This window comes from Caloenas nicobarica, chromosome 12 (assembly GCF_036013445.1).
Source record: "Caloenas nicobarica isolate bCalNic1 chromosome 12, bCalNic1.hap1, whole genome shotgun sequence".
In the NCBI taxonomy this organism is placed as follows: Eukaryota; Metazoa; Chordata; class Aves; order Columbiformes; family Columbidae; genus Caloenas; species Caloenas nicobarica.
Genome location: NC_088256.1, coordinates 15,108,034 through 15,209,912, shown reverse-complemented (window position 1 = coordinate 15,209,912; position 101,879 = coordinate 15,108,034). Strand labels below are relative to the sequence as shown.

Here is a 101,879-nt window from a genome sequence, read left to right as displayed (position 1 = left end):
CCCGCGGGGCCCGGGGGCGCCGCTGCACGGGTGGGCCGCCGCTCGCCCCGCACCGGCGGCGGGTGCGCCGGGCCCGGCGGGGCGGGCGGGCGCCGGGTCGGGCCCGCTCGGCGCGGCCGGCCGGTTGCCATGGCAGCAGCCAGGCGGCGCGGCGGCGCGCGCGGCCGGCGGGGCGCGGCGCGGCCCCGGAGCGTACCATGTGCGCCCGGCGGCGGGAGGCGGCGGCGGAGGGGCCACGACAGCGGCGGCTGCTGCTGCCCTGCTAGCTCCGCCACGGCGGGCCCGGCGACCGGGAGCTGCTGCGTCAATGTAACGGCGGCGGCGGGGCGGAGGTGTGTGGGGGGGCGCCGCTGAGTGGCATTTCCACGCCGCGCGTGGCGGCCAGCCGCGGGGAAGCGGGGAGGGGGGGGGGGGGAGGAGGGCGCGTAGGGGGCGGAGGGCGGGCGGGAGGCGTTAAAATGGCGGCGCGCAGCCGGCCCCCGCGCTAAACCGGCCCCCGTGGCTCGCCCCGTGCCGCCGCGCGTGGCACGGTGCGGCCGCCCGCTGCCTGCGAGCGCCGCCGCCGCTGAGGTAAGGCCGGGCCCGGCTGCCCCCGCCGAGCCGCGGGGCGAGGGGGGACGGGGGCGCGCGTGTGGCGGCGGCGGGGGCACATCCCGCGGCCGGGAGCTCGGCGGCCGCTGGCGGGTGTCCCGGGAGCGGCGGCGGGCCGGCCGGGGTGCCGGCGCGGCTCCTTTGTCTGCCGGCGGCGGGCTGGCCGCGGCCCCGCTCCGCTCCGCCGGCTGAGGGAGCGTCTGCGGAGGGGGCCCGGCGCGTCGCGGTGCGTTTGCCGGGGTGTCCTTTCGTTCTTTTAAAAAAAAAAAAAAAACCCGCACCAAAACTAATGTTTGCAGCCGAAAGTGTCTCAGGCGCTGTCTCTGTAGCTCTGTAGCATCGCGAAACGTCTGCTCAGGACAGGGTGGAAGCGGACTTGGCTTCTGAAAAAAGCGGCACGAAGTGCCTGGCGGACTCCCCTAACGCTACAGCGATCGCAGGGGAGGGGGCATTTTTCTTTTTTCTTTTTTTTTTTTGGACTCTTATGAAGACATGCGCATTTGTTCGTTTTTGCCACCGCACTGGAGTCTGCCTAGAAACAAAGAACACAGCCTGGCGAAGTTGATGCTGGCTCCGAAACTGTCTGGCTTTTTTTTTTTTTTTTCCTTATTTATTTGTGCCGTAGTTATAAGCCTCGAGAATATTTCCTTAAATGATTCCCATGTCCCTGCAGATGGAAGACCCCCTTCCACCCTCGCACCCCTCGACCTTACCAGGCCAGGTCTACGCATTTCAGAAAGTGCAGCCATGATAGATAGTGCAACTTCTCCCATTTTCACCCAGCCCCGTGGTATGACAGTTTGCGGTAGGTGTGCCTTCCAACGGGGAGCCACCCCCTTGCTGAATCATCGTGGAGTGATGACCGGACAGCTTGTCCGCTCAGGGAACAAAATATTCCCCTGTAGAACATGAGGCAGTGGTGGGGAGGCAAGATGCAAGTGAGAGACCTGTTAGCATTCGGCTGAGGCGCAGGCAAACGGTTGCAGGGAGAAAACCTTTCCCTTTCGTGGCAACGGGAGCTGTGAATGCCGTTTTGAGCTCAAAGGCAAGACACGCACTGCTGTAAGGAACATCCCCTGCCTTTGAGGCAGTGAAACTCCGAGGGCCTAATCCTGCAGCTTTTGATTCTCTGAAAAGTCCTTTCCTGCATGGACGGGCTCTGTGCAAGATCAACACCTAGCTCGGGGAGCATCGTGCAAATCCGTGGTGTTGTGCAGTGGTGGTTGTTAGCAGTAATGTGTTTGCACAGACAAGCGTGTGAGCAGTAGTGTCGTGTCTGTGCTATTTGCTTAAAACTAGTTTGTTTGCACTTTTGAAAGTCATTGTTACTGCCAGGAAATAATGACTTTACCTTTTTGGGGCTTGGGGTGCATATGTGTCAGATGCTGAAATGTTGCTAGGTATCCCTGCCTTTTTTCAAAGGATGCCAGAAAGTATGGGAGAGGTGGGATGAGCAATTTTGAGCTGGGGTGTATCAGGCAAGACTAAATTGCAGCAGTTGTTGGACATGTAACGTGATCCTGTAATTAGAGCGAGGTAATAGTCTATACCATGTTGAAACTATCGAGTGTCTGAGTTGGAGCAGTCTCAATTAAGGTAGTTCTTCTGGGATTATGCAGAAGCAGAAGTAATGCAGTTAAAATTTCCATACAGCAGCTTCCATGGGGCTGCAGAGACGTTTTCCCCCTATGGGTCCTCCTTGCGGGTATTTTGCTTTTAAGGTAGTACATGGAAGCTGCAATGGTGCTGCTCTCCAGGTTGGAGAAATGCCTTGCGTGGCACAGTCCTGCTCCTTGGAGTGTTACTTACTAATGAAGGTCCAAAACATGCATCTCAGCCCTGGGGGGTGAGCGGACACTCCTGAAGGAAGGACTTAGAGGTTCAGCTTTGTGCAGAACTGAAGAATTTAAAAGGACTCTGTAATTTGGTCTTAAAACTTCCCTGCCCCCACTGCTCTCTCTACCCCAAAAAAGATGTGTGTTAGCAAGTGGTCTGGTGGAAAGCCTGCAGGCTGTGGTCTTTCCAGTGCTCCTGCCAGTGGGGCAGGATCCTGGAGCAGCTCTGGTTTGCCATAGGGTTGTTCTGGTGCAGAGCCATGGTGGTTCTGTCGTGCCCAGGCAGAGCGGGGAGGCTGTGCCGAGGTGCCGTGTGTGGGCACCCGCCCTCCTCACGGATGCTAATTTCCCTTGGCGTGTGCGTGTGCATATATATAGACATGGTACATATTTAAATGAAGTCATTTTAAAGTAGTGATGGCCCAGAAAAGTTTGAGAGCTATTTCAGTATTTGAGTATTTCTCTTTGAAAGACAATGGACTGTGCAGAAGCTTCTGGGTATTATGGGATGCACTTACAGCAGGAGAAGGTGCAGCCTGCTCTCGGGCGCAGTCAGCCAGAAGCGGTTGATTTTTACATACGCACCTGGTTCAGCCTGTATACAGCTCTATGTCTGTCGTGGGTCTGGTGCAATCTTCCGGGGAGTTTGGGTTATACCAACAAGGGTGCAAAGCCGACCTGGTGGTCAGTGAGGCAGCCCCTCGGTGCGGTAACCTCTGTGCCGCTCAGCCTGCTGCAGCATCTGGCCAGGTCGGGAGAAGTCGGGGTGCCACATCCTTTCCACTGCCATGGGGGAGCGAGGGATCCCCACGGCGAATGAGGTAGTGGACCTGGGCTGCCATTCCTCCCTCCTGGTGCTGGTCCATGTGCTGCTGGGAGGTTGCTGATGAGCAGGGATGCTGGGCAGTGGTCTAGGTGGGGTGTTGCATCCATGTATAGGATTTTCAAATGGTTTTCATGCCCAATTCCAGTTTGCAAGCAGCAGTGACCTCCTCTGCTGCCTCTCTTGGAATGGTTAGCCTGAAGCTTAAATGTTGTTCTTCAATTTTTACAGACCTAGAAGTTTTCTCCTGGGCTTGGCTCACCTTGGCGAGATGAATATGTGGACCTTAGAGTTTTGCACTTGTGCTGCCACTAGAAGTGATGTTTTGAGGCTGTTCTGTGTGTTTAAGGGAATCTCAAAGTGGGACTTAAAAACTATTGCCTGCAAAGTGGAGGAGGTTGGCTTTCTTACCTTTGGCAGTATCGCTTGCAAATCAGTGTTGAAGCTCGTGCTATGCTGGAAAAAGTGGTCCTGTTTCTAGTCCTTTGATCCAGTCTCTGCAGTCTTTTTGGATTAAGAGTAACCTGGTAGAATAGCAAGAAATAAAGCAATGCTCATTTTAGCCACCACTGCTTCCTTGGTTTGCTTCTCTATGTGGCCACAGAGACAGTTGTGTTGGCACAAGGACCTGGGGTGCACAGGCAGGACAGGATGAGGCTGGATTGCTGATTTTATTAGCAGCACTGGGTTATGCTGAGTTAAACTGACAGCAAAACTGCATTGCTAATGTCTTGCAAATGTATCTTTCTTCATGTCCAAGTCAAACTGTGGCTTTCCAAGTCACCAGCTTAGTCAGGAGCCTGAAATCAAATGATGATTTTTCTTTGTGGCTAGTGCAGGCACAGGTGATGATGATAATGAATCTGCCGTCAGGATTTGGTGACTGATGCCTGCAGCAGGACACCCTGCTGTGCTGGTGGTGAGAGCTTGGCTTTGGCAGTGGTGCAAACCATGGCGTGACTCAGACATGTTGGGAAAGAGTGTGCACCCTTCATAGGAGCAGGTTTTTCTGACCATGAACATACTAGAAATCACGTGTGGAAACTCAAATGAGTACTAGAAACATGAGGCTGCTCACCGAGAGGGAGGCTGTGCATTAAAAAGCAGAGTTTGCTTAGATCTCAGTTTCTAAAGGCAATCGTAGGAACTGTGCTCTAAAAACAAAGTGTAAATGTCCAACCAAAGGAGAACTGTCTCTGCAGACAGACATGGCACCCCACATTTGGGTTACCCAGGTCCATCCTCCAAGCAAATGTGAAAAAACCCCTTTTGCAACATGATAGAAACACTTAAATGGGGAGTGATCTGAGCCTGGAAGCAGGGGGAAGAGGATGTCTGTATTGAACAGTCTGTGTTTGCTCTTAAAATCCCTTAAAAGCTCTGAAGCTCAAGCTTGCTTGATTTGCTATTTGCAATATGTAATGTTTCAGTGAGAAGTTTCAATTCAGTGTGGATGAGTTGATGCAGGAGCTGTTTCCTTTGAGGTGACAGGGAACCAGTTACTCATGCATAATGCACTGGTTTGCTTGTTAGACTGTTCTGCAAGTTTCTTTTTAATAAGTGTATTCCAGACCTCTGGGCAGTGCACACATCCTTCTCTAGGGCAATGTTCAGGTCCTCCTTTGTCCTACAGTGGAGGCACAGGCTTGTTTCTCTTGCTGAAGTGCTGTCTTTAAGCTGGAGCATTTATAATAACAAAACATTTTGTAATTCTCTCTTCACCTTTAATACAGCATCACAGATACCCCCAACTTTGTACATGTGTCTGCTTCTGCAATGGAGTTCCTCCTTGTGCTTGCTAAATATAGAAATGGTATAAATGGATCCTTTTAGCTTGTTTTCTGTAGGTTCCTGTGTATGATTTGCCTGAATCTGTGCTTGTGATGCTTTTGCAGTTGGGCACCTCTTGCCTGCTAAGCTATGGCAGTGCATGTTCTTTTAAAAGGTGTGTATCCTCCCCTTTTTCTGTGCCATCTTCCAGGAAGGATTGTCTACCTAGAGCAATGTTATCTTCCCCCATTTTAAGTGGTGTCAGCAGATATTTATTTTTTCCCTTCTCCCATCCCGATGCTAAGTACCCATCATGGGAATGGGTTGTCTCCTATTACTCACATGGAGCAAATCTGTGGCTTGGCCTCCAAATTATATGGCCCTGCTCAGCGACGGTGAAGCCCAAGTAAAGGTGCCAGGATATCTTTGCCTGCTCTTTTTCTTTTCTTTTTTTTGTAAAAGCATGTAGGCCAATAGTAAGCTGAAAAACCAGGGGCCTTTGGAGCTGGGGTTTTTTTATGTCTGAAGGCTTCTGAATGCATAAAATCCGAGAGAATGTGTCTGTGTAATCCGATCGGCTCTTGAAAGCCTTGCGGAGGGCTGCATGCTGCAGACATAAGCTGTGTCAATAAGAACTCTATTCACCCTCGGAAAACAGCCTCGTGATCGGGTTTGACTGGCAGGGTTCCTAAGGGAGGGCCTTTTTTTGAGAAAGAGCTCTGAATTTTTGGCGGCACTTCTGACTGCCTTTTTGGACTCCCACTTATTGTTTTTTCCTCGGCGTGATAAACTTGGATTTTTTTTTTTTTCTGGGGCAGAGAGAGGTTTTCATGCAGCATGATAATGGGGGTGGGGTGGGGTTTCCTTCCTCACAGTGCAACCCCTCTGCCAAAGCAGCATTTAGGAGCATGAAGGTGATGGATTTAAAAGAATATGAGGTAGGACTGGAGCCTGCTGCATGCAGGAGAGCAAATTCGTGAGCACACTCACAGCATTTTCTTGCAAAACAGTGGCACAAAACACCCATCCTTGTAAAAGTCTTGGATGGCAATGCACAAAATGTGTGGTTGTGCATGTTTATGTGCCTTTTTTTTTTTTCCCCTTGGTTCTGCAGATGTCTGTATTACCCAGAAGTGTCGTTGAGTGAAATTTTGCTGTTTTGCTTTCGGTAATGCTGGCATTAATCTGCTGCGAAGGCAATGTTGTACTAATGGCTGTAATTTGCCTTTTTTTTTTTTTTTTAAGAATTAACGCAAGTCAAAAATCTTATTCTGCTTTATGAAGTATTCTATACCTGGCATGTAATCTTTTAAAATCTTGCAGGAAAAATCTGCTCAAGCTAGTAAAAATGATGCTTACAGGATTTTCTGAAAGCAAAGTTTTAATGAAAATATCTATTTCTGAGCTGCTTTTTAGTGTATAGTGTTTGTGTAAATAACATTTTGTGTCACATGTATGACATTCATTATTTGCTCTGCTAAGGTCTTAAAGCCATTCCCTCTGGCACTGAGTTACTATTTTTAACAAAAGAGATGCTGGGCTGTCAGTTTTTTCATGTGTTTTGTTTTGGTTTTTGGGGTTTTTTTTTTTGTCTTGCTGGTCCCTTGGTCTATCTGTCACTTTTTCAAAAATCTCCAGCTCCTTACCAAGTGATGATTTGAAAATTAGCTCATCTGTATGTCTTTCTGGGTTATTCCTGTAGCTGCAAATGAAAGCTTGAAAATGTAATTAGAATATAATATGCAGAAGCTCAAAACATAAACAAAAAATGAAATAATGCAAAGCTATTATTTAAAAGAAACGCAACTATGTTTTGAGCCAATTGAGGCTTGACTTAATTTCTCAGGGCTTGCTAGTGATGATGGAGTAAGCCCGAAATTAACTCCTGAAATATGCCTGTCCTGAGTCAGGAATTTGGCTGCTGAAGAGCAAGAGAGCCACGGACAGAAGGGGAATCCCCTCGCAAGGGAGCTTGGCTGTGTGGTTTGCAAATGGCTGCAGCATTTTGGGGTGATTCCTGCAGTCTCTGTTTCCCTGGCTCTCCCCAGCTGATTCCCCTTTGATAAAGGTTTGATCTTGCCTGCGAGAACTGTAATAATAAACTTCGACTGGTTTAGGTGGGGCAAACAGCATGCGGACCCGGGTGGCCGCGGGAAACGCAGGTTTTGCTGCTGCTGCTCGTAATGTGGGGAGGCCGCAGCTGGGTAATTTGCTTTTACTTCCTGTTCCCAATCTATTTGGGTCAAAAGTAGTGGTGTTTTTCCATATTAAGATGTTTGGCCACATTCTGCAAGGCAGCAATAAATTTCACTCTGTGCACAACATGTTTCTTATATTTCAGAGACTCTTTGTTGTTGCCTTTGACTTTTAATTCGGATGGTGAAACCTTTATTAGTATCTTTTTTTGTTGCACAGGCCTGCTTTTCAGGGAAAGCAGAAAGTTGTGCTGGTTTTTGGTGTGATGCTTTTTTTGGTTGGTTTGTTTTTCTTTCTGTTTTGGAAAGAGCCCTTGAAATAGGTGGCAGGTCTGTGGCTGAGCAGAGGGAGGGAGCCGGCAGGTCTGGCTGCCTTGGCTGCTTCCTCTGCAGGCTCATGGGGAGGCAGGGACACCTCAGCCTGCTTCTGCAGTCCTTGGTCGCGAGGGGATGATGCTGCCAGAGCTAATTGGGATGCTGAGACTTAATTCATTCATGTTTGTTAAGTGTTTGGTGACCTTTTGGTGGAAGGTCCTGGGCCTGCGTGGAGAGGTAGTGGTGGTTGTGCTGCGCAGGGCTGTGTTGCCAGGAGGGGATGTGTGTGGGTTGATGGACTGGTCCTTAAAAGTGGTCCTAAAGGCTGGAGTGGCAAGCTGCCAAATGCCCCTGGCTCACTGATGGGAAAACCTGCCCCATATAGGAAAACTGGCTCCTGCAAAAGAGCATCACCTGCTCTGAGCCACGGCTGGCTGCTGGGAGTTGGTCTCCAGAGCGCTGGGTTAGTCCACAGCGTGCAAAGAGTTACCGTGGGCCATGAGATGCAAAACCGATGGAGAAGAGAGGATTGGGCTCTTCCCTGGCTGGGCTGGGCAGGAAAAGGGCATCAGGTTTCTCTCCCCAAAACCTGGTTAAAATTCAGCAGTGCTGTTTGCTCTTCTTCATCAAACCGCTCAGTTGTAGGATCTCCTACCCTGTCTGCAGTCAGCAAGTCAGGATGGATAGATCTTTTTATAGCCATAGCAGATATCAGTGGGATTGTTTTTAAATAAATGGTAATGAGGAGTGCTGGCCCAGGGAACTTCTGTTGCATCTTCAGATACATTTCAGTAAAGTTATTTTTGAGGTACAAAAAAGAAACAGTAGCATGGAGCCATTGATAGGGTTACAGGTGGCCTATTCTTCTTTCTCTGAATTCTCCAGATGCTAGTGTTGTATCTGACTGAGGAAGTCAGTTGAGTAGTTGTGATTCACGTTTCTTCTGAGACTGAGGAGATGAGTAGGGCATGTGGGGCGGATTCTGCATGAGGTTATATCAGCCTTGCTGAAGGGGGAGACCTGCTGGGTTGGGGACTTTCCAGTTCTGGTGACTGTGTTGTAATATGACTCATTCAGTAGCTGATGCTCAGATGCCAAGGTTGGAATGAGGATGCTGCTGCTGAAAGGCGAATTAATTCTGTGTCCTATGTTAGGTGGAAAGTTGTCCTTCTGACAAGCCCCTGAGATCCATTCATAAGGTACAGGGAAGTTTCTGGTGCGTCTAACAACAGATTTATTTTCTGTACGGTGCCACCATCTTGTTGCTCTAGCGATATTGGGATTTGTAAATTCAGCCCAGCTGTAGAGTGTGTCCTAGATGTCCTTAGTTAGGTGATTACATCATTTTGCATGCCAGATTACATGAGAAGCAGTTTCTCCGCCAGGTCTAGGAGCATCTCCACCTGCTCAGCCAACCTAGGGGATGCAGAACCTGATGACTTCTGGATGGGAAGAGTGTTTGGTTGCACAATGCTACGGGATTCATCCCTATCATAGGGTCTGCACCCAGTTCCTCCTGTGTGTTTCTAATGTATATGACTTTTAGTGCAGGCTGGTGGGGAACATGTGTATTTGGGGGAATTGTGGAAGCCTCTTGAGAGACGGGCATTGCTGAGGCAGAGCCCTTGGCTGCTCAAGCTCCTGGGCTGTGCCAAGTGCCCTTGACCTCCACGGGTGCCATTAGGAGCTAAGCCTGCCGTTTCATGCCCTTCAAATGGGTTTTGGCACTGAAAGGTACACTCTCTTCCCTCCTTGCTGCTGTCCTCATTCCTCTGCCTTGTGCTTGATCTTGTGAATGCTTGTCCTGGCTGAGGCAGAGGGCAGAGCTGCCCTGGCCACTCCAACCTCTGCTTGGGTCAGCTGGAAATGGTGAAATCGGAGCTGGAGGATGCCCAGACCTGCAGGAGAGCGTCTGCATGGGTGCGGCTCAGCCCGTCACTGAAGGCTGTTTGCCAAGGTGCTGAGGTTTTTTTAATTCAATAAAATGCTAACTATTGTAGTTATATACTGATTAATAAAAGTAATGCTTAATACAGCTATTGCATAAGGCCGTGAGCTAAGGCAGGTGCCTTTCACCAGCAGTAACTCCATTTTTGAAACAAAAAAGGACTGGACAGTTGAGATGGGCTGATCCTGTGCTATTGTAATTCACCCCAAACTACATTTCAAATAACTGCCTGCTGATTCCTGCTCTGTAGGCTTGGGGATATGTTGGCTTGCCTTCCCGATCTAGGGACCAAGAGAACAAACTGGGAAGGCTGGAGCTTGGAGATGCAGCCCAGCCACGCGCTCCAGATTTAGGGCTGACAGGCAGGAATTCGCAGTTTGTTTGTGGTGAAGTTCTCTTTCTTTCAGTAAAACGTAGATACAAATGTGTGAGAAGCTTTTAGCGGGAACATTCATGATGTTCAGCAGCAAACTGTGGCTGGTGATTTGCTTGACTGATGGCTGCCTTTTTTTTTTTTTTTAAAGCATCCTTAGATACTTGTTTGTTCTTAGGATGTTTGGAGAGAGGGATCCTGCAGCTGAACTGGAACTTTTAAGTTTCAAAAGGAGTTTTTCTGCCTGAGAGTGAATATGTGGCTGACTTTGCTCCTGTTACTATGCTCCACCTTCAGTTTGCTAGTGCTGCTTTAAAAACATCTAATTCCTAGAGAGGCAGCACAGAGCTATTTCTTCAGTTTGAGTCTGAATGTTTGTGAGGAGCAACCCAAATTTAAAATTAAATTTTGGTCACTAGTGACAGATGTTTTGCTGGTCCTTTTTGCCCATGACGTGCACTGATGCTGCAGCGTGCCCAGGCTGGAGAGCACTGTTGGATCCCTCTGCCCGGCAGAGCCTTGGGCTGAGTGGCATTTGCAAAACTTGTTCACAGAGTTATGCAGCAATTACCTTAAAAGAAAAAAAAAAAAAGCTAGGATGGTTGTTAAATTAACACTACAAATGCGCTTTTTTTTAATTTTTATTTTTTATTTTTTAAAGACGTCCAGTACAACAAAACTGCAGGGGGGAAAAGTCCATGATGGTGATTATATTCCAAATATAACATCTTCATGATAGGCAGAAAGTAAAGCTGACTAGAAATGGGAGTGATACTGGGAAGAAGGTAAAAAACTTAATATTCTGAATGATAGAAGAATGAATTTCAATTCATTTAATGTCATTAATCTTTGTATTATTACCCATAATCTGCTTCTGAGAAGCATACAGTCTTGACTTTTTTTTTCTCTCCATATAACTGCATTAATAAGAACAGTGTTTCTCCTGACCTCTGCTTTTAGACTGTAAGCTTCTAAGAGCACAATTTTTGGGTTTTTTTGGTTTTTTTTTTGTGTGTGTAGTTTTGGACAGCATTTGCAGGTAGTGAAAGCTGCCACAAATAAATAGCAGTGCGAAAAGTGTGTTACTGCAGTCCCAGATCGCTTAGCAGGGATCTGACCCTGCGTGATGCTTACAGGGGGATGGAACTGGGGCTGCAGCCTGGTGCTGGGTACGTGGGTGTTTTTAGGATGGTCTTAAACCTGTATGTTGTCCAAGTGGCTCTCAGCAGGGTGAGCGCGGGGGGAAGCTGGCCAGCTGGGAGAGCGAGAGGGGGTGCAGGCTGCTGTATTTCTGAATGTACATCTTCAGCGGGGTGGACCAGAGAGGAGATACAAACGCAACAGTTTTGGTACACTTGATGCAGTAATTTTAGCTGGATTGTGGCAACAAAGAGATAAGACTGGCTTTAGGATTGTTTGAGCCTTTAACGTGGGGAGAGAGTGGCAAGGCACAGCAGCAGCATCCAGCTCCGTCGGGTGGGAGGTTGTCACGATCGACTTCATGCATCTCCCTGTTCTGAGGGAGAGAGCTGCTGCACGCAAGTTTGCTTATGTTTCTGGAAGAATGTGATGTTGCTCATCATGGAGAGTCAGGCAACCGAGAGAGAGAGAATTAAAGCGTGAGATCTGCTTGCTCATGACCTGAATCCCCTAATCACAGCCTCGCGTAAGTGAAGGTCTTAGGCTGGGTTGAGTAGAGGGCATCTCCACGTAAGAAAATGCACGTCTGCCCTCTGCCTTCCAGAATTAGAGCTTATTTGTGATGAAATGTAGTTGTAAGGGCCTTAAACCTTGCCTTAAACCGGACCCGCTGTGTGTTACGTTGCTTTGCCCCGCAGTGGGCATGTAGGAGGCATCTCAGTGTGGGTCGGTGTGTGCTACCAGAGCTCCCTGTCCCCAGGACACCTCCCCTGGAAGCGCATCCTGGTGAGTCCACATCTTCTGGAACTGGGCCTTAATTTGATAGATTTAGATAAGAGCTTTAGTTGTATTTAATTTAAGATTTGTGCTGCTACTTTCTGTTCTTTAATCTAGGAAGTAACATTGAGGCGGTCCATGCAACAGTGTGGCTACTTTCACTGAGCTGTAATTTGCTTTTGAGCATGGGTGTTTTTTGTAGGGTGCCCCACTAATGACAAGCCAGTGGTAATGCCACACTTTCAGCTTTGTGTTGGGTTTATTCTGGGTTGTAAGGGTGCAGCCAGCAATATAAGGCTAGCTGTTTTTTCAAGTAGATGGCTTAACTGAAAAAATCAATTTTTTAAAAAAGAAGAGGAATTTATTCCTCTTTGGGTGGCTTCAGCAAAAAACCCCTGAAAAAATTGTCAGCACATTTTTGGCATGGAGGTGAAGGGAAGAACATTTTTCTTAGTGGAAAAATACATAGTTTCTTTATTTATTAGATAAGAGGTAGAGATGTTTCAGCTGAGGGGTGGAGGGAAAAAAGAAAAGGAAAAACAAGTGGGAAGAAGCCTAATGCTCCTTGCCTTTTGTAAAGAGATGTTTCAGTTTTTCTTTTGAAGCAGTCTGGAAATTCAGGTTAGCCACTGTAAAACTGAATAAATAATTTCTCTGAAAAGCACTGCCTAGCTTGCGCTCATAGCAGATAGAAAGGCAGATTAAAATATTTCATAAAAGGACTTTAAAAGCACCTTTGGCTCAAATCTGTGGTAGTGTAAACTGAGGGAGCATCTCTGTTTTTTCTGTTACCTGAGGATCTGGCTTTTATCTTGTTTTTAATCTCTTTTCTTCTCTCACTCCTCCTCCTCCTGTGATATGAAAGGTGTGTCTGTGTGCAGGATTTCTTGCAGCACATGTTCAAGGACCAAGCTCTGAGAATTTGATCTGAAGGCTCCTCCTGGCCTCAGTGGGGTTTTGTTTTTACAGCTCCTGTGAACCAGGAGAGTGTTGGTTCAGCGTCATGTCAGATACAGATAATTGGGGTTTTGAACATCCCCCACAAACACTTAAAGAAAACACTGTGCAAATGTCTTTGAGAGCCAAGAAACACTGTGGTGTTGCCTGAAGGTTGAATCCACAGCTAGCTGCTTTCTTGGAATAAGCTGATAACAGATTAGTTGCTAATATCTCATTTGCAGGTTGATATTTTCACTACTGCTCTTGATATGTGATTGAGGTCAAGGTTTTTGGGTGCCAAAGTGGAGCACATGAGCCAGATCCTGCTCAGTCTTGAGACCCTGTTAATATGATGTGTTTGGGCAAGACAGGAGAAGCTGTTGTCCATCCACCTCCAGCCTGTGACTTCTTGTGTGCTGACCATGTGGAGTGGGGACATCAAGGAACATGCCAAGTGTGACATACTGGAAGAGCTGTAAGCGAGTTCTTCCTGTGACTGTACCACTGCAGCAAGTCACTGGGCTCTGCCTGGTAAGGTACTGTTGGAGGGTGGCATGGCAGCTGATTGAAGACCCTCATCTTCAATTAGCACCTTACACTGATACTTTGTGTTTCTGCTGAAGGATGAATAAGTGCTCAAGGTCAGGTTGGGTGAGGCTTTGAGCAACCTGAACTAGTGGAAGACATTCCTACCCATGGCAGGGGGGTTAGACCTAGATGATTTTTAAGGTTCCTTCCAACCCAAACTATTCTGTTCTAGCCTTTAGATGAAGCTGGATGTATCAGACGTGGCTATGGTTTCGGTGCAAGGCCAGAGCTGCACCTGAGAAAACTTTGGGAACTGCTGGTTGAAGGTTCACATCCTGTTGGGTGAGCTCTAGAGTAGGGGTTTACCTTGCAGAACATAAAAGCGCATTTTGCGTTTGCATTTTGGCTCTTGAGCATATGTGTGTTTCTGAAGAACATGCGGTTCTGAGAGAGCCTCCTGTCAGTAATTGTTAGCGTTTGTGCAGCATGATCAAGAGTCTCCTGGCTCTGCAGGCTGAAAGGGAGACTGAGCATAGACAGGCCCGTGTTGGGAGTCCCTTTGTGTTTGCTGTGCTCTTAAGGTAAAGGATTAAGCTTGCAGAGAGGAACAAGGTCAGGTCTAGACCAAGAAGTAGACTCTGGAATTCAGCCAAGAGTGTAAGTAAGGTTTTTCCTGTAACAGCATCCTAGATGTGGCAGTTGTATTAACTTTGCTAAAATGGGGCTGACATCTGTAGGTCAGGCCTGATTAAAACGGAAGGAGAGTGGAGAATAGCTCTATGGAGTAAAGAGTATTTAAACATAACAGTGGGGGGAAATGTGTGGCCCTTATTTGGCAGAATTTGGTTTGGCCTTGGCAATCTTGCCCTGCCTGGGAGCAGGGAGAACCTGGTCCCTGGGTTCTTCATTAGCCCCCAGAGCACTGTGGCTGCTGCTCCCTTCTTTTCCAGTTCATGGATGTTTCCTGACTGATCCCTTCCCCCTAAGTCTGACTTTTTGGGTAAAAGTCTGACTTAAGCCTTCCTCTTCTGCTGTTCAAGGGAAGCCTTCCACACAAGCCTTTGGCTTGCCGTAAAACCCTACCATGAAGACAACACTCACTGCTCGCTTTGTTGTGTTACAGGGTTATGTGTCTGGGTCTCTTGCTTGGTACAGATGACAGGTGCTGTATTGCTGAGCTGTGCTGGAGGCTGCTTCAGAAAACGTTTCTGTGCTCCTTTTGACCTCTGTTGCATCTTCCTGCCCACCTTCAGTTGTGTGGGCGGCTGAGGATTCTGGAGACTCTTTACTGAGAGAGGAGGAAAGAGGAGGATCGATGGCACCATGCTTTAGTAGAGCAGCATATTGTGTCCGAAACTGTGGTTCATGATCACTAGCTGCTGCTTGACTTATCCGTTGAGATGTTGCTCTCAGAATTGTTTTGACACCAAGGATCCCCGTCATTTGGGATGGGTAACCTGAGGCCCAGAGGTGTGAGGTGACACTGCAAACAGTAGTATGAAGGAGCATGCTGCTGTCAGAGTCAAGAATGCAATTTATCTGTACTTCTTGCCTGGAGACCTTGAGGAGCTGGTCTGCTGTTCTGATTTTTCCACGATGATTCCTTTCAGTGGAAAAATGGCTGATTTGATTAGATTAAAACTGTGGTAAAAATCTGAAAGGAAAAGGGTGCTTGGCTTCTCCCAGAAGCAGGAGTTTTAGTTTCTAAATGAACAACTTTTTAGCAAGATAAAAATAGAGAATTACTTTATGGGGAAAGTACTTACTTCCCTACTGTCTCTGCTGGGCGGCTTCAGCTGCAAGGAAGTGGGGAAATTACCCTCAGTTCCTTTGGACCATGACCAGCCCTTGTGGTTTTCCAGTGAAGAACTAGAGTTACAGAAGGGCTGCGCTTTGGCCCTCTGAGTTTAAGGGATATATGAATCCATATGAAAACTTAATTTTAAATCCTGCCAGGCACAGGTTCCCTCCCTGTAGGACCTGCAACCTGCATGGTGCTGCATCATGTTGCATGGTGAGGTTTTTTGCATTCAGATGCTCAGTCCAGTTAAGTAGCGCTGGTGGCTGTGATGGCCACTCACATCAGTCCATTAATAACTTTTATAATCAGGGAAATAACAGCATAAGCACTAGTGCCCTTGCATAGAGTTCTGGGCCTCTCTGTCAGGAGACTAGCAATTATTTGACGATTTTGTAGAAAATAAATTATCTTGGCTCTCATTGTAGTCCCTATGTTCATTTTCAGCTGTGACAAGAGCCAAGATTTAAGCCTGGGTCCCCAAAAGTAAAATGCAGTTAATTAGCCCACTCCATCATGTTGCTGTTCTCGGTTAACAAAGGCAGTACGTTCAGCCAGACAGTTCTTGCTCACAAGTGCTGCTAACCTTTTGAGCTGCCTGTATGGCCAAGTGTGCCAGCTCAGAGCCTGAAGCCCTTGTTTGCGTCCCTTTTCAGCGGTGCTTCTTGACCCCCTTGCGCAGCCCCATTGTAGTGCTGCCTGTCCCCAGTTGAGAGACTTCTGGCACCAGTATGTGTTTTAAGCTTGAACGATGGTTTGTGTTACAGCAGTAGCTGTGGGGTCCTGCCAAGGTCAGAGTTGCAGAATAAAGGGGGAGAGGGTTTCTACCCTTGAGGGCAAATACTTAGGGTGATGTGACATTAGTGTTATTAACTGTAACTCGTGAATGAGGTTCCAAGCAATGTCAGAGGGGCAAAGTGAGATGGCCAAAACCACTTGATTTCTGGGATGGAAGGAGGATGCGTGAGCCCTTGTCTGGAGTCCTGGCTTGCTGTTCCTACCAAACCAGATCTTCTCACTGGCTGGAAGCTTATTTGCATCAGACACTGATAGGCAGGAGCTTGGCACTGGGTGCCACTATGGTGGATCAGATGTGGTGAGGTGCAGCTTGAAATAAACCTGCAAGAAAGACCTGCTGTCATTGGGGGACTCTGCTGCTCCTGGCAGATCAAGGCAAGTGTTGGACATTTTTCCTTGCTATCTCTCCACTGGTTTGAGTTTAGAGGCTGGGGCAAGGCAGTGTCATTCCTCAGCAGGGCAGGCTGTTGTGAAGCTTTCCTACCTGGCCCCTGGCATCAAGTAGGTCACTTAACTCTGTTCTTCTGCAAACAGACTGCTTGGGTTAAAGTTTCTTCAAATTTGAGTCCTTTGCAGCATCATGATGTTGTATAGTTTCAAAATCCTGTTTTTCTTCCTTGTGCAAATATCTAAATTTGACTGCACCTGTAATTTCATAGGATGTAGTAAACAAGGGAGAGGGACAGTTTTTAGTCTAGGTGTAGCCATTGACTGTAGTCTGTCATCTATTTAGATCCAGGCTGTTCAGTACTTGGCTGCTTCCTGAAATCTACACTTACTGGTATTGTAATCCAGAGCTCGTGTGTGCAGGCAGTGCCATTTGGTTGGATGCAATCCTTGCACTAAAAATCATCTGTATGTAAATACTAGAATGTGAACAGTGATGGCTGTGTGAGTGGATGGCAGGTCAAGACCCCCTGAAAACAAAAACATATTGATGTTGTTAGCAAAAGCTGTGGAGCATGTTTTCCTTGAAAATTGTTATTCAATATTGTCCTTGGTGTCTTTTGAATTAAACATACTGTAAGAGTCGGTTTGCTGGAATTTTGACTGTTCTGAAGGACTGAATATTGGGTAGTTGTTTTCAAGAGCCAGAGAAGGCAGCATGACCTACTGAGCAGACAGTGAGATGCAGAGGCACTAGCAGAAGGGAAATCCAAGATGAGAATGCAAGGAAAAAATATGTACAAGGTAAAACTTGCACAACCAGCCCTTATGCAGCAAATAAAGCAAGGTCTTACTGACCTTGGCAGCTGTACAGGGCAGCCTTTGCATAAGAATGACTTGTGCTTAATATACTAGAGAAATTATTCCTGTTTTCTGTGGTGCTGGGGATGCTATTTTCTTCCATCTCCAGTTGCAACACAGAAACCCAAGTGTATTGCAGACAGGGTAAGAGGAGTACCCAACCCCCTTCAGGCAGTTCCAGTTCTGCTTCCTGTGGCCTGGAGAAGGAAATCTGGTACTGTGCTCCTGGAGAAGATGGACCCTTCCCGTGCAGCCACCTTTGGGAGCTGGCAGTGGCTGGATATAAAGGCAGCGTGATGGGTACCTTCCTTAATTAGTTCATGGAGTGTCTGCTAATAAGAGATCTGCTAGACTCAGGGATCAGAGAAGTGCTTTGCTCTCCATGTTATGCTGCAGTGAGGCAAGCAAAGGGATGTAGACCTTCAGGCTGCTTAAATGCTGGGAGATACTGAGCCGGTAAAGCTTTGCTTTCCCTGGTAGACTCGTCAGCATTTCCCATGCCCCATTGCTTGCGTGCAGCTCTTGGACAGGCCAAGCCCAGCTCACCCGCTGCTCGGCGTGGGCAGGAGTTACGATGGAGCCCGTACACGGTGGGTCCCTGCATCAGAGCTCGGTCCCCTCCATCTGAGACGGGGGTGGGACAGATGGATGGCGAGCTGGCTGGAGTCTCCGCTCCCCACGTCCTGGGGCCAGGCCAGTCCCCTGCCACCACCGGGGCCAGGTCTGCACAGCTCTGCTGTTGGCGTTGCTTACTAAACCTTGCTACTTACTCAGTACTGCTGTTTTTCGTGGATTTTTCCTTCTCTTCCTCTCCCACTGGAGAGATCAGCCTCACAAATGCCTGTGTTCAAGAGCAAGGCTATCTTGGAAGTTTTGGCAGAACAAGGTCTCTCTATCAAGAGAAGGCCAGAGATGGTGTTTGTTGATATTGATCATGGGAAGTGTAATTAATGGAGGTATAAAGTGTTAAATGTTAAATTAAAATGGGAGATTTAAAAGCAGTTGCTAGATCAATTCTGAGGCTGGGATGAAATGCTTAGACTTTCAAAGAATAATCAGATTTCCGATAAAATCTTCACTGTGTGTAATTAAAGGGGTTGAAATATTAAATCAGGTGTTAAGGGAGTGATATTTAGCTGATGTTGAAAGAACAAAGAATCAGACAAAAAGAACCCTCCTGTCTGCAGGCAGAGCCCCTGGCTGGGCAGAAATGGTGTGGAGCTTGGGGGATGTACTGAGCTAGCGACTAAAACCATAAAAAGAGTTGAATGATGGGAAAACTGGAAAAATCCATGCTGCAGTGCTCAACATCTACCTGGATGGAGATGAGACTATTTGGACCTGATAGCTCCCTTGAAGTCTGATAGCACATCTAAGACCTTGGTCCATCCATGTGCACAGAGATCTAGAACAAGGTCCTCTTGGTGAGTCAGCCTTCCAGAAGAGTGAGGACAGCATGTTAAAACCCACCCTAGGAGGAAGTACTGCCATACAAAAGACTTCCCAAGAGTTAAAAATACTAATTACCAACTGCCACCCTGTTTCAGTGATATCCCAGCTAGTCAATAAGAGCAAAGGCATGCAATTGATGTTTTGTTCAGAGGTAGGGTAGCAATTAAGGAGAGGGGTAAAGTTAGGCTCAGTGCTACTGCCAGTGGGATATATGGGGTGTCCTAGGGCACATGGCATTTCCAGGACATTTCTTTGAAGTTTGTGTTTTTGCCTTGCCCTATAATCCATAAAGAAATAAGCAGAAAAGGCTCCAGAGTAGCAACTCCCTAGTTTAACTGGTAATGATACCAAACAAGTTCTGCTTTAGGGGCAGCGTCAACCTTTGCTTTTCCAGTCAACTTAATTTTCTGATGCTGTGAGCTGTGCAGGAGGCTGTAGGAAGCATCCGTTCCCCAAATAGGTATCTTTGCTCTCATCCCTAAAAGGATAATTCAGAATATGGGACAGACATGGTATTTACTGCAGGCACTGCACCTGTCAAGGTAACATTACTATGGGATGGAGGGGAAAAACAAATGAACTGTCTCATTAGCTCTGGGCACTTATTTTCTAACCTTGTTCTGTACCTGTGATGTGATTAGCTGTGAAGACGTAGCTGTAAGGCTCTCCAGAGCCTTGAAAGACGCATGTTTTAAGAGTATGTTCTCATTTAGTTTTATAATCCTGGTGGCAGCCTCTGCCTGTAGTTCCTGAGGTTTAAATGCTGATTAGGTTAATGGATTGTAATGTAACCCCACCCAGTTGGTCATCAGTCCCTTTAAAATGCCTTGTGATTGTGATCATTATTGCTTAATTGCAAGCCCTGCCTTACCCTTGGATTGAGCCAGGCTGGAGCTCACCTTGCTCCTTGCAGAGCGGAGGGTGAAGAGCTGGCAGGGAGGTGTCCGCAGAGGAGCAATCTCTTGGAGCTTTTATATGAAGGTCTCTAAAACTTCCTCTGTGGCACAGCTGGGCAGAGGTAACCTGATCTTTGGAAAAGTGCCTTTCTGCTGTAGCCTAGAGAAGAGCTTCGTTATTAACAAAGCCTGAATGCAGGTTAGTTAAATTGTAGCCCTTGAAGTCAAGGTCACTGTTAATTTTTTTTAATTGCAAGTTTTCTCCCAAGTCTGGGGTTGCAAATGAGACTTGCTGCATCAGGCTCCCAGAAATGGTTGGAAATCGTGGCATTTTATCCCACAATTACTCTGTCACCCTGACCCTCCCCTTTATCTAAGAGGAAAATACGCTTTGTAAACTGCTGTACATAGATTTTAACTCCATCACTGATACTAGAAGTCCCTAAAAGGATGTGTCTCTGGGTAGAGACTGATGTTCAGCCTATAGTATATCATAAAACCAGGCAGGAAGATAAGGGCATGATTGTGGCTGAGGACTCCAAAGGAGATCTTCCTTCTTCACATGAGGCATGGTGGAGCTGTGGAGGTCCTTGCCAAAAGGTGTTGTGGGCACGCTTGTGGCTTGCACAAGTGCTGGGGAGACTGGGCAAGTACTAAGTGAGGAGTTGTTTGGGGATTAGTGAGCAGGGAACCACAGCAGGCTCAGGAAGTCCCCAGAGCTGGAAATAGTGGGATGCTGGAGAGCATCGGGGTGGGAGATTGTGCATGTCTGCCTTGCTGTTACCCTTGGGCATCTGTGGTTCTTGTTACAGTCTGCTGGGTTGTTTCCACCTTGTCTTCAGTACAAATAGGAGACCTGCAGCTCTGGGCAGCACAGGAGGGGGGTGAAAGGGTGCTTTGCACCTTGTCCTGCACACTTTCCCCCTTTCCTTTCCTTACTCTGTTGCTAGAGAGATTATGAAGGACCAGAGCAGAGATGCTAGCCACTGGTCTTGTTGTATGCCTTGATGCTCCCTAAACTATATACTCATCTGATGCTCCCCTGGGTTAACTCTGTCCTCACAGATTTTTAAGGTGAAGCTCGTTGCAGTCTCATTCCCAGCAGGCAGAGTTGGCTGCTCCTTCGCTTGAGCTGTGGCGATCCTGGCAAAGCAACATGTGCATGGTGCCTGTGTCAAGTCCCAGTCCTGTTTTTCCTGACCTGAATGCATGGAACAGCTTGTTCTTTGCTGTCTGTTAACCCTTACAAAGACGCTTCGTCTCGTTCTGTTTTTCTGCGTTCGCCATGCTTGGCAGAGTCAGCTCTGCGCTTTAGGTTTAGGGGCAGAGCCTGCGAGGGAGTTAATTGCTGAGTGACGATGGCTCTCTCCAGCTGAAGATCTGCTCCCATGAGCTATTTAAGCCTCTGTTTCTTGTATCTCTGTGCCAATCAGATTAGCTGGTGCCAGGAAACAGACCAAGGCCTGCTTGCTCTTGAATGCACTCTTTTTCCTCCTTACCTGTTTATCCCAGTCAAGCCACTTCCTGCTCCACCTCGATTCTTTTATTTAGCTTTGTTCCTGCCTTTTCATTTTCACAGCCTTACTCTGGCCCATCTCTTCTCTCCCTGAGGCTGTCTCTCGCCGGATTTTGACATCCAGCCTTAACAACGGGATAAATCCTGTTCCCTGTCATACTGCTGGTTGCTCCTTCTGCAGCACCATCTGCCCCCCCTGTGCTGCTGTGTCGGGCTGTTCTTGCTCTTGATTCCCCCCACAACGCTTACCCTGTTGTAACTTGGATTCCCTTTAACATGCAGAAGTGGAGAGATCTCCAGCTCAGTGGTGCTGCTGAAGGTGCTCATCTTCCCAGCCAGCAAGGGGAAACAGGTTGAGGATGGGAGCGCGGCTGAGAATCCCCCAGCTGTGATGGGTCCCCAGGGCTGCTGCCCCAGTGCCGGTGTGTCCCCAGGCATTGCTCTGCTCTTCTCCCAGCCAGACGCTTCCACTTGCTTGTTGCTGATTTAAGCAAGGGGTTGGCTGTTGAAAAAGTAAACTTGAAACACCCTCAAGCTCACAGGACCAAACATTCCAGCCAAAGCAGGCCCATCGCCTTCCTCTTGCAAGCCCCACCTTTATCCTTATTCTAAAAATAAAATGCAAGGACATTCCTTCCTAGTTACTCTGTTCTGTTATTCTGACCTCATTAGACTTTCCCAATAGAAAATTTCATTGAACTCCTCTATTAGCGCTGAAAACAAGACCATTGGACTTCCTCTGGAAAAAATGCATCTATATCACAGGGAATTGCAGGGAGCCAAATTTCCACTGCTGGGTTTGTGCTGTACGCATATGTTGCCTCGTATGCATTTAGTAAACAAAATTGTCTTCACACTTACAAGAATTTAAAACAATTTATCTTTTATATCTGAAGTAATTTCCTTCCCCAATTTGAAAAATTGCTTCTGTAATAAGGAGCAAAGGGCTGCAAGAACAGCTGCTTTTTTCCAGACGCCCCCCTCAAGCTAAATATATTTTGAGGCTTGTGTATGTGCATGTACATAGGAATGATAGCCAGGTGATGGATTGCTAAGCCACATCATAAATACAGTTTGTCGGACACCTTTGATTACCTCCTCTGCACTCTGCCCATAATCATTCTCCTTCAAACATCCTTCTAATGTTCTTAACGGCAGCCAATTAAAACAAAGACTCCACTTGCCATCTATCCCTTCCTCCCTCTGCCATCACCCAAGCTCCTTCCCTTGGCAGGGAGGCAGTGTGGGAAAATAAGTGCATTGATGGGCGGTAGTTCAGAGTGCATGCTCTGGATTTGGGGGAATATATCCCTATTTTGGTTTTTTTTGACTGCTGCTTGAAAAGTCAGCTTGGACAGACACCCAACCAGGCAGGAGTGGGTGCTTGTGTGTTGCTGGCCATGAGTGGCTGGGAGCTGCGGGTTAGTGGCAGGAAGGACAGGGCATGTGGAACGCACTGTGCATCTGTACATCTGCCCTGGCGAGCCGGAGTCCACTTTCTTGGGCTCCTGGTTTTGACTTGATAATTTCATGCTGAGTCAGATGCTATCCAGAAGAAAAGCTTGCCATGGGCATTGAGAAATTGGAAGTCATTTAGGTCACTAGGACTTCCACAGGGGAGGGAAGCTGGAGACTGCTGTTATGTTACAGATGCAGGAAGGTATGGGAGCGAATTGAAGATCTGAGGACTTCAGTTGGTGTCTGTGACTTGGGTGTCTCAGAGAGAACAGAGGATGTTCAGTCGCTGAAAAGTTGACTCATCTACCTGGCAGTGAAATGAAGAGCAATGAATAACAGATTTTGGGGTGTGTGGATGGCAGGAGAAGCCAACACACTAACTCTGAATGGCTCGGGAAGTGCCTTGAGGGCTTTGACTTCCCCTTGCCTTGTGCAGGGCTTGGCTGTTTTGGCTCTTCTCCGCTGCATCCCCAACCCTTCTGTGTCCCACGGGGGCACCGGGCAGACAGCTCCTGGCCGCTAGCTGAGTGGGTGGCACTTGGTGCCAAGATACACTGCCAAAACTGGCACTTAGACCTTCCAGGTGCCTCTTGGTTGCTCCCTGGCATGTATTGCAGCCGTGCCTCCCTGCCACGCTGGGAGGCTGCTTGTTGCTGCGCAAGCAAGATTGGAGTTGTTGGACGTGCCTTTCATCCTGTGAGAGCCTTCTGGATTAATGGGGCAGATATGTGTGTGTGCATGCTCTCTGCTCCCCCTCCTGCATCCTATTTCGTACCGTAATGACTGCGGGATCTGAGACAGATCTATTCACTTAGTGCTTGTACAGCCTTTACCGTAGTAGTTTCTTAATACCTCATGGCTGTTCCTGGGTTTTATCTGCCAAACATCACTGAAAAGAAAGTAACGGCCATTGTTTGCAGAGGGATTAGGCAATTTACCACTTGTGGCACCTGTGGCTGTAGCAAGGTTTGAGCCCCTGTGTCCAGGGTCCCAGCCTGGCGCTTATGGACAAGAGCATCTTTCCCTGACCTGGGTGAAGATAATGCCCTTGGGGTTTGGGACTAGGCTGCTCTGGATTTTCACTGTTGTATGGAAGTGGAAAATATGCTCTCAGTTTGCTATGTTTGCTTCTCTTGATTTCCTGCGCATTCTAACTTCTTTCTTTTTTTAATTTTTTTTAATCCTGGAAGAAGTTATCCTAAATGTACTGGATACTTTTCTTCCTGGTCTTTCTGTCTCCTCCTGTCCTCACATATTTGTTTTGCAACCTGAGGATGCTGTTAGAGGTCTGAGTTGAGGAATAAGTCAATGCTTCCCTTTTCCCAAGTCCCGAAGCATTTCACAAATGTTTCTTTAGTACTTTTGTGCACGGTATGCCCTTCTGCCTAGCCCAGAAATGATAGGTGTTTTCGTTTCTGTGCATGAGTCCTCATTTTTAACACATCATGTAATTCAGATGGACTTGAGTATAGTAGCATAAAGACTTTGGAGGCCTGCCCTGTGCGAAGGGGAAAATTACTGTCTGGCCCAGAGCGATGGCTTTGTGATGACTGCATTGTGTTCTGGTGGTGTGTGTTTGTACCAAACTGGTTTGCTGCCAAGTTACTTATGGCTTATCCAAGCACTCAGTACAAAGAGTGTTAAAAGAAAAACTATTTTTGTTTTCTGTGAATTATTCCAGCTGAGAAAGAATTCAAACCACTGTCCAAACGGCTGTCCCTCCTCTTTCTGCAGGCTGTGGTCACCAGCTAGGACAGCTAAAACCATGTGAAACCATAGTGCGTGTGTAGGAGCACATCTGTGCTTTGAGGAGATGCAGTACAGGACCTGAATAGAAAATGCCTTCCTCTCGGAGAAAATGTGCCTCCTTGAGCAGCAGGCTCTGTATGATTGAGAAGTCTGGAGTGTGAATTTTCCAGGCACAAGTACATGCACATGGCAGAGGAACCTACGAAGCACCAGACCCGGGCAGGTCTCCTCCGCATATGCAGCAAGTCTGATACCTCCCAAAAGCCTCCTCTGCAGCACGGTAAATGGCTGAGCTGGGCTCCCTTTTCAGTATTTCACCTGCGTAACAGAGCACGTTGCCTGGCTCAAGGGCCATGGCCATGGTTGGAGCTTAGGAGAGGCCCGTAGGTCATTCTTGCCAGCAGAATCCCACAAAGGGCAGTTGGATAAAGGCATTCCCTCCTCCCAGCTGTCCCCATCAGCCTGCCCAAACACGCGTGGACACTTATCTGATTGGCAAGGACCTGGGGGGTTTCTTGAATAGTGAGCAGGATAATCAGATATATTGTGGGATACATCTGCTTGATCCTATTTCTTACGATTACGTGGTGGGGAACAAGCCTTAATGAGCCTTGGCCTTTCCTGTCTCCCCTGTAAATTTGTTTGACTCAATTGAGCTCTCTTTGTGCGAGACAGCTCTCTTTGTGCTTGGAGGTGGAAGCATCCACCTCTGAAGCTGGCTGTGCTTTGAGCTGGGGTTTGGATTAGCTGACCTCCAGAGATCCCTGCCAACTTTTTTTTTTTTTTTTCCCCTTTTCTTTTGTGTTTGCAGCTGGTGTAATTGTGGTCCTAACCCCTTCCAAGTGGTGCTGGCACTGGAGGGGATTTTAACACTGCTTCACAGCAGTGCAGTAGCTGCTTCTGTACCGCTGAGGAAATGCTTGCTTGCGTTAACCACCCTCCTCTAATACAGCACTGGGAAGCTGCCTCCCATGGGAAGTTAGAAGGGATTAGCCAAGCAAGTCCTAACGAAGGGACCATCCTTTTCCATGTATCTGTGGCTGGGGAGCGATGGGCACTGTGCTGGAGCCTGGCTCGAGCACAACTCCCGCTTGGCTGCCTGATCAGCAGATTGTCACCCACGAGCACCCATGTCCCCCACGTATGGGATCAGCATGGGTCTCCATCACTTCTAGCAGAGGAATAGGAAAAGGGTTTTGTCCTCTAACTGGTCCTGAATAAGCTGATGGGAGGAAATCAAAAGCCCAAAAGAACAAAAACGTGCACGTGTGGTTATTCTGACAACCAATGTATTCAGTGAAACAAGGAAGTTCCCTTTGAAGCACCGCATGCTGCCCTGGAACACCCTATGGAACAGTATTTGTTCTGCAGAGCCACGTGTGTGGGTCCAGCACAGCAGCTTCTGTGACTTTGTTCAAAGACAAACAAATAAATAAAAAAGCTCCTTAAATTGCAATGTTTTTGTAATGCATTTTCACCTTGGAAATCCTCAGCAGATAGTGACAAATAATCCCCAGTTCTTTTCCTGTGGAAGTGGGTTTTGGAGAAGAGCTAATCCTGCAGGAGTGAATGGGAGAGGAGTTCTTTGAACTTTGGTGGACAAGAGGTGGTGGATGTTGATGAAGAAAGAAGACAGATTGTGAAGATTTCAGGTAGCTGAGGGAATAGGACCACCGCAGTCCACAGTGAAGAATGGTAGTTCAGAAAGAAATTGATTTTTAAAAAAATATCTCCTTAAACTCAGCATTTCTTTTTCCTGTGATTGTTTGCTGCAGGGTGTAAATGTGGAGGACTGCATGTATGTGAGGGAGGATAAAGTTCTCCAAGTTTATTTGTACTCTTTTTTTTTTTTTTTTTTTCCCCATTGCAGTGAGAGGCTTCCATCCCTTGCAGTGCTTTATTTTACCTGTTTTCTCTCTCCCTTGCCCCACCTTGTTTCCTCAGCTGCCACCTCTCCAGGTAATAGAGATGCCTGGGGTCATGCCAGGGCAGCTAAGAGCAGCAGGGAGCATCCAGAGGTGAGTGATAGAGGATCCATTTTCCCGAGTACAGCAGCACTGCTGTCCCTGCTGAGCACCACAGCCACCTTCTGGGGTGCCATAAATCCAGGAGCTTTAGCAAGGCTGACAGGGATCCTCAGAGATGGGGCGCAATATGTGCAACTCCAGCCCTCCCAGTGAGGAAGGGGAGGAGTTTTCTTGTGTTGTTCTTTCCGTAGAGGTCACAACCAGTAATGCACACTCTGCAAAGTCGCCCTAAGCCATCAGCATGAACGAGTGTGGGGAGAGAAGGACGAATGTTAGTGGCTGCTTCAGCACAAAGATGTGCGGTATTTGCATGCCCAAACATCCGCCTTGTGCTCACAGTCACTTCTGTAGTGGGTTTGTGTCCTGCCAGCAAGGCTTTTCCATTGCAGCAGCATCAGGGGGTGGTTTTATTTGGGCTCTGCTGTCCTCTTCTGAACAGACAGCACTCAGGGCTGAGTTGACTCTTTGGTGTGTGGCGTGATCCCTGGTGATTCACGTCCCCCAACATCTGCAACTAGACCTTGAGCAGAAACTTCTCATGCATGGCCATGGTAGAGGAAATCTGCTCCTTTTCTGAGTAACTGGTAGAAGAACAAAAGGTTTATTTTATTCTAGCTGTAAAGGTTTACCTTAAATTAAGTAAACTGTTCCCTGAGGGAGAAAGTGTCCAGGTACAGAATGTTCAGAGGAAATATTCAAAGTGTCTGCTGCGTCCCTAAAGTGTTTGCTTTAAAGTAGGAGGGCCAGAGTGGAAAAACAGAATATTATTTTCTAATTTGAAAGAAAAAAAATACCTCTTGCAGGTAGCAGAAAATAAATTGTCCTCCTTTGGGCTTGATACTGCAGCCCATTAAGTGCACAGGCGACGAGAAGCTGCGGGGAAGCTACTGTTTGCAGAGATGGCTCCAGTCCCAAGTGCACAGCCCGTGGGAGCCAGCCCACATTGGAAGCAGCCCCGCTGCGTGCAAACTGTCAGCATTGTGACAGCAGAGGAATTGGAGTCTGTAGGAATCTGAGTGCTGCTGGGTTTTACGTGACACAGGGTAAGAGCCTCACTAATCAAGCTTTCAGTGGACGATCCACACCTTGACCCTTACGGGTGTTATTTTGGTGGTTTCTTTTGCCGTTGGACAGTCTTGCTTAGTTCCACTTTTGAACCAGTTGCAAGGGAAGCAGAGCTGCCCTGTGATCCCATCATGGCAGCACCTAACTTGCTATGAGCTTTTGTGAGGCCTAAAATGAGCTTCTCTAGTGTCAGCCAGCTGAACTAATGTCCTCATGTTCTTGGCTCGGTGGGTCCTAGTTGATTTCCCTCTCTCTCCTGCCTCCGACTGAAAAGTCCCCACAAATGTAGGTTGTCTGTTGTCATGCATTGCTGCCAATAAATATACCAGTATAACACTACCCAGTAAAATCTTGCCCTTGACTTTTTCATTCCTTTGAAGAGCAAGGATGCAGCGTCATGTTGTGTTCTTTATTACTGCTATGAAAGTGGAGGAGAAAGAAAGGACTGGGGAAGATGCTCAGGCTTGGTTTTCCATGGTGATGTGAAAATGCAGTTGGATGGGTGGTGGTATTTTAAATACTTTGGTTTCTCTTTCAGAACAAAACAGTTCAATGTGCTGTTTTAATTGTTCCCATTTCTCTTTGCCATGCAGTGTTTCCAGGAACACAGCATTTATTTGGAAGGTTTTTTGACAGTGGAAACACCTCACTGCTGTCAGAGTCAGGAGTTCCTCCATTCTGGCTAATTGAGGAGGAGGTTGTGGGTACACCAAGGTCTTCCGTACCCATTAAGGTGCAATGAAAAGCTGAGGCTACAGAGTCACCTCAAAGGTGCAAGGACTGAGTGAGTGTCATTTGTCTGCCAGCTGAATTTAGTGCTTTGAGGAAAGGCCATTAAAAAAGTCATCTTTGGCTCTGATAATACCTAGACACTCAGAGAACATTAATAGTTCAGGAGTGGAATGTAACTTAAAGTGGAATTGGTGAAAGACTTGAGATCTGAATTTTGCAAGATTAAGAGCAGTTTCTCTTGGTTCTATCCATCCAGGCTGGCTGGATCTGAGCTTTCATTGACCATAACTTGCAAAATTGGGTGAAGCATGCTGCAGCCTGGCAGCGTAGGGCTGAGCTTGGACTCAGGAGAGCAGGTCCTTGGTTCCTCTGTCATGTACTGGTGGTTTGTGCTGAGGAGAGGAGCATGGACAGCATCACAAATACTAAAGAAAGGGCACGGCTGAAACTTGGCTTTGGGAAAGCTCCAGTGTCCCCTCACTGTCCACACTGTCCCTGTTCCACTTGAGGTGAAGGGGAATAGCTGCTGTTCTTGCTCACCTGTGTAGTTGTGACCCAGAAATCCTCGAGGAAGAATAAATAAGGAACCCACCTCGCCGCTTCTACTGAGTCATTTTTTTTCTTTTTTAAAAAAAAAAATCTCTTTTAAATAGCCATCATTTACACTTGGGAGCTGCTTGAATCCACGCTGTCACATAAATTACCATCTCCAAACTTGGCTGTCAGGAAGTGTCCTCACGAGTTGACATCCACGGAGGGTGTCAGTGGAAGGGGATCGGTTTCATGGGAAGCAGGAGGAATTCAAGTGTCAAGTGAATACGCTTGTCCTCATGTTACCTCAAGCGGCGAGGGCCTCTCAGTCCCGCCAGAGGTGAGCCCTGCGTGACCTTTGCTCCTCAGACTGCCCTTGTTCCCTTTCACTTCGGTAGCTGCAAGGCTGGGTCTGACATCTGGAGCAAGCCCCGTCCTCCTGCATCTCAGGCAATTAGAGCCTGGCCCAGCAAGTGGCCCTGGAGCAGAGGCTTCAGGGATATTGTAGTTTCCTTACAGGGATAAAAGCCACAGGCTTTTCTCTCTGCTCCGCTGCTTTCTCCAGCTTTGCTGCTGCTGCTGTTGAAACGAGATTGGCCCATCTGGTAGCAGAGGAGATGAGCTCTGCTAGACAGATCTAGCTTGCTGGGAAGGGTTCAAAAGGCAGCACCTACCCTTTGTTTTATTTCCTGCATGCTAACTAAGCCTGTGTTTTATGGAGCTACTTTTTATCCTCCTTGTGTGTTTGTTTTGGCATGGATGCTCTTATTCCATTTGAAATAAGCGAGAGAATAAAGTGAATAAAACTCCAGTTTCCCCCACCCCCAAAAAATGGATAATACAAAGGAATTGTAAGGATGCATCGTGTTGAGAACGGTTACAGTTGTTTGCTGCTAGGAACTGATACACAAAGAACTGAAGGTTTATAGTGTCAGCGGCGTGTTCCTGTCCGACATGTGTTACCCTTTGGCGGTGTCTGCTGGAGCTGCGCTCAGTGCCGTGTCAGCCCTATGTGCACGTGTTGTCGGCTTTTCCTGTGGCCACATAACGAGGGAATTTGCAGCAATCCAAACACTGACAGAACTGTATTTGTTGACTTGAAGAAAAGCTGAACTCCTGCTCCTCTGGGCTGGGATCATGTAAGCCGAAAAGCAATGGCTGCTGCCTGTACTTTCTGGCCTCCCAGCCCTGATAAACCTGTGAAGCAGATTCATTTATTTAGGCCCTGATTCAGCAAAGCACTTAAGTACCTGCTTCACATTTTCTTCTTTCCAGTAAGATTGTCGGCATGCTCAAAGTTAAGCATGTGCTTAAGTGCTCTCCTGAGCGCAAAGCAAACACGCGATGGGAGCAGTGTGTGCTGTTGCTGTGCTCTGCCATTTAGCGTGCAGGCTGCAGAATTGAGGCCCCCGGTATTAAAATTTTATTCATTTATTTGGCTCACTCCAGTACAGGAGCCCTAGTCGCAGGATGAGATGATAGTCTGTCCTTCTGCAGGAAGGTGGGTTGTTTCTGTAGCACAGAATATTCCTTGTGTCTCACTCTTGCATGTTGAACAGATGAGTGTGCAGGGTGTGGGGCAAGGGGTCTCAGTTACCGTCAGCAGGACATTGGCAAGTATTAGTATTTCTTCAGAGTTTTCTGTTGGTTTTTTGCCTCACTGAGAGTTTTAAAAGAAAAAATATCAACCATGTTACATGTATCTGAATGTCTTAATGTTTAATGTTTCGTAGGATTCATATGACTTATCTTTCATTAACATGATTCCCTTCATTTTGACGACCAAACAGCTTAGTGTAGGCATGTACCAGAGTGTGTGTGTGTGCTCCTCAGCTACATGGGCGAGAGCAAGATGAACATTTGGTTTGTTACAGTCTTTGGGATTTTGCAAAGTAGAAGGGCTGGGAAGTGGCAGATGTTACTACACTGTTTATACCTCTTGGTTTAACTGTGTATTAAGTTCAGACCCATCATATTCAGGCCCCGGCATTAACAGACCCTTGCTTTCCTGAGAGTCTGAAGCTGTGGAATACGCACTTAATCCACAAGATGGTTGTATTTCAGTCTGCTCAGAGCAGCTTCTGAGAGCATTCTTTCTAATCCCCACCCGTATCTGACCTGTTCTAGCTCGTTTTTAAGCGCTGCGCCCAGCCATTCCCTAGCTCCCTACAGAAGGTTTCTGGACATCTTTTCCTGCTTGCTGAGCTCATTTGGACAGGGAGCTCGCGCATCAGTGAATGGGATTCCTGTATAAATGTGCCCTGTTTGCAAAATTGTAATTGATTTAGAGCATCTCTGTTCCTTATGAAACCCAGAAGACATGAGCTTGGCTAGATGTGCTTTTTTCCCTTCCCTTTGAAGTTTAACACATGCTTAGCACACCTGAAGTTTAAAACATGCTTAGCAAACCTGATGTTTGCAGTCTCTGCTCCCCACCTGATGTGCAAAAAATGCAAAGGTCCTTCCAGAAGCATGGGTCAGACTAACCTTTGTGCTGATACTGCAAGCTGGATTGCAAGGATCTGGAGAGTTTTTGTTATGAACTTGACTCTAAGTAGCCTAGAAAATACTTACAATGTAGGTTTAATGAATGTTGTTTTTTTTTTTTTAATGTGAAATAATTTGATCTGTGAATCAAACAGCCTCTGTGCCCCCACCCTCTGCTGCTGCTGACAGCTTCTTCCCACACTTCTTCCTTGGTAGCATTGTTTGACTGTTCCAGCTCCAGTAGGTTTCAGTTACTGATCATTGTAATTGCAATAACACACCAATAATAAAAGAGGAATTTAAGCTTCCTTTTCTTGTAGTTGAAGGCTCTTCTCCTGCAAAAGCTTGAAGTCTTAATAACAGTCACACGAGCAACATCCTGCGCCTGTCAAGTGTTTGCAAAACTGGGTGGCCATACTTTAGGAAGATAAAGGGCTGGATTTTGGGAACTTGGATACAGCCCAATCCTATCAGGCGGCATTGGCGCAGCTAATATTAGAATGGGAAACTCTAGGGACGGCTTAACATTTTAGTGGATGCCAAGGAAGCCTTGAATAGGAATGCATTGAAAGTTGCTTGTTGTATAACACGAGTTGCTGGAGTTGGAGTAATTTGAGTTGCCTTTAGTCTGGTGGAAAACTACAGCTGCGAGCAATGAGTTAATTTTTTCCTTGTGTGTGTGGCTTAGGTTTCCCTGTTGAGTTTGCTTTTAGATTTGTAGGCTCTGAATGCATAGAGGAGTGACTGTGAACCCGTCGTTTGTCTTCATGTGCCACCCCAGGTTGCCGCTGGAACAGCTTTGCAGCCAGTGATGGGTTAAATAAAAACACCTTAATGTGTTCGTAGGGTTGAGCTGTAGCCACTCTTTCTGCTTTGTATACAAGAAAGCCACTGGCTGCTCTTCCTGCCCGAACGTTTCCTACAGAAAAGGGGGAGGGGGTGTTAATGAGAGGAGGAAAACAAACACACACCACGAAAGAGCAAAATATCCTTCTCTAGCCTGGCAGGGCTGCTTGGTGGATGCAGCCCACCCCGCGCTGCCGGCCCTGAGGGACGCCTTGCCGGGGCATTGCCGCTCCGAGGCCGGGCGGAGGCTCTGCTGGGCCCGTCCCCGGCCGGGCGCTGCCGGGCTCCGCGCGGGCTCCCGGGCCTTGTGCCGCCCCGCGGGCCGGGCCGTGGGGCTGAGGCGCTTTTTCCCTGCAGCGGGCGCAAACCCCAGCGTCTACCAGCCTGGGCAGCTATGATACGCTCTCTTTTATTGGTCGGCTGCCAGGGGCTGCTGCTGCAACGGTAAACGCCATTGGTCGCTTCCTCCTCCCATGCGCAGCTTGGTGCGGGAAATGCCCCCGGTACCCACAATGGCTGCCGCGGCCGCGCCGCACCGCCGGGGGCCGGGCAGCCCCGCGCCCGCCTGAGCGGGGGCGGCCGTCGGCTCCTGGCTGATTCTATTTCTCTTTTTCCTGCAGGTTGCTGAAAAGTGCCTTTCCTGAAGCCACCGCTGCTTGGATTTCTGTCTAGGGCTGCCTCTCTCTGCCCCTCGCCCTCCTCTCTTTTTAATTCGGCGTTGCTTGCGGTTCGTGCCCTGACGGCAACTCCTCCAGCCTTGCCCATTTTTTTTTTTTTTCCGCTCCTCATTTACACGCAGTTTTCTCAGCCATTTTATTTTTTTTCCCTTGCCCGAGTATGTAGCAAATATTTAAAAGAACGAAAAAAAGAAAAAAAAATTGATACGTCCTTTTGCTCGTTTTGATGCTCGCGAACCGTAATTTTTAGAAGCAAGAAATAGAAGGAAAAAAAAGACAAAAAACAACCCGAAGTTTTCTCCCCAAGGACCGAGACCATTCCACAAGCTGAAGTGCTGCCAGCAGCATATGCTTTTTGCAAGAATAATTGAAACCATTAACTGGAGAGCACAGAATTCTTTTGAAAGTCTGCCAGTTATTTGCAAGTAACTTCGGCAGTGGCACAAAATATAACACTTATATTTTAACTTCTACAATTGCACTTTTAGGAGCTGGCCTCTAATTTGATTTTCAATTGTTCTGATAAGATTTCTATTTTATGATTGGCTTTATGTTTAATTCTTGTTTTAAACAAACACGATTTGACTTAAATGAAAACCTAAGTGCTGATGAATAGGAGTTCTACCAAAGCAACGAGTTAGTTATTTCTTCGCATTTAACTTGAATTCACTTTTTTATCCTTTTTTTAAAAAAAAAAAAGAAGAAAAAAAAATCAGTAAACATTGCCCTGAAGAAGGGTGCGATTGCTTGCATTTTAATTTTTGTTTTTAATATGGCTGTAAACGTTTCCCTGGTTCGTGATACAAAATGGCTGACGTTAGAAGTGTGTCGAGAGTTTCAGAGAGGTACTTGTTCTCGGTCTGATGCAGAGTGCAAGTTCGCCCATCCGTCACGGAGTTGCCATGTGGAAAATGGTCGAGTTATTGCCTGCTTTGACTCCCTAAAGGTGAGGACTGTCTTAACGCGTTCATTACCTAAGCTCACTTGCTTTTCCTTCTCCTCGGTGTGCTGGGGTGTGGGATGTGCGGAACGACTGTTTATTGCTCTGTTTCTGCAGGGAGGATGCTGCTGGTGCAGGACGTAGCTCCTGAAATCTAAGTTGGGTCTGACATCAAGTGCAATTGCCTGGAGTGCCAGGCATCACAGGAAGAGAGAGGATTTTACCCAGAGCGTTTTCCGATGGTAGCTCAGGTCTGACATAGCTGTCCTCGAAATGGAGAGTGCACGTTGTGGGCAGCAAATGAAACTGAAATGCGAAAAGCAGAGAATTGAAACCCAGTGCTTTAGTTTGTGTCCAGAGCACACTGGCTGCATGTTCGGCACGGGGATCCAAAATGTGCTTTTAATGAGCAGAAATGAAAGCAGCATTTTAAGATAATGAATCAGCTTTCTGTGTATTTCCTGCAGACAGAGTTACAAATCCACTCTAACGCTGTCCTGTAGATGAGGAGCAGCCAAAATATTTGGAGAGCAGCACTCCCAGAAAAATGGGTGCTTTCTGCAAGGGACAGACAAACATGATGGCTCTGCTAGGCCTGTCCGAGTTACAGCTGAGCTTTTTTGCCAGTGCTCATCTTTGCAGAGTTGATTTTGTGGGCAGTAAATGGCTCTTGGTTACTTGTCACTGCTGGAGTTCCAGGAGGGACTTGGAAAATTTACCAGATACCCAGGATCTGGGGAGACGGGATGATGGGGGCTCAGAGCAGGGGAGGTGGGCATCCCTGGAGTCTCTTCACCATGGTTCTCAGGAAAAGGAACGTCTACTTTTTTTTCTTCTTTTTCCCAAAAGTGTGGCTCCTCAAAAGTGTTCTAAATAGGATGGTAAAAACCCTGAGGCAGTATGGATAACTGGTTGCCTTTTGAGAACTCTTGATATTGTGTTTAATGTTTTGATCAGAGTCATTAACCTGTTTATATGGTTGTAGAAGGAATCAAGTAAACTTTACAAGCTTAAAAGTTTTCCCTTGAACTTCCAGCTGTTACTTGAACAGATTTGGGTTTATTTTTATGAACATGATGAGTAACAGATCTGGTGGAATGGTGTATGCACGGGTTTAGACCAGGACTGGATCCAGTCTAACATGGGTTTACCCAATTTATTCACTGTTTGTGGCTTCTTCATATTTTCACTTCTATTGCTTTTACCAAGAAGCTCAAGCTTCCTATTTGCATTTTGTTTTGCTCTTCTTAATCTGGTTATATGCAATGATTCTTAGTTACACAGTGACTTTCAAATGTTCATTTACATTGCTGGTTTGCTGACAGCGAGAGACAAAAATATTTTTATCGGAGGAGAGAAAAAGTCATGTTCTTTATGCCCTCGAAACTTCTGATTTGTAGCCAGTGGCAGTGCAGATACTTTGAATGAAGAGGTTAATATGTTTACATTTTACAGCATTTACTTGTGAACTGAAAGCAGTGCTGTCGTGCTGTGCAGGGTAGTACTGTGCCCCTTGCAGAGCTTCCCTGACGTTTGCAGTGTCCCAGGGAGATGTCCCTTGTGCAGCCACCCAGCTTGGCTGGGCGATGAGCTGTGCTGTCATCCTGCGTCACCTGGTGGGTTATGCCTTCCCATGGGTGCTGGTTGGGCTTCTGCTTCAGCAGTGGGGAATGGGATGGGGAACATCATGTTGAGAAAGCAAAAAAAAAAAAAAGCCAAAGGGGTAGAGTATGATCTACAGCTTTGTGTTTCCCATGGCTGTTGAACAATGTTCTTGTTGCAATTTCTTCTTGACACAGTAGCAGATGCCCAGTATATGCTAGTTAAGCAGCCTGAATTTTCCAGGGAACAGATTTTCTGGAAAAAGCCTCATGGAGGGAGCTCTGCCTTTGGGAACCACACCTGGAGGAGAGGTTGGACCCTGCAGAGCACTTGGCCGAGGCCTGATGATGGGGCTGTTTCTGCACCCCTTCTCAAGCAAGAAGTGGGTCTCAGAGCACTTCGTTCCTCCAGCTGTGTGGCTCTGGTAGCTCCCTCTGGGCAGAGCCCCAGCTCTGCAGTGCCACGGAGAGGCGCAGTCCCTGGGACCACAACCTCTGTGTGTGCACACCATGCATCTCCCAGCAGAGATAACAGCCCTGGTGACTAAACCCGCCAACAATGGTCTTTCTGTTCTTGGGCTGGAGCTGGGCTTGCAAAGCCCTGTTTGCAATGGTATTGAGCGACTCCTGGTCATAACAGCGGCCTCTCTTACTGGTGACAAGAGATAGTACGTTCTCAGACCTGTTAAGAAGTGGCTTTTCATGCCCATCCTGTGGACATCTTTGTGCTCAGCCGCAGCTCCCCTCCAACAGCTGTCGAACACCGACCCTGTCTCCTGCAGAAGGCTCCATAGCTGCTTAGTGTTCTTTTCATCTTTTCACACCCTGCATAAGCAGAACATCTGTGTTGCTTTATTGGAGACAGGATATAGGATGCTTGCAGCTAATAAGTTTTCCCGTTGTCTTGCAGTTGCCCAGGGCTTTGTTCAGAGATTGCTTGTCTGCATCCATTGTGTAGTGCTGTTGCTTGTTTTTTTTCTCACAGACCTTTTAAGGCTGAACAATGCCTTCATACAGGAACTTCTGATAACCCAGCATACAATAGATTCACCTCACTGGTCAGGTCACACACAGCATTTATATGCTTACTGCAACCCTCACCCCCCCCCCCCCCTTTTTTTTTTTTCCTTAATCTCATAGCTGTTCTGCCTCCCTTGCAGTGGTAAGAGCAGTAATGCTTCCAGAAGTAGTCAGGCTGCCTCAGTGTGGGTTGTTTCATGGACGAGTGTTCTACCTGTAAGATTGTGAGAACACACAGGACTCCTGAAGGTAACGGGGAGGCTTCATTGATGCTCAGGTGGGGTTCACCAGGGCATGCTCTGCAGGAGTGTTCTGTGGTTCTGTGCAGCGCTTTGGTGATGAAATATTGAGTCTTAATTAGGTTGGAAGTGCAGGGCTGGATCTTGCTGTCCTGAGCTGTGGTTCTTCGAAGGGGGAGTTTGCACATTTGTACGCAGCAGAAGGAACCTTTCTCAAGCAGATAGATACGAAACTTAAAAATAGTTCCTTGTGAGAAGCTGTTCGCAGATTTGAATTGGATGCCAAGAGAGCTCTCACTCTCTACTCGTTCTTCTCCCCTTGTTATTCTGGAAGAACAGTGTTGTCTGAATTAATTTGTGTGAATGGAAGGGCAAGCTGCACTGCTTGGTGGAGGGCAGTCCAGAGGCACCAGAGCCAGCCACCGCTGGGCCGCCCCCCTTCCAGAAGTGACCATGAAGGCTGCTGGGTAGTGGCCAAAGCTCTGCAGCACCTGCTGGGCAGGTCCCATGGCACCTCTGAGACCTTTTGAGCAAAGGAGAGAAGTGCACTGTCATCGCTGGAAACCCGCATGGCCTTTGGGTTCATTCATCGGCTTCTCTCCCAGGCTTGCTGTGCACCGTCCCCTGCATGGCTGGTGCTTTTTGCAAGGGTCAGGACACGGTTTGCTGCCTGGTGGCAATTTGTACAAAGGGCTTGTCGTGGCTCTTTGGTGGGCTGTCTGCAAGTACTCATCAAGTCATTAACCTTTCTATTCAGGCTGGATCAGGCGGACATGGTATGAGCCTCTTAATTCCCTGGCCAGCAAATTGTGTTCTTTGGTTTGTAGAGTTGTCAGGAAGGAAAAAAAAACCCACCACCTTCATTGGTCACTGGAGACCCTAATTGAGCAGTAAGCTGAGAGGCAGGTATTAGGAGATAGTGATGTATTATATAAAAATATGCAGGTAATGCACACCAGGTGTTCACAGAGGCTTTGATTTATAATGCTACAGTTTGGGTATCTGCACTATGGACTCGTGGTTTAAAAAAAAAAAAAAAAGACAAGCCCAGCTTTGTGGGGGGTGTGTGGTGTTTTCTGTTTGGTTGGGGTTTTTTGTTTGTTTTGTTTTGTTTGTTTTATGAATGTAGATGTTTCCATATGCAAACCAAAGTTTTGAAGAGAATTTTGAAAGACAGAAAACAATGTAGTGAAAATTTCAGGAGTACGAATTTTTACTTTGGGATGTCCGATTTAAAAAACATTAAGCTCTTGCGTGTTTCAAAGCAGTTTTCTTCTATGTATAAAAAAAGTTGAGTTGTCTGTGAACAGGCATAAAATCAGGAGTTGAAAGCACAGTTTTGTTTAAGTTGTCTGTTTTCTAAAAGAACTGTTGTTATCTGGTAATACTATTCAAAATCCCGTGGTAATCTAAAAAGTTCGCTGAGCTTGGGCAATAAATGTACCATATGATCTTGAAACTGGTGTACCTGAGGCTGTTCCTTATAGTTTTCATGCTAATATGTACCTGGTTTATGCTGACTTTGCTAGAATGATTTCTGACTGTTACTGGTTTGCGATCATTTTTTTTATTATTATTTAAATAAACTCTAAACTAGGAAACAATTAAAAACACCCACTAAACTTAGCATATGGTTATGCTTTTACAGAAGAAGAAGAAAGCAAACAAAGCTATAGAGATATTTTTGGAGACACTCTGACTGCATGTCTCAGCTCAGTGTAATGGAGATGCAAATAAACCAGATGAACAATAATTGACCCAAGTCGCCTTTGTGAGAAACCTTCACTTTTCATCTGTCATTAAGGCACTTACCTGCTTAGTGACAGCATTTGGTGATGAGAAGTAGATTTGCAGCAGCTTTCTGTCTTGTCTGGGTGCTCGGGTGTTTTGCGGCACATCGTAAGTGCTTTTTATAACTACTGAATCAAACCTCTAAAAGCAGGGAAAAATGTATTTAGACTTATTTATAAGAACTGTTGCTATTGTATTTCTCTTAAAGTAGAGTGGTACTTCAAGGAGAATAGGAGAGCGTAAATGGAAAAACAATATTTAGATCTGATCCCTTCTTTTGTGTGGGTTACAACAAGCTCCATGTTTTCACAGCATAATTTAATTGGCACACATGCTGTATATACTTTTGTGGTGTCTCCAGAAGGTTTTTGGCACAGCTGTGGGATGGAGACCACTGATTGAGGAGCTCACCTGGCTGTACCTTTGGCTGAGCATCTCCCAAGCCTGCCCCGGTGTCTGGGCTGCAGGTGCTCTCTGTGGGGCTCAGACTGGTTACGTGGGTGGTGTGTGACCTCCCCAGGCATGTTCAAATTTCCAGAGACAGATACACCTTGTTCCGCCTATCTGTTCTTTATGTAGGACATAGCTCTGGGTGGAGCATGTTTGATTTATTTAGCATTATCCATAGGTTTCTTTGATGTCCCAGCAGTCTCACTTCATTTATCTGTGACTTTTTGACAGCCAAACCATGACAGATGAGCACTGGTAAATCTTGCCATCGTGGTTTAAAAGGCTGCTGCCCTGAGCTGTCCTTTTGCTTCTCCGTGGCAGTTTCCTGCCTCTACGGCAGGGCTGGCAGGAGGGCAGAGTGCCTTAGATGCTGAACATGAAGTCCAGCATCTGAGCTGAAATACCCTTGGTCCTGGCTCTGTGCGGAGGTGCTGGGTGAGGAATATATGTAACTGGCAACAGGCTGGTGTTACCTGGTGACTCTGCTGCAGGGGATAGCAATAGCCAGCAAGGGACAGCTATTCACTGCGGCTGTTGGCAAAGATGTAAGGCAGAATCCATGGCAGGAGCTCCTTGTCTATGCTTTAAAGCAAGAGGTGATTTTTCAAGGCATGCTGTGGAGAGAGAAGAGATTGACCACGTCCGTATCTCCATTAGGTCCTTCTGGTGTTGTGTAGGGGTGACATGGCAAGAAAGATGGGATGTCCATAGGTTTCCTGGTGCATGGTCTGGTTTTGGTGCCGCCCTGGAGAGGTGCTCCCTTATTAGCTCATTACTGGAAGAGCGGTGGTGCCATTTGCATGCAGGGTGTCCCCGGGTCAGGTTCAGAAAGACTGGCAGAGGTGCGGGTGTAGGTTGGATAATTAGGAGGCGTTCTTGGTGTAAGGGGCAGGCACAGGACCACCCTCCTTCTTTTCTTTCTTCCTGCAGATGTGAATTAATTTATTACAGCTTTTCCTTGGGCCTCAGACTCGTGTGCATTTTCCCTTGAAGGTGTTGGAAAGCAAAGTGGTGGCCACAAATTTGTCCTGAGACCACACTTTGGAGGCCAGCCTCTTCGGGGAGGCAGGCCAAGGAAATTCAGTGGTGGTGTTTTCCTGCCAGCCTCTCCTCTCCACCAGCCAGCCCTGGCCTCCACTCCTGTCTGCAGCTCACACTGACCCCGTCTTCTCCCTGTGGCGTAAGCAAACCGCTATCCCCAAAGGACAAAGCCAGCAGCATTTACATTATTAATATCAGCCAAGAGTAACCTTGGTTTTCTGGTTGGGAAGATGATGGTAAAGTGCTGACTGCTGCTCACACTTGCCTAAAAAAGCAGAAGAGAAATTCTTTTGGGTTGTGACTCTAAACCCTTCTGAGCTGCTGTGTGCGCTTAGGCAGATGCATTTTGAAACCTTTTATGGGCATATTGCAATGTTGCACGGGCCATGGCATGCCGTCTCCTGCTCCTGAGGCTTACTTTCCTTTTTTTTTTTTTTCTTTAAACGGCAAAGCCCTCCAGACTGAGGTTCCAGTTCTGCAAAATACTTAAGCCTCATTTTAAGCACTGTAGAATTCCTGTGGGCAGCAAAGAGCTCCTTGTGCTGAAGTGAGCTGTTGCATCAGGTTTTGAGAGAGGAAAACAGTCCTCAGCCATTCTCCGAAGCAGAAGAACTGCCTGTGGTCATCTCCTCTGCCACCTTTGGCTTTCCAGCTTGGGAGAGTTTCTTTGCACGTGCTCAGCGCATGCACCTGGGGCTTGCAGCGCTGCCAAGTCTGCTTGGATCTGCGAGCACAAGCTCCGTGCCTGTGACCCAGCACAAATGCAATGCGGTGCTCTGCGAGCCCCAGGGGTTTCCTCTGCGCTGGAAGGAGGGCGATGGCATGCCGAAGCCCAGCGAACAAGCTGCGGCAGCTCTTGCATTTGCTCTTGCGTGGCTGTGAGTCAGGAGTTGGCCAAGGGAGCACAGAGCGTTCTGTGTTGTACATTAAGCTCTGGCACCTCGACGGGTGCTGTGCTACAAGCCGTGTCACTGCCAGATCCACGTGAGGAAGGACGTTCAAGCTTTACATCTTCCAGCCCTGATCTGTAGCAGTAGCTAACACTGGGATTCAAATAGATGCCCCAAACCTGCAAGTCTCCGTCCCTGGAGAAGAGTTTGGGCAAAGCAGATCTTTGTAAACATGGAGCCACACTTGGCCACAGTGTCCGGTCTTGTTGCTGTGTCAGTGAGGCTGCCAAGCTTCTTCACTTGCATTAGCCCACCAAAGCCAGCCGAGGGAAAAGCAGTGGAAGATGCCTTTGAGGAGAATGACTCTGAACAAGCATGTGGGGTTGGTAGATTTCTTCAGCAGCATAGCATCGGTTTGATGTAATCCCTCTGCTGACAATAGCTTTCTGCCACTCAATTCACCCGTCTGAAGGAGGGTGCAGTAACATGCATTTATGTAATTGAGCTGTTTGGAAGCTTTAAAACAAATGTAAACAAGATGTGCCAGGCTTTCCGGAGAGCCCATCAGCTGACATATCCCACAGAGCATTTAAATAAGTGGTTAGATTACCAAGTGAGGAGCTGAGCTCTTTGAAAATCTGCCCCTATAAATATTGTTACGCTGGTATTAGAACAAATGCTTTGAGGCACTTGGGTGAATGTTACCCCATACAGGCGGAGTTTTACCTATGGCTTATTAATTTTTTTTTTAATTGCTGTTCATAAGGCAGCAGAGAACCATGCACTCACCCCCTTCTTTGCCCCATGTAGCCTCTCGTGCTATGTCTCATGATGGCCTTTTGATTAGAGGAAAGGCCAAGGATTTGGAAAGCCAGCTTTCAAAGCCTTGTCATGATGCAGGCTGCTTTAAAGTGGTGTAATGTCACTCTCTCAGCCGAATTGCACTTTTTGACCTCACAGGAGCAGTACAAAGAAAATGCCTTTGAAGACTGAGTAGAGCTGAGCTACTGTAGTAACAAGGCTCTGGGTGTTTTAGACAGATGTCCTAACTGAGTAAGCATTTCAAACCCCAGCTCCTTCTAAATGAATAGTTATCACGGTTAGTTTTTCCACAGGTTTACCTGTCTGTTATGAAAGTCCCCTCTCCTATAATGGCAGTGAAAATATTGAGCTTAACTATAGTTAATGTGTTAGGATAACAAAATCCTTCTGCTGTCCACACAGTAGAAAGTACATGGCACAAAAGTAACACTGGCCTCTGCTCTTGGCAGCCTTGGCGCTTTACTTCTGACTCTGAACATCTGGTTAATGTTTGGCCTTGGTTTTGGGTTTCAGTGACGTAGTTACTCACTGTCCCCACCGTCAGAGGAGTTAGAGGCTGTTGATGCTGGAGCGATGGATTTTTAACCTCTGACTCTGCTTTTTTACCTCCTCTGTGTGAAGCCAGCACCTGGGCACGGCTCTGCGCTGTTCTCTGCGATTGAGCTCCAAGCTGGAGGTGCCTTCCTGCAACATCTAGCTTAAAGCTGTGGGAAGGTGCACATTCCTGAAAGGGGACAACTGGCTTGCCAAGGCGTGAGCATACTCAAACCAAGCAATTCCCCAAGTTTGTAGTGAAATGTTACAGCAGATGGCCTGCTTACAGTGTGGGATATTATTAGAACCATGATCGGTGCTAATAAGGTCATTGGCGATGGGGGAGGAGTTTGGCGTCTGACCTTGTTTGAAAGGTGACAGGCTGTGCTCTGGGGGAGAAGTTTTCTCTTACTGTACGGGAATGTCAGTGTTTAAAACTAATCTGGCTGCCCAGTAGAGAGAGAGACCCATTGCCCAGCCCAGCGCGCCTGCTGCAGGGATGCTGGAGACTCTGCTGGCCCCCACCTCTCACTGAAGTGGGTCTGCAGAGCACTATTAAAAAGTGAAGATAAAATTTGCTTTAACGGTCCCATGAATGGGAAGCAGCAGCAGTTTAACTAGTCCTGCAGGCTGAGTATGGTATCATAAGGCATTGCCCGGTCAGATGACTGAGTGATGTGCACTGAGTTTTGTCATGCCCCTCAACATACTCTGCATTAACAGAGCACTTGCTTTCAGCTGGTCTCTCCTATTCAGGTATGAAAAAAAAGCCCCAAAACAGCCACTGCAGACAGGAGTGTTGGCATCAGCTGACTTGCATTAGTGATGCCCACATCTCTGCCCAGCAGTACCCGCACCAGGTTCTGATGAGGATTTAAGCTGTTAGCCCAAACTGTGCTGCTTTGACTCTGTTTGTCTCTTTGCATCTGCTTTGAGTGAGCAGCTCTGGGTGCTTGTTGAGAGAAAAGAGCTCTCAAATAGAGGGGCAGTTGGGAAAGCATGGAGTATCCAGCTGGGGTGGAGGAGGTGGCCAGGGGCAGCACAGACACAGTGGAGCTGCCTGCCTGCAAGCTCAGCCATCATTAGACGGTGCTTCCCTAAGTCCTTATTATCCGCAGAGGCACGGCTGGTGCTGGGAACAGTCACACGGAGATTAGGTCTTTAAAGCCACAACCGAGCAAAGTTTGAAAACAAAACCTCAGCAGGTAATCCCAACCGCACTGCTTGATCCCGCTGACCAGTGTTTCTTCCTCTTGCTGTCAGGTCCTGAAGGATCAGAGCGTGAGTAAAGCTCGCTGTCTCGTCACTCAGTGATGCCTGGGCCTGCGCGGTCAGTTCATGCAGCGTCCCTTCCACCTGGTGCTGCAGACACCAAGCGCTGGATGAGTTTGGCAGGAGGACGCAAGAGCCTTGCAGGGTTGGATATTTCAGCCCATGCAGTAGCCAGGGCAGTGGGGAGTTGAAAGCCAGATGGAGAGGGCTTGGAAAGTCATGCAGATATGGCAGACGTCATGGTGTTTGAGGTCAGCGGTAGGAAGGAAAGTGCTTTACTCCCTCCGAAGGAATCTTGTTTCATAGAACAGCAGATTTCCAAGACAGAGTTGTCTTTGGAGGGGATGTTGCTCCTTCCCAAACGCTGTAGGGGAAGATGTTAAAGATGTTCCTGCTGCTTTCTGCAGGAGCCCACCCTAATCTTGCTCCCGTGGTGCAAAACTTGCGGCCTTATTCTAATGTCCCATTTCTTGTTTCTGCTCAGTTTCCTCCTCCTCTCTGGGTTTATTTGTCCCTGAGCCCTCCCACAGCCCCGCAGTCCTTTCCGTCCCTGTCGTTAGGTGCAGCGTCTGCAGGGACTGAACAAAGCAGCCCGGGAAGTTTCTTGCCCTCCGCCTCTCCTGTTGCTTCAGCAGTCATTTTTTATATCTCGGTGCATCTGGTGCACTTGCAGATGAAGTAGTAATCATCATGGTTATCTCCCCGCAGACTTTGGCTCCCTGCTGTGTCAGTTGTGTTGCCTGTAAAGCCTCCATGGTGTGCTGCAGAGTGGGAGCTGGTGCATGGCAAGCAGGCTGAGTGACTCAGAGGCGCTCGGAGCAGGAGAGCCGTCAGGGTGGATAAAGGCAGGACAGGGATGCCTGAAAGCTTCACCAAGCTGTGAGAGATGGACCATGAGGGAAGGAGATGGGGGTGACTCTGGGGAGGAGGAGAGTGGCTCCTCAGGACACTCTCCCGCAGGACAGGTGAGCTTGGGGATGCAGCAAGGACCTCCACCACCCATCACTGTCGGCTTTATCAGCATCTGCTGGTGGATTACCCCGCAGCACCAGCACAGCCTCCCTCCCAGCTCCGCATCACACTTCCGTCACCAGAGCCTGCTCAAACTGCTCCTGCGCCACAGCTGGGAGAGTTGGGCGGGGGGAAGCGTCCCTTAGGGGCTGAGAGGCAAATGGGTTGGATGGCTTTTAGCTAGCGATGCAGAGGTGGGAAGGGCAGGCTGGCTGCTGCCGGGAGGCAAGAGCTCAGAAAGCATCAAGGGCATCGCCGCCGCCGCAGTCCGGCACTGAGCCGCTGGCATCGTGCGGTCTTGGTGTTGATGCAGCTTCCTGTAGCCACCTGGGGTTTTTACACCAAGTCTGGTGTATTTACTCTGAAAACTCTTCAGGCTGGGACTGTCTCATTCTGTGTTTGGGTAGTAATCGGAGCAGGACCCTGAGCTGTAGCATTGATGAGTATTTGTATTCCCACAGCCAAAAATCCCCTGCTGTGGCCTTGGGAGATTGAATTAAGAGGGCTTTCATTGTTTTGTTTTGTGTTTCTCTGCATGGGTTTTTTGAAGAGTCCATAGTAATGTAAAATCTTTAGAAGTATTTACTCAGAATGGAGTTCACATTAGCTAGGACAGAAGCACCACTGAAATGTTGTTATTGTTTTGATTGTGCTAATTCTCAGAGCATGATTTTAAGCATCCTTTCAGAGCTTAGCCCAGCCAGATGAAAAGTGCTAGTGCTTTTCTTAATATTCCTTCTTTCTCTGTATCAGAGGTACTTGCACAAAAGTTTGTGCAGGATTTCCACCAGGGCCCTATCAGAAATCCATCTATCTCGGTGTAAGCAAGTGAGAGCATTTTTTCCAGCTGGGTGTTCACTGACGGGTGTTCGCTGACGTCTGCACTAGTTGTGCTGCATTCCAGACTTGCTAATGACACTGGAGCTTCTTTGCAGCTACTCCTCTCACGTGGCCTGAGAGGCTGCAGATGTCCTCAGGAAAGGTCACTCTTCCTTGCAGAAAAAAAAAAAAACAAAACCTCAGCACCATTCAGGATGAGCCCATCACACCTAAAAGTAAATGAACATTTGCATGGCAGCTGACTCATCCTGCTGCGCATGATCAGGGTAGTGAAAGGTCTTTTTCTTGTTGCCCTTTTAGGATTGTGCTGTGTTTGAAGGTATCTCTTGTCAGTGGCAGAAGCAGAATACATGAGGTCAGGTGCCTGCCTAAGGAAGTCATGTTGTCAAGATTGCTTTCTAATAGAAAACAGCCTTTAAAAGCTAATCCTTGCATTCCTCGTCGTCTACAAACGGTTGAGCATCAGGCAGCCTGTACTGCACCAGTGACCGGGACAAGGATAAGCAGCTCAGAGCAGAAGTTGAGGGCAAGAGTTTGGAAAGCAGAGCAGTGACATGGAAAGGGCAGAAAAACCCCACAGTAATTTGATCAGTTTGCCTTTTGTGACTGAAGCCCGAATAAGCAAGCGTGTCCGCATGGACGTGCTTTAGTTGCTTCTTCCTCCCCCAGCTTTTCTCTTGTACTCTCAAACATAAATAAGTGAATCTGGCAGTTATTAAAAACACAAGCTCCAAAAACCCAAGCAAATGAAACAAAAGCCCTGATCAGTTCCATTCCTGTTGGTCTGCTGGGATAGACAGACAAATGGACATAGATGCATGCACACACGCAATACATTCCTTTCTGAGCTGTTCTGGCACTTACACCAGTGCCACTCAGAGGAGAATTTAGGTCAGGATTTCTGGCAGAGTGAAAGCTGCATCCTGCAGGAGAAAGTGGATACATCCACCCATTAAGGCCATACAACCTTTTCAGTGTCCTGTGCTACAGCTGTTGTTACAGGAGAGGGAACAGATCTAATCAGTGGCTACATGGAATTAACCTTTCATTGTCTGAAATCATGGTTTCTAAAAAATGCATTATCTGTTAATCCTCGTTCCTGGCATTGTGGAGGAAACAGAACTCTCTCTCTGGATTTTTGGAGTCTTTGGGCTCTATATCACATAGTGACTGAATTCTGGGTCCATAGGTCAGTGTGGAGTACAGGGTGAACAGAAAATCTCCTTGAGCAGGCTGCCTTGGAGCCTCCATGTTGACTTAAGTCCTAAGAAAGGGTTTACGACTTGACCCTGCATGGTTAGGAACAAGACCATGCTTTGGCTGAGCGAGGTAGGGAATGTGAATCTGCAGACCCTCACAAGACTCTATAACAGACAGGGGGAACAGGGGTCTGCAAGGAGTGTTACTAGGGCAGGTAGAAGGTTTGCTCTAGCTGAGGCTTTTTAAATAAATCCATAATAAATTAACATATTTTCAGATATTGGCACAGAATTTGCCATCCTGTCCCTTAAGGCTGCCTGCCTGTGTGGTACCTGTGGCTGGCACAGGTGAACTGCAGTTAAATGGGTCTCACTGCTTGCAGTTTAGCCCAGAACTGTGTTACTGCAAAATTCTCCTTTTGCCCACAGAGATGGTAATGCATTATCTTTGACATTGCAAGCCCATCGTGTTTACCTCCACGGAAAAAGGCCTGTCCTGTTGCCACTACAACTTACTGCGCTGTTCCATGGGCTGAAGTCCTAACAGACATTTACACTGCCTTAAACCTCTCTTTCACTTGAGACAGTAGCAAAGACTGGTCACATATCTGCTTTCTAGTGCCAGGCACTTCTTAAAGAGCACTTCTGAAGGTGTTTTCTTAAAAGAAAAATCCCCTCTGTGACTTAAATGTGCATATGTTACTGGCTGTAATAAACTGCATGCCAAAATAGATCAGTCTGCAAAAGCTAACCGAGGTGGAATATTTGCCTACGGCAAGGCAGGCTTTTTTTTTTTTTTTTTCTTTTTTCTTTCTCTTCAAGCTTTGCTGCCTCCTAGATGGAGGGCTGTGATTCGATGTTGCTTGGCCTGGATGCCCTTTTTGGAAGCAAGGACCTGTGTGAGACGTGTGGTCATGGTCTGCTGTGCTTAGCAGTCTGTAAGAGCTGTCTTGACAGTGATTTTTGTATCTGCACCTTTAATCCTCTGACCAGCAGCAAGTTCATTACACCATGGGTGTGAAATCTGAGGCCTGGCATGGACTGGAAAGATTTGGGGTCCTTGCTCGGAGATGAGCTGAGTGCATGTGGAGTTTGTGGCACGTGGTCAGCCCTTTTCCTGGTGGTCTGGTGGCTGCTTCTCTAACCTGGAGCAAAGGGGAGGTCGGGCGCTGTGCACAAACCTGCCCAGCACGTCTGGCTGAAACAGGAGGATGAGGCGACAGCTTGGTCTTTGGTGGACCTCGCTGTAGCCAGAGAGGCACTGCTGTGGGAGAATGTGGCTGGAGGGTTGGGCTTGGATGTGCAGCCGGGAAGAGATGAGTGGGAAGCAGTGAAGAGAGCCAAGCAATGGGACAGAGAGGAATGAGAGTAGGAGAGGAGCTGGGGACATTAGTGTGCAGCCATCAGAGTGAGGGGCAGGGGGAGTTGGCTTTGCTCTCTGCCTCTGTGCTGGGCAGGTCTCAGCCAAGAGCAGGACGGTGTCCTCTGCCGCGGAACATCAGACCCTTGGGCTCTGACGGACATCTGGGAGCAAATCTTGGCTTGCAGTGGCAACCAAGGGCATCATCCTCTGCTGGATCTGCCTACTCCCCTGTAGTCACCTCCCTCAGTGACTTAAGCTAACGCATAGAGGGACCATCGTGTCATCTTGTGACATCTCTTGGTGTTCCGAACCGAAGGGCAGAAAGCTGGGGTGGCAGTGCCATGGCGTGCCCCAGCAGAAGTCACATCATCATGCTTAGCAGAGCCCAGCCAGCATCTTTCCCAGCTCAGGGTGCTGCTGCGTTACCCGCTGGCAGCCCTGAGTAGCTGAGGCTGAAGCACATCCTGCAGAGTTATTTTTTCCAGGCTGAAGATTCTCCCTGGGAATTGTCAGTCCAGATGGAATTAATTTTTTTTTGAAGTTTTTCATTATTCTTTGAAAACCAGGAATCTGTTTATGCCCATTAAGCTGTTGCTTTCTGAGCAAAGCAACAACACAAACAAAAATTGGGCTAATCCTCAGTTGGTAAATTGTTATATTCTGCCAAGTTCTAAAAAAACCCCAAAAAATCCCAAAACAAACAAACACACCCCCCAAACAAAACCCCCAAAAAACAACGCACACAAAAAACCACCCAGCTACCTACCTACAAAAATGCAGTTTCATTCTGCTCTCCGAAACACAGTGAGAATGAGGTTTTCTGAGCATGTTTTTGCCTTCTGAAGGACAAGAGAGAGGGTTGGGGTCGGACACTTAGTTATCAATCTCTGCACTTCACTGTTTGTCTTCTCCCTTGTGTAAACCCAAGGAGCGAGGCCGCCGGAGGTGGTCACGCGTCCGATATTTGTATTCATGAACACAGTGCTTTAACGTTTATTCTCCTGGGCTTTAATGTACTTTGCTTGGTTCTGTCTACGTGTGGTTTGCCTGCTGCAATTGTAATATTCAACAGACACCGTAGGTAGAGGAAGGTCAGAAGCATCAGCTTTCCATATGACCTTGACAGATTCAATCAGCCGGTGAAAGTTGTAGAATTGGATTATGGGATTTGCAATGAAAAAGTGGTTTAAGGGACAAGAGAAACTACACTTGGCGTTTTCAAAAGCTGTCCTGGTGTAATAGCAATAGGGAGGGACAGAACCAAGGGAGATAAAAGGTGGAAGACATATTAGAAGTTTTGTTTTGTTTTTCTGTCAGATTTTGGGGGGGGTGCTTTTTTTGTTTGTTTGTTTTTAATACAGTACTTGTGCAATATTGTTCCAGAGACTGGTATGTTTTTTTGTAATTTATTACAGAAGAAAAAAAATCAATGACATGCCAGTGTTTATATCTTCCAGGTAGAATTGATTTCTTCACTTACAAATAGTCCCTCACCGAAACGCTCACCCACAGGAATATTAACATTGCAGGATGTCACCTGCTTCGCCTCCTACTCTAAATACAAGCAGTGGTCCCAGGGCTAAACACAAGCGCTTCTAAAGATGCTCTCTTTACCGGGCGCTAAATGCCTTTCTTGGTAATTGTTATCGATCAGTTGCTTGAGCAGGTCTGTGGCCAGGGATGTCTGTAAAAGCTTATTTTGCTTGGAGAGAGCACGTATTTGATACTGTATTAAAAAAACCTATTTTATTGTGCTTTTAATGTTCCTGAACCTGGGAGAGCAGTGGAATAATACTTGAGAGACCTTAAAAATGATCAGTTCAGAGCTCTAAATTGGTGAGACTTCTGTTTTAACCTCATTTCAGATATGTGGTGGTAACAGGCTGATACGGTTCACAAAACGTAGCCTAATCAAAATGTATTGGCAGATACAAAGGAACTTGATGAAGTCTTTATTTCTGTCTTTTGTGCAATGAGATAGCTGTTCGCTGCAAGTAGTAATCTCTCAGATAAACATGGTTTTTTGCTCTGTGGCTCTACAGCTTATAAAAAATATACTTGGACAGTGCTGTACTCTTTTAATATATATTTCTTAGACTTGGTAAACACTGTCCATTGCTTGGAGCAAGCAAAAATGTTCCACAAACGAAAAAACGTTAAAATCAATACACGTTTTTCATTGAGCATAACAGAGCATACCATTGGCCTGAATGAAGAGAGCTTGGCAGGAGAACAGAGCTGGAAAGAGTTGTCAAGATGTAAAAATATAATGAAGGAGCTACAGGGCTTTTCCCCAACAAAATAACTGCTTCGAGATTGTAAGAACCTTCAAGTATAACAAACAGCTTGGAATTAAAATCCTACGTGAAAGCAGGAGGACAGCCACGACCTCTTTGTGCTGTCCTGGGGAAATTCAGCAGAACATTGCTGTATTCAGCAATGTGCAAAAGTAAAACTTCACTCACAGCAGCTCTCGGCTTCCCTAATTGCCAGGTGAATGAGGACTTGGGAGTTTAGGCTTGTGCCTGTGGCTGCTTAGAGTTTACTGGAATACAGTAGTTTCATGTACCCCCCTGTTTCTAATTAAAATTTTTTAAAAATGGTGGGGTGATGGTACTTGTTTAAATGCTTGAGCTCCATGCTAACGAGCCATCCTTTCTGTATGGAGCTGGATTTGCCTGCTGAGTTCAGGGGTTTGAAGTTCTTGGCAATAGCTGTGAGTACCTGTCACTGGTTAAGGTGATACCAAAAAGGGAAATGAGGATGTAGAAATGCTGCTGTCTCTGCTTTTGTGTTTTTCTCCTGCTCTGGTTTGAGCTGTGTAACAAAACCAAGCTTGACAAACATTTTGAAGCTGCAGACTTTGTGAAAGAGTCCTAGATAAACATGTTTGAATCCCAGCAGAGTGCATCTGATCTTGAGAAACCCCCCGTCCAAGTGCTTTGCAGTTTTATACACTGTTTGAAAGGACTGACATCTGCAGTAGGATTTGTCCGTGCTGTGCATCTCTTTGCTCCCAGCATTTTTGCATCTCATGACTGTCTCTTACCTTTGTGCAAGTGAGGCAATGTTATGTGCACAGTATATTACTTTTGGTTTTTTATATTGGTGAAATTGTTCGGCTGCTAAACTGTTTCTGCTACACGATGGGAAGCATGTCCCCTGCTTAGGCAAAGTGCTGCTGTTCCTCAGATAACACCCATTGATGGACACCTGTCCACTTGTAGGGTAGGTAGATGACCAAAGCCCCGTCAGCTTGGACACGTGCCACAGCGGGTGTGCGCCTGGTGGCAAGGGACAGTTTGCTTTCCAGTCCTGTGGTGGAGGAGCTGCCCTGCTGTGTGTCTGTGGGCTGGGATAACAGGGAGATGGAGGTGTTACAGGTCCCTAGCAGTGTTAGTTCAGCCATGCCCTCAGCTGACTGTTGGCAGCTTTTGTCTGGACTCAAATACATTTGCAAAAATGATGATGATGTTTTTCTTCCTCCTGTCCTTCCTTCAGTCTCCCTGCAAAGCAAAAATATCCTAGCTGGGCAGTCACACACATGAGATGGGGATACTGAAGAGGGGCACCAATGGGCTAGCCAGGGATTTTCGTCTCTGCTTCCCATTCCTTTTGCATTTTTCTAACTTGCTGGACATGAAGACCCTACCTGGACTGAAGTAGCTGCGTTAGTCCAACTTGGTGTTTTTAAGGCTGCAGAGGAATATAATTTTTTTGAAGCCTAAACCCCTACAGTTATTTTTTTTACATCCTGGTTAACCTCCCAGGGCTGTGTCCCACAGCATAAGGAGAACTGGGCAGACTGGGACTGTGCAAAATGCACCAGCCTCGCTTCGGTGGGGCGAACAGTGCGTTTGCTTGGTTTGCTCTGAGGGCTTTAGAGCTGCCTTGCACTTGCACGTGCCACTGAGCTTTGCTTTGAGCTTTCAGTTCAAAAGAACCCAAAAGTCTTGTCGTGGCTGCTGAATGTCACCTGCTTTCATTTGAAATCATGCAAAACATCAGGGTTCACTCATTTCAGTCAAAATCAAGTCTAGACTTGCTCAGAAAGGGCTTGACCTGACATTCATTGAAGCCATGAAATTTCAGTCGCTGTTTCAGCAGCAAGCTGGAGCTGCCTTGAGAGTGCTGGGAGCATCGGGAGCCCTGGGAGCTTGCGATAGATATTCAGGTTTTTCCACTGAAGCTGTGTGGAAAGGCAGGTCTGACTCTTGTCCTCTGTTCCCTGACAAAAGACATGTCCCTCTTCACCTGAGCAGCCCTGGTCGGAGCTGACACGCTGCTGCCGCAGCTTAGAGCATCGTTCAGAACAGCATAAAATCTGAGGAGGTTTCTTGAGTGACTGCAGGGGAGCAGAGTTAGGCCAAATTAACAGGTGGGGTATTTTTAGCCGTTTTCTCATCTGTCTGCGCAGGCTCAGGGAGGTGACTCTTTGGACCCTGGAGTTGTGATGTTCAAAGAAGTCAGACAAAGCTCATCTTAGAGATGTTGTAAAACTGTGATTTGTGCTTTTTATGGCCTGCTTGAATCCTATTTCCAGCAAATTATGTATTCATGAACCACGCTCGTTCCTAGCTAGAATATGCATTTCACAGGGTCTGTATCATCTGTACCTGGAAGCTACCAGATTAACCTTAACTGTAGCATTTATCCAGACACTTTGAAACTTCTGTATGATAGGAAGCATACATTACTTCCCTTCCCTTCAAGTCTCATTGCCATCTGGTAATGCTAACTAGAAGACACATTTTGCCTTTTTCTTTCCAGCTACAATCTCTTCACAGCAGGATCCATACCATAACAGCAGTCTTTGGGCTCTCTGTAAATGGGTGTTACACTTGCATTTGAAAAGCATCAGCAACTAGCTGTGCTGTACTTTGTTTTTTATTGCTGTTACAAGTAACTTCAGACCACCAGCTCCTTTGTACCAAACATTGTGTGCAAATGTGTGCTTGATGGCAATAGGAGTGCTGGCACGGGAGAGGTGCAGAGCACTAATTCTCCAGCATCCCTACAGATGTCCAGGGAGGAGCAGACAAAGCAGTAGAACTGGAAACCTTTGAGATGGATTATTTCAGAGAGATGTGGATGATGGAGCATAGATTTGGGAGTCTTTGGCATGGCATGCATCTGTTTCCAAGCAAGACAGGGAACAAAGCATAGGAGAAACTTTTATGTGACAGCCTGCAACTGCTTAGAAAGCTGAGTTCAGTGTCAATCTGGAAGGATGTGCTTGGTGAGACTTCAGTTTTGTTTTGTTCTGATGACTTGAATGATGGAATAGAGTATGTTTGTTAAACTTGTAGGGTTTTCTGAGCTGGGAAGAACTACAGAGAACCAGTTCTGGAGTTACAGATAATCTTGACAGGTCAGGAAAATAGTCTGTAGAAAAAGGGTGCAAGTTCTATAAAAGCAGTATGAAATATTGCATTTAAGGAGATCAGCTGCGTGATACAGGATGCAACATGGCAGGGTAGGCAGTAGTCCTGGAAAAGGCTTATTGAGAGTGAATCAAGAATGTTACACTGTTAGAAGGCAAGAAAACGTCATGGAGGGATGTATAAGAAGCAGTGTAGTCTGCAGGACATGTGAAAAATATCTTCATACCTGCACAGCACCACTGAGGAGTTAGCTGGAACGCGGGGCCCTGTGCACATACAGATGTTGGCTGGGGGAGCAGCCTGATAAAAGGCTTGGAGAACATGCTCACCAAGTCAAAAGAGGATGGTTTGCATAATCTAGAGCAGAGAGGTTTGAGGAAGGGGCATAGGTGTGACTGCAACCTGTAAGTATATGCCCGTCCTCAAAGTGGAAGGGAATAATTCCTGTTCTGGCCCTCTGGGCTAAGTAAAATTTTAGGCTTCAGTTGCAGGAGGAGTAAAGCTGCAGTTGAGAATCAGGAAGAGCTTTACAGCTGCAGGGGGGGAGTGCTGGAGTCCATTCTCTGGGATATACACAAGAAATAGGCACAAAGAAAATAGATGGAGTTGATCCGTGTAGACCTAGGAGTGGTGTGTCACTTCTCTACATCCTTCTAGACCTGCTTTTTAGGATTCTTGTAGGTGGGCTAACAGCCCTCCACGAGAACACATTCAAGGAGTGCTTGTGCATAATTACACTGTAAAACCTCTGTGTAAAACTGAGCTGCTCCAACACTGCAAGGAGAAAAGCATTGCTATTAAGCAGAAGTTATCTGGTGTACTGTGCCAGGGTCAATGTTCAAGGGAGGTTGTAACATTGTACTTTTCACTGGCTCGGTTGGCAGCATAACTTCTAACATTTCATTAGCATGTAGAAAGGAATTGCAGATAAGGTTTGTACAGAGCTAGGCTTTGAACTGCAGTGAGCGACAGCTTGGCTGCATGAACACTTATCCATGAGACATCACTCTTGCTAATGATCAGGCAACTTGTCTGCTCCAGCCTCCTTTGTTTTCCAGTTGAAAACATGCTATTTCCATGCCACTTGATGTTTTTTGCTGAGCAGAAGGTGTTAGCTCCAGCAGTGAGATGTACAGTCATCTCCCTCCCTCCAGCACAGCTCTCTACCTGCGCGGGAAGAGGAATGTGGTGCAATGCATCGGAGATGGCAGGATGAGCCACGCAATGCATTGGAGACGATGGCAGGATGAGCCATGCCATGCAGCCAACATGCCAGTTGCTCAGCCCTGGAGCAAATTGCTTAGGGACGAACCATGACAAGCATGAAGCATTTGTTGGGGTGGTAGATGGATGGTGTTCCCAAGACCTTGGTGGTTTGCTTTCCTGGGAGGGTAACTTTGAAGCTGCAAGTCCCTGCAGGGTGGGTAAAGAACTCAGAGCTTGGGCTTTATTTACCAGGTATCAAGTCTGCCTCCTAGTACCCCTCTTTTCTTAGAGAACAGGTAACAGTAGGGCTAGACCTCGAGCAGCATGTGCTGCTTGATACGTGTTCTCAGATGTGCTGCATGGGTGCAGGGATGAAGCCCAGAGCTCCCCCCTTTCTGCCTCCCCCTCTTGCATGACAATTCATGCTCCGTGGGCAGTTCTGCAGCCTGGTCTCTGCCTGCCCTCTGGATGCGGGGGCAGACCCCATGCTGCCTGAGGTCGTATTGCATGTGTAAAGCCATGCAAGGCTTTGGCAGGAGTGAGGAGAAGGCCTCTCTGTGTGTTGTGCAGAGTGGGATGGAAAGCAGAGAGCGTTTTGTGCCTCCACGCTGGAGCGGCAGGCGCTGAGTAAGCAGGGCCAGCACATCTCTGAATGTGCCTCCCCACTGAGTTCTTCTAGGGGAGGTGGAAATCTGCTGCTTCATGCAGGGAAAAGTTATGCAGACAAGCTGTGTTTTGGTGCCTGTATTTGTGCAAAACATGGAAATTCTTTCTTGCCTGGTCTCTTTTCATTCTTTTTGCTGTCAGTCATTGCACATGTCATCAGTGTCTCTGGAAGAGACAGCACAGTCAGGGCACAAGCCTACTGCAGCCTCCCGTGTGTGAAAAGCAACATTAGCTTAAAGATTTTCACATGAGGACTACTGGTGATTGATGTGACATACAGTGCAGTCATTAAAACCAGAAGCATGTGTCTGCTCTAGAACCTCTCGCTGCTGTCTAGGATTAAAAGGACCATAACAAACTGCATTACTGGTGTAAACGTGAGCAAGCCTTGGGTTTGTGCTGGAAGCCTTGTTGCTGCAGCACAGTTCAGCTCCCTTCAGCAGCCAGCAAGAAGAGAATTTGTGCAGCATGCTTAACGTAGGTTCATCCAGCCTGATACGGTACCCAGCATGCTCTTATTTGCATCCCTTCGAGCTAGGATGCAGGTGACAAGGTGCAGCCCAGCAGACTCCAAACAGCCAGGTGTAATGCAGGTTTTTCTACTGGATTTAAGGGTGCTGCCGTCAGTGCTGCTTTTGAAACGGACGGCTTTGTTGCACTGCAAGCTGCTGTCACGTTAGCTAGTGTCAGATGCCAGCCATTTACAGTATGCGCCATCACAGCATGACTTAAGTTGGCAATACAGAGTCAATCACATGCCAGCAGCCTACTGTAAGGGTGGGGGGGTGTGTGGGAAGTAAGGGGGAAAAGATACTCTTATAAAATCTTCTAATGATTTATTTTTAATATCCATTTTTCAAGCTTTGGGAAGTGCAGTCCATATGCTTTTCCCTCCTGGCTATAGCTGGCAAAGAAGCTGGCAGATACGGTCCTTCAGATGCCTTCCATTTTATGAGGAGCCAGAAAATACAGCTATATTTAGCGTGTTACCAAGGCCAGCAGCAGAGTCTGTTGCTGGGTGGTGATTCCCTGGCTGCAGGCTTGTGTGCCACCCGGGGCAGGGTGGGAATGTGCCTTCCCTGGAGTCAATACTCGTGCTAAATTAACAGCAACAAACTCCTCCACTTACAACAGGATGGCTGCAGTGGTCCCAGCAGGCTCAGCATGGGTCGGTCTCGGAGCACTGTGCTCCTTCCTGACACATGCAGCGACCCACTCTAGGTGCTAGGACGGTGCTTTTTGGAGCAATGCTCAGCTTGGAGAGTGTCTCAGCAGGTCTCTGTGCCAGGCACTGGGACTGTCCTGTGCCCTGTGCTGAGCACTTTGATGTGCTGGAGCCACAGCTAATCACTGCAGCTAAACTGTGCTTTTTTAGCTTAAGGATGCTCATCTAAAACTTAGGGGCCTGACTCCTGTTGTATTTTCTCATATTGTATTCTTAGGCCACCCAGGCACAAAATGGAGTTGTCCTTATTTGTCCCCAGCCTGATATCCACACGGCAGATTTGCTACCAGTTCCCTGTTGTTTTCCCTGCTGTGTTGCAGCTGGTACTGAGAAGTGAATAATGGTAGTCCCTTTGTCCTTCTGGTAGCTTTCAGAGAGCTGAAATTGGTCTTGAAGAGTGTATGTGTTGCTGGGAAGTACTGAGAACTGTGGGTGTTGTGATGGAAGTGTAGAAGGGATCACCCATACCAGTGTTGGATTTCAGAGGGTACTAGAGGTGCCCATCACTTTAGAATGAGACATCTTTAAAGTTGTTTTATAGCTGGATGCCTAAAGTGGGAACATTTTGTGTCACTCTGAGTCACATCATCAGTTCCTAAAATTCATTGTCTGAGAGATGAAGAACCTACTGTGGTGTCAGAGAGGGCAACCTGACTCAGCTGTAGCTTCTGAAACTGGTGACATGCAGGGACTGATGATGCTCAGGATGAAAATGACAGCGAGGAGGAGCCAGACTGAAGGTGTGGTTTTGAATCTGAGTGCAGCAGTGATTCATTTAGTCTTCCCGAAGCCCTTGAAGGCCGGGCTGACAGCCGTGCTGCCCTTCGCCGCCTTCATTCTGTGGCAGCATCTGCATGGCTCTCAGTTCCTTGCAGATACATGTCCTCATCGAAACCAGTAGCGCTCTGTGTGGGCACTGGTTTCTGCTCACAGCTCTGTCTGCAGGATCAAGGCCTCGTGCTGTATGGGTGTTTTTCGTTGTCGGTAATAAAAACATTCTGTTTGTAGAACCCTCTGTTGGAATTAAACAAACTCTGTTTTGAGAAAAAAGTAGAACAAAGCTTCACACCGAGCCGGGGTGGCTGGTATCAATGACATGCAAAGTTTCAGTTGGAATAGCGAAGTTCTTTTCAAGTTGAAGAAGGCTCTGTAAGTATTGTTTATAAAAAATTGTAGGTTTTTTTTCATCTTCTCCATTCCTGCAGTATAGAAACATCTACACAGATTTATTCCAAATTTGGTTGAAGTTAAGTGTGTTCCCAACCCGAAGCACTTGTGCCAAGTTTGAACCAGGAGGAATTTCTGAAGCCAATGAGTTTCTTAAGCCCTCGAAGGCTGAAGCTTAGAACAGAGCAGCTGCCTGGCCATTGACAACCTCCTGCTCTGTGGGGTCCTCTCCTGGTCTGCAGCCGCCTGGCCAGCCCCACAGAGGCTGTGGAGGTGGGATGCTGCAGATACGCTCTGAGCCTGAATACTAAGACTCTTGTTGCGTCCCAGGTGATGGGGAGGGCTGTGGAGGAACCTGGTCCCATGCAGCTGGAAAGATGCCATGAGAAGGGTGACCCAAACCTACCTAGTGCTGACGAGTCTCCTTCTCCTTCCAGATTAATGCAGTTACCAGCCAGCTGTATGGTGCCATTTTATCCTCTCTTTACACAGATGTAAGAAAGTGTCTGGTGCTGAAGATTCAGGTCCTCAGGGCCTGTGAGCAATTAACTTGCTGCTGGGGATCTGGGGCTGTTGGATTGCTGAGAAGCCAAAACAAAAAAAAAAAGCCTCTTTCTTTCAGTTGGGTTTTCAAGAGCCGCTGGGCTTTTCTAGGAGCAGGGCAGAGAGTCTCACTCCGCAAAGGCAGGCTGCTGAAGTTTGGGAGTGTGTTTTTCCTGTCCCAATGGGTTTAGCCCATTGCTGCTTGCATTTAATTGTTTTCCTCTAAATAACAACAGGAAGCCTGGAGTTTTGTTTAACTCTCTGATATCCTTGAAGCAGATAAGAGAGAAGCCTGTTCCTCATGATGCTCTATCATGCAGCCCATTTCACACCACAGATAAGCTTGCAGATCTCTGTCCGCTCTCTAATGACCTGCCAAGGAGCCTGATTAGGGCTTCAAAAGCAGCCCCTGCAGTGGGTCATGGTGTTGACTTTTTTGTGCAGTGGTCCCCAGACTGTCCAGTGGTTCCACCCATACATTCGTACAGACAGAGACAGGTCCTAAAAATCCCCAGGGGAGCATCTGGGATGCAGGCAGGTCCCATCCCAGGGAGTTTCCCCTAGTCTGTGCCCTGGGTGCAGTGGTGTGTGATGGGGTTACGTTTGTGGACCTGGTTATGGGGTTATGGCTGTGCTGCCTATGGTCCTGCCAACAGGAGCAGGTATGTGGGGTCACCCCATGTGCCCCTTTTTTGAAAGCAAATTGAGACTGAGAACTTGGTGTCCAGCCCTTGATGAGAGCACCAGGGCCAGGCTGGGTAATGGGTGGTCCCGCTCCTTTGCTGGCTGCAGGAAAAATTATTAATATTAGTTATCTGACATGCAACAGCTTGATGGTCCCCAGGCCTGGCGTTGTTTTATTAAGTTCTGAATAGCTACGAAAGTATTACTTCCTCAAAAAAATTCACCGTAAGTTACATATAATATTTATGCATAAAATGGTTTTTTGTATTCTGTATGCCTTTGTTTCTCAAGGAAGGAGTGCGCAGAGAAAGAGGGAGGAAGAAAAGACTTTTTCAAGAATTATTTCATCTTAATGACAAAACTTGTTACTCGTTTTCTGTGTTCAGTGGACTATTAGTATTTATGTCCCTATGTTTACTTGCGAACACTATTAAAGCAAGGCGTAGTTTATAGATACTTTTTAAAGTGATGGTCTTGGTTGATTTGAGGTGATCTGTAACATTAGTGATCCTTTGCTTTTTAGGAGCCACTGACTTCCCTAGTGCTTATGTTTATTTGGGGGATGGGGAAGTAGTCAGTGGTGCAACACACTGTGACTTTTAACAAATAAAAACAAGAAGAGGAAATTTTTTCATTCTCCCGTGACTACCAGCATCTCAGTACCTGCATGTTGCAGATCAGAGGTGCTGCTTTGCAGAGCTCCCTCTTCATGTTTTACCCAGCACAGCTGGGCAGGTGATGGAGACTGTTTTGTTTCTTACTGTCTGGTTGTCAGGGCCAATTAAGTGGTGTGGTATGGGGAGGGAGGGGAAAAACAACCCACAAGAGAAAATGGGAAATTTTTGTTGTTGTTTCTGGAACCGTTGCTACTACCTTCTGAAAATACTAGTATTTGCATTACATGATTTTATCATTTTTTTCAACAATCATTTTAACATCAGGAAGCCTAACTTTTGCGTTTAGCTTGATAGTATTTGGTTAGTGTTACTGCAGGAGAAGTCATGTTGCTCTTCTCTTCATGTAAGTATTGCACTGCTATGGAAAAATCACAAAAGAGGCACAGTAGCTACCAAACTGCCTCGGCCTAGATGGTTGTGTTGTTACAGTAACCCAAACAATCCTTAATTAAATTTCCCTGGCTGCCCTGAGTGTTCCATTCACTGAAATGCTGTTTCATTATGTTTTTTAGGGCCGGTGTACCCGAGAGAACTGCAAATATCTCCACCCTCCCCCACACTTAAAAACACAACTTGAAATAAATGGACGCAACAACCTGATCCAGCAGAAGACAGCCGCAGCCATGTTTGCTCAGCAAATGCAGTTCATGCTACCAGGCGCGCAACTACAACCCATCGTAAGTCGCAGCAATAAATCGGGTTCGCGCTGCTCCACGTTTCTTTCGTGTTTGCTTACGGGGGCACCAGCCCCGTGCGTTTGCTCAGGTGGTTGTTCGTGCTGCATGGAGTTGGGCAGCATCTTCAGAGGGGTGTCTGATGCTACCTTTGTATCTTCTCACAAGCCGTGGCTCCCCTTTCCTTTGATAACTAAGGAGCTGTGAGATTCAGGGCGTCAAATGGAAGGGTCCTAGCACCAGGTGGACTTTTGACCAGGTGATTCATGCACATCCCAGAAGTCCCAAGTGGCTTGATTCCAATGGATCTTATTTTGGATAGCTGGTTTACGCTGGGGTGAGGATGCTGGAGTTCTTCTATGCTGCGGCAAGAGGACAGCTGACTCCCGTTGGACTAGGTGCATTGCACTGGTGGGCTCAAATTGGGGAAGATGAATCTTATCCAGACTGTAAAACTTTTATACCTGGGAGTGAAGCCTGCTTTCATTGCCATTGTCCCAGCAGAGAGTTGTGTTAATGTCACAGCCCTGTCACTTGTTTTTCACAGTAATGCCATTTTATACTAACAGCAGGAAAGAAATGCTTCTTTTCAGGTAGAGAGGGAAGCCTGTGGGAGATGGGCGTTTGCAGAGGAGGTGGTTCAGAGAAGCCTGTCCCTGCTGTAGCCTATCAGTTAAAACCGGTTTTCAGGCTGGAGAATCCTTTTACGCCAGAGAGAGGATGGCTTGTGTCTGCTGGTTGGTTTATCTGCGAGGGGGTGACGTTTGTCGGCTGGGTTTGATTCTGTTGCTATGTGTATTTTAAGAAATGTCAGAGGTCTTGAAGCAGCTCTTCAGTGCTGACAGAAACAAGCTGCACATTTTTAACTGAGAGCCTAATTAGGAATTCTCCATTTGAAGTCAAGGCTGTCTTTCCTGGGGCGATGTGCAGTTGTTGGGTGAGGTTGTCTGGGCTGTGTCTGGCTGGATCCCCAGGACAGACTCTTTCAGCCTGAAGATGTACGAGTCTGTGAACCAGCCTGCACTTGGCCTCCTGGTCTCCCACCTGCAGCACCTGGCTTCTCTGCCCAGATGAGGCTTCAGAGTCAGCATCTGTCACCCTGGCTTTGAAAAGCTGAGGTGTGTCTGGTTTATCCTCACAAGAGACCAGTGAAGGGTTTTCCTTGTTGGAGGCTTTGTGCTATTTAGCATAAGGGCTTTTGACGGAGCTGTGTTTCCACTTGGAAAGCTGGCCAATGTCCTTTCATGATGGTGCTCTGTTCACCATACCAGAGCGTTTCCCCAGTCTGGTGTGTTCCTCCTGTCTTGTGAAGGCTTTTCCATGTTCATCCTTGCTCTGGTCATCCTGTGTGTGTCAGCAGCTTTATCTTCACCCTGCTGTCTAAGCTAGGAAAATGCTGTTTGTTCTTCCCACTTTGAAGATGGAAAAGTGAGGCAGAAGAAAAAATGGGCTACAGAAAAAGCCTTTAGTTGCTCTGTGCCTTAAGCTTTAATCTGCTGTAATCTTTACACCTCTTTTTGTGGAGTTTGAAAGTACGTGCACATCAGAAGGAAATCCTCAATTCCCACTGAATGGTAGCACTGGTTTCCTAGCCCTGTACCAAAAGCAAACCTTTCCTGTTTGGGGTTTTCCTCTGTGGGGAGTTCACAGTGGATGCTCTTTGGCTGGCTATTCAAAACATCTTTGGGATTTCCTCTTTGGAAAGTTCCCATCTTCCCATTTTGCAATCTTGCAGGTCCAGTTCACTCCTGCAATTTGACTGCTGCCTTTTAAATTGCCTCCGAGACTGAATCTGTCAGTTTGTCTGGTTAGTGCTCTCATTTCAGAGGTAACCTTATCTGATGAGAAAGGTCCCTGGTTTCTAAATTGTGCCGTGAAGGAGACGTGAGCAAAGAAGAAAAATAAAAATTTCTTCTGCAATGACTGCTCCCTTCCAGCTTTCCCACACTTTGCTCAGAGTAAACGAGCTCTGGGACTAATTCCTGCTGCCCAACTTGCTCCACACCAATTTCAGGACAAACAAGAGATTGCTCTTTCACCTGCCTTTGATTTCCTGAAGATGCTGCCAGTGGAAGCAGGTTTTGAGAATGTTTTTTCTCTCTAAATGAGAAGGGTTGGGCCTCCTTCTGGCTACACATGAAATTCTTCAAAGCAGAAAGTATCGTATCAGATGCAGCAGCAGAACAAATCCCATGTGATCAGAAAGCTGATCAACGGGATGCCTGCTTAATTGGGATGCTTGCCAGAGACAAGATTTGGAACAGTGTGCTTAATAGCTCCAAACAATAGCTGAATGCTTTAGACATTTTAAAGTGCATTTTCACCAGAAAAGCTACCGAGGATAAAAAAACCCCAAAAAACAAAAAACAAAAAAACAAAAACACAAAACAAAACAAAAAAACAACAAAAAAAAAAACACAAAAGAAACCCCACCACCAAACAGCACTTGACATAGAAACTTTTCACCTTTTTTTTTTTTTTTCCTGAAATGACACTGAATGTGTCTGTCTATGAGCTTACATCTACTCATTCACAGCCAGATCCTCTTGTACCACAACCGACATCCAGCAAGAGCTAATCTTCCTGCTGGACCAAGAGCCAGGACCCTGATGATGGCTGTTTAATGAAGGTGCTGCTTGGGAAAGAACCGTGTCCCAGGTGGACTGCCTGCTGCACGCAGCTCATGGAAGCCTACTAGGTGTGAATTAATGGTTGCTAGTGTGAGCTTATTTCTCTGAAGTCTCTGATGTTACTGCTAACTGTCCATGCAGAGCTGAGAATCATGTGAGTGTTTGGTGCCCCTGATGCAGTTTTAACCAGACTGCTTTGTACAGCATTTTAAAATGAGTCAGACAAGGACACAAAGCAGAGTATCTGCTCAGCATCCTGTATTTGTCTGGGAGAGACCTTGGAGAGACCATGTAGGTGCCAAGTAGGAAGGCTAGTAAAGTTTTGACTTTTCAAAGTCCAAGTTCACCTTGACTGCTGGCTTCGTTTGAGCTGTGCTGAAAGTTCTCTGGGCTGGTTTTGCGCCTCTGTTTCTGTTAGACTGTGTAGAAGTCAGACTGAAGGTGGATAGAGCTGGGCTCTGGCATTAATACGGATAAGCATTTTGTTCAATGCTGTGTCTGGGTTCTGAAATACGGCCGCTTTGAGCTGTGTTTGCACCAAAGCAAGGCCACCCAAAAAGCGCTGCACCCTAGGCCTGATCCCTGCCTTCTCCATTCTGCTTTATGCCTTTGCTGCGGTGCGAGACAGGCTTCTGGAGCTGGCCGTGGAGGTGCTTCAGCGGCAGCTCCAAGTTGACCTGGTGGAGCAGGGCAGTGGTTTGCGCGGTGCTGCCCTGCTAGCTGTGTCTGCACAGGCAGCCGGACGGAGCCCCTGCCGCTGCCTCTGCTGCTGCGCTGGGGGGTTGTGTCCCTTCTCTGAGCTCTGTTTTCAAGCTCTTCATCTTTTCTTCCTGTCTAACTCTCTGTAGCCAGGACTATCGTGACAGCTCTGAGTCACCCATGCCTCTGAAGACAACCCAGACTTTTAATGCAGCCCCGTGTCCCCTCCTGGGGCAGTGTGACCCTCATACCTCCACTTGGTGCTGATGGAGGGGTTAATGCACAAGGTGGCCAGTGAAGCTTGGAACAAGTGCTGGAGCAGATTTCAACACGCGTTTTGGGCATGTGTTTGTTCTATGCAGCAAAAATCTGCTCTGTATCTCAGCTTCTAGTCAAAGGCACACTAGGAATGAATAAAGACACATACCCTGGCCCACCAGGGAGCTGGTGTCTGCTCAGGGACAGTGCTGTGGCGCGTCAACACCTGACTTTTACACTACTGCAGCCCACAAGTGAGCTGTCCTTTGGGCTAGGAGCATGTCTTTGAGGTGAGACTGGGGAAATGAGCATCTGTGGTGGTAGGTAGCCAGATCCTTTGGCCAGTTGGGTTTGGTCCAGCATGTTCAGCCTTCATGTTAGAGGGCTGGTTTTATAGCCAGCCCCACGCAGTTGCATTGGAGGGGAACACAGGTTTTTGCTTTTTCTGAACAGCATCAATTGTGTTTCCAATATCATGGTCTTCAGCCTTGTCAGTATGAGATCTTTATGTTCGGTGTTTGTATCACCAGGCTGTAATAAAAGCTGCTGCTGGTTTTTGTGTGTTTTCCACGTGTAGCTGCTTAGCAGCAACCTGTCTCCCCACCCCCATTCAGGCCATCAACACCTCTTCATTTATACTGGCTCTCTCATTTTTAGGCTTTCCCCTTTTAATGTCTGAGGTAATTCAGAATCAACACTTCCCAGCTGAGACAGCGCTTCTGTTCGACAAAACACCAGCCGCTCCTCTGCCTTCCTCTTCACACCCACTCTGTGTTTCTTCTCTAGCTCTAGCACGATTTCTGCTAGGCAAATTGAATGCAACCTCTAGTTTGTTAACAAAATCAGCTGTTCCAGGTTCTGTTCACCACCAGTGGTGGCAAATGTCCCTCTCTGAGACGGTCCCTTCTCTCTGCTGACACCTTCAACCCGATGGCTCCCGTGCATGGGGTCTGTGAGGAGCTCAGAGCTGTTGGAGTCCTTGGCAGCCCTTCCCTCAAGATGTGTGTTCACAACAGCCATTGCAACTTTTTTTTTTAATTCTTGCAAGCATTTTAATACTGAATAAACCAGTCTTGTGAGCTGTTACCGGTGTGGACCCATCTGCCACTGCACTGTAACCTGTTTCTGCTCAGGAGTTACTGGTAGTGCTACATATGTTATGGTTAATAAAAGGTAGTTTGCAAGGAAACCTGACCCTGTATTTCTTGAATTTGCAAGAGCTTTAAGGGTGGCAGCAGGGGTAAGTGTTGATACTTCCAATCTGGCTGTTTTGCTGTAGAGCACACCAGCAACTAGGCCGAGAAGTTGTGTTTTTTTTTTTTTTTTCCCCCAGTATGCAGTCATAATATTGATCTGGCAGGTCTCCTGGCTGGGTTCAATTGCAAGAGGTAGATGGGAGGCATGTTGAGGAGAACAGTGCTGTTTGGAGTAAAAGTTACATTAGGGTTCTGGCTGCAAGAAAGAAACTCTCTCGAATTCCCTCAGGCCAGGCCTGGCACAGGGGACCTGCACAGACGTAAAGGGAGGAGGGATTTGGCTGTAGCATCTTTATTACTGGTACTGGTGCATGAGCCAGATTGGATTTCCCAATCCAAGACAGGCAGTTGGGGCTGGCAATGAGCGCAGCCCATCTTTTCCCTTCATCAGCCACAATAAATACAGAGTTCCTTGATGCCAGCTTACAAAGGAGCAGTTTTCAGTGTGCTTCGCACACTTCAGACTTAAAACCCCCAGTACCTCTGGGTGTAACGTGTTGAGCGAGGTTTGCTTGTTCTCTGGCTGTGCATCCGATGAAAACGCCTGCAGATGTCAGGTCCCTGCTTGTGGGCAGGGTGCAGAGCGGAGCTCTGGCTGTCTGTCGGTGGCTCCGGGCACGCAGTTCAGTTGGGCAGAAGCAGCGGTTGTGAAACGTCGAGAATGTGGCAGCAGGTATACCAGGGCATGGAAATCGGTGAGCAACCAGCGGTAGTGATAAAAACTCATCCTGCTGTGTCGTGTACCCTTCTGCAGGTCTCCAGGGTCACATGTAGATCCTCAATTGCTCTTCCTCTGCTCTCTTCAGTTTGGGTTCAGATCCCTTAGCCCTTGCCAGTTGTTCCCAGGGAGGAGAGGGGCTGCTCTTGAGGGAACAGCCTTGGAGATGGGGACTGTGTGTTACAGGGAAAAGGACCTGTCTCTCCATTTGTAAGTGGCTTTGGTGGAGGGGCTGGTATATCACCTCTTCACAAATGTTTCACACCCCTTCCCACCAGTTTCTGGTGAATTCACTCAGTGTGAGGCATTGCAGACCCCCAGCCTTCCTCCCTGGCTGCACAAATGCCCTGGCATCCTTTGAGCAGTGGGAGGAACATCTCTCCCCCATCTCAGAAACCAGCTAGGTCCTTGGGCTGGCTGCTGGTTTTGATCAAGCCCAGGCAGGGGAAGCCTGCTTTGAAGGACCTCCTGAAATTTTGGAGCAATGTCAGTGCTATGCCTGCTCTGTCCAGATACCCAGGACTCTTGCTGTATTGTAGATTTGCCCACACATTTGTGCAAGCCACATGTGCTGCAAGGTTTGAGCTACTATGGGTACACAAAACAAGTGCTGACAACATGTGTTGGGCCCCAACATAACCCTGTGCATACTGGCCAGGCTGGAGAAACTCCTTAAAATAGCATTTACAGTGCAAATGGTGGCAGAAGTTCAGCAGGTGCCACTGTAATTACTAGTGTTCACAGAAAACAGTCTAATGGATGCTGCCTCCTCACTAAAGAGTCACAGTGTTTGAAGATCCTTAAAGAGCTTTTCTAGCAGCAAAAGGTGTAAAATGTCTGGGAGCCACAGAGAATTGAAAGAGAGAAGAAAATGATTTAATAAAGAGCTGTAGACTGCAGGATCTCTGGGTTTAATGGTTAAAGTCTCCCATCAGCTGAAGCAGGGCTTGACTTCGACTCAAAAGACAGAATATTGGAAATCCCTCCCAGAGAGGTTTATTGGGTTCTGCTACACTTAAAGCACCCAGCGTGGCCGATTCAGGAGGCCACATCTCCTTCTGGAGGAGAAAGTGGGACGTATGCTGGTAGTGACCTGCCATCCCCTTTCCCATCATCTCAGGAGCTGCTTGCTGTCCCTCTGACCTTAGGAAGGGGTCATCATTAAGCTAAATATAGGTTAGGACAGCTTGACTGGTGTTACTGTGGACTAGCTTTTTCCTGATCCCAATAAGCAAAGTGGGTTTTAGTTTATGAAAGTACTGGGAGGAAGATGTCAAGAAACACACTGTCCATGTGTGATTTCTTTTAGAAACCCACAGGACTAGAGGTACAAAAATAAAAGCAAAGAGGGAATAATGTGTGTGGCCAACAAGCCACTGCAGGCCATTTTGTAAGCACACTTGCATTTATTGCTGAGTAGAGGCTTGAGCTACCAAGGACGGCATCATGTGCACCTGCAAATGTGAGAAGCTTTAACTGTAACCCAGAGTTCACAGTGGAGCAGGTGACAGAGGGAAAATAAAAATAGCTGCAAGTCACAGGCTCCTGTCCCTGGGGGCTGCTGGAGCCCCTGCTACAGGAGCAGGAGTGCTGCCTTGCAGGCTCTGGTCCTTGGGGTGGGCAGGGGGGATTTTTTCATTAGCTGGAATTGATTTTGTACCAAACACACCTCGGATCTGGTGCTTTAAAGTCTTACAGACTCCCTGACTCTAGGGGCTATTCACAGACTTTAAACTGATCACCTGCTTAGGAGCTTTGTGTGATCTCTACTGCCTGTCAGGACGGCAGCTCCTTGCCCAGACCAGAGCTGCTCTGGCCACCGGCAGTGAAGCTCTGCCACACTTGCAGGGCCTGCTGAACACCGTTTTGGAGATTAGAAGCAGTTGAGATGCTTATGGCTCGTTTTTCTGTCTCCTCAAGGGGACATCGTTCCTCACAGCAGAGCTGGGGTCCTGGACCTCGTGCTGGTCCACCTGGGCCATCTCATCTGGTACACAACCCACACAGCCCACAACCCTCCTGGTCTTGCCAAAGTCACGAGGTCTGGCGCTTTGTAACACTAGTGACTTTGGTGTCTGCTTGCTGCCCTTCCCATAGAGCATAGGCTCAGGGTACTCCTGCAAAATTGCTTTTGCCTGGAGGCTGTTGACAGTCTGAAACAAACCCCAGATGTGCAGAATGCTAAACTTCCACGTGTTCTGTAGCAGAGATGCCTCACCTGACTCTGAATGATCCCATTTGTCTACCTGAGTCATACTGGCCATGATAACATGGAGCTCAGTGCAGGCTGAGAGTGCATTCAACCGTATAGCTAATGGCTACGTGCTGCTGGTTACCTTGAGGTATCTGTTCAGCATTGCTGTGTAGATGTACAGAAGCTGAGACATTTATTTAGAGATGAGAAATCTGTTTAATTTGGGCCTGCCCTAATTGATGGCATGAAATCCTTAATGGTGTCATTAAACTATAAAGATCATCAATATGCTTTGATCTGGCAAATAAAGGTGCCTTCTGTTCAGGATGAGTCACAAATCTGCGAGTCAGGAGAAAGGAATGGATCACAAGAAAATGGTGATAAATGAAGAGATTGGAGAGTACAGCATTTTGATGTTGCTAATGAAATTATCTAAAAGGATTTAAGTGCTGCAAGGCTTTGGTGGGTAATCCAAGATAGGGGTTTTTAACTCATAATTTATTTTTCCTCTTTCTATACACAGACGACGTTTCCTGTGACTCCATCGCTTGCAACGAGCCCCACGATGGCATTTAGTCCTTACCTGAGTCACGTTTCTCCTGGGATGGGCTTGGTTCCTGCAGAGCTTTTACCAAATACTCCTGTCCTGGTTTCTGGAAATCCTACTGTTACAGTACCGGGAGGCTCTGCTGGGCAGAAACTGATGCGTACGGATAAACTGGAGGTATTTGGACGTCTGATACGATACTGCTGATGGGAAAGAACAGGGCATGCGGGCCCAGCTGTTGCTCTCTGCTAGAATGACCTGATGCAGCACAGCGCAAAATTTAACTTGCAGCTTTTCTGCCTGGGGCTGCTGCTCTCTGCTTGAGCAGACTCATGCAGGACCTGATCCCAAATCCTTGGAAGGCACTGAAAATTTGGAAGCACTCACTCTTCTGATTTCAGTGGGTGTTAGAACAGGGCTGGGATGGTTGGTTTCTGTCTGTAATCTGCCACACTTAAAAAATGCAAGTGGATGGTCTGCCGTTTCTCTGAGTTGATCGGGACGTGCTTTGGAAGTAACAGACGCTTCACTTGTCTGGAGATAGGTTTATTGCGCGTTTACAGAAAGTTTTAAGCATTACACTATTGGGAATGCTGGGTACGGGGCATTGGAAAGACATGTCCCTCTCCCCCTGTTGGCTGGGCATGCTGGGGCTTAGTGTTGAAGGAGCTGTAAATGTCTTTCAAACCCTAAGCAGAGGCTCTGCAGGAGATAAGGACTGAGGACCTGAATTCAGAGGCCCCTGCAGGAGTAAATTATAGCACAGGAAGGCAGTAGAGAAGGGTGTTATTTCAAAACACATAGTTTTGTGTTGTGTACGTTACATTGCCTTGCTGACTGCTTCCGTTCTTGCACGATGTCTCAACTTTCCCCACTGCTATGTGATCTATACTACCAGCTATAGTCCTCAACGATTTCTTAGTTCCTCAGACAAGGAAACCTTGCAGAACCATTTTGTGAAACCTTTTTCTCTGCCTTTGATGCTTCAGTGTTCATAAATTACGAGGATTTGCAAGATCTTCTTAAAGCTGGCAATTTTGGTAACACCTGATGAGCATGTTGCAGTGTAATTAAACGCACTGCCATGTAACACCAGAGTCAGAGTTTTATTGTGGAAGGCAGTAAGACTATTGATGTGAAAGAGGCTCCTCATATTTAAGGCAAGGTACTTGTTGCAAATAACAGCAGCATGCAACATTTAGAATTAAGATGTCCTGCCCAAGAGTACGTTCCATATCCAGCTGAGACATAAAGGGCAGAGTTATTAACATTCAAGCTTTAGAGGCAGAGGAGGAATCTCGAGCTCCAAAAGTTGTGGTAAAACGATGTTAACTTCCTGGGGTCACATTCCATTCTGCACAAATTATGTACTGCCTATGCATTTGGCAATTGGCCTTGATAACGTGTGTTTTTCATAGCCTGAACCAGTTGTGAGTAGCACCAGTTGCCCCTGTGACTGTGGGTGTATGTGCTACCTAAGATGAGCATTGATTTAGAATACATGTAGTTTGATGTGGCCAACTGGACTGATAATTCTATGTTGCAAGTACTGAATGACGAGTAACTTGATGTTCTGCTCAATAATGTGACTTTCTTTTAAGGTTTGTCGAGAGTTTCAGCGTGGAAATTGCACTCGTGGTGAGAATGATTGCCGCTATGCTCACCCTATAGATATTGCAATGATAGACACAAATGAAAATACTGTTACAGTTTGCATGGATTACATCAAAGGTCGATGCTCTAGGGAGAAATGCAAGTACTTTCATCCCCCCGCACACCTGCAAGCCAAAATCAAGGCAGCTCAACACCAGGTGAACCAGACAGCTGCAGCTGCGATGGTAAGTAGAGCTCTTACCAAGCTGTATTTCCATTGCTAAGAGATATCATTTGTGTCATATGCATCATTTGTGGAAAAGTAGAGTGCTTTGTAAATGGCTGACTAGAGAGCTGAGAGCATGTGCAATACGGATCCCATCTCTTCATCCTGTCTTGTGTGCTCGCCGTAGCATGAAGCCCTGAGTGGGACAGTCCGTCTTGCCCATTAGGGACACAGTGGCAAACCCCGTGATTTTTCTGACGTGACATCATGAGGTCGCATGAACACAAGTACAGCAGCACCTGGAACCAACACCTTCCTTGGCTAAGTCATAGGTGTCAGTTTAGCTTCCTCAGTACACAACGAAAGCAAAGACTGCCCATCCCATAATACGTCCTTTGCAGGGAGATGCTGGCCTGTTGAAGTCGGTAGCAAAATTTCCACTGACTTAAAAGCAGACAAGATAATGGTTGTTCAGCCTTAGCAAACTTGTGCCTGATACCTTTTGTCAAGGCTTAGTGAAATGAGAAGACTCAAACCAGGGATGACACCCTGACCCGTTTGATGCTTTGGACCTGGTAAAAATGGTCCCACCTGCATTTTAATTTGAATTACGACTTCTGATACCTGCAATTCTATAAATGAGTCAAGGAAGACTTACCAGATCATATTCCTTGCTGGAGTAAATGTTTGCCATTCTGTTGAATTCAGTTTAATGGCACCTATTTATTCCAGAGATGAGAGAGCTGGGATGTCCAGCCTGGGGAGGGAAGAAAAGGCTCAGGGAAGTCTTATCCGTGTGTATAAATTCCTGATGGGGGAAGTAAAGACGATGGAGGCAAACTCTTCCCTGTGGTGCACAATGAAAGAACAAGAGGCAATGGGCACAAAGTGAAATATAGGAAATTCCATTGAAACATAAGAAAAACTTATTTACTATGAGGGTGATCAAACACTGCAACAGGTTGCTTGGAGATACTCAGAAGCTGCTTCAGCTGACCCTGCTGTGAGCAGGGTGATCTCCAGAGGTCACTTCCAACCTCATCCATTCTATTATTTTGGTTTTTTATAAGTAATATTAAAAATGTTCTTGCTTCCTTTTTGATTTACAAGTAAGACTACTAAAATTTTTCTGAATACCTTTGGGTTTTTTTTAAGACTGTAAAAGAAGTTGCTTTTCGTTCTCGATTAAATGTAATGTAAAACCGGGAAGATTCTGGAATTCAACAGCTGGCATCCTTGTAGTATTAGTATTCCCTGGAATGTAATTTGAAGAACCAATTTATACCGCAGTATTTATTTGTCTTGCAGAGTTTGTTTATTAGATTTCTTACTATTTTTATTATTGTTGACATGACAGCCCAGGTCTGTTGAAAAATAACCTTCTGAAATGAAATTCTTGTGTTTTTTGCAACTGACTCTTTGCTTTTTTCCTAATTATCTAGGACACTGCTATTTAACCAAAGCCAGTGCATGTTTTATTCATGCTACTGGCTTCTCTTAAAAACGTAATTAACCTTATTTGTATGCCGTTAACTAGAATCTTTAAAATATTTATTGATGGCTTGTTGCATCACCCCTGCAACCAAAAAACAGCTTGCATTATTCATTGAGTTTTCAAGGTTTGGTGCATTTACTGTACCTGTTGAGGAGTAAGACTTTATTAAAGGGAAGAATGGTGCCCAGTTTGCTCGGATCAAAAAAAATCTGCCAGACAAATGGGTGCACCTTCTAAACTAGATTTGGAATGACTTCAAATCTAAATTTAGAAGGTATTTCTGTGAGGGACCCAATCCTGCACTTACTTGACATGCACAGGTAGCAGCTTTACTCCTGCTTGGCTGAAGTGGGTGCAGCACAGTCCGATGAACTGGGGCAGGCTCGGTCCCCACTTCAGGGTGGCACTTCGGCATGTGCTTGAACTTCCTTTCTGTACCGGTGCTCGTGCCCCCGGCGCTCCCGCTGAGCTCTGCATGGCGCGTGGCTGCAGAACGAGGGCTGAAACCCAGGGCAAGGCCACTCGCGGGTGCTAATCCCTGAGCACTCCTGACCCGCTGTGCCAGCCCCAGTGAAGACGCTCTAACGCACGTGTCCCACAATGACGTTTCTTTACTTTTAAAACTTACCGAGGCAAAATAGCTGACTAGCCGCTAGGCCAGGTAATTACTCCAGCCATCCCATGTTGTGCATGCCTCGTCTTTTTAATATATTGTATAATGCATTCATTTTTTTTTTTCTCTTCACCTCCCCAAAACGTTGCTTTCTCTTGACACACTTCTGCTTGCTGTTTTTGTCACCGTGCTTGAACCCCCCCTTCCTGGCCCATTGCCATCATGTGCTCGCTGCCTGCTAATTAAGACTCAGCCAGCTGTCAGATCGCTGAAGCGACCGCTCGAGGCCACCTTTGACCTGGTACTTGGACCTTTCACCTTCTCGCTTTTGCACGTAACCATCTTAGTCTGCATGAAAGCCTTCCGCACTTGGTCTGTTGTGTTAGTGCCTGGGGAGACTGCCCATCCCGGCCAGAAATGTTGCAGTGTGCGTTCAAACATGCTGATCCTGCGCCTCATGCACCATCCATTAACCGTCTGAGCTTTGCCTCCTGAAGCCTGGATGTGTTTTGGAGGCAGTGAATAATCTTGGGGAGGAGACAGCTCTGGGTTTTGAAGTGTTTTTCCAAACAGCAGTAGCTTTGGAGTCGTGAGACATGATGTTTCAGAGAGAATTTAACTCGTTAGGTCTGCGGTGTGCTGGATATGCCAGAGAACTGGGTGGTGCAGGACAGATCCAGCAACTTTTCATGGTGTGCCCAACAGCACAGCCTTGCTGGGCAGTGTCAGGCTGGTACTCATCTGCAGAAGGGTGTTCTGTGCAATGGGCACAACTCAGATTTAGGAGCACTGACAGCAGCCTCAGAGATCTGTGCTGGGAACTGAAGCAGATGCAGTGCAGGACTTCGGTTGGGTGTTCAGTAAGCTGGGGAGATGGCTGCGGCTTCAACTCTGGTTCCTTGCCCCATACCCAGTGGGACAGTGTCAGCAAAGGGACCTCACTCTGGGTGCCTTTTGCTTCAGTCCCAGGCACAGGATCTGCTCCCCAGGCTTCTGCCTGCAAGCTGTCTTCGTATAAGCTACCTTTGATTATTTTCTCAGTCTCAAATATGTTTTACCTGTTTTCGTGATGCTCATAGCAAGGCAAAAGCCATCCTCCCAGTCTGCTGTCAATCCTGGCTCCGTAGAAGACAACTCCTTCGTGCTCATCCCAAATAACATGGGCTGCAATACATCCCAAAAAAGGAGCAGTTGCTGTTGCCCAGCTATAGGGGAAAAGGGAAGAGTGGATACAGAGGAGCCCTGAAACCTTAAAGCTGTTATTGCTCCTCATTCCCAGAGCAAAGAAGCGGAGTCTGATCCGTTACCCTTCCCCTCTGAAAACTTGGTTTTAGGGGTTTTTTTTAAGTAGTCGAGAGGCTTCCTTATCAGAGGTTTAGGCAGCAGCACTAGGAAACCTTGCTAGGGACCAGCTTCCACCAGCAGTTGTGGAATTAGGCTGTAAATGGACAAGAGCCACCTCTCCAAGACTCGGTCTGGCAGAGAATGGGAAAGCCCTTTAACTCCCCTGCCCTCCTGACGTCCCCTACTGAACACCCCCCCATCAGAGAAGTTATTTTTAATGGTCTTCCTGCTGTGAAACATCCGTAGGTTTGCAACCGCGTTGTTGGAATATGTCACCTCCGCTGAACCCTTTGGGAGGGCTACACCAGAGAAGGATTCACAGTGGTGATAAGAGCATGTATAATCTTCAGAGGAAACTGCTCAGATTGCTTCCGCTGCTTGCCAGGGAATGGGTGCTACCTCTGCCCTCGCTCAGATCATTTTGTATTTGTTGTGCCTCGGACTGAAGCAGCAATCCAGATATAGACCCAGCCCCTCTTTACTAAGTGCAAAGGGGTGAAAGTGTGATCTGCTCCCAGGAGACAGAGATCTGAGAGGAACTTTGAGATGCAATTAAATTGTTTGTTGCGAAGATTTAATCTAGTTCTTGTCTTGCAAAATATAACAAGAGAGGGTTGTTAACCAGCACGTGGGAAATTTTGACTTTGGCATGCAGTGTGGTTTTTTTATCTGTCAGTCATGCTGAAAGATTGCTTTCCATGCCATGCAGAGAAGTGCCACAAACCTCTTTGTTCAGATGCTCATGTTCCAGCAGGAATGTGACTTTCCCAGCCCAAAAATGGGAAGCTGCCTGGCATTTTTTTAGTGGGAATTGTTCACTGGGATCAGTGTGGGCTGTCACATGGATACTGAACTGAATTAACCCTTTCACCGGTGCAGATGGTCTGATCATGTTGTATTAAGTTGCATACCCATGTGCACAAAAACACACAGGCAAAAAAAGAAAGGTACTGCCAAAGGCTACTGCTACATCTGTGGTAGTCAGAGCTTGTCCAGAGGGAGATCACAAGCAGCAGGATGAGGTAAACTCACCAAGTTCTTTGCTACGAGGGTTTAGCCTAGCTCCTGTCCTGCAGTGGGGAGGCACTAGCTGCAGGATTCGGTAAGGTGAAAATATGGTGAGGAGTTTCCCGTTGCCTTTTGTAGGTGCTACAGGGCACGCTTGGGGGATTTCTTCACAGCCAAGACATGGTGCAAGACAGAAATGTTGCATCTCTATGAGGTGATATAATTCGTGCAGATCTTGAGACTGATACAAAATTTCTTGCCTCTTTGAAATGAAACACATTTGTTTGCTTCTGTGTCCCTGCCAGATCCCTGTGCAGGAGCTGTGTTGGCCCACCTTCATCGTGTGCAGTTTTAGACACTTCTCATGCACATTTGGAGATAGAGCTTTCAGTGAGCGTGCTCCTGCTTTGGGGCTCTTACCTCAACACAAGGGCTGGAGAAATGGTGAAGTCAGATTCTTCTGTCCCCCTGGGCCCTCCTGCACCTGAATATCGAGAATAAGATAGGTTGGCAAGAGGAGAAGCACAGTCTTCTACGGGGCGTGCTCCTGCATGGATGCTCCCCCAGCTGCTGGGATGGGAGAGGTGACCCCGAGGCTGTGTCAAACCAGGCACAAACCAGGACGGGCTCCTGGCTCTGGTGCCCGCAGAGCTGACCTTCAGGCTGCACAGCAGCTGCCGCCGTGGGCTTGTTTCTTTAAAAGACTCTGGAAATGTTGCATTTACTTGGGCTTCTCCACTCAGACACTTCCCGAAAGTGCTTTCAGGGAGCAGTAGCGAGGCTGCCGTGGCTCCTTTCTCTCCTTTCTCCCAAGGGGCTGTAGCAAGGTGGGACAAAGGGTGATGTTGGAGAGATGGTGGGTTCGTCTGTTGTGCCTTGATGTCCCCATGGCCTGTTGGTGCCTGTGTGCTCCCTGTGACTGCAGTGCTGGGCTCAGGAATTGTCCCACGTGTAAAGAGCCAGGACATCATGGCGAGGTCCCAAAGCCTTCAGCTGTTCTGCTTTTGGCACTGCCATGATGGGATAATGGGCTTTTAGGGGTGGTGACAGCCTTTGGCCACAAAGCAAGGAGTCAAAAGTCCATTATGTCTCTGGCATAGTTGCTTTGCTATAATTAGTAATTTTTTTTTCTGAGGCAGATTTTGGAAGCGTCTGAAAAAGAATGTTTTGCAATCAGGCACAGTAAGGAGCATGAATTTAAGCAGCAAGTGCTTCAGTCGCTGTAAATCTGTAAACCAACTCTGATGTAAGCTGAGCTACAAGCTGCAGATCTGTCCCATGCTTGGAGGAACATTCATACAGCTGTCATTAAACAGTGGAGATGTAGATACAGCCAGATTTAACATAAATAGCAATGAGAGCTCTCCTGGAAATGGCAGGTCTTAGATCTTTACCTAAAATACCTCATCCTAAAATACAGACCTTGAGCAAAAGATTTTGCTGTCTATGTCTGAGAATGTTGTCCAGTGTTTGCTGTCTTTTGGTTCTAGCCAGAAGAAATCTGGAAACATTAAGTCCTAATGCTGGCACTGAATGCCTGCTAGCATTAGCAAAGGATGTGTGCATGTCTGAGGGCAGTTTTTCAAATGCAATTTCTTCTTCTAATTTTCTTTTTTTTTAATAATAAAACAACCTAAATGCCACCATGTGAATAGAGATAGGATGGAATAATGTTTTGCCTGGAAGTATCTTGCTTAACATTTCTCAGATGAGCAGTCTCCTATAGCAAATTAAATTTAAAGCGAAACCTGTTTTTAGATGGTGACAAACTGTTGCAAGCTTTCACTTACATTCTGTTCTGTGTTGGTCTTCATAATGCTTTAAAATCACTTGTTTCCTTTCTTCCAAGCACTGTTTGTAGCAATAACCCTTCATTAGCTAAATCTCCTCCATTACCGACGCTTCGCTGTCACCTATTCAAAAAAAAAAAAAAAAAAAGTAGTGATAACCCTATTTTTCAGCTATTGCTTTGCTACATGATATGGACTAACACAACTAGGCAGAAATGACCTGATTCTGCATGACTTCCACGTGCGTAAATCTCATTGACGTCAATGGGAGTGTTACGTGCAAAAGGACTGCAGGGCATAATTAAAAAGGACCCTTTTCTATCACAATGTGGAGAAAAAAATGTGGTTTCTACTTGGGTACAATGAAGAGCTGTAAATTGTTGGAAACATTCCTGTCTCCTAAGAACCTGACATACTACTTTGCTGTTGAGACATGCTTGGGTGAATGATGAGTAACTCACTGAGACAAATTCCTGAGTTGGGTTAATACTTTTTACCAAGTCTGATCATGAAGCAGGTTTGACGGGCTGGAAAAAGCTCGGTGGTGTGATAAAACAAAAAGAGAGGATTTGCCTGATCGCAGGGCCCACCCAAATCTTTGAACACCAGATTTGTCAATGGCTTTTTCCACTGTTAATAATGAGCAAGCAGTATTTAACCGTTGGAGGCCGTCTAGAGCTTGGGAGCAGGTCCAAATCTGCTGGTGGTGAGCTGTGCTGCTGCTGCAGGCGGTGGAGAATCAGGCCTGTCCTTCACAGTGTTGCTCAGCCTCTCTACGAGCAAGTGGAAATGCACTTTTCTGTGAACGTAACATTACACGTGTAATTGGCAACAGCTACTGCTTTACCACCTGGACACATGGGTCAGCACACGTCCATGCTTCCACACATACATGTAGGCAGGTGTTGAAACAGCCAGAGGCAAGCATCCCTTTTTCTTTTCCCATGGCATTTGTTGCTTATGCTAATTTTCTTGTTTTTAAATAGTCATCTACTATGTTTCTCTTAGCTGGTATTTTTTTTTTTTAATGTGTGTTGCCTGCAACTGCTCTTCATAGTCTGCTGTCCCAGTGATCACTTCTCCCCTTCTTCCTCCTCATACTATTTTTTTTTTTCCATGTGCCCAAGTCAGTCCTGCTGAAAAGCTTTGTAGCATCCCTCGTCCTGCTCCACTCTGCCCCTTCTCCTGGTGCATTTACTAACAGCTTACCTGGTGATGTTGTGGTTTCATCTACTACTTCTACTGTGATTTAGCTGCTCCTCCCTTTCCTATCGCGCTCAGTTGACACAGTTGCAGGTGATTTGCAGCCAAGACCCCGTATTATTTATTGCATGCTTGATCTACATCTGGGCCCCTATTTTTTTTCACTCCACTTGTCTTTAATGACTCCCTTATCCACAGGCCCTGCCGCCTGGTGCACTTCAACCTTTACCAAAGAGGCCAGCACTTGAAAAAAACAATGGTGCCACCACAGTCTTTAACCCAAGCGTTTTCCACTACCAACAGGCTCTAGCCAACATGCAGTTGCAACAGCCTACGTTCATCCCTACAGGTAAGTGTCTCCTTGCTTTCCTCAACATCATAGTTGTCTGGTTTTATGACCTAGGCATTGAGCTGATGAGCAGATTTGTACAAGTCCTTAGCAAAAGAGTATCAGTGTGTAGTTTTGTGTTAAAAATGGATGAAAAGTTAACGGTTTGTTGTTTGACTTTTTTTTTTCCTTCGCCTGCTATAATTCAGAGGTTGTCACTTGTAAAGATCCCTTCTTAGCCTTTTTTGTTTGGTTTGGGTTGTTTTTTTTTTTTAAGCGGTTGAACTAAGAAAAATGTCTGCATGTTTCTTGAATTCATACTTTCTCCTTCTTATGTTTCAACTGGTTAATCCCAAATTAATTCTTTGACTCTTGCATAGCACTCTTATGGACTCATGTTAAAATGTCTTAGGGACCTCTGTGTGTGCTCACTTGAAGCTGCAGGTATCTTTCTGAGCTTCTAGGTCAGTGACCTACATATTCCAGCAGCCATGATGTTGATAGAGGGAATGGTTCATATTTAGTAAATACAAATTATATAATCCTCTTTAAAGGCATATATTTCCCTCTTGCTTGTCTTTTGAGCAGGATGATAGCCTAAGCTTTTTAAAAGCAATTTAGCTCACAGCTTTTATTGTACCTTTAAGGTCTCAGAGTAAAATTGAAAGAGCCAGTTCAGTAATTCATATAGGACTCAAAATATTGACGTGGCAGATGTGACTGCTGACTAGCCAATTAACCTCTATTCACTGTAGCCAAATGAAAAACAAAACCTGCTTGGTGTGTAAGTGGCTGAATTAGGAGTATTCCAAAGTTGATAGCTTGTTTTTTAGTGCCATTATTATCATTGCAGAGCATTATAAGACAGTGAATGCCCAATGTTTTTAATGTTTAATGCTGTGTTCACTTGCCAGATGATATTTACAAAAATATAGATGGTGTTCCTCTGGGCTGACCCTGCCAGGTGAACACGTAGTGGACCTGCACCTTGGTCTTGCCATCCCTTGGGGTCAGGGGAAAAGATTTAGAGAGTGTCCCATACTGAAACCAAACTGTATCTCAGCTGTGAGCTCCAGAGAGCTGAGACCCAAACCCTGTGCTCGTTTGGCTTTCCTGCTCTGAGAGCACTTGGAGACACTCTGAGCTCAGCAGCTGCCAAGATGTTCTTCCAGGGAAGTGGAGTCTTGCTTGGAGAGACGGAGGGAGGGACTCGGGTAGGAGCCTCCCCCTGTGTGCTCTGCAAAGTGCTCCTGGAGGGGATGGGCTGAGCAGAACTTAGGCTCTCTGTTTGGTGCCAAGCGAAATGCTTCTGCAGGAAACGCTGACACCTTTGACAATGCCAAGTCCCCAAGCTGGCTTCACGCTCCCCTTCCTCGAGGTCGAGGTTGCCACAGTTGACATAAGGACACGCGTTTCTGATGTCAGCACCATAAATTAGCTTTTACCCAACACTCTTGCTGGGCTGCTGTGCCCTGTCTCATGGCAATGAAATTACGCGCAGAGATGATGCGTAACAGGTCTATTTGCTGGCAGCTGCTCTCATCTGAGGACATTAATGCTGGGCAGAGCAGCAAACTTCCAGTCAGAGGACGGATCTCTGATTAATTTATTTTACGCATCCTCATTTTCCCTTAAGCGCCAGCCTGCAGATCTGGTCTCGGGCTTTGCAGCGCTCCGGCAGGTAAAGTGGAGAAGCGGCACGGAGCAGCTCTCTCCGTGGGGAGGGGAAGCGAGCTGGTGCTGTTCTTAATTTCTCCTGTTCAGTTATTGAGAGATCAGCATCATGGGTTGCCATGGTGGGGAAAGTCAGGGTGCCTATTGAAAACGGCATCATCACTACAATCGTTTGAAGTCCACGAAAAATAACTGCCTCTTTCAGCTTAAACTAGAGACTTTGAATCCCAGTCCCTGCTTGCAGGAGTAAATTGCTTTTGGAAAGTCAGTTTTAACATGAGTGTGATGTTCCTCTAAGGGCAATTTGTTTTCTGCTGACATGATCGGAAAGAAATCAACACAACTGATACCAAGAAAACCCGTAACAACCTTGATTTCAAGGATAGATCATATAATTTAATGCCAGGGTGGGAGAAGAAATATATTCTCTACTACCCAAGAATTCAAGAATTAATTTGGTTTGCTATAATCTCTTAAAACTGATTTTAAACTATTTATGTACCAATATGCAGAATCTGTTTGCATGTGCTTAAATACTAAATGCTGCAAAGAGAATACCTGCTTTTTACTTAAAGTGATTTCTAACACTGAAGCTTCACTAATGAAATATCCCTTTTGTTCATCTTTCCACGCTTCAATGCATGGTGTGCAGGGTCAGTTCTGTGCATGACACCCACTGCAAGCGTTGGTAGGTTTTTCTACACAACTTCTCAACTTTTCCGAATCTGAAAGAGAAAGCAAGTTAGTATGCGTCAGTGAGAACCTGGGTGGCTGAGTGGTGTGACTGTCTATCCGCTGTCTTCTCTGAGGCTTAAATGGTTGCATCCCTTTTAATTTCTGTGCAGTGTTTCATGTGACTAATAAGAGAATCCAGTGTGATGTGTTCCCACCCCTATTTAGTTCTGCTGCAGAGACAAACATTTGTCACTTTAAATGTTTTTACAACCCATTAAAGTCATACAACAAAAGGAAATAGCAAAGGGAGGATCCTGTTGGTTTATTTTTTTGTATCAGGCATCAGGTGGATTAGAGTTCGGATTTTTCATTTTCCTTCTGAGGATATTTTTAGGAGACTGGTTGAATAAAGACGCTAAGGAGGGGCGCATCTGGGGTCAGCCCTTCTGCCAGAGCAGGGTGGTTCTTGTACAGTGAGAGAAGCAGGGCTGAAACTGTGGGCAGGCTGAAGATCTCTTTAGTGGAGTGTCAGCTGTGCAGGTACCAGGAACAGTAGGGCGATGCTGCTGCTGGTGTACCTGGGATACAGTGAGGGGACAGGGCTGAGTACACGCTCGCTGTTGCTGCAGGCATCCAGTATATTCAGGCTCAGAGTCTGGGTCTTACTGGGAACCTGTGCAGGTCTTTGAGCACAGCAGGGTGGCTGAAAACTGAGCTTTCATCCTCCAACCAAGGTCAGACAAGGCTGCCAGCATTCGGGTGGGTGCCTGCTTCAACCAGAGGGAGAGAGGCAGGAGCCCTGGGGAGGATGCAAGGCTTTTGGAGAGCAGATCTGAAAGCTTTGGCAGGAATGGCTAAGCGCTCTGCTCTTGAACCTCCCCATTCCTGTAGTGCAGGGAGGACACACTGCTTGCTTGACAGGGAGCTTAGCCCTTCAAACACACCTCTGCCTGTAGGAAACCCCAGCCCACATGCTCCAGTGTCCTGGGGGGTGCTCAGCCTGCAGGGACATGTGCTCCCTGCCGGGGCTGCCCTTGTTTGCTGGGGTGGAGGGGAATGCAAGTCTCCTTCCCCACCGCATGTTTGCAGGGACAGCCAAGCCTTTCCATCGCTCCCTGGTCCTGCAAACCCCCTGGGTTTGAGGGATGCCCATGTGCACCACGGAGCATCCCCTCCAGCACCGTGCTCTGCGGAACGCGCAGCTTCAGGAGGCTGCCGAGCTCCCTGCTGCCGTGTTGTCCTTTCGGATGCTCTTCCTGCAAATTGTAGCTGTTTGGATGCATTCATGTATTTTTCCCTCTCAGCCCCCTCCACTCTCCATCTCCCCACCACCCCACAGGAGGGGAATTTTGCCAAATCCTCTAGAATTAGGGTGGAAAGGAAGCACGCTGAATTTGTACGGAGAGAGCTCGGGCTGCCAGCCGCTTGTTTGCCATGCCTCCAGCTCTGTCCCATGCCAAAACGTCGTTCCCTCTAGAGAGAGGCGAAAAAACCCGGTGAAAGGGCCACGGTGGCCACTGCAAAGTGCATCATGTACCTCTGGTTGCTGGCGGGGACGGGGTGGGGAGGGAAGGGGACAAGCTTTCCCAGGCGGGTGGGAGGGTGCGCTTGCCAAAATGTCCCCACCCAAAGGAACGTGCACTGGCTGTGTCTAACTCCCCATGGGTGCGAGCTGACGTGGGCTTTTGCTAGCACACCCACCCTCTCCCCCCTTTGGAAATTTGGCCCTCAGAGTCTAATACATCATTGTTCTGCTTATAAATGTACTAAGTGTTGAGAATGTTTTGGTTTTTTCCTTAATTATAATTGTAATTGGCTTTTCCCCTTCTCTCTTGTTTATTTTTTTTCCCAACGCTGTCTTGCTTTGCACTGTGATTGCATGCTGCGCCCCGATGTGTCCTTCATGATGATGTCACATGGCTTGTTGCTGTGATTCCTGCCACGCCCCCAAATCCACCACATGTTGCCATGGTTACATTAAAAAAATACAAACAAACAAACAAAAAATATATATATGCGCTCCACCCTCCCGTATGTCGCTTCCATGGTTCCCTTCCGAAAGTGCCCATGATGCACGGTGCTACGCCCACCACTGTGTCTGCAGCAACAACTCCTGCCACCAGCGTCCCCTTCGCTGCAACAGCTACCGCCAATCAGGTTTGGCCCTTTCAATGGCTTTCTTTCACGTGTTCTGATCTCGAGGACCGGGCGAGGGCCGGATCCTGCGTGGGGCCGAGCGCCTTCCCGACCCGCTCGGCTCGGTGCAGGAGGCAGCGTGTGTGTGTGTGTGTTTGGGGATTGGTGAGGGGGCACCGGCTGGTCCTGCCGTGTGCGGGATGGGCAGCGAGCCCGGCCGGAGCGTAGGGATGGGCGATTAGCAGGGGTGGAGGTGCTTCTCCAAAAATAACATCCCCTCAAGGTCCTGAAAAACTGGGCTGTAAAACTCCCGACCACACCATTGCGCAAGACCTGCAGCACTTCTGCTTTCAGTCTCAAGCAGAAATACCACCCTGAGCATCCTTCCCCGTGGTATTTTGGCATGTCCTCTCTGGGCTGGAAAGTGGAAGTGAAAACAGAAAGCGGCCTCCCCTCGTTGCAAGATTGGACTCTAAAAAACAAAACCAAAACCCAAAAAACAATCAAAACCCAGAAAATCGGGGGCAACGTTATGAAGTCTGAAGCTTATTTACATGAGCAGCATGTCACCCATCCCTACAGAAATGACTCTGGATATGCAGTATGTGCCGTTGTAGCACTGCCATAAGTGTACAGGATTTCATGCATGTCTGCCGAGCCATAATTCTCTTCAAAACTTTCCTCTGAAAATACTGAGTTGTGATGGCTGCTTCCGCACCAGTCCTGAACTGTATATGCACAACCTGTCCTAGTGATGCTTCCTGATAATTTGGTGTGCCACGACTTTTTCCCAGTTAGACCAGAGATATTTCAAACACTTTTTTTTTTTTTTCCCCCCTAGTACTAATTTTAGCATTTTTACTTGTCATGCTCTCAGATTTAGAGCTATCGCAAGGAAAATGGGGTGTCACTTTGTTCTGTAGGAGGCTGCTAGCCATGCCAAATGTCAGTAGTATCTCAGGGGGGCATCCTCTGGTCTTATGTAGTGTGAGGTCATGAGGCTTTCAGTAGAAGTTTTGCCTGCATAAGTCATAGGCAGAGTTTTACTGCTCCCTGTAGGGATTGCTAGTCTTTTTCTGTGCTTTGTTGTTATTTTCGGGTAGAGCAGGTCTTACTCATGCTCGTATTGGTCATGAGAAAAAAAGCAGAAATTCCTGTGCAGCGTTGCTCTGTGACTGTGTGAGTCCTGTTTCAGCCAGATAGTGCCAGGGCATTTCTGTCTTACTCGTAGTCTATGGAGTTTAAATCCCAGTACTATCACCATGTACTCCACAAGGCATCAGTATTGATGCAGCTATGTTGTATTCCACGTGTGGCAAAATAAGACATCTTGGGAATGGCTCCTGTTTTATAAGACACTGATACTGAAGACAAAATGAGCAGCCTGATCTCAAGACAACGTTTTAATGTGTTGTGGTGTTCTTTTTTTTTTTTTTCTCTCTGTAGATATCCCAGTTATCAGTAGATGAACTGAGTAGCAGCATGTTTGTTTCACAGATGTAGAAGTTCCCGATAGAACAGTAAGTTCATTTTCAGTATTTCTCTTTACAGTGGATTGCTTTGTACAACTGCACTGCGTCCCTCAAAAGGGGGGCTGGCTTGGGCAGAGGGACCAAGCCTGCAGCACGCCAGTGGCTTCGTGCTCTGCCAGCTCAAAAGAAATTCAGCAGCTGCAGCACAGATATGGACCAACCCTATGGCTTAGAACAAGCGTTTCCTTGCGTCTAAAAAAATCTGGTTTACGATGTTCGTAGCCTCCCTTCTTGCATTCCCCCGAGTCTGTTTACAGGTTACTCTTGCTCTGCACGGCTCCCAGCTGCCTGCAGATGCCTCAGGGATTTGCGCTATTGATGGCAAAGACCGCTCTGGTAGCGAGTCAGCTGAAAAGGTGCAACTTCTCTTTTGCTGTTAGTGGCATTATTTCTGTTCTGGGGTAAGCAGGATTGGGTCGTCGTCAGCTGCCGTGCATCTGCAAGGCTGGCACGGTCTGAGCAGAGATCTGCTGTTCAGCTGCAGTGGTGGGTTTCTTCAGAGGTCCTTGTGTGTGTTTAAGACCAGCATGAATGCCACAAACAACATATCTTTCACCCTGCCTGCAGATCCTGGACTTCCCTAGGCTGCTGGGTTTCTCTCGGTGGGAATGATGGAGGAGTTTGTCCTTTTCTTTGACTTAGTGTTATTTCATAGCTATAGCAGCAATGTCATTGTTCTATTGCTTTTATTTGTGAATGTTACCTGATGTTCATGAGAGAAAATCCCTTGAGGGTGTCAGTTCATTAGTGTATTATGTACCCCAAGAGAGTAAAGAGCAGTTCAGCCAAGTCATTAACAAGAGGTCACTAGATTTTCCCAGTACAGGCCATTTAGCATACACAGACATGCAACCAGTTTCTCCCTTTGGTCACGTATGACAGGCAAGTACTTAAATGCTTGAAATTAATTTGGCAAGCAATTCTCTAATTACATCTGCAGCAATCAAGAGAAGCTATTCATATTGGTGGTGGCCCTTATCTCTTCTCACCTAAATAAACTACTGTACATATAAATGTCCCGCTGACTGTGGCCATGGATGCCTGTTAGTCCAGGGCTGAACACTGAGCTGTCCCCGTTAGTGAAAATGTGTGTTATGCAGCGTACTGCTCTCCCAAACAAGAGACAGACGTGACACCTGACATGTTAACCCATTTCCAGAACACATTCAAAACAGTCTGTTCCTTCCGATAAGGAGATTATTTGCATGGGAAGAGCCTCAATCTTGACCTCTTCGAGATTTCAGGAAACTTATTTTTTTCTGAATTCTTTTCACTTATATGTGCACGTGCTTAAACTCGCACTGTCTATAGCTAGTGATTTCAGACTAAGCAAGGAACTTCCATGCAATATATTTATTTAGCAACTAGGGAGCACAGTACAGTCTGTCCAAATAAAGCACTGGCCTTGCTGTTAAGGACCATGAAAAACTTTGCTTGAAAGAAGGTCAGCATGTTGAACTTGATGGGATTTCCTGGGGATCAAGTTGCAGGGCGTGGAAAGGGTCTGGATCAGACACAAAGCCTGTTCTTCATGAGGGCAGCGTGAGCCTGTGTGTGAGCCACCGCTCTGCCGCTTGTCCTCTTAACACCTCGCAACTGTGAGACATAAACCACCTTTGGAGACTGGTAGAAAAGGGCAACATTGTCTGCCAGCGTCCCCAGCGCTCGCAGACCGACCAGTGACCATTTCCATGCAGCAGCACGTGTTTTGATCCCATTCCTGAGTTGTTAGGCCCTCTGTCTGTGCATAAGCTTAAGGCCAGCAAATCTCTTGAGGACACATCGTTTCATGCTGCCGCTCGAGCACGTGAAATTGTGCATGTGCTGGGGTGCTCTGCCCAACAAGGTCCTTGGGGAACCTGAGGGACGATTCCCGAAGCTGCCCTGAGTGGGACTTGGGTAACTGAAACACTTGCTGCTCTGGCAGATATTTCTCTTTTCCTCCATGGTTGATGAGGTCCTGGTAGCCAGGCTGGCTCTGCAGGAGACAAGTCTCGGGTCCTTCAGGGGAGGATTTTCACAAGTATATCCCAAGAGAGGCAATTTGCTCCCAGAAGAGGGTTGCCTGAGCGCAGGATTTCTGCCTCTGTGTTCTGTCTCTGCACCTGGCGTGTCTTTGGCTCGCGGCTCCTTAGGATCAGACGTTAAAGTGACTATCTGTGCCTCTCTCCAAAGGAAACACGAGCTAACCGTCATGGTCAGACGTTTCTTTGACCCTCTGCTTAGTCATTCTACTTGCTGTCCTGTTTCAAAAATCACTGATCTTTGCCTACCTCCCTCTTTCACTAATTGTCTTGTCAGTGTGTGCGAAGCGCATTGGAAATGGAAAGCCCTAAGTGCAGATTAAACAGGATGCCAAGTGTGTTATTAGCAATTTTACCTTACCTCAGAAAATTAAGGGAATAAAATGTTTTCTCTTTGCAACATACTGATGTCAACCTCTTGGCCAACGCAGTGAGGATGCAGATTTATCTTATTGTAATGACTTTTATTGGGATATAGATATTTCTTGAACTTCTCACTTTGTTTGTTTTTTCTTTTGCCTGCAGCAGACTATGTTGAAATTCTGAACAGTAAAATCATGGAGCACCAGGACTTCTTGGTGGGAAGCTGCGCATGGCCTTTCTGTATATACCCCCTCTTCCCTCTATCGTTCTCTACCACCTCTACAGTAAGCCTGTTGCAGCCTACATGTTAACCAAAAACTGATCAATGGGAATGTCAAAAAAAAAAAAGAAAAAAAAAAAAGGAAAAAAAAAAAGCACTATAGAAACAATTAACAAACAGCGCTCTGTTATATGAGATATACAAGTAGAAAATTATAATAGACTTTTATAACATCTTACTTTAACACACTTAATCATTTTATGACTACCATCCTGATAAGTGCATCTGCACAGCGGACTGTTGGTTTACTGTATACTATCGATGGATAAATGTTTGTCTTGTTTTTAAAGTGTTATCTTACTGTTTTGTTTACATCATAGTCTATTGATTTTAAAGTGTACATCATTATCAAGTATACTCAATACCATTTTTTCATTATTGTTATGTCTTAAGTTTTCATATACTGTAGGTTTTATGGGGTTTTGTTTGTTTTTTACTAAAAATGTTATTGTGGGAAACAGGAATTATGTGCTTGAAAAACACGACACAGGAATGTTCTGCCCTTAGCTGGATTTTGCCGTTAATGTCAGCTAAAGTCGCTTGTGTTAAATGCTCCTTTTATCTTTTAAAATTTGCCTTCAGATAGCGTCTCCTATAGTGTGCTGTGAAAGGACAGCTGTCATTTTAGTCTAGTTCAGAGTATTTCTTTCCATTCTGGAAACTTTTGGGGGAAAAAAAAAAAAAAAACAAAACCAAAACCACAAAAGCCCACACTCAGTCAGGGGCCAGGAATGCTTTGCTCAGATGGCAGTAAGCATCGAGGGATTTCTGCACTTCTGTTGGCCATTGAAGTGCATTCTCAGCTGCAAACGGCGCACAATCTCTGGCTGTTCTCATGGTGCAGTCAAAAACAGAGAAGAAAGGTGGTAAAGTGAGACGGCTTCAGCTGGGTAAAGGCTCCCTGCGTTGGAGAGGAGCAAATGGCACCGTTAGCCGGAGGGGGCCCATAGCCGTGACTTAGCCCAAGCTGGGTAACGCCGTGTCCAGGGGCTTGTCCCCACTAAGCACACTGAAACATTTCGGCTTAAAATCTTATGCGGCTCTTCTTGAAGTTTTGTCAGTGTGCACCGATTATTTAATTACCATTTTCCATAAGTGGATGGTGTTTTTTTCCTGTGATCTCTGGCCCTTTAAAGCAAACATAGCAGTAACACAGCAGGAGAAAGCTCTCAGCATAAGCTTTCTACCGTAGATAAACATTCATCTTAACGGAGCTCCTGTAGGTCAGTGGATGTATTTTGGCACCTTCTACTTGATCAAGAGCAATGCTTGCCACACAACAAGGGCTAGTTCTTGGTACCTCCTTTTCATACGCACGAATAAAACAATTTCCAGCCTGTGCACCCTGGACAGCCCAGCCTGTCGTTACGCTGCATTGCCGACCAGTCTGGCTGCAGAATGCATTTTGGTTGAGGATACAACCAAATTAATCCCTGTCATAGCTTTACAATGTCATTGGCGTTATGGAAGAGAGCAAGAGGCCGGCTCCCGGTGTCGGCAGGGCTGGCTGCCCCAAGCTCACGGTGTTCCTGTGGGGTGCCAAATTTTGATAACCAGATTGTATTTTCTTTTCCAAGTTCCTTGTCTTGGTTCAAGGCTCTCCTTGCCCCCTCTCCTCTAGTGCGAGCACAGATAGTTTGCTAGATGTGTGTCTCCATGGACCAAAAGTGATGGAGGGGCATGTTAGGGCACAACTGGTGTGTCCCAGCGCAGGCTCTGGCCATCTGCCCATGGAGACTCATTCCTAACAAGAACCTTTGTAGAGCCCAGCTTAAAAAGACCTTGAGCCCGAAGGAATCCCTCCATTCATTTCAGCAGGCTTTGAACCAAACCCTGAGAGAGGGGGAAAAAACATCCCCACCCCGAGACCCTCCTTTATGAACCCCCAGTCGCATCCATAGATGTTTCCCAGCTGTCAGTGTTCACAAGCAGCAGCGTTGCCTGAAATCAGTGACTCTCATTTATATTGGCAACCGCATACCTGTTTTTTTTTTTTCACCACTGAGTTTCTGTTTCCCAAAACCATAACGTTGTTAGTGGAAAAAGTGGATTTGAGTACTTCCTGTTTGAAATTATTTGTGTATCAAAAAATGGGTTTTGCACAACCTGTGCCAGTGCCTCAACAAAGAACAGAGCTGATCTTCTTAAGCCAGAAAGGATGCATTCAAGCTTGTATGGCTTTATGAGTTCAAGGAGGTTGGAATTTTTTCAGTGCTAAATGGATTTTTGTATATCTTGACACTTTGATGTAACCTCCTATTTTATTTATCGACTTAAACATCTGGCATAGATGTGCATAGAATGTAAACCTAGAATACAGCTGTTTTCATGTCACATTTAAAGCACTGAAAAAATAAAAAGCATTTAAGGATTATTTTTTATTAAAGAGGTCCAATGAGGGATGTTCAGGGTAGTTATATTAGGTGCCACAACAGTTTTTATATTGCTGGCAAATTTAGAGTTAATTTGTAAATGAGTTTAAGGAAAGAAAAGCTTGAAGCACTAAACTTCACCAAATTCAAAACAATCTCGGCAAAAATGCCATTTTGAGGTAGCACTATTTAAACTAGTTGTGCAATGACTTGCTCTAATTTTCTTTGTTCAAGAAAGAAAAAAAAAAAAAGTCGCCAGACTATAAATTTCCTAAATAGAATATTACAAAGTCACCAAGCTAGTTAGTGACTCTAAACAAATGTCATAAAAGCATGAATATCATCCTTTATTTGACAAGAGATGTATGTAAGTTTGTTTAAATCAATATAATTTTAGTGACATTTTTATAAGCTTCCGACTTTCCATGAACCTATATTTTTTATTTATCCAAAGTTATTTCTCTTTGTCCATTTCTCTCAGCCTTATGCAAACAATATGCAAGAAATGCTGAAACTTGGATAAAACGGGTCACGCAGAGGGAAAATGAAAGCTGAGATTGATCATTTTCACAAAAGTTGTTAGTAGTTTCAATAAAAAGTACTACTACTAAACTGTAACATAAGCAGACAATAAAAGAGGGATTTAAAATAAAATGGATTCATAAAACTATTAAGATTATTTTTGTTAAACACAGTGGTTTTAGTAATTTGGAACATGATTTCACAATCAGCCATGGTTTTTAGTTGGAGATTTCTAGCCGTTGAATTTTTTAACTGTGTATTTTTGCATCGCGATGTTCTGGAAACCGTTACCTCCCTGGCCAGCCCACGCCGGCCCCCTTCCCGAACACCCCAAAGCGCTTTTTTTGGGTTCTTTTGTTGGTTTTTTTGTTTGTTTTTTTTTCCTCTCTGCCACCCCCGTCCATCTCGCACTGCGCTTGGAGTGTTCCCGAACGGCGGCGTCGCCGGGCTGGTCCCCAACCGCACCGGGATCCTGCGGGGGGATCCTGCCGCATCCCGCAGAGCCGGACCGGACCCGACCCCCGGAGGTGATGATGGAGATGGGGCCATGGCTGGTGGATGCGGCCGGACAGGAGAGGAGAGGAGAGGACAGGCTGCTGCGGCGGATGAGCTCTAGGACAGGCGGTACAGACGGATTGAGAAACTGGAGTCCTCGTTTTGTTTATCCCTTGTACATTTCACAGACATGAAAACTGAGGAGGAAAAAAAAAAAAAAAAAGTGAAATTTATGAGGAAAATCTAATTTCCCATTCCTGTTGAATGGATTTAGTTTGATATTGACCTGATTTTACCATGTGCCTGTTGAAGGCCTTAGAGTATATACTGTATGTTAAAGACTGTAATAACTTTAAAAAAAACAAAGTTGATAGCCTAATCCAAATGTAAATATAGCTACAACACATTGTTACTAGGCTACAACACATTAATTCATGTCATATATTTTCATTTCTCTACCATTAGTTTTTAAGGTTTTCATTATTGCTTTTTTTGATATCTTTAGTAACTAATGAATTTAATTTTGAAGGAGAGTTAGAGAAAGTTTAAAATTTTTAATACATGTATTCAGCCCATTTAGTTATATTCTAAGCCAACACTGAAGCATGGTAAGGTATAGAATACAGTCCATAACTAGTTTGTATAGTTTACAGTTTAAGAACAAAATTAACTTTGTAACTCCTACAATGATAGATTCATTGTTAACTAATTATATTAAGTTGTTGTTGCTATGGCAACAAAACTACAACATGGCTACCTTTGTATACATTATTTGTGAAATTTTCACATGTAAATTAAAAGTGATGTGTAACAGTATGAGCTTGTTAAAGGTACAGTTCGATACTGTCAGATAAAGATATGATTGAATATTTTTAAAATCCCAAAGTCCCATGTGAACGCTGAATTTGTGTCTTTAACGTCACTTTTTCAGTCAAGAAGTTTACAACACATGGATTTAGAGTCAGGTTTTATAGCTTGTAGAAATTGTTGTGTGGCAAGGGTTATTCCACAGTATTTTCACTCCGAAAACACAACAGCCTGTATTTACGACATAGTGACCGGTCTTGCTTTCATTTCACATGTATTCACATGGTGGGAATTCAGAATTGATCTGTTTCAGTACTGTAGCTCTGCCTGCAATTTTCTCCAGAAATCGAGCACTCACGCAATTACATTATGATCAGGGCTAAATAATTAAGCATAGAACTATTTTAATACTAATTTATATTAGCAAAAACTGTACATAAGAAGAAAAAATATTGTGGAATGACCCCGTAACAGTGTTGAAGATACAAATATGCTGCAGTTAAACTGATTCAGTTAGTGTACGAATGTGTGAGACACACCTTTTTTGCACTTATGTACATAGTCCACGAAAGAAATCCTTGGAACTTATTTTGAATATAAAAAGTCTGTAATAATACAGGAAAAGTTTGTAAAAGAGATAGGTATTACTAAGGCTTTGAAAAGGAGGAGTTTTTTGCTATAAAACTTATCTGAAAGCATGATGTTGCTTTGCTGTTGTAAAAGCTTTGTAGTTTGCCATAGCTTCTTATACAGCAGACTGAGAACAGGTCAGCTCCAACCTGCAGCACGGAGAAATGGGAAACAGTGCTTAATTAATTAGTAAGGTCACTAGCAAAGATTTGCATTGCTCTTTTTTCTTTTTTTAATCGGCCTACATTTTCAAACACGCCCTAGGTCACGTTTCTGATAGGTTGTGTTCTCGGTGAATCCTATTAGGACACAGAGGTCCATGGCAACGTACACACATTTTTCATAGCACCTAATCCTATTTCTAGCTGGAAGTGTTTATCTGTTGGAGGTGACTGTCACTGCAGCGGGTGTTTTAAATCCCAGAGGGAATTTGAAATGTCACAGCTTGCTGATTTTGTTGTGGTGGTGTGGTTTTTTTTTTTTTTTACGCTTTTGGGGCAAGGTAGCAAAATGGATGGGACTGGCGAGCAGTGGATGGATGGGGTTGGTGTTGGGTTGTTTTAGGCTTATTTCTTCTGCTGTACGACAGCCGTGGTGGTCATTGGAGAGGGCCAGATGTGGTGGCAGGGAGGTGGAGGCTGATTTTGCAGTGTGGTGCTTCTCGCTGGGGTTAACAAGCCCCATGGAGCTGCCATCAAAGGAGAGCACAGCCGCGGTCCCCCAGCCTCTCGCGTCCCTCCCCACGGCGCTGGTGGCACTGCCAGGGCTCGGCAGTACCGGCGAGTTTGGAGAAGCTGAAGTGCCTGTGCTGACCTATTTATTTCTGATTGGAACAAGTGTTTGTGGTGGCGTTTTGGTTTTTTTGCTTGCTGTTTTGTTTTGTTTTTCAAAACGTAAGACCCAGATTTAGTTTGGAAAGATCGCTGATTTTGCAAGGCTGGTCCCAGCTGCACCCCAGAGCAGAACCGGTGGGTGGTGGCACCTGATGTCACCGTCTCCCTTTCCTGCCCGTTCTGGGGTTGGCGGCTGACGTGTCACTGCCACCTGCCCTTCAGGCACCGCTGCTGGCATCTCGCAGGGTTCCATCTCCTCGTGGTGCCAGCAAGTGCCCAGCCAGCCCATGGCGCACCAGCGGGTTTGTTGAAGCAGGTGCTTTGCTGAATCGTGCGGTCCCAGTATTTTTAAAAACTGGGAAAAATCAGATGTTTCCGGACTCTGTGAGTGTTACAATAACCTGGATTTTAATACAAAATGATCAGTTAATTCTAGCCACCGTGCTATTAAGGCTTCCCTTTGCCCTAATCGGTGTTCGTAATCAAGCTCTTTCTCATTTGTGGGATTATGGGAGAAAAATACTTTGCACTATGTGAAATGAATTGTAGCCGGTCAAACTTCTTTTTGTTGGGTTATGAGCATGATCATGACAACACTGCTAAAATCTTTGCTAGTGATCTTTACTGACATCCTCTATCATCAAAAATAACTGTAGATGGCTCTCAAATGAGATATTTAAACATGCAAAAATAACACAACTATTAAATAAAATTAAGTTATTTTTTCCAAACACACAACAGAGAGAATTACCTGACACCGAATTACAAGGTTCCAGTTCTTTATTACTGTACACAGATGCTATTTGATAGTGGTGGAAGCCAAATGATTTTGTTGCCATGGCTTTTGTATCCTAGCAGATGAGGGGATGATAAGACCATTCGTAGATTGGATTATGTTTGGGTTTTTTTTCTTTTCAATTAACTTTGTTTTAATTGTATTTTTATTTTGACCCATGAAAACAAACCGACACTCCCCACGCTCCTTATATCACCTGACAACAAATCACTATTTTTTTTTAATGAATAGAGAATTGTATTTTAGTCAATCACTAAAATCAAAGAGAGAATGTTCTCCGAAATTGTTAATTTTTAATTTAAATATCTAAAAACATATATACTGTACTGTGTAAAGTAGATTTTTGAAGCACATTCTTTTCATAGGCATCTCTGGTAAAACAAAGTAAGGGAAACATTAGATATCAATTTAATGATTTAGTTTAGAAAATATGTACAAACAATTACAGTTAGCCCTGTGGAATTGTAAGAAATTAAAATATCATTGGATCCAGACAGGCGTAGGCTAATGCAATATTTCAGTTCCATAACACGATAGTTCATTCCCTCAACTGCTACCCAACAGGGTGTACGCTTTGAATTTATTTTTCTTTTTGCCACGTTATATTGCTGTAGTGCTTGTACGTGCTTTAGAAATGTGCATAATGCGACTCATTTTAGTATGTTACTTCTATATTGTTATTGTTTATTTTTTGATCTTTTAATAAAGTGTATAAAATTCTTGGTTATGTTTTTTATGGATCCATATCTACACATTAATAGGAGTTTACTTTCGAAACTTTTCAAGTTTCAATTCATTAGTCCTGATCTTTAAAGGTTCTGATGTAAAAAATAATAACTAATGAATTTGATTCCATGTTATATCTGAAGTGTAGAACAACAGAATAAATTTCTTTCCAGAAAGTACCTTCAGTATTTTGAATTCTGTAGCCAGTGCTTCCTTTTTATTGGATGCATTTGGCCTATCATATTAAAGTTACTAACACAAGAAAGACATTTGTATTTTAGAAAAATAAAAAGTAAAACTTTCCAGATGCTGCCTTTTGGTCTCTCTTGTGCCTTAGACCTTCTGAGACACACATGATGTGGTTTGCTTGGTTTGTATTTTTCCATGCCTCCTTTCTGACCCTGTCTGTGATGTGATTAGAGAGGAGATCAGAGCTGTGCATTTGCAGATAACCATGAAGAATAAATTGAATATCGTTCAAAGGCCTGCAGCTTTTGTAGCACAGTGATGTGTGTGTTAATTTTTCTCTTTCAGCGTTTGTGTCAGATACCGTTTTGAACCTCCCGGTGCAGTAATACACCAGTAAGCTCCTTTGGCAGCGCCCGGATTCCCCAGCTCTCCAAGCCCAGCTCATCCCTGGGCTGCTTTGCTGGGGACGCCTCTCACCGCAGCCCAGAGCAACCACGGCTAAGCTTGGTCTAGAAAAAAAAAAAGAAAATTGCTTCTTGCTGAGTTTATTTGTCCTTTCTTTAATGGTGGATAGATTTAGAGGTAAGAAAATTGTGCAGTAGTGATGCCACCTCAATCACTGCCTGCACACCAACAGCTTTGCCATAAAAGAGGGCTTTTACCCCTAAACTGGCTCGAGATCAGCGCTTGCTCCCTGAAAGCTTTAGCTTGTACTGGCTGGTCTCAACACATGCTGGGTTCGGCTGGAGGCACCAAGATGGGGAGCATGGTTTTTGCAGGACGGGCTGGCAGTGCGGCCGTGCCAGGCTGCAGCATCACTCATCTCGTGGGCAGCTGAAGACGATGACGTCGGGAAGCCCCTGAAGATGTGAGTAACTCAGCTCTGCCAACATCTGCGTGGTGGTCTGGCCTCGGCACCCAGGCTGCTGTGACATGGGGGACACCAAGGATGAGCCCAGATGGTGCAATGAGGGGTTCGATGCCAACACGAGGGAGGGGAGCGCAGCACAGGAGGGATCATCCGATGTTTTCCCAAAGGAGTTTGAGAATCTGACGCCAGGGGGAAAATTAGGAGTTCTAAAATTGAGGTATTTCAGGGGATGCAGGTCCGCTAGCACAGCTCGGGGTCAGGAGTGGTGCAGCAAGGAGGCTTTGCAGACACTGCTCTTCCCCATCGCCCTTAGTAGGACAAGCCCTTGACTTTGAGAAAAGACAGACCAAGCCCAGGACAAATTATATAACTGTTTCTTTTTCATCAACCTCTTTCCCTGACTTGTAGGTTAATTGACTCCATTTGTGTGTCAAGGCCACTTAGGGCTTTTTCTATAAATGACTCCTGCCTCATCTGGTGGCACAATTAACAGTCTGAATTGTTTTTAAAGCCAAAAAAGGGAGGGAGAACTGAAAGTTTTCTAAGCATTGCATGTTGTGGAAGGATGGGATCCTTCCTGAATGGTTAGTCACAAGTTTTTATTGCCACCTTTCCCCTGGTTTGCTTTCTCTGTGGGAAGGGGTCAGGGCTTGCAGGGGATGCTTTCCTCGGAGCTGTGGGAAGGGCTGAGCCTTGGCTGCTTAGAGACACCAGCCCCACTCGGGAGAAGCATCTCACGTGGGGATGGGAGTCCCGCACTAATGCTGAAATTCAAGGGTGGCCCATTAAGAAGAAACTTCAAATTGTGTTTCAAGGCTGAACAGCATCCCTGGGCCAGGGGTGTGGGATTTCACCTGGGGCCCGTTTGCAGAAGCCGCAGGAGGAGCTGCTGCAAACCGCTTCATAGGTGAAACTGGATTAAAGAGTCTGAGTGAACTATGCACAATACTGTATTTATGGCATGTGTCATTTGGATTACAGCACCTAGCTTATCTCCCTCTCCACTGGGGCACATTTGTGCAGGAAAGCCAAGTTTAATAAGAATCTCCATTTAGCTCGTGATCTGTTGAAGCCTGAGTGGGAAACATGGGGGAAAAAAATCTGCTTTTCAAGGCTTGTCCCATATTCAGATGGGCCTCTGTGGTCCAAAGCCAGTTTTTATTCAATCTGGACTTAGTGCTGGGTAAGTAGATCACTTAGATCTATTTATTATGAGAAAGAGGAGACTGGAGAAATGGAAGTTTGGCTAATCCCTGATGAGTTGGATCTAAAACATCCTCTCCAACACTAGCAGTGGGTTGGCCTTTCCCAGGAGGGGCCGTGTTGGCGCATGGGGCAGCATGAGGAACAGCCCGTTCCCTCTTGTTGTTGCAGATGATGCACCAATGTGCCTCTTCCAGTCCAGGTGGGACCCTGCCTCCAGTGCATCTCCAAAATGGCAGCACATCCTAAAAAAATGATCCCTGTGAAGGGCCTGGAAGTTCTCTGGGATGTCTGCAGGCAAGAGGACCTGCACAGAGATGGAAAGACCCACAGCCTGAAGGCCATGGGGATGGGTTTGGAGGAGCAAGTGCCCAGCAAGCCAGCTCTGACAAGGTCCTGGCTGGGCTTGGCTCAGCTGGAAGATGTTTGCTGCAAATGCCTTTGCCCTTTCCTCCTCATTTTGTCTTTTTCAGGGTGGCTCTGCCAGTCCGTTTAGCAGCAGCTCGCTCCGTCCTCTCCCTGGCTGTTCCCACTGCCCCATATCCGAAGGTGTAAATCCAGCCCCAAGGCGACAGCACTGCGACACCCGCGCCGGCTGCCGCAGTGAGGATCGCACAGCCGGGCAGGAGCCCGATGCTGCTGCACCGTTCATCTCTTTGGAGCTGCAGCTGGGTTGCGCAGAGGTATTTTTGCTTTGCTCCACAGTGCATGTAAATTATTTGCTCGTGAATGTTATCTGCGCCTTCCCGAGGGAGCTGCTGCCTTCCTCCCCTCTGCAGCCATCGCACGCTCGAAGCTTGTGTTTGTAATCGATGCAGCTTCTGCTTTAATGCTTTACTCCACCATAATTCAGCTGATCTCCATGGCAGTGTTTTCGCTGCAGCTCCTGTAGGTCCTTCACTCACCACACCACAGCAGCTGGCAGACGGCTTTGTGGCTGTGTCCCCACTGGTGTCCCCGCTGGCAACCCTGCTCACCCCGCAGCCCCACCGGTGCTCTGTTCTGCCCCCACACCTGCAGTGCCTGGAAGGGCTCTGGCTGGGAGCAGCTCCCAGCGATCGCATCTGGGTGCCAGGGGGTGCTGGGGGGCGTTTCGGTGCGCATGTGCCTGCGCCAAAACAAAGATGCTCGCAAGTACTTTGCAAAGCCTCTGAAAAACTCCCGTTGAAGAAAAATACTGTTTGCTTTCCCCTGCAGAAACACAAGCCTGAGTCAATGCCACTGGCCACCTGCGGGGTGAGCCTGCCTGAGGGTCACACTCTGCCACGACATGGGACACAGCACATTAAACCATCGCTGTTCTCAGAGCCGATGCGCGGCAGCACCAAGGCAGGGGTAATGCAGAGTCTGTGTATTTGCTGGGGTATGTGGTGCTGGCAGCCTCCTCAGCCCTGGATGTCAGGGTGTGCGGGGGGAGCGGGTGCTGGCTCGGCAGCTCCCTTGCTCCGAGCATCCTTTGGGCTCTGGGAGCTGGATGTGCCCGGTCCTGCACCGGACGGGAGTGACTTGGGGAGGCAGGAATTCACACATGGCAATCCTGCTATTGCATTAATCAAGGGGATCTTGGACAGGGTAACAAGGGTGAATTGGGGCTCTAGGCTGGGCAGGATGAGGTCTTGGAAGGCTTTGTAGTTCCTCGTGTCATGCAGTCCATGGGTGGGAGCTGCGGCTGGATTTGGACCAGTGGTGTTGGGCAGAAGGTGGCCCGTGCTGGGGAAGGAGGTGGGCTGCAGTTCCCCCCGCCAGGCTCTTGCCCCTCTGCCAGCTTTGCTCAATTATGGGAAATCCTTTAAGCTTTCGCATTAGTGCTCTATTTAGGTCTGCACTGTATTAGGGCTTGGCATGGGGAGCAGAGTCACATTTCTTGCTTAATAAAGAAAGTTTTAAAGGCATTTTGTCATTGTGGGCACAGCACCATGAGCCAGGATGCTGGGACGAGCGTGGTGGGTGCTGTGGGAGGTGAGGATGCTGGGCTGGCTCCCCAGCCTGCCTGTACCCTGCCAGGTGCTGCCTGCACAGCTCCAGCACCCGCAGCCAGCCCTGTGCTCGCACCCTGAGTATTGAGGCACGTGCAGCCAGGACAGAGGGACCTGGTCTGCCCCATCACTCACTCAGTGAGGCACACATGGGGTTGTGCATCCAGGGCTGCAGCCAGAGACCTCCCAGCCTGTCTCTATCAAGCATGGCTGCTGGCAGAGCCCAGACACCCTCTTGCCAGGCTCCGGGGCTGCCGTGCTGGCAGGAGGCCCGTCCTGCTGGCAGTAAATGTGTCATCGGATGGTGATCAGGGATAATGAGTCACGAACACCCACCGCCAGCCAGCCAGCCCGGCCAGTCCTGGCGCAGGGCTGCAGCACACAGGCAGGAGCAGGGAGGGAAGAGCTGCTCCAGCCCGAGCTGCATCGCTCATCCTCTGCCTCTCCCCACTTCCAGCCTCATCGACCTGCATCTTCTACAGGACACTGAATGACGGAGCATCCCTCCAGCAGTGCTCGCCTGGGGCTGGGGTGACCACTCCACTCCCCTGGTCCAGCGTGGGGACGCAGTTGTCCCCCTGTATGCCCACTCGCAGGTGCCTGGCAGTGCCACAGCTCTGCCCACCACTGTGGGGCAGCTTGGCAAGGATGGGGCCGGGGGGCTGCCTGCCAAAATGTGTGTCCCCTGGACTGCGAGTAGCTGAAGCTGGGGCTGGGCCAGCTCAGGCCGTGCTGCCAGGAGCAGGAGGAGCCCCTCCAGACTCCCCTTTTCAGTGTGTGTTTCTCTTTAGTCTGATAATCGTTGAGAAAATGGAGTATTAGATCCAGATTTCGAACTGCTGGTGGTGTTGCAGGATCCTCGTGGATCCCATGCTCATGGGAGCTGCTGCTGAACCAGCCCCAGGAGCAAGAGTGGCTCCAGCGCATCCTCTCCCAAAACCCCCCCTGGGGTCCCCAGGGAGGGCCCAAATCCCTGGCAAAAATCATCCTGATGGGGAAAGGTTTTATTTTCTTCCCATCTTTGTCTTCTCCAGGGCTGGACTTGATTATTCCTTTCAGCAGCACAAAGTGCTAGAAAGGCTCAGCAGCCAGACATCAGTTTTCTCTGCTCTCAGCGCAACGTTTCTGTGCACGAGGAAGTGGCTTTTTTCTCCCGTTTGCCATCATGCTCAGACTTGGCTGGTGACACTAGGGACAGTGGCAGCCGCCTGGCCAGCGGGAGGGCGGCAGGGGACCCGCAGAGCTGAGCAGCCCAGCCGCACGCCAGCCCTCATCTGGTGCAGCATTGATGGAGGATGTCAAAGTCTTTTGCTCATGGGCATTGAGGAGCAACTGGATCTTGCCAGGAAAGAAACCCCAGCTCAGCTCAGCTCAGCCACCAGCATCACTTTGAGGTGCAAGACGGAGTGGAGACCCTCAGCTGCTGCCTCTGCTCCTGCTGTGCCATCCATTTTCACTCACTGCAAAGCACTGGCTAATGGAGGATGATTTTCTTTCTAGGGAACATGCAAAAATTTGTCACCAGGCATAGTAAGCAAAGACCTTATGTTTAAGTGATCAGAACATAGTGATGGCACAAGGTATGAAGATTAAACACAGAGGGATTCAAGATGCTTTACTTTGCAATTACACAGACAAGCTAAAAAAAAAGAAAAAAAAAAAGATACTTGCGGAATTTTAAGAGGATGGGGAAGAATTTGGCATGGGATTAAATATTGGTGAAAAGATTAGAAAAGCAAAAAGCAGGAGATGAGAAAAGCCTGAGGGATGAGGCAGATGGACCAGATCAAGGAGAGCTGCCAGCCCACGGATGAGCACAAGCCCAGGGATGAGCCTCAGCACTTTTCCCACAGTATCCTGGGTCCACAGCCCCACACCGGACCTGCCTCCAGCTCTGCCATGGCACAGGCAGAGGCAAGAGCATCCTCTCCCCGGCACCGGCACTGCTGGGCTCGCCTGGGGGCTGCTGATGCCGAGACATCTATGGCCGTGGATGAAGGAGGCAGTGGAGCCTTGGCCCTGTCAGAGCCACGCTCGCTGTCACCAGCCGTGGGTTTGATCCTCTCCAGACTGCACAAATTAGGAAATTCTTTGAAATACCAAAGTGCTGCTCTGCAAAACCAAACCAGCCAGCAGCCCCTTGCTGCTGAAGGCAGAGATATAGTTGGGGTTTGGATCACTGGCTTTTATCCACAAAATGAATTTGAGCAAGTTCTTAAACTGCAGAAGAAAATACTAAAGACTGCGGGCAATTCCGGCAGAGACCTCTGGAGTCCTCCCCAGCACAGGGAGCCCCAGCAAGGCTGTTGACAGCCCCCACTGCTTCTGGTCCTGGCTGACTGGCAAATATTAATTCTGGGTTTTTTTCAAGTTGAGAAATTAACTATGGTGCAACCTCCTCCAATTTGAATGCTCTAATTAAGCAGTTTCAGTGTTTTTCTCCTCCAAGAACCTTCCCCAGCCAAGCACTTTAACCCCGTGGCTCCTGTGCCGGGCTCCTGGAGCAGCTGGCCTCTGAAGTCTGCTGGTTCAGCTCCCTTGGATGATGGTGACAGATGCCAAATATTATCCAGGCTGCACCTTCCTGGGGTGTTGCGAAGTCCCTCATAGAATCATAGAATGTTCTGAGTTGGAAGGGACCCACAAGGATCATTGAGTCCAACTCCTGTCCCTGCATATGACAACCCCAAAATTCACTCCACATGTTCAAAAGTTTCATGAATATTGTTCACCTTGCTGGTGCATGGATTGCCTCCAAGCAGCCAGGTGTCATCTCCAGGGGAGCTGATAGGCTCTGACGTGGAGGACACACAGCTTTGCACCATCAGCCTCCCTTGCCAGGAAGGCTGATAAAGTGTCTCGTAATGAGCTCGCCGTGTTCTTGCTTCACAGACAGTTTTATTCGCTTGTTGTAAATGCAGTCTGGGGAGAAGGGCTGCCTGGCTGGCCATTGCTCACAGCTCTGCCAACGAACTTGTCTGGAAAGCCTTTTCCTCCAGCCTCAGGTTGATCTCCTCCAGAAGCATCCCAACCCGTGACCTGCCTCCACCCTCACGAGACCCACGTCTGAGGACGTGTGCCTGGCACGGGGACTCTCCGGTGACATTGCTGGACACATTCCTGTGTGATCTGCTCTGGGTGAACCTGCTTTAACAGGTGGGTTGGACTAGATGATCTCCAGAGGTCCCTTCCGGCCCCAACCATTCTGTGATTCTGTGATTCCATGATTCCATGCTGTGTCTGTGTGCTCAGCAGTGCTGGGGAAAAGCGATGGGTGGGAAAGCGAGTGCCATCCATGGGTGAGCGAGGCCATGCCATGTGGATGTGCCACCCCCCAGCAGCTGGTGACAGTGACATTGCCCACCTGGCAAACAGCTTCCATGTGCCACGAGCTCTGCCAGGACCTGACTTGCGTGTGTGTGCACATCCCATCCCGGCCAGGAGGGATGCACCGGGTTGTCCCAGGAAAGAAGCACCAGTATTTCAGCAGAAATGTCCCCATGTCACCGAATTGACAAGATGCTCGGCCGTCTCAGTGACGCTGTTTGTCCCAGGGCTGGGGATGACACCGCACCATGGTTGTAATGATCTCAGGTCATCGCACAACCTGGCAGCTCTCGCCTGGGGATTCAGCACACTTTAATGAGCTCAGCGCTGGAGTCTGCACTGAGGAATTAACAATTTGGGGTAATACTTGTCACCTTGCCACGAGAAAATTGTCAAGTGAAAAGTAATTTATTAAAAAGAAAAAATGCTTTTGCTTATTAAGATCAACATCATATTAAAGTATTTCCTCTATTCCCCATTTGGGCTGAATTTTATGTTTTCTTTTTCTCTGCAATGAGAATAAAGCAGAGATTCTCACTCTAATTAATTGTTGGCTGCTTCATTTTGCTAGCACATTTCATGTACAAGTTTGCACATTTCTGTAGCACTTGAATTGCAAATACTACAGGAATATAACAAAAAAGGGAAAACCCATGAAATTTTAAAAGTGAATGGGAACTCTTCTGTTAGACATCAGTTTAAAATCGCTTTATTTTCACAAATCTTAAAAATACATCTTGACAGTGTATTTACCTTCCCTTCTCCTTTATTTTCATTTGGGGTTTAAAGCAAT

The 101,879-nt window shown here is 46.9% G+C and overlaps 1 protein-coding gene across 5 annotated transcripts; it reads left to right on the top strand.

Moving 5' to 3' along the window:
- Positions 1–225: 225 nt before the first annotated feature.
- MBNL3 (muscleblind like splicing regulator 3) lies at positions 226–93,906 on the top strand. 5 transcript variants are annotated; one of them, XM_065643705.1, is made up of 9 exons: positions 226–332; positions 32,458–33,460; positions 59,592–59,756; positions 68,032–68,232; positions 69,657–69,893; positions 77,526–77,676; positions 82,067–82,161; positions 83,587–83,660; positions 86,222–93,906. In XM_065643705.1, exons 2-8 carry the CDS (start codon positions 33,287–33,289, stop codon positions 83,641–83,643), a joined length of 1,080 nt encoding a protein of 359 aa, XP_065499777.1. In that variant the 5' UTR covers positions 226–332; positions 32,458–33,286; the 3' UTR covers positions 83,644–83,660; positions 86,222–93,906. The 5 variants fall into 5 exon arrangements, 4 of the variants coding, with proteins under 4 accessions (XP_065499777.1, XP_065499776.1, XP_065499778.1 ...); XM_065643704.1 differs by lacking the exon at positions 226–332 and adding an exon at positions 491–570; XR_010606901.1 differs by lacking the exons at positions 226–332; positions 82,067–82,161 and adding an exon at positions 491–570.
- The last annotated feature ends 7,973 nt before the right edge of the window (positions 93,907–101,879 follow it).

Bases quoted from the DNA above. Each gene is read 5' to 3' on its own strand.
- MBNL3 (XM_065643705.1), top strand. From the start codon at position 33,287: ATGGCTGTAAACGTTTCCCTGGTTCGTGATACAAAATGGCTGACGTTA. The intron at 33,461-59,591 runs GTGAGGACTGTC...TATGTTTTTTAG, and splicing joins CCTGCTTTGACTCCCTAAAG to GGCCGGTGTACCCGAGAGAA. The intron at 69,894-77,525 runs GTAAGTAGAGCT...CCTTATCCACAG, and splicing joins AGACAGCTGCAGCTGCGATG to GCCCTGCCGCCTGGTGCACT.